This window comes from Lingula anatina, chromosome 5 (assembly GCF_051362555.1).
Source record: "Lingula anatina isolate TDL-2025a chromosome 5, LinAna3.0, whole genome shotgun sequence".
Taxonomy (NCBI): Eukaryota; Metazoa; Brachiopoda; class Lingulata; order Lingulida; family Lingulidae; genus Lingula; species Lingula anatina.
The window spans coordinates 11,936,056-12,057,951 of record NC_141771.1 but is presented as its reverse complement, the minus strand read 5'-3'; the positions used below and the strand labels follow the sequence as shown (position 1 = coordinate 12,057,951).

The 121,896-nt window shown below is 36.2% G+C and overlaps 7 protein-coding genes and 2 long non-coding RNA genes across 21 annotated transcripts; 5 read left to right on the top strand and 4 right to left on the bottom strand.

Moving 5' to 3' along the window:
- Positions 1-1,962: 1,962 nt before the first annotated feature.
- Positions 1,963-16,793, bottom strand: LOC106170310 (ubiquitin carboxyl-terminal hydrolase 40). 2 transcript variants are annotated; one of them, XM_013550145.2, is made up of 32 exons: positions 16,446-16,793; positions 16,108-16,175; positions 15,859-15,972; positions 15,236-15,361; positions 14,821-14,859; positions 14,478-14,624; positions 14,056-14,142; positions 13,740-13,796; positions 13,462-13,511; positions 13,080-13,152; positions 12,619-12,759; positions 12,293-12,361; positions 11,735-11,955; positions 11,260-11,420; positions 10,615-10,696; positions 10,081-10,249; positions 9,792-9,879; positions 9,248-9,321; positions 8,880-9,069; positions 8,398-8,509; positions 8,036-8,108; positions 7,231-7,287; positions 6,955-7,063; positions 6,712-6,800; positions 6,318-6,441; positions 5,713-5,852; positions 5,229-5,316; positions 4,515-4,770; positions 4,250-4,315; positions 3,766-3,985; positions 3,277-3,491; positions 1,963-3,083 (listed from the first exon to the last, which is right to left on the bottom strand). In XM_013550145.2, exons 1-32 carry the CDS (start codon positions 16,636-16,638, stop codon positions 2,987-2,989), a joined length of 3,795 nt encoding a protein of 1,264 aa, XP_013405599.2. In that variant the 5' UTR covers positions 16,639-16,793; the 3' UTR covers positions 1,963-2,986. The 2 variants fall into 2 exon arrangements, with proteins under 2 accessions (XP_013405599.2, XP_013405602.2); XM_013550148.2 differs by having other exon boundaries at positions 8,036-8,105.
- A 156-nt stretch (positions 16,794-16,949) lies between these two features.
- On the top strand, positions 16,950-27,278 carry LOC106159269 (ATP-binding cassette sub-family F member 2). Of its 3 annotated transcripts, none has more exons than XM_013535492.2 (15): positions 16,950-17,077; positions 17,931-18,128; positions 18,443-18,658; positions 19,019-19,207; positions 19,621-19,748; positions 20,015-20,157; positions 20,903-21,005; positions 21,402-21,497; positions 22,007-22,126; positions 22,406-22,495; positions 22,797-22,907; positions 23,530-23,592; positions 23,975-24,103; positions 24,561-24,764; positions 25,050-27,278. In XM_013535492.2, the coding sequence occupies exons 2-15, from the start codon at positions 17,945-17,947 to the stop codon at positions 25,167-25,169; spliced, it is 1,896 nt and encodes a 631-aa protein (XP_013390946.1). In that variant the 5' UTR covers positions 16,950-17,077; positions 17,931-17,944; the 3' UTR covers positions 25,170-27,278. The 3 variants fall into 3 exon arrangements, with proteins under 3 accessions (XP_013390946.1, XP_013390945.1, XP_013390947.1); XM_013535491.2 differs by having other exon boundaries at positions 16,958-17,089; XM_013535493.3 differs by lacking the exon at positions 16,950-17,077 and adding an exon at positions 17,426-17,579.
- A 7,995-nt stretch (positions 27,279-35,273) lies between these two features.
- Positions 35,274-38,272, bottom strand: LOC106159270 (prostaglandin E synthase 3). The gene is made up of 7 exons (XM_013535494.2): positions 38,104-38,272; positions 37,529-37,648; positions 37,201-37,270; positions 36,673-36,771; positions 36,441-36,527; positions 35,759-35,836; positions 35,274-35,455 (listed from the first exon to the last, which is right to left on the bottom strand). The coding sequence occupies exons 1-7, from the start codon at positions 38,121-38,123 to the stop codon at positions 35,411-35,413; spliced, it is 519 nt and encodes a 172-aa protein (XP_013390948.1). The 5' UTR covers positions 38,124-38,272; the 3' UTR covers positions 35,274-35,410.
- A 323-nt stretch (positions 38,273-38,595) lies between these two features.
- Positions 38,596-83,330, top strand: LOC106164098 (nostrin-like). Of its 7 annotated transcripts, none has more exons than XM_087013387.1 (18): positions 38,596-38,771; positions 67,541-67,626; positions 68,004-68,084; positions 71,326-71,388; positions 71,809-71,890; positions 72,044-72,106; positions 72,338-72,448; positions 72,703-72,819; positions 73,060-73,167; positions 73,472-73,591; positions 73,968-74,076; positions 74,341-74,429; positions 74,840-74,968; positions 75,678-75,758; positions 76,514-76,543; positions 78,400-78,538; positions 78,905-79,012; positions 79,566-83,330. In XM_087013387.1, the coding sequence occupies exons 1-18, from the start codon at positions 38,745-38,747 to the stop codon at positions 79,661-79,663; spliced, it is 1,641 nt and encodes a 546-aa protein (XP_086869513.1). In that variant the 5' UTR covers positions 38,596-38,744; the 3' UTR covers positions 79,664-83,330. The 7 variants fall into 7 exon arrangements, with proteins under 7 accessions (XP_086869513.1, XP_086869507.1, XP_086869508.1 ...); XM_087013381.1 differs by lacking the exon at positions 38,596-38,771 and adding an exon at positions 49,218-53,207; XM_087013383.1 differs by lacking the exon at positions 38,596-38,771 and adding an exon at positions 59,211-60,037.
- Positions 39,919-42,809, top strand: LOC147761650 (uncharacterized). Its single transcript, XR_015334538.1, has 3 exons — positions 39,919-40,146; positions 41,567-41,659; positions 42,067-42,809. It is a non-coding gene; the product is annotated as an uncharacterized LOC147761650 (long non-coding RNA).
- A 943-nt stretch (positions 83,331-84,273) lies between the features above and the next one.
- On the top strand, positions 84,274-90,105 carry LOC106159267 (patched domain-containing protein 3-like). The gene is made up of 5 exons (XM_013535487.2): positions 84,274-85,649; positions 86,525-86,666; positions 87,035-87,235; positions 87,509-87,640; positions 88,240-90,105. The coding sequence occupies exons 1-5, from the start codon at positions 84,753-84,755 to the stop codon at positions 89,709-89,711; spliced, it is 2,844 nt and encodes a 947-aa protein (XP_013390941.2). The 5' UTR covers positions 84,274-84,752; the 3' UTR covers positions 89,712-90,105.
- Positions 90,106-90,723: 618 nt separating this feature from the next.
- Positions 90,724-103,694, bottom strand: LOC106180408 (uncharacterized). 4 transcript variants are annotated; one of them, XM_013564389.2, is made up of 3 exons: positions 103,504-103,694; positions 99,244-99,390; positions 90,724-92,063 (listed from the first exon to the last, which is right to left on the bottom strand). In XM_013564389.2, the coding sequence occupies exons 1-3, from the start codon at positions 103,550-103,552 to the stop codon at positions 91,864-91,866; spliced, it is 396 nt and encodes a 131-aa protein (XP_013419843.2). In that variant the 5' UTR covers positions 103,553-103,694; the 3' UTR covers positions 90,724-91,863. The 4 variants fall into 4 exon arrangements, with proteins under 4 accessions (XP_013419843.2, XP_013419844.1, XP_013419842.2 ...); XM_013564390.2 differs by lacking the exon at positions 90,724-92,063 and adding an exon at positions 93,162-93,876; XM_013564388.2 differs by lacking the exon at positions 90,724-92,063 and adding an exon at positions 94,832-95,587.
- A 7,671-nt stretch (positions 103,695-111,365) lies between these two features.
- Positions 111,366-113,466, bottom strand: LOC147761649 (uncharacterized). The gene is made up of 2 exons (XR_015334542.1): positions 113,338-113,466; positions 111,366-111,796 (listed from the first exon to the last, which is right to left on the bottom strand). It is a non-coding gene; the product is annotated as an uncharacterized LOC147761649 (long non-coding RNA).
- A 1,797-nt stretch (positions 113,467-115,263) lies between these two features.
- Positions 115,264-121,514, top strand: LOC106178977 (allatostatin-A receptor-like). The gene is made up of 3 exons (XM_087013388.1): positions 115,264-115,546; positions 118,833-118,936; positions 119,166-121,514. The coding sequence occupies exon 3, from the start codon at positions 119,680-119,682 to the stop codon at positions 120,796-120,798; it is 1,119 nt and encodes a 372-aa protein (XP_086869514.1). The 5' UTR covers positions 115,264-115,546; positions 118,833-118,936; positions 119,166-119,679; the 3' UTR covers positions 120,799-121,514.
- The last annotated feature ends 382 nt before the right edge of the window (positions 121,515-121,896 follow it).

The window sequence follows — 121,896 nt, the reverse complement described above, 5'->3', positions numbered from 1 at the left end:
AGGGATTCTTGATCTTCAACTCGTATTTCCTGCTATTACAATGAGATATGAATAGGTTTATTTGTTAATTGATGATTTTATTTTCCGTGAACGGTGCATGATCGCTCCCTTCCTCCCCTTTCCCCATGGGACCCTCTGATTAGGCTATAGGCCTCGATCTATAAGACCCACAGCACAACTTTTCTCATATTTATTGCACGGGGGTATTTTCTGACATGACAAATTTAAGAAAGCTGTGAAAAACACTTTTAAAGACACAAATGAGGGTTTGCTAATTATGGATAAAAACAGAGGCACAAACAACCGACAGAATAATATAAGGCCTACGGGATGAGAGATGTAGTGTATTTTCTAGCGTTTGTGGTCGAGGAAATGTGGGACAAGAATGAGTTCTTGCTCTAGGCCTTCGTAAACATTATTCACTCAAGAATACTAGCGCTTTTTTTTTGGGGGGGGGGGGGGTTTCTGTTGCGATCCTGTAATCTTATTTTTTCATTTATTTATTTTTATCTTCTTCGGGTTTTTAATGTTACTGTTAGCTATAATCTTACGTGAGCTAAAAGTAACTTAAATACTTGGACAGGCATGGGAGCTCTATATGGTGAGAGATGACGAAAAAAATTCTGTGGCTAACCAAAGTTCCACCTTGTTCATATTAATCAATGGGTGCTCCGAACCGCGTTTCAGATTTAGACTTCAGTTAAAAAATATCAACCACGGCCACAGAATAGGCCTACGCGACACCTGAATATCTCCGCAAACGCTAAACTCTTTTGTTTCTAAATGTGAAAGGCAAAAATGAGAACAAATTGTGGAACTGTAAACGATGTTAGAACCTTGAGTTTCAGATTCAATGGGGAACTCTCCTGCGTTATCATCCCAATTCTAGCGCATCTTGCTGCTGAATCGGTGACGGAAACCACAGGTAGCTAGAGCAGGGAAACCCACTTTCGATTATAATTTTCTGGAACTCGGGATAGGCCTACATTTTAGACGAGAGGCTTGCCAAGTTGGGACAAATTGTTGGATCCTGGGTTTGGTTATGTAGGCCTACTGCTAAGCAATAACCAAAAACTAAAAAAAAAAAAAAAAAAAAGCGTGCGACTCAGCACTTCAAAATTTGATCATTTCAGAAGTTGAGATATGCTCATTTTTCCCGTAAAAATGAAACAAGCTCATTATTGGTGAAAAGGGACCAAGATGAGATTACGCTACCAAAATACATTTCCCTTGACGTTAAACCATAGCCTACTATTTCGGAAATTCTCTTGAATACTTCACCCACAGGCACATCGATATCGCTGCTAATAGTAATATTTACAACTCATCTATTATTTACTTCCTTATTTCTTAGGGATAACTGACGGCTGCTTGGCTGGCAAAAAACGGTGTGCACGGAGTGGCAGCACCATAGGCCTACAGAGTTGCAGGTTGGACCCTTTTCCGTTTTCATAGCCAACATCGGGACCGATTAACAAATGGTACGCAAACGTCAGTGCTATTCTAAAAAGCTCAGATTAATTTGTTTCTACAAAATATCAAAATTATTTCTCAACATGAACCATTTGTTTTAAAAAATTAACGCCGACATATCTAGATGGAGGTTTAGCCATTTTTTTTTAATATGAATATATTAAAATAACCATTGCAATAATTTGTCTCATTTAACGTTCACTTACGGTTCTCAATCTATTCTAGAACATCTCGTGTATTTTTTTTACAGTTCTTATGTTGTTCTGTAATGAATGTAACAGTTCGGAAAGTCCTGGGAAGTCCTTCAGAATGTCCAAGTACAGATTAAGCACATTTCTCATTAAAAGAGAAAAACAGGACAGATTGAGAATCGTAAGTGGGCTTTAAATGAGACAAATTTTCACAGGGGAAATTTATACTTCAGTTTGTCCAAAACCCAGTGATATTGGAATTAAGTTTTATCAAGTTTTTAAAAGAAATATAATGACACACACTGAATACATGTTTATTTACTGAAACAAGATTTCACATAAAATAGTTTTTTATGTAACAAACTTTTCAAGTGAAAATATATTAAGTTTAAAGCAGCTCATACATCAATATGGGCTATTATTTTACCCTATGTGACAAAATAATTTTATATTGCACTCATGAACATTCACATAAGTAATATTTCTCTCCAGTAAAGGACTTAGATAAATGAATTGCATCACGCGTTACACAAGCTTCATGAGACAAAGTTGCTCTGTGTCACTCTCTCTCTCTCTCTCTCCCCCCCCCCCAGCCTCTTGTTAAGAAATTTATCAACAGGAAAGTTGTACACAGAAGCGTGGAATTAAAAAAGTAAATTAAAGAGCATAAAATGTGAAAAGAATTACTTTGAAGAGGAAAGCATGAAGGTTGTTGTTTGGAATTTTAATGAAATAATTGTGGCACCAATCCCATTACTTTCAGACACACCTCGTATAGCTTCCTTTCTTCAGAAACAAAGTCCTCTTAATATGAAAATGAGCCCCTCTTTTATCAAGACAATTCACAGCTACAAATCAGCATGTCCATTTTCAATGCATTCACAAGAAGACAATAATGAATGACTGACAAAAATTCCCCAGAGGAAGGGACAAGTAATTATCTTTACACAGCTCACTTCCTCTGCGACCTTCCTCCTAGGCTAAGGACAAAACTATGACCTTCACCCTCAATTTAAATGTGACCTTTACCTGCAGTATGACGGTCAATCCACATTGACACAATTCAATGGTAAATGTGGTACTTATTTTCTGCTTAAAATCAAAGTCAAGAGGCATCCACCGTGGCCTATTCACCTTTGCCTATGAAGAACAATCTGGCTTTTACCTGAGGATATGTCCAGTATAATCTTGAAATTCTCTTTGAAGGTCAAATTTATAGTAAAAAATAACTTTCTGACATTTGAAGGTCAATCCAGTCTGACCTTCACAATCACATGACCTTTTATTTTTATGTGTAGTACCACATAGTGATAGCTCTAAGATCACCGAAAACTGTCCACTTTTATGGTCAAGCCAACCTCCGGCCTTCTCTGGACAGTGCAGCCATCCGCTGCCCCTGTTACTGCTCTGTTTTTTCTCCTGAAACAGAAAAAAATTTGTCCTAGGTCATACCTTTCCATCCATGTAATTGCCAGGCTATTAAATTCATCAATCTCTCACAGCGTCAGTTTTAACTGAAAAACATACTGTTCATCTTAAAAAGTATACCCTTCCATGGGAAGAGGGCTAAAGAAAGAACAAACATATTAAAAATCGATTTTATATTTCTCACCTCCTTTTCTTTTCCTCTATGGCTTGTCTTAAATTTTCCAGTCCTATGAAATCTTCTTCAGTTTTGAAGTCATCCTGGTCCAATGGGTCCATGGCCAAATCCTTCACTCCAATGACATCGCCATCTTTCAAATGATACGGGGCCTGTCTCAGATTGTCCTTCTTTGGACTGTTACTGCCTCTGCCTTTTTTCCCTCGATGTTTAATGGTCTTGTTCTAAAAAGTTAACAGCAGAACATAAAAAAAAAAAAAAACATCTTGAATTAATTAAAGATTAGTGATTCTAATAATCTTGCTAAACTTTATAAGAACATTACAATGATTATGCTATCTACATGTATTTCAATACATCAACTTTTTTAGGATACTGAAATGCTTAAAGAGTGAACAAGAAAAGTTAACTTAAAGTAAAGTTAATTAATCCCACCCCCTTTTTTTCACAAATGCTGCTGATAACATTGAAAAAAGTAACAAAATTTGGCACCCTTACAGCCTTGTCAGTGTCTTTGAGGACCATCCATTCAAACTTCTCAGGAAAATGCTTAGCTATCACTATCCTCTCCACAGGGACCAGGAATGCATCTGCTATAGTTTGCCTTAACGCATATGGACTTGCATCTCTTGCGGCATCCCAAAGAATTTCTTGGTATGGTGCGTAGGTGAGGGACTCTGGGATACGTTGACACACGTGGAGTAGAATTTGACTGGGACTGGAAAAATAAAGCAGCATATTGAAACTTTAAATCTTCAGGAAAACTTTTCATATACAATTTCAAATGTTTATAACTGTTATAGACTGACTAATCTTTGTAGGAAACCAGCAGCCCTAGTCTATCCCCTACTTTTTGAACTACAGATTCCAATTAAAAAAATTCAGTTAACAAAATTCAAAGGCAAACATGTTCTTGAACATCTTGAATTCTGTTTTAACTTGAAATAGTGTTAATATAATTAGATAGTAAGGGTAAAGTTACCTGAGACTCTCTTCTTCCTGAAGTAATTGCACACACAGCTGACTTGCACTGGTCACCTTCAGACGTCTGAGCAAGAATTGATAGAAATATTAATTGAAAATTCAATCAATATACATAATTTTGCATTAAATTGCACATTTTTTTGCCACAAAATGTTGTATGCTATTTAACTCATTGTACTAAATATTCTTCACTATGTAATGGTGTTATTAAATTACGTCAATTCTTAATGAAATTATCAAAATTATAACCAACTCCCACTTACTGCAATGTCTGTTGATTTCCCCTTAACACAGCAGTCAGCCTATCCTTCACTTTAAGCCGGACACGCATGTAATTCAAAGTAGGCACCACAGCATCATTTAAAGCAGGAAGACTCAATATCTGTAGCTTTAGTTCCTCGAGGGTGTCTTTCTTTCCTATAATCACTTCTCCTATAGATGTGAACTCTGCCTGAGCTGGTGTACTACTACTACTACTACTGAGATCACTGTTATCACCAGAGCCACCACCAAAAAGTCCTTATAAAAGAGAGAAAACAAACAATGGACAATAACCGAAAGTTGATGAAATTTTGTTTAAATCTTCCAATTATAATATCAAAATATTTTGCACTCACTAGAGATGAACTGGTCCTGAAGTTAATTTCACTTTTGGAAATTGAAATATGGTACATTGGATACAAGAGTTGCCTGGGCAGACCAATCTTGTAAATAAATTCTCCATATTGGAAAATGTTCCCCACCATTTCTACTACACTAAGGTCATTCTGTCTATAAAATTTGCCACATGTATTGTGCTGTCATCTTTAAAGTGGCCCAGCAATAACACTTGCAGAGTGGAAACACTGATCTAGCTACAACCATGCTATTAGATTTTCTTTTGAGTCAATAAATAATGGTAAAAATATTTCATGAAAAATCTCACAATTTTGGATATATTCACACCCCAGGAGTGCTTTATTTCAGTTTTGCCTCACCTGATATACCAGTGGCTATCCATGAGAGCATACCCTCATTCCTATCTTTGTTTGTTTTAAGAAAATACACTGGAAGCTGGAGATAACCCTGAAATTAAATATAAAAGTAAGGTTAACATATGTCCATATGATCTATCTAAGAAGTATGGCCCTTGACAAAGTTACCTAAGCTAATAATTTGATTGTCAAAGGGACATCCAGGTTGTCTGTCACAGGTGAATATTTCAATGTAAGGGAATATTATTTGTTGCTTTTTTCAGCAATAAACCAATCATTTTTTCTAACCTAACTCAACCTAATGACAATTAAAGATCTTGTGTACGGCAAACGTACAACATTAACTTTTCGTTACTTTTCTTTTGTAGATTCTGTAATATGAACCCTTAGGTCATTACTCTATTAGTATTACACTTAACTCCATTTGCCTCATCTTATGAACCCAACTTTGACCTCTTCAATAAAATTATAAATATGAATAACTTACTTTTGGAGGCACCCTTCCCTCCTCCAACAAAAGATGGTCGCCATCTTTTATATCGCACTGTTCCAGACTGGATGCCACATCGTCCAGTATCTCCCCGGCCTCCCCGCACCAATTAGTCTTGCGTAAATGCCAATTATCACCTGAAGAGATACACACCTGACTTTGGAAGAACTGATGAATAATCCACTGGGAAAATACATCTAAACAATCATAACAGATCACTTATTAGGTTAAGTAATTTGAAAAACCTGGCAAGCAATGAAATTGATCCTTTAGACTATACAACATCCTTCATTAATGATTGATAAAGTATGCTTAGACGCAGCTCTCTGATTAAAGATACTATTAACTGACACAACAATGATTGAGTTGAATTGGAATTATGATTTTTCCTTGCTTTTATGCATTTTCCAAGCAGGCTTTGTAATAGCCTTTCAACTGCACTAGTGTAATCTGGTTCAATAAAGAGTACTAAAACATTTGCACAGAAAACTCAATGCTTTTAATCTAACTGAAAAAAAAAACCTTTTTGCATCTATCAAGCAATTAATTATTTCAGAATCCACATACTGCAGGTGTTATGTTGCATTGCTACTCCAACCTACCAGAAAACCCTGCTTTTTGTACCATCTCTTCCATGCACTGCTGGACTGTGCAAGATTTTCTCAACATAATTTCCAAGTCTTGAAGGTCATCTGAAGGGCTTCCTGGGGTGAAGGTCAAGGTCATCTGAAGGTCAAACGCACAGTTTTACATGGTTCTTACACTGAAGGAGAATTCTGATTCCTGTCACAGATTATCATGAAACAGCCATATCAAATACAACTATATTAAAAGAATCTCTTATATTATTGAAAACCGTAACCTTAAAAAAAAAAAAAAAAAAAAAAAAAAAAAAAAAAAAAAAAAAAAAAAAAACCACTGTTATATCAATGTAGCTTTCAAACAACACTATATTATCATGTTATCATAAACCATGCCCTGGCTTGTGATAATCACCTGGTCAGTGAGAGGTGGACTGCCTGGCTGTATGACCACAAGTTGACCACTTTTCAACCCAGCTGTGACCACATCCTGTTCTTCATGTACTGAAAGATAACAAACACATACAGTAACTGTTACATGCACAGGATATATATACAACACCCAAATATCCGCCTTCATGTATAGTCCCAGAACACATTCATCTATACTTGGACCAGAAGATCTGGTGTCCTTCAAGGACAATAAAATCAAACTTACAGGGAGGCCTGAGCCCCAAGTTTGAATCCTCCACCCTTAGTCTTCCCCCACCAGGTACAGAGCTGATTGTGAACGCTGACATTATCACTGCCTTCAGATCTGACACTCTCTGAAAATGATGATAAAAGTCTGCTTTCATCTTGATTTATATATACTTACATCTCAACTTACATTATTCTACCATGTAATGTTGGTTAAATTCATTGTAAACAGTTTAATTTGTACCTTTGGTAAAGATATCAAAATCAGTACAAAAAAGGACAGCATAATACTCACCGTTTCTCTGTCTATTTCAACAGTGGTCACAGGGTAAGCATCCATTGCAGAGTGATCCTTTAAGAAAATGAAATATGTGAATTATTTTAAAACTTGTCATTGAGATCATGCTACATTCAAGTTCAATCTAGGTCATTTTAGGAAAACGTTCTCACTATAAGAGAGGTGAAACATTAGGCCCTTTATTTAACTTTGTTAATGTCTCACTTAACAAGAAAAAAATGCTTAATGCTTTGAACTGTGTATTGAATTATGTAGTAAGTGTTTTTGTTCAGGTATTTAAAAGCTCAAAAATCAAGACATTGTATTGCTTCTATTTTTCAACATTTTATCAGATTTAATCAATTTTGATATTCAACAGAATGCATTGTATAAGCATTAATTATAATATATTTATTTATTATTATCATCTAAACAACAATGCCTGTTCTCTGGTCTAATAGCTTAACTTTGAAAAAATATAAATTTTTTATAGGAAAAGCATCGAATAACATTTTCAGATATCAGAGTATGGAGAACTGTCTAGGAGAGTTTGGACCTCCACTAAGACCCCCTAGTGCCTTTTATGTATAAAATAATCATTTTAGTGTTCACTTTAGCAAAGCCTCAAGTATTCTTCTATTTTTTATTCTAATCACTTCAAAGTCCGCACTGAAGTCTCAATCAGGTCTGACCTAGACCTCAGATATAATTGACAGCTTCTTGAGGTAGATATCAGCTGCATGCATAGAGAACTGATAAATATGACAAGTATCTTATTTGCTAAAAGGTCTTAAGTGTTTTTTTTTTTTTTTGACATCAGTACCTGGCATCTGTTCTCTACTTCAAGAATAAGCTTGTTAGACTTCTTCAATAAGGAGTCCTTAGCAACGCTGCTACTGAAACAGAAGTAATTTTCTTTAATGGGCTGAGATTGGAGTATGGAAGGTATTAATTAGTGACGGCTGTACCTTGGGGAACTGCTGCTTATCTACATTTCATATTTTGTTTCTTCTTTTTCCTTTTTCTCCCAAGATTGCATCTGGCAAATCAGGTCTCATTAATTCACTGACTAGAAAAATCTTTTAATTATTCCCATGAAACAAGACTTAGTGCCAAATTAGAAAGAAAGCTTTGAATTGATTTACATTTTATAACAAATAATGACACAGTCTGGCTACAGGTTACCTAGTTTCTTTGGTGTCTTCAGCTATAAGGTTGTCACCGTCCTTAAGTCTCAGCTCTTCCAGTGTCTTTCCTTCATCTATGGGACTAAATGGAACTGCTGATGTGGTATCATCTAGTGAAAAGTAAAAGAATATGGTAATCATTTACAACCCTCATATGACTTTTTTAGGTCAATATTTCATTTTTTGATCAAATTTCCCACTTTTTGTTTTCATAACTTAAGTTGTACCTCTGTTAAAGCTAAACTCTAAAGGGAAACTGAAAACCAGAGGTAACTTCATGTGACACCAAATTCCCTGTCACCAAAGCTGTAAAATAACCTAAGGCTCATGATGACTTTGAAAACAATAATCTTTACAAAAAATGCTTGCAATGATAAACAAAAGAAAATTGTTATCCCTAAAAAACATTAGCTAATTTTTTTTCAGTTACAAGATGTTTGCAAAATTCACAATTTTTTTCATACAATATGGATCACCAACCTTTTGTGACCAGCTGGCAAAGCTTCAGGTTTTCTGGGTCGATGGGGGTGAGTTCACCCAACATCAGCTTTAGTTCACCAAGGGTGCAGTTCTTAGGGAACCCCTGGGACAGCTGGGAAGGGTTGCCATAGGTCACATTGAGGTAGACTGGCTCTGTGGCGACACCTGTAGGGATGGATTCTCCTTGAATCTGAAACAGGAAACCCCAAACATAAGATGACATGTAACAAAAAATCTGTAAGATCCTGACCAAAACATACCAGAGATACAAAATAAAAGAAGCTAACTTGATTATAAAATATCAATAATAAAAGGAATGTGAAGAGGGAAGAGATGATATTTTCAGTCAATTTCTAATTCTGCCATACCTGCACTCCATCCCACAGCATAAAGTATGTACCATCACATATGTAGGCATCTTGACATATCACAGAATCTGCAGCTAAAATCAATATGTTCAATATCACCTGTCACCAGTTCAACTAACCTCATGGAATGTCTTAGGATTATTCTAGCATACAAACGTTTGCCAAATATCACTGAAGAGCTATTCCAAAATATTTATCCATTTTGATTTTTTTTCATGGTTATTTATCTCATCTTTTCATATTCAATAAAAAAAAAAGGAAATGAGCCACTGCATCTTTTTGACTTTAAGTCTTAAACTAAACGTATGAAGCTAAACTAAACCCAAGAAGCTTAAAGGAAGAAAATGTTACTGGGAGTGTGGAAAACTGTGTAATGACTGTAATGACCCCCCCCCCCACACACACACACACACACACACTATTGGAACTATCATGCATGTTACAGAGTGGTGAAAAGTGTGGACTCCCGCCCACCCACATACACACACACACTCTGGGAACTATCAGACACATATCATGACTGATGCACATGCACTCCTATTACCTGTCAACAAGTCATAGACATGCAGTCCAGCAGGTAGCTCCTTGACAAAACTCAGTTCAAACTTGGGAGGCACCAATTCTCCACATTCCTGTGAAAAGTGAAACAATTTTTATAGGTAGCAATTAAAAACAAATGAAGACAAATAATTTTACAACCAAATATTTGTTTTCCATACCTTGAAAAGAATGTATATCATGACAAATGTGAAGACTAATTTTGGTCAATCTGACCAATTTCTTTATCTTCCTGGAATTGTAAGGAACGTGTAAGGCACCTGTTTTAAACTTACCTCTAGTATGAGCATCTTAAGCTCCCCCACTGTTTTCCTTCTGTCCAGTGGGATTTCCATAAAAGAAAGACTATCTGGAATCGCTTGTATGGCACCTGCTATGAACTCATGCTGGTCTCCAAAGAAAATCTTCACTGTTATCTTATTGACTGCAATGTCATATTCTTCTCTGAAATGTATTAAATTTTAATGAGTCAATATTTGAAGTTTTGAACTTTTATATCTAACATAGAGCAAGGTATTTGCCAACAGATATCAAGCTGAAGGTTAGGTATTTTTCTTACAGCTGGCCAATTCCATATATTTAAGTTATTGAACATGCATCATGAATAAAGAGCTTCTTATCATGAAATGAAAATCAAGATCTTCCAATCTAAGTTTTCAGGTATGAGACTGCCACTTAGTGAAAAAGTCTAAAAACATGGCATTGGGTTAAAGGGGCCACCGGCATCGATCTAAAAAAAATGATATTTTTAGCTTCCAAAAAGTCCGAAATACGCCGCTAGTTGAAAGAATCTCATTATTGAGTTTTACCTCTTCCTATCTACTTCCTTATTTTCTCTCATAACTTCCTGGATCAGTGACTCAGGCATGCCATGTGTTGGATCATGCTTGGCTGGAATGAAAAAGTAAATGGTGTTTACTTATTAATCTTTGCAATAGTTTTGCTGGTTGTCAACCTTTCATATTTCAGAAATATGGGTACCAATTGTATGACCTCTGACTTGGCCTTAATCACACTTCTAGCTGTAAACATGGTGAAAATGTACTGGTTGACACCAAACTTAAACACCTAAGACCCCATTCCCAGAGATCAGATCGATCCAACTAGATCAACCTAACTCCCTGGTGGTTCACGCTAAATAGCTGTCAGCCGAGCGGGCACAAAAGTTAATTACCCCCTTACAGCTTGTAGTAGGCGGGACAGACATTTAAGCCGGAATATCTTACAGTAATCTAGTGAGACTCCCCACGGGGATCGATCGATCTAAACTCTATGGGAATGCACCCAAAGATACCACCTTAGCATAAATACATAGGTCTACCAAGTTTCTGAAAATCAGCTGAAACATTTTTTGTTCTGAAATTTTATATCAACCCAGGCAGAAGAAGGAAAAAGAGAATGGAATATCCTGTACAGAGCCTGTTTTAAAACAAGTTTGTATTCACTAAGCTTACCTGCTTCAGACCTGACCATGGACTTTTTTCTGTAGAACAACATGTAAGCACTCTCCCTGCCACTGAACTGCTTCTCTATTTCTCTCTCGTGTATCGACTGCACACGAGAGTCATTGAAGTCAAACCAACAGTGTCCCTCTTCTGATGGAGTTACGCCACAACTATAGGTGAACAATGTATCAAATTAAATACGTCTTTTTCAATCAGCAATTGCTTGTTTTGTGAGATTGAAAATATCTGATCCTTTTTTAAAGCAAGCTGTTCAACTCTTTCAAGTGTAGTGCTGAGGCAGGGGGGAGTTAAAACCAATAAAAGCACACACCAAATCTCTCTTTCTCCTTCTCCTTCTCTCTCTCTCTCTCTCTCTCTCTCACACACACACACACACACACACACACGTGCGCAAGCGACACAAACATACCCACACACCTTATGATAGAATATGTACACAGCAAAAAGAAAAACAAGAACAAACCTAGTCTTCTCTGTCATTTTGTTGCATTTCTGCTGTTGATTTTCATTATGCGCATGTACTGAGACTTTGTTTCCCCCCTCTCTACTTCGTTGGTTATTGACATCATGTGACAATGATTGACCAACTGGATTGCTTCCTTGTAGACATCCTGTATATTCTTGTAAGTACACCCAGTTAACATCAGAATTGAGCACAAATTTGTCATCAAATTTTTTCAAAAACTGGAAGAAGAATATTCAAAAGTAGTGTAATGAAAGATCATGCTTTTTTTTAAGTATTAAATCATATCATTCTCTATTAGAATAAAATGAATTCAGAAGTCAGGCAAGGCTTGGCTAAGCACACAGCTGTTGAACATTATTTAGTTGAAGTAACATCTACTATTTGAAAAGATTTACAAATTAAAAGGAGACAAATGGACATAAATGAGCAACAAGAATTTGTCATGTCAATGCAGCAAAAAAGTTTACTCCTTGAATCAGGTGGCATTCCTACCTCCCTGCTTCATAGCGTTTGTTATCTATCAGATTAATTAAAATAAACAAGGCATAACTGTACCTTGTTAATTGGCCCATAGGTTTTCTTGAACCTTTTGTTCCAAGAAACTCCAGTTTGTTTGACCATTTCCTAAAGAAAAAGTACAAAATCACGTTTAATTCAGCAACAAACTAATCATAAATGGGGAAAAATATTTTCACTGGTGAAAAATTACATCACCATAAAAATTCCAGATCAAAAATGAATTTGAGTCAATCCTCTCTTTGGGCAAATAAAATTCTTGTCTTGGAGGCCAAGTGCTCAAAATTGTTATTGTCAAACACCGACACAGATTAAAAATACTTATCACCCCAACAGGGTGTCTAAAACAATCTTGACAAACTTACAGTGCATAGTTTATCCACTGGCATTCCCTGCCTCCCCTCCCTAGAGAGCAGTGCTTGAACCAGTTCTACTGGTGACTCAAACTCTATATAGTCTACTTTACCAGTGGAGGGGTCTGTAGGAAGACAGATCTCGGCATTTTCCTGAAAAACATAGAACAATCAGTTTCATTTTGTAAATAGTTGCTCTGGGGCTAAGCAGTAAGATATTTCTGTTATCCATCTTTGGTCCAAATAATTTATTCTTTATGCAAAACTTAAGTCTCCAACAACTAATCCCTCCCAAATTTATCAAAAAAAGTCAATAAGTTGACTGATTTTCATTTAACTATGACTGGATAAATCATCTAATATCAGTGAAAAAAAGCAAACTGGAATACCACAGCAATTTTTGGTTTATTATTCTTATACATGTCTGGTCATTCTTTCTTCATAAAATAAATAAACTTAATAAACGGACTTACAGGTGCTGTCCACTTGCCCAGATTGTCCACATCTCTGATATAAGCATGATAATGACCACCAAAGCCACTACCCCTGGAAAACAACGGGAACATTATAAAGGATGAGTTTATTCTTAGGATGCATCAATTATAAGGCTGCATATTAAATCTACAGAAACCTACGGAAACAGAATGCTCTAATTATTCAGTGCTGCTTCTCACAGAAGGAAAAAAACAGACTTAGTGTTAAATTTTTATGCATTTTTTTAGCAATCTTCTATATCTTGCTGACAATTATTCCTTAAACCCAAACAATGCAAGTAAAAATTATGCTTTCCAAATATTGATTAATGAGCTGAATTCTATCAAAAAATGTACACTTCTTCAAAAAATATTGACTTACGTATGAATAACAACTGAGAAGAGTTCATATAATGTGTCTGCATCTTCAGGCTGAAGAACAAACATATAATTGAAAATAATGTCCCTTTGAGAAAAAATAATAAGTGAAGGATCATGAAACAATTACCTTAGATTACTTGGGCAAATGTAATTTGAAGAGTTCTTTACCATTTTAAATAGCCTGTGTCATATGCCATCTATTATGGAACAATTTTCAATTGAACACATTTAAAAACAGTTAAAAGATATTATCACCACCATGCAGACCCAGAAACTTACATCATCACAGAAAAATCCCATGTCTATCTCACGAGGAAAAGTGAACTTTCCTGTCTCCTACAAAAATTCAAGAACATTTAAAGAACATTGCCTCATTTTTTTTTTCAAAATTTCTAAAACAATGAAGGCTTTGTAACACACTAAAACTTATGCAAGTCAAAAAGTATTCAATCTGTAACTTAATTCTAAAGCATTTTTTGTTATCATTCTTTAGGGATTTCTGCATACTAGATAATGCAATGTAGTTTGGCATGAAATGTTATAAATCTGATCAAATTTACTGTTTCAAAATTTCAGTCACTTTTTCAAGATTTACCTTGTATCTTTCCATTTTTACAAAATCAAAACTAAATCTGAGCAAGGAAAATGTCAAAATGGGAGGTAAACTTTTCAATCTTGCGCCCTGAAATTGGAAAATAAGTCAGTGTAGGCATTTCAGAAAAATATCAAAGGTAGCATGTAAACATTTTTTCATCCAGACAAATCTCAATTATTTTGCCATATCAAGCACAAATTGACAAAAAAAAAAAAAAAAAAAAAAAAAAATTGCCAAAAGCCAAAGTAAGTTTTAATTAAAACTTGAAAAAACACATCATGTGTTCAACTGAAAGCGTTCAAACATCTCTTAGATAATATCATTCAATAATTTTTTACTTCTCCTGTTATACCCATATTAAAACCAAAATCACATAATACCAACCCTGTTCTTGCACTCTATCCATTTTCTTTCACTTTTACCTTTCTGGCATTGACCAGTCTGTTGCATCCCTCACATCTGTACTGGTTCTTGCCATCCATGGTCTCCATCTCCACAAAACAGTTACAAAGTCCTTCCTCAAGACTTCCTGTGTCCACCACAGTGACAGGTAGGTCCAGGTAGTCCTCCTGAAAGGTAAAAAAATAAGATCTCTCTCTCTCTCTCTTCAACATACTAAGAAACTTGATATATGAAGGTTTACTTTTCAGATTTAGGAGGTTGACAGTATCATTTGATAGGTGACCAGTCAATAGTATTTCTGAGAGAGAGATACTACTGAGTTACAGCTTTTTAAATTATATCTCATATCAGTGTTGTTTTCACCTGTCTTTCACTGGTTCTTCCACATTCTTGGCAAATAATCTGGAATTGACAATACAAAACACTGACTTTAATATTTGAAAAAAAAAAACACACACACGATAGATATTGATGGTTCAGAATATCTCAAATTTACAATTACAAATACAATGAATTGAGTGTTCTTTCTCAATGTCCACAGGGCCTTTGTTAAAAGGTTCTGATTAGGCACATAAACCATTCACACCCTGTTCAATATGAATCTCTTGTAATTATGTACAGCTAAGGGATGCTGAGGGACATTTTTATAAAACTATCAACCTAACAAAAATAATATCTACGCTCCTGATTACCCTTAAACATTAAATCTGCTGGTGCTAAATGGATCATTTTCTAAATCCATCAGTCCATTTCAACCACTGCACTGACATATACACACCTTATTCACAATGGTCCCATGGTAGAGTTCCTGGATAAGGCTCTGTCTGGCAGTGCCAACCAAAGAATCCTCTATTGCACTGAACAGTATACGGTTCAACTCCTGAACATCATGCTGCTGTAGACTCTGATAATATGAAGTTCATATTGGTTATACAGAGGAAAATGGACAGTGAAAGTTACTAGCCATGTGGATTGCCAAATCATTCTTTATAGCTATTTCTGGAAAAATATTCAATCTAGCCAAATGCCAGAAGTGTTACTGTATATAGTTACTGTATTCTTTTTGTGATTATTATTATTGTTATGGACAGATAGATAAAAGGAGGACATACAGTTAATTAATGAGAGAGCAAAGAAGTGACAGAATGTGCAAATGAGAAAGAAAGAAAGAAAGAAAGAAAGAAAGAAAGAAAGAAAAAAGGTGGCAGAGAACAGTACTTATTGGATCTTTTCAATGGGCAAAAATTATCAAACTTTAGTGGCCTGCTTTTTAATTTTGTCACTTCCACTCAATAGGATCGAATGTCCTAATTTTAAGAAATTATTACTTTAAAAATATAGTATCTGTAAAATACACAATTTTCCCTCGCTTAAAAGATCAAGTAATTATCGTACACAAACCTCATTATTTGTCCAGCCAAAGCTGTCTGTTAGCTCTGTTGTACTGGCAGTTTGCTGATTACAGAGCAGCAACCTGGCAAACAGTCTCTGCAACTGAATTGGAATAACTCGCACCTGGAAATAATCCAAATGTATGTATGATCAATTATATATGTTCAACTGATAAACACTCTAAAAACACTATACTATGATTTGACTAAGTTAAATTTACCGGCAATGGGCCTAGATCTATGTTATCATCTAATTTACCTTTGATCCTGGTTTATCCTTATCCTGTAGGCAACCAAGATCCTTAGGTCCAAGTTGAAATAACGACTCTGAAATACAATAATTTGTTTACATAAATACTGTATCTCAAAATGTTCATTTGCTAATATAAATTTATTTGTGAAAAAAGCCATGCTTCTGATGTGGCTGAATTAAGCCAAAAATGATTTATAAGACCTACATTACATTGCTATACTGTGAGCAATTTTCAAGTTTCAAAATAACTTCGCAAGGCAAGCCCAGACAAGTCAGCAGAGAAGGAAAAAAAGATAACAAATATTTCGCAAAAAAAAAAAAAAAAAAAAAGCACTGAACTGTACCTCTAAACTCTGGTGTATACAACAGAGTCTGTAGCAAGGAATTTAGATAGCAGGTCGCGCCTTGATTTTTTATCCCACACAAGCCGCTTGGGAGCCGCGGCGGCGGAGGGCTCTCCAAGCCGTGGACCCTTCCACTGGCCTGATTTAAGGAAGTTTCTGCGTCCTCTTCGGCCTCGAATAAGTCACCAAACATTTCTCTGGTATAAGACAGACTAGTACCTTAGTGGTTAACTCATCTGCGTGTTATGAATTGTTGATTCAATAGACAATTGCAAGAATTTACACGCACTTGTGAAACTGCTCCATGTTTCACTTTTCACGTTTGTTTTGTAATAGCCTCGCAGAAATTTAAATGGGGGAATTATATTAAAAACGTTTTCTTTCAGCAATAAAATATACCTTTGATGTTTACTAATATGTTATTTAAAGACATTTAGAGTCTTTTTTTTAAAACAAAACGATAAAGAATGACAAGTTGCTGTGCTAGTTTCTACCAATGTACCATTTGTATAAATTTACTGCAGCTAGATGCTAATCGGGTGATTCCGCCCACAACGGAAATTTCCATATGTGGTCATCCAATATTCGCCATAGTCAAAGCACATGTAAAGACATTTGGCGGAATAAGTAAGGTGAGAAGGAAGGTACGTTTTGTTACTCAAAATCATACTGGATGTATAATTTAAGATTTGTTATGAATCCTTTATAATATTTAGAACTTTACTTAGTTTTGTATTTAGTATTTACTGTAATCTAAATGGGTAAATTAGCCTTGACAACTAGGGTCGTTTTCGCCTGTAAAATCACCTCAATGGCTATTCAGAATGACGTATGGAGACGTATTTTATCGGCCGGACACGATTTTTTTTATAACAGAAGAGTTATCAGACTACATCTTGTTGATTGTTGACATTAAACATACAACAATTATATTGAGGTGTGGTATTTGAATGACAGGTAGAATTATAAAAAGTGAAACGCCGGTGCGTTTTTGAGAGTTCATTGTTGGGAGGTTGGCAAATGGCATTGTTGAGCTCTTTCGGTGTGGGTTTTCTTTTTGTATGGTTATCACCGGATGTATAGACGAGGTCTGAGTTACAACATCTTTTCTCGACTTGTTGTTTTTGGTATCAGGTAAAGTAGACGTAGTGACCAGCAGCATTTGGGATTTCACCCAGTTGTCTCTTTTGTATTTCACAGATGATATGGTCTAGTGATTCACTGAAAAGGATAGGCATGATATATTTGCTATATTCTTAAAGAATAGTTAACAGCTGCATGAGATGAACTGAGGCTTATTTATGTGATAGACCAAAAATTATCAGACTGAGCAGTACAATTTAAACATTTCTTTGAATTGTCATATGGTACCTCTGTCAGATTCTATACTATCAATTAAAGAAACTGTTTGACTGTCATACAGGCCAGATATATTTTATTCAAATTATTAATTGTTTTTTGTCTGATTTTCAATTTTTGATTCAGATTAAGAACTAAACATGCCTTCTGATGCCAAAAAGAAGCGTGACGCAAAGAAGAAAGAGGCAGCAAAGCAGAGAGGACAGAAAAAGCCTACAAAGACAGAAAATGGAGTTGCTGAAGAAAATGTTGTTGAGGAAAATGGAATTCCAAAACAGAATGGAGCAGGGGAAGCCAGTGGAGAGGCTAAACAGAATGGAACAGGTGAGATCATCTCAAGTCTCTTGGTTTCAGTCCCTAATCTCTTCTTGTGTTTCATGGTCTGTTCATAGTTGCGTAATATCCTGTTTTTAGATCATATGTACCACTGTTCAGGATTGTTAGAAATTATTTTTTCACCTGTCTAGTCTGACCATACTATATTATAACTTGATAATTATGTTTAAGAATGGCATTTTATCAGAATTATCACCTCTGAGATGCTGTTTTGAAAAATATTTTGTTATTTATTTGAAGGACTTGTATATCTGATGATATACCCTATCGACAAATAAACTCAGTAATTCTCTCCTCAACAGATGTTGTTGATGCCAATCTGGCTGCCGAGTTCGATGGCCTTGACCTTGCTGCCAAATTTCGAGCATGCACGGGTGTGTTAGCGTCACATCCTGACAGCAGGGACATTAAGCTAGATCAGCTGACCATTACATTTCACGGAGCAGAAATACTCACTGATACAAGTGCAGAGTTCAACTGTGGGCGACGGTATGGCCTGATTGGGCTAAATGGGTGTGGTGAGTTCAGTTTGATTTTCGGTTGGAAAATATTTGGATGAGGAAGGATGGCAGACAATAAAGTCTTACTGGTACATAGATAACAGTATAACAATATAGTTTCGAAAGTTGTTCAAACTGTTAGCCATTTTATGGGGTGAATTATTATAAAGTATTATTATAATTTTGGACATTTGATACTGTTTACTTTCAAGCAGTATCTTGAACATGTTTCATACAATTTCTAAAATGGAAGGTTTTGCAAATTTAACTACAGTTTAACTTTTATTCAGAGTCTTTATCTCTCATCTCTCATCAGAAAAGATATTAAGTGCCCGTAAAATGTCATCATTGATGTATATATTTCCCTCATCTTTCCAGGAAAGTCCACATTATTATCAGTCCTGGGCAACAGAGAGGTTCCTATACCAGACCACATAGATATATTTCATTTACGGCGAGAAATGCCACCCAGCGATAAAACTGCCTTGGAGGTAGTCATGGAGGTTGACGAGGAAAGGATACGGCTTGAGAAAGAGGCTGAGGATTTGTCCCATCGAGGGGATGATGGTAATTGTTTTGTTTTTTTTTTTCAAGTGATTCTGGTTTTTACGATTGACTTATTATATTATACACAGCCTGCTGATCTGTTTCATCAAAGATACAAAATTAAAAAAGAAAAAAAACTTTACTTTTTTATTTCAAAATAAGTAGCATACCTTTTTACTTCAAAATAAGTAACAGGAAGAGTGTGTTTTTCTTGCTTCCACTCTGTTAATGCACACTAATTGATCTCCTGCACTTTAACAAACTAGGCTTGAATATTTTACTGAAATAATAATGGTGAAAAATGCCTTTTTGTCGTAAATGTGTGTATTATTATTTTTTTTTTCAAACTTTATAGGCAACAACAGATATTGAACATATGATTTTTTAAAAACTTTTTTCTCTTGACTAAGTTCCTTTTATTGTTTATTTTCCAGACCTCATTCATGAAAGGCTAATGGAGGTTTATGACCGTCTGGATGACTTGGATGCTAACAAGGCTGAGGCAAAAGCGGCAAATATTTTGCGTGGTTTGGGCTTCACACAGGGGATGCAACATACTGCGGTACCTCTTCATTTTTTTTTTTCTAAAATACCTTTAAAGAACATTTTGCTGGTAATATCTGGAAAAGATTACTAAGTTTGAAAAAAGGCAAATGGGGTTTTATGTCAGAAAGAACATTTTTGGGAGTAACTAAAAATGATGCTGTGGAAAAAATGGAATACTGGTGGAGGTAAGATGTTTAAAGTATATAAATGATAATTGTGTTCTGATAATACTCCTAATATCAACATTTATAAACATAAACATATAAACATTCTCTCACTTAGGTGAAGAACTTCTCTGGTGGCTGGAGAATGCGTCTGTCACTGGCGAGGGCTTTGTTCATCAAACCAGCCTTGCTACTTCTTGACGAGCCCACCAACCACTTAGACTTGGACGCTTGCGTGTGGCTGGAATCTGAGCTTAAAAAGTAAGACTTTTTAAAGGGGTTTTCCAGTCCGGGTTAACAATTTCCAGTGGCCTTATAGTAATTAAAATTATCAAAAGTTCTCAGATAGATAATTGATTTGTATCCTGAAAGGTCAAATTTCCAGAATATAAATGCAACTCTACAGAATTTTACCCTTTACGTTAAACATGCACACAAGTGATACACCTTTATGTTTTACTTGTCACTGTTTATTCATCTGATGGTTGATTCTCAGTTATGATACAAAAGTTGTTGATGGCACACTGTATAAAAGGGGATACAATTTGTTTCTCAAATTTGTTTGAACAGAACATGATTGGATAGAAAATGAAAAAAAAGAATTACATTTGAATGGAAAATAGATGAATTTTTTTTTCAATAATTGGTTTGGCTTGATAACTTCATTCAGTTAAAAAGATCATGACTGTGTGTTCAATTTCGATAAAAAAATTAAATGAAGGTCTCCCCAAACTTTTGGGAAATCCTGATGTTTACATGTTGCATATAGGGCTGTTGGCCTTCTGCGCTTGTATTTCTTGATAATTTTTAAAGGTCCACTTTTTTTCTATGCAATGTTGTGTAAAAGAAAATGAATTGTTATTACTTGCTCAGAAATGTGCAAAACCCAAACTGTAAATAGTCTGCCTGACATCACCAGACAAACCAGATCAATGGTAAGCTCCCCCCTCCCTTCCTCTCCCATCCAGGGTACATTAATATAGGATGAAAATAACTTGTCTTTCAGTTATTCTCGGATGCTGGTGATGATCTCACACTCACAAGATTTCCTGAACAATGTGTGCACCAATATCATCCACATGCAGAAGAAGAAGCTAAAATACTACGGAGTAAGTTGTCAAAGAAGGATTTTTACTCTGTATTTTGTTTTTCTTTTATCCACACAGTTTTTGTCTATCCTCAATTTAAGACTTTCATTCTGAAATTAAGAAAAATTGCAAATTATTTGCTACAGGCAGAAACAGTGAAAAAAAAAAAATCAGTATTATAGATAGCCATATAGATGATGGCTATTACCTGTAGCAAATTCATAAGTGCACACATAGATGTATGTTATGTGTACTGTGAAGTGCAGCTCAGCAATAAAACTGCCTATGGAATTAAGTCGAGAGTCTTATGCAATGGAATAAAACCAATTTGCAGAATAAGACTTCAAGTCAGCTCCAGGTGTTGGTATTTCCCAAAAAATCTAGAGTTACTATGTGTTGCTCTTGTTTTGTTTCCAGGGTAACTACGATTCCTTCATGCAGACCAGGTACGAGTTGGAGGAGAACCAGATGAAGCAGTATCGTTGGGAGCAGGATCAGATTGCTCATATGAAGGTAGGGGCAGCTCATTCTTTGCTGCGTGTGTGTGTGTTTGCGTGCGTGCTTGTGAAGAGACTAGATCATGTTCAGATTTGTACACAGTAAACATTGAATGAAAATTTAATGGATAAGACTTGAGCATTATTTTGCTGATTTAAATGTTTCTCAGTTCTGTTTAGACGGCAGGTATAAGTATTTCCATTGGTTCAAGGTTTTAGGATTTTCATTCTTCATTTTGATTGTTTTTTTCATATGGTCTAAATGGGGTTAGAAATTGTAAGATGAGTTTTCAGAATTATCAATTTTTACAACCTACACCCATGTATTTCAGACTAAGTTTTACTAGCCTGTCTTATGAAAAGGTCAAGATTGTCAACACACTTAGAGTAGATTTGTCTGTTTGAATGTTCTAGTATGATAAGAAAGAAACAGTTGCTGTGGGGACTTCCTGTCCTTGATCTACATACAGTATATGTCCTTTGTGCCATTCAATGATATTAACTGAGCTATGATTTACCCCCCAGAACTACATAGCCAGGTTTGGTCACGGCAGTGCCAAGCTGGCCAGGCAAGCTCAGAGCAAGGAGAAAACTCTCAAGAAGATGGTTGATGGTGGCCTGACAGAGAAAGTTACCAGGGACAAGGTAAGGAAATAGTGTAACGTGTGTGTGTGTGTGTTAGTAAATGGTCAACGAAGGTATGAAAACGTGGGTGAACACACACATACACACATGCTTGGCTGATATACATTTCTTAATTGACACATGTACACTCATGTACAGACAGACAGATAGTAAAAACTTGAAAAATATTTTTCCTTGGATCAGTCAAGGAAAAGTAATTTCTTTGGGCAATCTTGAGGTGAAATTTTAATTAAGCCGTTTCCCTTCGTCTTTTGTAATATGAATCACTTTGTTTTCCAGACGCTGAGTTTTTATTTCCCAGAATGTGGTAACATACCTCCTCCTGTGATCATGGTACAACATGTTAACTTTAGATACAAGGATGACAAGGTATTTATACACAACACATCTTTTGTCATTAGCGATGACAATCTACTCATATCTGCAGCGTGTGCATTTTGTGATTTTTTCAAAAGGTCCATTTTCATTGCTGTATTACACAATCTGTACTATGCAATGATGTGTAGAGTGCATGCTGACATTTTTACTATTTTACTAAAGTTCAAAACTGGAATTAATCATTGACCAAGAGTGCAGCCAGTCTTAGAAGTGCCATGATCAAGTGTAATGAATTTATTATCTAAATACATGATGTGCTATATTAATTTATTGATTTATTTCCCTTATTCAGCCTTGGATCTACAAAAACCTAGACTTTGGCGTAGACTTGGACACTAGGCTGGCTCTAGTGGGGCCAAACGGAGCAGGGAAATCCACACTACTCAAGCTTATAGCAGGAGAGGTGAGACTAGTAGATATAGTTTACACAGAAGTTTTTAATTTTTAAATCTCTTCTTAAAATGCAATGCAATGTAAATTATTACTGTCAGTGACTATAGTGACATTGCATACCCATCTTAAATAAAGGCTGGTCACTGTTGATTCTTCTGATGGTTAATTCTCAGTGATGATACAACAGTTGTTGATGGCACATGATTCAATAGAAAATGAAAAAAAAAATGCTTACATTTGAATGGAAAATAGACGAATATTCTCTCTCTCTCTCTCTCTTTTTTTTGTTTTTGTAATAATAAGTTTGGCTTGATAACTTTCTGTCAAAAAGATCATGGCTGTTTGTTTAATTTCATCAAAAAGATAAAATAAGATCTGTGTGGCATAGTCTGAAGAATGATGACAATTTGCGGCCGAGGTCCAGTACTGTGGTCACTCCCTGGTCAGTACGGTCATCCTTTGGCCATACTGGACTGGTTGTAGTGTCAGTACGATGATTATACCTGAAGCGATCTTAACCAAATCTGACTTCAGACCTTGAGATTTAGAGGCATTTTTTTGAAAAAAAAAAAAAAAAGAGCAGTCACTGTGATGATATTATTCTAACTGTTTAAAAATTTCTCTTCTCCTAGCTTTTCCCAACAGATGGTATTATACGAAGGCATTCTCATCTTAAGATAGGAAGATATCACCAGGTAAGTGCATGCAGAATTTACTGGTAGCACATGGGGCATGTAGCATGCTGTATTGTATGTAATGTGGACATGGTGACTGAAGAATGATGACAAAAAAGGCCGAGGTTTAGGGTCATGGTCAGTCCTGGTGGTTATCACCGGTTGATTAACATGACTCCATGATCGAAACTTCGAAGCGATTTTATGTTGCTGACTTCAGGAGTTTACCAGCAAATTTGCTTTATTTGTAACAAACTACATAACAGAACACTTGGTTTAATATGAGATTCTAAAAATTATTGTAGTAACTGTAATAGTTTTATGTTTGAGTTTGTCACTTTTCTCCCTCCCCTTAAAATTGTTTTGTGTATTAGATTAAATCAAAAATGACTTTTTGCTTCAGCATTTACACGAACAACTCGACCTTACCATGTCTGCATTGAAGTGGATGATGAAGTGTTATCCAGATATCAAAGATGTAGAAGAGATGAGGAAGATCATTGGACGATATGGGTTAACTGGACAACAACAGGTTAGTGAGAAAGACATATGGTTCAGCTTTTGGTGATGATTATCTCTTACTCTCTGTCATAGGTTTGCTCATTACCATTTTGCAGTTTCCACTATCAATCTGTTGCAAGTTTACCAATCATTGATGAGACTATTCCAACTGACAGCAGATTTGTGACTTTTTGGAAGCCAAAAATTTCATTTTTGAGATCCATGCAGGGCCCCCCCCCCATGGACCCCACACCATATCTTCAGACTTTCCCACCAAATGGCTGTCTCATCCTTGAGCAATACATAAACAATTGTGTGCTGTCCAAAGTTTGGGTATTTCCAAAATAAAAATAAAAAATAGATAAATGACAGAAGTTTATAATTTTTTTTCCTTACTCGGTACACAACTCTTAAACCCACTAAATCAAATAATATTCCGACTCCTACAATTTCTCTACAGAGACTTATTTCGACCATTTCTCTCACAGGTCTGCCCCATGAGGAACCTCTCAGATGGACAGAAGAGGCGGGTGGTGTTTGCATGGTTGGCATGGCAGGCGCCTCACCTGCTTCTCATGGACGAACCTACCAACCACCTGGATATCGAGACCATTGACGCCCTCGCAGATGCTATTAATGACTTCTCTGGAGGCATGGTGCTAGTCAGCCACGACTTCAGGCTTATTTCTCAGGTATGACCTTTTTAATATCATTTTCACTTCCACTGGTATTCACAATTTCATAAAATGAGTAAAATTTGGAATGAGTATCGAAAAAAAAAAGTAATAGGAGAGCATTTACGAACTCTTTACAGTAGTGTCCATGGGCTTTTGAAAATTAAGTTTTAAAGTAGTGAAGATGTTGAAATTGAAGATAAGGGAAGGCCAAGTAACAGAGGAACAGTTATTTGCTGTGTTGTCTTTATCTCATTCAGTGGGAGTTGAATGTCACACTGATACATGTTGTATGTATTCTAGGTTGCGGAAGAGATTTGGGTTTGTGAAAAAGAGACTGTCACCAAGTGGGAAGGAGATATATTCTCATACAAGGAATATCTAGCGAAAAAAGTTGCAAAAGAAAATGCGAAGAGGACTTGAAGGGATTTATTGCTTAATCTTATGCCTTGGAGGATGAATATTTAACATGCGATGTTTAATTAAAACAATTCTTTACAGCTGGTAATTTTTCTGGTTTTTCCTCTCCTGGGTCACAAATCATAACTAAATCATGTTTGGTATGTGTTGATACACTTTCTGTAATATATTTTACATTTTTTCTAAACGCTGCAGGGATATTTAACTTTATTCACATAATATGGCTGAAAATTAAAGCCTTCTTTGTCATATGGTTTGTTTGTAAAGAGAATTTTTGGGCCCCCAAAAATGTTATCTTACTAACTGACTAAAAATTACGCTAAATTAAGCTAAAACTGCAGACTATATTTTAAGCCCTATTGCTTGTATGTTCTGCTTGATTGTCTATGTTTGAAGACAATTAAAATTATGCATTTAACCCTAGCAAGTGAATTGTTAGTGCTCAGCAGGGATGCTGCTTTCAAAACCAGGAAAATCATCAGCTGTACTGTAATGATGCCAGTATATTTTTAGGGTTCTCGTATGCTCTTTTAAAAAAGAGTAATGATCTCAATAAAAATGCTATGGAATTATGACTTTCATTGGCTCATTATTGATGATGAAACATTTAGGATTTTTTGGGAAAAAAAAAGGTACAGCTTGTTTTTATGATATTTAACTTACAGTTTATTTATAAGTTTATATCGTATTGACCTTGTGCAAGAAGTACATAAGACTGGAGCATTGTAGTGGTTATTTATTTCTAATGTTAATCTCTGATATTCAGAGTTTCCTGATAGCAAAGATGGCTTCTTTTTGACAACTGTGGGAATGGTTTTCAAACACAAATTGAAACTAAGATCTAGTTTGATGATTTTGCCATCTTGAAACCAATGTCACTGTAACACTTAATGTTAGTGTATTATCCAATTATAACTCTAGAAAGCTAACAACAACAAAAAAGAATACATATCTTTCATAAATACTCCTTGGGTTTATTACTCATCAATACTGTATTATTATACTAGCAGACTGCATACAATATTTGATTGCCAATATGTTTCTCAGATTTTGACTGATCAATCATCTCTAAGGGCCCCTTTATACTGGACGGCGTCCTTTCTGCGTCCAGCAGCACGGCCCCATTTGAGAGTTAAAAAATTATAATATTTTACCTGCCGACAACTGGCCGATCATTGAGCGTTCTTCTGATACAAAATCAGTGCTCGTACTTCCTTATTAAGACCACAGCGATGCCAAATTTCATGGTCGCAGAGAGGACGCAGAAAGGACGCCGTCCAGTGTAAAGGGGGTATAACTTATTGCAACCGCATAAAGTTACAGCCATAGAATTCTGGCCATTTTTATGCTTGCAATGTATTACAGCAGTGGGTGTTTTGAGACACTTGGAAGTCAACATGGGAACTTAATTGGTTTATATGGCATGTTGCATATGCCTATGGGGTTTATACTACAACATATATTCAGTCTCGTTTAGTTATCTACAGGAGATTTCTCTACATGAAAAAGTGAACTCTTTCTGGGTTGTAAAGGTGTTTTTCCATCTTTTTGTCATGTTTTCAGTCCACTTTTAGGACTTGGATATATCTATGTCTTCAACTTTTCTCAATATCAACATTCTATGATGACACTTTATTGTGTCAGTGTAAAATTTTTTGAAGCAAATGGCAAGATTTAATTGAATTTAAGTGGTAAAAAGAGAAAAGGGATACTTGAAAATTGCTGAACATTTAAAATAAAAGTTACTGAAAGGGGAGATAATAGATTCTTGAACACTATGGTTCATAAGGAAGAAATGAGGCTATTTGTGGATGACTGGAATCTTATTTATTATAATTGCAGTCCACCTACTAAGTTGAATACTATTTATTATTCAAACAGCAACTCTTTAACGTCACAAAAAAATTTAATCAGTATAGTGTTGCATAACACTACTTAATAGATAACAAAGTGCTGAGCAAGGGCTCGCAGGAGTTGATATATTTAACTTCAGTGAAATAAAATTGCTTAAAAGTAACTTTATTCGTGATAATGTAACTGTGGTCACTGACAGACTTTGTAGTCAAAATATATTTGGTTTCTGTGAAGAAATAAATATTCAGCATATCCAAATTGCTTTTGTAATATTTCCCCCCATTTAACTGGAGTTCAAATATTTGGTGCTTTCTAAGCGCATGTCATTAAGAGCTCTGATACACAATTTCATCACCCCATCCCAAACGGAAGAATCCAATGTGTGAAAAATCATGAAGTTAATACCCTTGCTCAAGTTTCTCGTTGGTGTGCTGATGGAAGAAAAAAGTTTCTAAACCTTGTTTATGTTGCAATTGGGAAGCATTCAGATAGACACATTGTACTAGTTGGGTCGGTCTAACTCTGTGGGGGCTCTTTCTAAGTGCAACTGACTTAACTGAATGACACCACCTCCAGTAGATCAGGGTAATTGCATTTGGGTTATTCACCTTCTAGCTGCTCGAGGAATGTCAGGCAATTAAACTGATTGCAGTTAGCATGAATCCCCCCCCTCCCAGAGTTGGACCAACCCAACTAGTACAATAGGTCTATCTGAATAGGATCTTGGAGCTAAAGACTTGTTGAAACAGGTTGATAATTACCAGAAAGTGCAGGACGATGCCAGGAAAAGGCACCCCCTGGATTCAGAAGGCCTCTGCAACCCCCCCCCCCCCCCCCCCCAATCTACTATCAGCATATCTCTGCCTTCTCACTTCCTATAAACCACAGAAGTATGCTGACATATTAGCCAGTTTCTAGGAAACTGAAATTCAGAGGAGGAGGAGGGCACAAGATTTTGATTGCTCCTTCAAAGCTTAAAAATATAACTAAATCCAAGCATACAAAACAGGAAAGTTTTTTATTATTATCATTTTCATTCAAGAAAGAACTGTATAAATTGATCGAATTCACAATTAGCCATGACAGGTTGACTGTAACTACTTACTAAAAGAACGTATATTACAAGAGCCAAAGTTAACATTACAGAAATACAAGGATATCTTTAGCCCATACATAATGTACAGGTTCTAATTCCTAAATGGAATGGTATTAGAGCGGTATCTATGTAACATTCTCCAAAGACCTGATTGGCAATTACTGTAATTTCTCACCCAATTTGAACAAAATTAATTATTAGTCTTCTCCAGAATATTTTGTTAAATATTACAAAAAAGAAAAAAAATTCCTCAAAGTTCTATAAAGCACGTCCAGTTTTTACCCTAGTGTTTCTGTAGGAGTGACCTCAAATAATGATGTAAAAAAAGGAATAAGGTGTCAGATATTTAACAGTAATGACCATACTTATTTAAGACCCCATTCCCATAGATATTTAGATCGATCTATCCCCCCTGGGGAGTCTCACTAGATTGGTGTCAGCTTAACAGGCTTACACGTCTGTCCCGCCTACTAAAAGCTGTAAGGGGGTAATTAACTATGGTGCGCGCTTGGCTGACAGCAATTTAGCATGAACTCCCAAGGAGTTAGGTCGATCCAGATGGATCGATCTAAGTGTCTGGGAATGCAGTCTAAGAGACCATACCGAGACCCTTTTGTATTATTTTCAGAGTGAACCATCTCCGAGGGGATTCTTCCTTAATTGCAATTAACTTGGGTGACTTAGATGTCTGTCACGCTTGCCGAGGCTGATAAGGGGTAACTTAATTACTATCGTTTAGCAGCTTTAGTGGGCGTTCTAGACATCTAAGCCGCCTGCGCTGAAAGTAATTTAGCGAGGGACCCTGTGGAGAAGGACCGATCCTGTTAGACTGAACTAGGGATGGGAACCCAGTCTAAATGTTGGCATATTCTGTTACATTTGATGTCTTTGGGGCTTATATGATGCTACATTTGTAGAGTCACTTGCTTGACTCACACCAAGTGGCAAGAAAATGATGAATAAACTTCATCCACTTACAGGACTTCAACAATGAAGTTAAGAAAAAGAACTACCTATTGGCTACTTTGTGCTTTGTATGAAACTCAAACATTTAATGCCTTTGTGACATAAAAGGCCTGTTTAACAATAACCAGTTATCTGATTAGCTTACTCAATTGGGAGTAAAAATGAGGAGTCCAAATGCATACATAGAAGAGTGGATGTCACAAGGGAGATGTATGGCTACATACATAACTTGACTTTATACATGGGAGATATTAAAGCTAAAAAATAAAACAGTTCCACTCCTGCCTGGTAGATCCACTTTGCACTGTAATCCAGCCTTCCTGACAACAACTTGACATCTTGGTAATAGAAATCACTGGTTTTGACTTTCTATTCTCTTCCTGATCTGAACATTATGCATACTAATCTTGCAATTTGCTAATATACAATCCATTCAATCCTAAAGCAGTTTGATTTTTCACAAGCAGTGGGAAAAAAGTGTATTTAACAGGTTCTGATTTCAGCTGGCAATCATTTAGTCATTTGGCCAACTAAACATAAACTCCTTGAGAGTGTGCATCTGGGTACTCTATCAGATTTAATTGCATAATGCAATGAAACCTAATCTCCAACTATTTAATTCAGGTTAGTACAGAGATGATTGACACTGACTTCTGCCAAGTTTTCCTCTCAGCTAACTTTATCCATAGATAAAGTTAGCTGAGAGGCCCAAAGCAGGAAACTGTGTCAGAAACTCAAACCAGGTAACTCTATCTACAGATAGAGTTACCTCAGACGCATTTTTAAAGGAATTAAAGCCATTACACTTTGACTATCCATGGGTTGGTTCCAGTGTTCAAACTCAAAAAATAAACATTATCTCTGAAATATCTTGAAGTATCATAGTCTTTATTTTGAAGGGCCCAAAATAAAAATTTAACCTCTGTATAATTATATATGGTACTTGGTATTTTCAACTAATGAATGGCACAGTAATGCCAATTGTAAATGAAATATATTAATTACTTAATTCTTTCAACTTGTAAAAAAATATTAATTATGAAATTTTCATTTAAAAAGATCTTCTACATTTACTGGGGGGGGGGGGGGGCAGCTTTTCAATTACAAGGGTACTACAGTGTACTGTTGTATTTATGCTAGAATTAAAAATCAAGTAACCTAAGTCTTAGGTCAAATATGGCAGAATACACACTTGAGATGAAACTGCTACTCAAGTAAGTGGTTGTTTATTACATAGATAAAATTACTGTAGTGTGATTTCCTTGTGTGTTCTGACATTTCTGACCAGTGACTTAATTAGGTAACTCAACTTGGTTTTGAATCTGGCCCAAATTAAACTGCCTATAAAATTTGCAGCTCAAAATGGCTGATCATGTCTAAAGCCTTACTTTTCCAAAATAAATCGACTCAATGCAACAAGAACATTATACTATTCCTCTTTGCTGAGAGTGTGCTGAAGATCAAGGATTAAAGTATGTAGGTCAGGAATTTGTCCGAGGAATTTCACTGGCATTTGCATTACACAAGATATCAATTACATATGGCTGAGAAAATAACAGACTTGTTGTATGTTAGGTGTTAACACAGCTTTAATAGGACAAGTGATAGTGATTAATTTACATAAACTTTTTATTACTTGTAGCATCTCATTTTCAATTGCCATTCACTCTTATACCATATAATAATTAAAACATGTTTTTTATACTTTTATTAGGTTTGTTTGAGTGTTTTATATAATACTGGGATACAAACATTTTTGTGTATTTCATACTATTTTACTACAGTGTGGTGTGCTTATCAGTAATGGGTTTCAACAATAATGAAACCTGTGATATTATTATTATAAAATATGATTCTTAAAATAGACTAGGCATATCTAAATCTAAATAATTAATATTGTAGGCTAATTTCTTTTAACATAATGAGATACTAATAAGGAGCCTTCAAAAATAACTACAAATAGAATAATAACATGGCAAAAATGGAGATACGAATGAAAGAAAATTGCAGCACAAAAGTAGGTTGTTTATTAAGCAGATTACTGCAGTGTGATTTTCTCAAATATGTACCACCATTTTACAATGATTTAGGGGTTAGGTGGCTTAACCATGGAAATATAACAGGAGGGGTGAAAGCTCTGTCACCCGGGGACCCACTGTGCAACTGACAGCTTTAGAATAACCAGTGTGTCGCTGATGTCACTTGGGAGGGGAACAATAGATTTTTTAATTTTGGGAAAATAAACTTGTGAACAGAACACAAAAACAAGGGAAAAATCAAAGTTCAGATATATCACCTTTAGCAATGGGAATTCCAGTAAGCACATTTAATAAAGTAAAAAAAAACTTCTATAATAAACTGTAAGATAAAGTTGCAGGAGCAGGAATCTTTGTTGCAGTTAGTAATCATATCATAGTTTCTACCTTTACAATCTAGATGATTAAATTTCTTGATAATGTGTGCTACCCATTAATCCAAGACAGTTTACATTATATCTCCTCCTAATTACTGTACCTATATTCCCCACGGCTTGTGTACTGAACAACAGTACTAAAATCTTTATTTGTTACCTTTGCAAGTACTATCAGGTTCTGTTAATTTCCAAATGTACTTTTGTGTTTTATACAGAACATGGTGCAGAATTATCTCTTAATGTCGTTCATTTTGGTAAATATTTTCACCCAAATTATGAATTACCGCTTCTAACGTTTCAGGTATGCTGTCAATCTGTGTGAATGTGATGGATCGAGCTTTTTTGTATTTTTCATATTTTTTATCATATTTTATTATTATTAATTTGTATGAACATTGTATGAGAACAAAATTTGAAGAAAAATCAGTGCAACGTTTGCTTGCTTTCCGTTGTGGAGTCCACCAAAGAATGAACATGTCCATTCCCTCTGTTCCCTAGACACAGGCCACTAGTTCCCTACCCAAGGCCACATACAGTCTATGGGAACAGTGATTCCATTTTATCATTGGTTCATTCCCCTTGTGGCCTGGTACAAGGTCACAAGGGAACAGTCTATGGATACATGATTACATTAGTATGCACTCTTCTTTTGGTAAAGCTCCGAGATTTCTTAAGTGTTTGCTGCCTTTAGCTCTGGTAAGGGGGTTGCATCCTGGAACCTTAATCTTTAGTATACAGTGTATGGGCTGCATATCGTATGTTATCAGAAAATAAATTATGTTCACATTCTTGGGTTATATTTGTACTGGGACACCCTGCATGTACCATAGGTAATTTAAGATGAATCAAGTTTTCCTCAGGAGGAGTAATCAGTGAGCTCAGAGGCCTCTGGCATTGCTGAGGATGCTTATATTAGGATTATATGCTGATTAATTGGTTAAGGTCAACTGACATCAGATGATTCCCCATGGGTTGCTTATTGGAGGCCAGAATACAAAATATTCTTAGCCTGGGTCCTAGCTGGAGGTGCCCAAGACAATTTCAACTGGCATCAAGTCTGAGGCAAAGCTATCACAGCCATCTAGCTAAATTACTGCCACAAAATCAGTTAACTTACAAAAGTGTCTCACATTTTTCTTACCAAGTGATACTAATTTTCCCCTGTGAAAAGATCACAATGAGAGAGAGAGAGAGAGAGAGAGGGATTGCTAGTTCATTTTGCATCATAAATGGTCTAAAATTAATCTCAGTTTGATGCATTGAACAACCAGGCACAGGGCTCTTAATTTTGCGGGTATGCCTTATATTCTATGGGTTTGTTGTTCAGAGGATCCGAAAATATGAAAATTGTAGGAGTCAAGTTAAAAAATCGACTGCTGTTCTGAGGATTCTATATTACAATAGTTAGAGGACCCGGTATTCCTTATGAATTTTAGTCCCAAGTTCCGCTGTTTTGAAAGAAAACATAGCTGCACTTAAACTGTTTTAACTATCTAATTACGCATTTACTGATTATTTGTGTAGGATCTGGTTTTAGGATCTCCCTGTGTTTGGTGTGAGGGGCATTTTAATAGAAGTGTATTTTATTTTCGACTTCAGCTGAGCATATTTTGCAGATACTTTGTTCAGGGGATATTGATTTTAGTTTTCGGTATTTGCCTCTTTGGATTGCTAATTTGTGTGCCCCTGTCCTAAATTTTACCAAATTTTGCATTTCATGTTTTGGTATAGGTGCTAGCTGTTGTGGGGCCGCTGTTGTGTATGCTTTCCTTTCATAATTTGTTTTAAATAATCAATATGTACGTAGTATGCTATATGCTCACTCTGTTTCTTTGAGAAACAAAAAGGTATAGTGACTTTCCAGTGCATGTTTTACTTCTGCTTTCGAGGGAGTATTAGTTGATGTTTTGATTAGATTTTGAGTAATGTATTGAATTTTGCTTGACCAATTTTTTACCTGTGTGTCATGTTTTGTTTCGTATGCATACATTGTTTTTGCCATGCGCTGCTTTGGCATTTCAGAAAATCTTTGCCAATAGGATGTAGCATGACCACTTATGTCATGTGTAATTGGGAATCTGCCTAGTTCTGCTTTAGCTGCTACATTACTGGCATTGCGTCTTATGCTAAAATGTATTTGCAATAGTTATTTCGTACTACTTCGAATGGCAAAATATTCATGTATTTAAGGTTTTTTTGGCTGTTATATTTGATTGATGGTCCCCAGATTTCGCATCTGTACATCAGTATGGGTTTTATAAAAGGGCATCGGAGAGTTTTAAATGTGTCTGGGTCATATTGTTGGTGGTGGACTGTGAAGCCTGCTTGGGCCCGCCTGCTTAACTGCAAAACCGCCTTCATGGCTTTACCTTTCAGATCATCAAGTGCACTTTTGAATGATCAAGTGCACTTTTATTGATGTTTAGCACAATATAATTCTTTAGAATGAAAACATACATAATAAAAGTATGTATAGGAAACATGTCTTAATTATTATAAGGTATTAGAGTGAATGTCATTTGAAAATGAGATGCTATAAATAATAAGAAGCTTATGTAAATTAATCACTATCACTTGTCCTATTAAAGCTGTGTTAAGACCTAACATACAACAAGTCTGTTATCTTCTCAGCCATATGTAATTGATATCTTGCATAATGCAAATCCCAGTGAAATACCTCAGACAAATTCCTGACCTACATACTCACCAGGCACAAATATATGCAATGCTACAATACCCAGTAGTAAGGTGTTAATATATGAGGGAGTGATGCAGTCCCCATCCCCATCCCCAGCCCTCCCCTTCAACCCCCTTGCTTTAGAAAGATTAGATATATTGTTTACTAAGCCTGTTTGAAATAAATCAAACTGAAAGGAAATCACACTACAGTAATTTTATCTATGTAATAAACAACCACTTACTTGAGTAGCAGTTTCATCTCAAGTGTGTATTCTGCCATATTTGACCTAAGACTTAGGTTACTTGATTTTTAATTCTAGCATAAATACAACAGTACACTGTAGTACCCTTGTAATTGAAAAGCTGCCCCCCCCCCCCCCCCCCAGTAAATGTAGAAGATCTTTTTAAATGAAAATTTCATAATTAATATTTTTTACAAGTTGAAAGAATTAAGTAATTAATATTTTTCATTTACAATTGGCATTACTGTGCCATTCATTAGTTGAAAATACCAAGTACCATATATAATTATACAGAGGTTAAATCTTTATTTTGGGCCCTTCAAAATAAAGACTATGATACTTCAAGATATTTCAGAGATAATGTTTATTTTTTGAGTTTGAACACTGGAACCAACCCATGGATAGTCAAAGTGTAATGGCTTTAATTCCTTTAAAAATGCGTCTGAGGTAACTCTATCTGTAGATAGAGTTACCTGGTTTGAGTTTCTGACACAGTTTCCTGCTTTGGGCCTCTCAGCTAACTTTATCTATGGATAAAGTTAGCTGAGAGGAAAACTTGGCAGAAGTCAGTGTCAATCATCTCTGTACTAACCTGAATTAAATGGTTGCAGATTAGGTTTCATTGCATTATGCAATTAAATCTGATAGAGTACCCAGATGCACACTCTCAAGGAGTTTATGTTTAGTTGGCCAAATGACTAAATGATTGCCAGCTGAAATCAGAACCTGTTATTTCTGGCTTGGATATGTCATTCTTGTTATAAAAAACCCTTTCCTAAAATTCAATTGGCCTCTGGTTATTTTATCCAAAAATTTAAAAATATTGACTTCAAAGTATGAAAAAAAAATTGCCCTGATTCCATAATGTCTCATTTATTTCTCTTAAACTTGGATTATTATGTGGCTCTAGATGTTCCAGCCACCAACAATCTTCATGGTTACAGGAAGAGGTCATTATTTTCAAGATGAAAACCTTGATAGCCTATAAAAAAGTCTACTCTAAATCTGGTAACTCTTCATCATCACTATCTTCCTCTTCCTGAAAAAACAAAGAAAAAAGATTTTGGATTTTTTTCTTTTAAATTTCAATATAAAATCACGCAGTTCAAATATGAACAAAGTGACTGACAACAATTTCTGTTAAAAACCTGAGAGCATGTGTAATGAAATTTATACAGATAATACACAATACTCTTATTCTATTTTTTACGTAAAGAGCCAGGCAGAGAAATAATTTTTATGTAAAAGATATAGAAAGCTAAAATTGGAATTTTGGCTAATTCCCCATTTAACAAAAATAAGCAAAAGAAGCTCCAGTTTATAATTTTCATTCAATACTTACATTTTCTGGTGAAGCTTCCATGCCCTCCAAGTCTTGCATTCCTGAACCACCCTTGAAACCACCCATCTGTGACATCATCTGAAGTGAAAACAACATAATATAAATATAAATATCAGCCCTGGTAAAAAACAGAAATCAGTAAAAGATCTTTTAGAGTTGTTTAAAACCAGCATAGAGTTGTTTAAAACTAGACTGACAATGCTGTGATTGTTACCAGGTCTATTAAACAGGTTTTATAAAGCTTCTTTTTTTTCAACCTATGTTTCTATGTTCAAAAAAGAGTGAAACCAACTGTTCAGCAAGGAAACTGAAATGGTATTCAGAAAGGTTTCATTTATGCTAGATCCTGTAAAATGAAACCTTTCTGACTATCAAAACTAAGATCCAATGAAACTATTTTCACATTTGAAATGGTATGCTGAACCTTTTTTTAATGATCTCAAAATTTGTCTGAAGAGGTCTTGCACCTGTAAACATGGATAAATTTTTTTCCCTCTTCAAAATGTTTCTATGACGCAAAAAAAGATGGAATTCTACACTAAAAGGACAACATCTGGTGACTGAACACAACAATAAATCGATTTCTTCCTCTTCAAATTTTATCTATGATGTGAAAAGAAGGAACCTTATACAATAATACATCCTATCCCTGTCCTATCCATAACAATAAATCAGTTTTTACCTCTTCAAAGTTCATATCTTCTTTATCATCTATATCAGAGTCGTCTTCATCTTTCCATTTGGCAAAATCTGTTTTTAACCAGTGTACCTGAAATACAGGGACATACAGACTTGAAAGACAGGATGCAAAATGTAACTTTTCTGTTTTCTTTTAAAATAGCTTATGCTTATGCCAAATACAATAAAAAAAATCACACACAGACATAAATCTGTGAGTGCCTTGTAATATTTACCTTTTGTTTATTTTTAATAAGCCTTGGCCAGTATGGACCAGATTCTTTCTTCTTTATTACCATTGGGATATTTCTAGCTTGAACAGTATATTTTGATTCCTAAAATATTCAGTAGGTATATTTATGCGTATAATAATATGTACGAAAGATGAAATACAAAATCTATATTTTTTAATTCAATTTTTCTGAAACTTTAAGTAATTCATTCATCGGCACAAATTTCTCCTATTTTCTTATCTTTAGCAAAAAATAAATAATAATTCAAATAACAATAATGATGATAATAATAATAATAATAATAATAATAATAATAATGACATGACAACAATGAAGATGGGCTTGTGTTAGCCCGAAAATTACTTTCGAAAATTAAAATCCCTTGTTACTGAAAAAAGAGGGAAAACTGACTACATAGTTTACTTATATGGTGTTTAATACAACTTTATATTACATAAGAAACATTTCTTTCTGTTTACATTGTTTTATTTATTTCTTTATATTTTCAAAGGTGAAATTTATTACACCAACCTCTGGCTTAACAGCTGCATAAAATTCTATCTCTGCTTCATAGTCATGTTTCTCTGGTCCACCATTACCACTTAAATTAAAATTAAAATTTGTATCACATAAACAATCATGATGCCTTGTGAATTTTTTTTTCATCATCAAAAACAAAAAAAAATACATAAATAAAATAAATAAATAAATAAAATTTAATATATATATATATATATATATATATATATATATATATATATATATATATATATATATATATATATATATATATATAATTACACTTTAATATCAAATCTTATTAAATTACAGTATGCTTTCATGGAAAATATATTATTACCTAAAAATTAATTTGTCTTCTTTGAGCTCTATTTTTGCATCTTTTTTCCGTACATCAGCCAGGTTTATTGTTAAAAATAACTTGTCATCTCTCTGTGCCCACATGACCTCTGGGTGAAGTCTGAAACAAAAAACAGTGATATTTTAAATAAATAATTTCGGGTGGGGAGACCCACTGAGGGGGCCACGATGCAAGTAGTTACTGATCCTGATCAATACTTATTTTCTTACTTTGTTTATCACGTTGCAAATTAATCACCTATCTACGCTTGCGCCTTACATAACTTTTGATCTTGAAATACCCCACATGGAAAATCAATTAATATAAATAAAACGACTAATAACGAAACGACGCACAAAGAAATTTCCAGAAGAAAGCGCGTGATGCGTGTAGACAACGTGCATTCGGCTTTATTGACACAACCGCCCTCTCGTTCTAAGTTCTGTAAGAAGCAGTATAGCGTAATACTGACTAACGTCAGAGAAGGCAGCGCTCATGATCTATAGATTAAATATGAGTGGTATATGATTACCATATAATTTTACCGCTTTGTGATAAATATCAGAAACACTCACTTTCCATTTGTGCCCGCCATCTTGAAATAGAATAAATTTACATGTGAGAATCAGGACCGCAGTGGTGAAACTACTGGAAAGTGATTTGCTGATCGCTCATGGCGCCCCACATAAATTTTGCTCAATCATGTTGGCGGCCACAAAGATCGATTTTGTCTTCTTCTTATTTTTCTTTTTAGGGAAATTTTTATATCCCATTCTTAAAACAGTATTCATAAAACTCTTAGCTGGTCCTTTTTGTTTAAAAAGCTTTCCTCTCTGAAAAAACTTCATAGGTTATATTTTTCAAAAATTTCATAAAGTATTCTATTTATTTTTTATTTGTCAGTGTTAAACTGCAATGATGCTCACCTCGTGTAGATGGTCATACCTTATTTTAGCATTATCTTATATAGCGTATCTTATCATTCCCGAGGAAAACAAATGCTAATATTTTTTCTCGCTTTCTACTAACATGACAAGAAGCTTTGAGGGGGCAGTCATGACTTAATTTTGCCCAATGAAGAACGAAAGAATCCACAAGTGCAAAGCAATCGGATGTGGATTAATGTTGCCATTCAAATTCATACATTGTTTGACAAGATGACTTGAAGTAAACATAGAGAAGAATAAACTGAAGTGACAAGTGTACCACAAATACAATGGCGTTATTCAAGGACTCTTTCTGGGTAGGTGTTTGATGTTAATTGTGAATACTATATTTTTTGCTCATTTTTTTTCAGTTTGTACTTTGATGTACTGTACGTACTGTAGACGTAAAACTTTACAAGTCATGATCTTTTTGTCCAAATGAATAAAAGAACGGAATATAACTGTTAAAATGAATCTGTTGCCTGAAAAAGGGAGAGATTGGAGGATGCCAATGGTCATCATTGTTTTGAAAATTATTTATGACTGCACAGCTAGTGTTTTTTTAATAATAATTTTTTAGTCCTCGTCATCCTCCCCTCCCCCCCCCCCCCTCGGCACAGTCTCAGACACAAGCCCAAACACACATTCTACCAAATTTACTTTTCCTTTCTTTAAATTTCATACCAATTTCATACAGCTGTCTATGTTATATAGCAACATGGCAGTTCTGAGATACCATTGTGCAATAAAACCTTACCAAATAGACATTATCCATTATGCATAATACATGTATGCTCTTCAGGTAATACCAAGTTAAGTTTCATGAAGCAGCCTGTGAAAAATTTGTACCCCAAGCCAATTGAAAGTAAAATTGTTACTAGTCCGGTATTGAAATTTATTGGGCACTGTTTCTACTTTGGGCCAGTAGATACACAGAACCCATTGTAGTCCTAATGATCAATAAACCTGATATTTTTGTCACTTGCCTGAAGGGTGTCATGGCTTTTGATATAGGCTTTTGGTGAAGGTGTCTGCATTACAGCACAGCAAGAATGTAGATGATATTGATAATGAATAAAAAAAGGAATATGGTTGAGAAAGAAATGAAAAAATGAAGGATGGATGGATAGATGAATGAAAAAGTTCAGTGGATTTTTTTGCATTTTGTGGAAAATGCGAAAATGAAAAATCTATGACATTTATTTCAGATACAGTTGATTATCATTTTTTTTTTTACTTCAGAGTTTGATACAATAAATCTCTCTATAAGATAAGACTTTGCCTTTCTTTTTTAATATGTTTTCAACATGAATTATTCAGAAGCTGTTGCATTATAGCTAGAATAATTTCAATCATTATTTGCTTGCTTTACAAAAGGATGGACTTAATTACAAACAGGTGATGTCATTATGTAAGTTACAGCAAGGAGTTATAACAGAAGGAGATTACACGCGTGGGGGCGGAGCCCGTATTACGGTCTCTCATTGGTCGGAATGAATAGAACCCAGAGAACAATGGATGCCTATCTCTGTTACGCTTAATTACTCTCGTTTAAATCTCGTTTGTTAGTATCTGTGCCTTCGTCTGTTGATTTTTGAGGACAGAAACAGAAACGGAGTCCCAAGTTTCTAAAAAATGAGAGAAATACAGAATTTATATGATATTACGTTGGACAAGGTTTTCAAAAAACAGGTAAGTGCTTTTAAATGCATAACTACACGAAATATGAAGATAAATTGCAACTTTTATGTCGTAGGGTCTCACTGTGTAAGTGTCCAGCTACACGTTGATCTCGCGAGGTGGTGTGTGGAGAATAAATATTGCACGAAAAATATTTCCCACTCATAACAAGTGCCTTTAAATATAGTATCAGATGAAGAAAGTTTGGTCTTTATACAGTTGCAAATGTTAAGTAATTTGTGGCAGTAGCAAAGAATAAAACTTAGGTGCACTTTCAGTAGCCGAATAACAAGCAGATGCTTAAGCCGCCATCTTGTTAATATTTCGAAAAAAAAATTACTCCAAAAGACATTTTCCTCCTACTTTTTAAAACTTGTGTCACATGACAGTCATAAAATTTAACTAATTGTTATGTGTGCAACACACTTGCTTGAGCAGTATTGTTTTTTTTTTGCGATTTTACATGTGGTCTAGCTTGGATACGACAATTGACAATTTTCATGAGTTCCGATCAAAAAGTGTTACGCTTGTTACGGCCAAAAGCCTTACCGCTTTTTGTACTTTTCAAATGCAAGATTATAAAAAAAATTGATGTGTTTAGATTCTTGAACATCTTGGTCGTGGCGTGGTATATATTGCATGGATACTGCTCCAATATTTCTTGAAAAAAATAACCTGATTTGTTCAGAATACCAATTTTTTACTCTAGTGTTATGGGTAAATGTACCATTTTGGCCTTTACCTTTTTCATGTTTAAATCTAAAAAGACTTATCATGACAGTTGGTCATCATTTTTCTTCTCACCATGGTGGGTGGCTTTGGAGTGGTAACTTTGTTGTTAAAGTAAAGTGCTCAGTTTTTTTGACTGGAAAATTTTGCCTCCACCCAGAATTTTCCATCATGGCGGTCTAACAGGAAGTTTGACTTCACAGTGTCTTTGGTATAGTTATTTTTAACTTATTTAGTCTTCTTTTTACATAATTATATATGTTTTAATTCATATTAAACCTTTGAAAAAAGAACACACATGAATCCTGGTGCTTCTTAATTTAAAGTCTTAAGGTTTTAAGTTCACCTAGGCTCCACCAATTACTTTACCTGTTATCTCACTACACATCTCTCTTTGAGTCAAGGTGTGTAAGACACACCTTATTGTGTAAGACACCTCTATAATTAAGGGGTACTTGCTTCTCTACTTAAATTATACTTCACTACTTTGGCATGTTAGGTGGCAAGCTTGGATGTTTCAGTTCATTTTAAGAAAGAAGCTTTGCCTTGGTGGTTACAAAAGAATATAACTCTATTAAGGTTTATTTATTACTTGAAATTAAATATTTCATCTTGTAGTGTTGAAACAGAAATTCTCTCAAAATTGATAATGAATTTGACATGCATATCTTAACACTACTCAAGTTTTTTTTTTCTATTATAGATATGGGAGAAGGCTGCATTGAATATATGAATTATGGTCAGGCTGGAAAAAATTAAAATATGTCAATGAAAAAAGGAGGTCAGTGTGTCTGGGGTAAGTTACTTTTGTCATAATGCCTAAGATGCATTAAACATTCACTAACAACAGTACCCTTTTTAATTTTTTTTTCAAAATACAACAACCTTGGACATTTTCCTTTTAGCAACCAGCCTCTCTGAAATCCCCTTTTTGTCCTGTCAGAAGAGTAGGAACCAGGGCGGATTTAAATAATTTCTTGTAATAAGTACAATTTCTTTCAATTTCTTGGGGTTATTAGCTTGTGATCATGAATCTTGATGTTCTATATAAATTTAGTTGTAAATTGTTCATTTATGTGGTGAACATTATTTCAGTCAAGTCATAACAAGACACATTAAACTTCACTGCGTAATTCCATAATGTCTACATGGATACTAGTAGTTCATAATGCTATTATTATGTTTTTTTTTTCTAACCTACAGGTTTCTCTCTTTTCTGAGTGGCATGGCATTAGCAAGGCAGAAGAAAAGGCCCTGAAGAAATTCTCACTTGAGTTGTCCTTTTTGGAGAAGAAACTGGATAAGACTGGCCAACAGAGATTGCATTAAATTAATAGTGCTCCTTTATGACATTTTAAAATATTTTCAGTCACCTAACTGACTCTATACATTGCAAAAGTGGACATAAATTTTATGTTACTGTTACGTGGAAAAAAATTCAAAACCTATATATAAATTGTTGAGTGCCATGGTATAACAGTCTACCTGATTGCCAGTGAAATTTCTGTTTCAGTGAAATTTCTTTAAAGCAGTCACTTACTGCTTATTTACCAGTTAATTTTTTCAGCTGTTACATTTTATAAATGTTCTTACTAAGTGTTGTCTTGATCTATAATAACCTTTTGAAAATCCCATGTTTTTTATCCTATTTGTAAGAATTAACCACTTTATCTTCTAGGATTTTTTTTTTCATTTGGCCCATTAGATTCTCAGACCTTGCTGGCCTGTAAGTGGAATAGTATCTAGCACAGACTGGTATCAGCAAGTCAGATAAAAAAGAATATAATTATTTCTATTTGCACGGTTGAAAAAAATGCCATCATAGACTGCATAAAACTGGAAAACTGTAGCAACTTAATCATTCTTATGACTTCATTTATTACTGCTTATGTGTAAAAATTTTGTTTTTGTTCTTCTATTGATATAATAAAATAGTTTTACTCACAGATGCTACTTTCATGAGTATAGAGTGCTTGAGTATAGAGTTGACTTAAAAGATATTTTAAGTTAATATAGTAAATAATAGTTTGAAATTCAATATTCTCATCTTTATTTGTTTCACTTTAAAGAGGTCAGTGAATACTAAAATTTCTGATATATTTTGTACATAAATATATTTATGAATGAATAAAAATTATTCTTAATGTATAGCACTGTGCACTTGTTTACCGACAAATATGAACAGTGTTAGTACGTGTCAAATAATCCTGAAAAAAAGGGAAATTTCCAAGATAAAGAAATTTATAATGAGTATTCAGTAAACTGACGTGTCGTGGCATTGCCTCAACCTTGGATTAAAATTTTAATTAAATGCATTATAATATTAAAATTATACCGAGTGAGAGAAAAAATACTTTAAGAAATTTAAAACCAGACACAAAGCGTAGGCACTGTCACAATGTATATGTTTATGGGACCCAAGGGCAGGAGGTTCCAAACGTTAATGTATTAATATTATGTCCTTTGGCAGTGAGGACAGACGTTCACTTGAATGTCATTTTCACAAACCACAGTTGGGACGTTTTCTTTTGACTTCTCCTTGGTGATTTTTCACCGGGTTGTGCCATAAAAAAGCCATCTATCACCGACTAAAAAAAGCTCATGGCGACCATCCTCAGTCACCACCTTATAATCGCTTTCTATGATATCGTTCCCTTCCAGCACATCGTCCAAATAATTACCTGTGAAAAAAATCGTCAGCATACAGCGGCGCTTTGACATTACTGATCTCGAATTCTAACGCGAAATAACGCATATGAAATTTATCTCCAAGCTGAGGAGAGCGACGCAGACGAAACCTTGAGACCGGAGGCCCCCCGTAGCTAGCTCCGCCCACCGTAACAGACATCGGACAATAGAAAGGCTTGCGTGTAATCTCCTTCTGTTATAACTCCTTGGTTACAGTAAGTACATTCCGGCTGGAGCTCTTATTATGTACATGTCTGGTGTGCAGAATGGGATATAATGGTTGTTTTTGTTCAGGTTGAGTGCATTTGTCTCAACCAAGTTGTGATTGTGGTGTGTCACCTCTAACACAATGGTAATGGCAAGGTCTACTATTTTGTTAGGATCAAAAGTTGGGCTATGTGAGATACGGTTACTTATTGCAGGGTGTTATGGTTCCAGTGAAAGGATCAGGGGCATTGCTTAAGATACAAATATACTAGTATGAGTTGTATAACCAAACACAAATAAACATATTTATTCATGAATATACTACAGTGCATGCTCACGCACACACACACACGCACGCATGCACACACACACACACACATGACACTGGATACTTTCTCCATAGATTCTCTATTGATTTTGATTTATGTGTGGGAAGTTCACATGTCCTGTATTTATATCCACATGCTTAATATCATATTCATAGACTAAACCTACCTCATTGATTATGTACTCTTAACTGGACTCGGTGGAGAATACCTCAGTCTGGGCTGATTTTATTCTATCAGCCACACATAAATTAGTGCCATCACACTATGGATTTATTTATTTATTTTTGACAATGTGACTGCTAAAATACTTTATAATTTTCTTATAATCCATAATTATCATTACTAGTACTTTAAGTTTATTCATGAAACAAATTCACACTGGAACTGGTTAAAGTAATACTGCATGTATAGTTTCTTCAGCATACAATGTGATTTTGATTTTAAACAAATAAAGGAATCCAGTGTAATAGAACATAATACCTTGATAACATTGGACAACAGATTCTTTCACGTTCATTTGAAAAGGATACATTTAATATAGTGTACTAACAATAGATAAGATCCATTCAACTTTTTTTTTCCTCCTTTATTAATGGATTTCGTGATGTTTGAAGTAAGAGGAGGTCGAAATTAAACCTGTTTTGATGGAGTTTTGCATAATAGTCAATTGTGTGCATTTTTATTTTCTACCTGTTAAAGGGTTGGTGTTTATAATAGGAAAACATCTATTGATTACAGTTTGCACGGATATCGTTATGGATTTTCATTGGTGCATTCATTTCCTTTGAATATTTCTTTAAAGTCATTAAAAAAGGGGAGTGTCCGAGTAATCTACAATTACTTGATTTTGAAATCTGAATCCATCCACACAAGGTCAGTCAGGTGCAGAAGTCGCATGGCCTCCCTGTTTTCTCTCTGCCTGTGTCTATTGTGAAAGATGGTCAATAAATTCTGAATGTTATTGTACTAAGTCCATTGAACCATTATGTGACCAATATCACCTGTGCTGATGCACAATGAGGAGCCTTATAGAGCATAGGTATGCAAGTTTTAGTGGAAGAGTACTGTAACTTCAGTTGTCCACATCGCCTATAAGAATTGTTATAGAGCACTGGAATACAAACTTCACCTCTTTGTGGGAGATCATTAACATGGAGCATGGCTGCATGTGTCTACACCGCTGAAAAGGAATAATTATATGTCTTCTACTGGATTATCAACTTCATTGGAAAGTTACTGCTATCTAAAATGTAGGCCAGTCATTTCATGGTGTCTTGTGATCTCCGTGTCTGGTGGGGTTAATACTAAAACTTTATTCTGTAGAATTATTTAAATTTTTTTCAATAATTTTTTAACAATGTGACTTCATATGCCTGTAATAACTTTACCTTCAGATTACATGACATGGTGGCATTGTTATGGAAACTTGTTTATGTAGACTTCCAATTTTTTTCAGTAAAGTAGGGCAGGTGTAATAATATCCCCATTACATTGCATGACATGATGATATTATTATGAAAACTGATTCTGTAGGCTTGCAATTTTTTTATAGGGTAGATGAAAGAAATAGTCTTTGTCAGGTAATAATTGGAATTAAATAAAAAGACAGAAAATATATGTAAGTAACAGGTTACCCTTTTTTCTATTTGAGAAAAGACAATGTTGCTGTTTTTAGTGTGAGGGTGTATGATACATATATAAGGCCACACTTTTTTATTTTTATGGATGACATCCTCTGGGGACCCCAACATCGGTGCGTGCGGGCGAAAAAAAAAAAAAAAAACAGTCCCCCCCAAAAAAAATGCTTAAGAAACACTAATTTTTACCACAGAAACACGTATCAAACTAACAACATGTCTTTATCCATGCTCTCAAAATATTAAAGCATTGTGAATAGGGCCTATTTCGTAGAAAGGTAAAAAAGTCATGAATATATATGCTGCATATTACCAAATCTATTTAAGGTTATTTCATGCATTCTGTTGGTATAGCAATCAATAAAACAAATATCAAATAAACAGCGTGTCTTTATTTGTACTCTCAGAAAATTAAAGCATTGTAAACACTTCACAGAATTGTTAAAAAATGAAGCAAAGATAGGCCTATGCTTCCTACTACCAAATCTAAAAAAGGTAATTTCGGTCGATGCCATTTTGTCTACTTTGACTCACACGTATAATTGTAAAAGGTTGATATCTCCATGTCCAATATCAATGGAAAACCAATCCAAAACGACGACCCCCGTTCTCTTTATGACTTTTATTGTCGTGTATTTTGAAATTAATGCTAGAGATGAATTTGACGGCAAAGCGGCCATCTTTCCACATGGTGATAATACGCATGCGCAGAAAGCTCATTTTCCGCACTCTTTTTTTTTTTTTTTTTTGGAGAACAGACGAAAATCGGTGCGCGCGCAGGATGTCATCCATAAAAATAAAAAAGTGTGGCCTAACATATATGACAGACCATGCATGCTGTTTACCCTTAACATTCAGACATAGGGTGATTCAGTTCTCAAGGGCAAACCTGGGTTTGAGATAGAAGGCTCCTAGTTTCTGATAGCAGTTTATCTTGGCATCTCGTCTGGGCCTGAAGGTTATGAAAGTTTTTGTTCAAGGTGCCTTATCATTAGAGAGATTTTGACTGATAGGGAGGATAGTGAGGGCGTATTCCCATAGACACCATCGATCTAAGTAGATCGATCCAACTCTGCAGAGACTCTCACTGAGTGCAATCAGCTTAACTAAATGACACGTCTCCTCTGATTCAACATACTTGTATAATCACCAGCTTTTCTGTATTATACCCAACGCCAGGAGGTATGTTAATATGTAAAACTGATTGCATTCAGCAAGAGTCCCCATGGAATTGGATTGATCAACCTATGTTGTCTATGGGAAAGAGCCCGAATTCAACATCTGGTTGCAGTGTTTGCCTCTTAGGAAAATTAGTTGCTGGACAGAAAGTCCAGCCATCTTGAAAAGTAGCTGGACTGAATGTCTGCCAGGTGGGAAAACTTATCAGCCCGTTCTGAAAGTTGTCAGCCCCGGGCAGACGGTCCAGCCTTAATTTCTAACACTGTCTGGTTGCTTTAGCTCAGCTCCTCCATACTTTTTTTGTCCAGTCATCTTGTTGTTCTGTTCCCCATATTATAAGCACGTTTGTTGACTGAAATTTATAGCATTAAGTTGGTCTTTTTTTGTAACAGTATTCCTAGTTTTTTTCCAGTCTTTTATTATCATGTTTGATGGGCATGATTTTCTCATGCAGATTAAATCATTTACTGTGACAGTTAATTGCTTTTGTCTTTGCTGATGTCGTTTTAAGAATTGTTTACAATACTAGTAGTTGCATTGTGTTCACAACAGGTTATTCAGTTTCTACAGTATTGCAGTCTTGGTTCTGTAATCAAGTTAAAAAAAAAACAGCACTGAAAAAATGTTTATTTTTTCTGACTGAAACTGTTTCAGGGTTTCAAACATAAAAAGGTTTTTGTGACCAAAATATTTTGCATTGGGTTTCCATGTATGAGGCAAAGTGGGGACTTGTGCAGAGGGCCACATTGCAAAGAAGCTTGTTGTGCTGTAGACATTCATATTCATGTTGATAGTGAGTGGTTTTGGTTTAAGTTGGTGTGAAATCTGCTTCATAGAAGAAAGCAGAGCACCTTTCCCATTTGAAATGTATTAATACTCAAAATAAATTTTAAAAAGTGAAAAAAGTTAATTTAATTACTTTATTTATAAACCACAAAAGAAGAAGAAAAAATTTATAAAGTAAAATGATAATATTTTTATGAAGTGATTCTGCCATCTTTTAACTGACTTACTGATCACTGTTATGTAGGAATTTATTTTGTTTACAAAAATGTATGTTTCTCCATCAAAGTGCAGTCTTAATGTGACATACAGCAGCGTGTCACATGCAGTTAGGCAGAATTCAAAGAAGCCGTTTCCAGTTTATATAACCTAAGGGGGGGAAAATGACAGGCATACGCAGCATAAAAAGTAACGGTTTAATCAATTTAATGGAAATACTGAAAGGGAATGGGAAATACCACAGTAATCATATAGGATATATGCCCGTTTAAGATTCAAATGACTTTTTCTTGATGAACCTCGGCTTTAATAGTTTATTTAATCTGCTTCAGAAGGTGTAAGAATGTAGGAATGAAATCGCAGGCACTAATTTGACAGATTTTCTTCTTGGTCCAGACAAAAGTTTATTAGTAACTTGAGTAACTTTGAGGTGAACAGAGTATAAGAAAAGGCAAGAACAGGCCTGTTTTTAAATTTATTATTAGGATTCTGAAACAATTGAAGGGCAAGGATTACAAAACATGCACATTGTAATTAAATCACTCCATGGAAACAGTAGAATTTTTTTCTCAAATTTACCTTTTCTCAAGTCATATTTATGTTGAATCTATGTTTTTTTTAATATACATAAAAAACTGACTTAAACATGAAAGCAGTGAAAAATTCAAGGAGTGCAGTAGATATTGACACTTTTTACTTGGTCTTTTTTCTGCACTTGGCAAACATTTTATTTGCCAGCATGAGCTTATTAATCGATTTTTACTGCCAAGGACAAGTAGCAGCAGTTTTTGTTTGGTGACATATTTTAGGGTCTCTCTGTTGGTTTTGAAGGTAATCTTTGGAACTGAAAATTTTTAATGCTGAGAAGTTTCACAGTTGGTTAGTTTGTGACATCACTTGAAGTCGTCATGGCTTTTTTTTTTATGCCATGGATGGATTAAACTGCCAAAGAGAGAGAGAGCATTAGTAATTGCGTGTTTTACTGGGATAGCTAAAGGGAAAATTGAAGAATAATCAAGTCAACCGATGTAAAATCTGGAAACAGAAAAGAATGATTTAAAAGAGAAAAAAAGAACAATGCTGTTGTCTAGCAGCTAAACCTCTGCAATAACAAGAAGAACACCTGTTACAGCTGGCGCTCCAGTTCTGCATTCTGGACGTGGTCACACAGGAACACCAGTGCCGTAGATCGGTTCAGTCTGAAATATGTATTTTCTATTATTAGTAACCAGGCCGTTCTAAGTAAATCTGATGTACTTGAGTTGAAACTCAACCTGCATCAGGCGACCTCTTTGCAGTAGGCTATTTACTGTAAATGATGTTGTTTAGTTCATTCAAGTGTAAGTTGTGCTTGTGCAGTGTGAACACAGGCTTATTGTACAATGTGCAAGTAATGTGGGTCTAGAGTTCATACTGGCACACATATATATATTAGGAGCAATACCATTCAGAACCAGTTCAGTTGGTTTGACTGGAATTTTACTGTGACATACATTTATTCAGGACACCAAGTCTAAGACCACGCAGGCAGTCTGAGAGATGGAAAATGGCTACGAGCAGAGGAGGTCCTAAAATTTTAGGGAAACGTATTTGAAGGAGACTTGGTTTCATGTGGAAAGATTATGAAGGGAGATTGATTAGCGATAACATGGAGACAACATCAGTGTTACTGTTTGGTACCAAACATTTCAAAGGACATTAAACAAAATTTTTTTTAATCTTAAGGATGGTATGATAATTTTCATTGTGAATGCAAAACAATTGTTTTCTCAGGGAGTTTTCTCCAGTAAGACTGCAGTTTTCTTGAGTTGTTAAAGGTTAAGTGATTCTGAAATCAAGGTATGTTTTTGTGAAAACGGACAAAAGATTCCTGAAGAATAGAGCCTGCTGTATGTTAATAGGAAGAATGACAGGGCATGACTCGCAAGTGCAGTGACAGATATTTCTGATTAAGAAATAAAGGTTGCATTACAAGACATCATGGATTTTTGAAAAAGGGATGATACTTGGTGGCCACAAGTACCAGGAGGTACAATGTGTACAACAATTTGATATGTAGAATTAAGGAAAATCTTAAAGGTAAAAGACCAAGACACAGAAAAAAATACATGATGATCACATGGAGATCTCATGGAGAAAATAAGTCTGTTTTCAAGAGGACAAGGATAAATTGGAAGTTCATGTAGGTATAATTTACGACAATGCATGTCAGTTTTAGTGTCTGAGGGGCAGTGGTGCCTATTTGAAATCCATTCTTCTGCACAAGGAAAGTCACAGTGCTTCATAAGTCTTGGAGCCTATATAATAGGTGCCTGCTTTGTATGGTGACACGAGTGGACCAAATCGACAGTCTTAAGTTGCCCTTGTCTAAACAATGCTAGTTGCATGCCATACTCCCAGTGAGTCTAGTGCTAGGTTATATCATAAGACAGGCTCATTTTTAAATTGGTGAAAAAAAAACAACAAAAGTCTGTTTGTTTTTTTCCCAAGGTCATAATGTAAAAGTTGTTGATATGCATACTAGTACTAGTTTATCATGAAATCAGAGGAGATACAGGGTTCTGATACAGGAAAAGAGTAAATCATCCAAAGTTGCCAATTTCGTTAAAAGTTGGTGTCACAGCAGAATATTTCTATTTTTTAGCTGCGAGTGGCAGAAGATGTAATACCCGAATGTAAGTGGCAAACTAATCAGAGTTTTGTTGGGGTGTAGCTTGGGTGAATATCTTACCTGACCCTGCTTATCTCAGAATCTCAGATTTGGAGCTAAGATACCAGAAGTCCCCTCTTTCACACCATTACTTTTTACACCTGCAGTTTTGTGTCAGAAGGCAGGGTTACCTTTCGTTTCACTAAATTACCATGCAGCGCTGCAGTGACACTTGTAAAGGGAAGATGTCACTTAACAAGACGTCTATTGATTCACTTGCATGCTGGTATTGTTGGGGGTTGAGGCACAATGCGTGATTAGATGACATTAGTTTTGATATAAGTAGAACAATTCATTAATGCAGGCACAATAGTTGAATTGTTGTTGCCTGAGATATGGGGTCCTCTGCATGTGTCTTTGTCATTCTGTCAGTTTTTTTAAAAATATCTGGAGAAATAGAGTTACGAGGAAGAATTAGGTTTGTGTGAAATCTTGGGGAATTTTGTCCAAGTGTGGAGTCCCTTTGTTAAATTGTGACAACAAGTATTTTCTTTGTAGGAAGGAGACATATTAACTGGAGTTTCGGTCTTTTTTCTGGGTGTGTGTTAGAACTCTGGAGTAAGCAGAGGAGAGTGTTACTAGCATACCACCAGGAGCTTCATTCATTGATGAGATGCCAATTTTGCATGTTCTTTATTTGAGCCTGTAATGAACTGGCACTTAATCTAATGGAAATTCAATACTGTTACACTGAAAAAATGTCTGGAATTCGGAAAATATGAATTTCAAATTGGGACAATTGTAGACAGTGAAATCAATCTTCCTCTTTGTCACTTTCTGTGTCAAAGACCGATGCAAGGAAGAAGTCAATACAGTAGAATACAACACCGAGAAATACAGTATGTGAAGAATTATTAGTAGTCTGGTTACCAAGGATACTTATACCTATTTGCTTTGGCAGTGGAAATTTTGTGCAGGCCACGAGCACATCTCTACCTGCTGCTCATAGAAATTACTGAAAATACAGTTAAAAACTTTTAAGGCAACTTTTTTACTCGAGGTCGTAGAATTGTGGGCAGTTTCATTACCATTGTATAAATTTGCTTTATCAGCGTGTCAAGCCTGCTTCGTGTGATTCATAGTCTTAAATCTTTAAACTGCCAGCATCAGGAGACCTTTCTTCCATTTGGAACTGCATAAGATGAACTAAAGGCCACTTGCCTACATGTAGGTGCTGTACAATGACAATCTATATACTGTTTCTCATTGGTCAGCATTAAAAGGGTGTCCATTACCTTAGCGTCACACCTGTGGGGTGCTAATAGACTTATTAAGGCGCTGGGAGACTGAATTAAGTGACACTCAAAGTTGCAATCATTTCTATAAGGGATGAATTAACAATTGTAAGCAGGCAGGCCAGAACTCAAGGAGCCATTGTTAATGTAAACAGTACCACTGATGTGTGCATGATATCTCATGTGGCATAAGTGACCTAAACATTGGATTTTATATGCTCAGATGGAGCTTGCTGATCCAAATATCGTCAGCAGTTACTGTTTTGTTTGTGTTTTTTCATAGCGAAAAGAGTGCCGGGAACAAATCATAGGTGAGAAAAATAAGAACTTTTTGGCAATATTGGACAAACAGTGACATTATAGAACAGCTCCATCATAATTGGAATGCTATGCACACTGAAAACAGTGACAGTATTAGAAAGTTACTATTGCAGCAGCAGCAGTGTTCTTAGGTTGACAACAACAGAAACAGTACAAAGTAGAGGAAGCAAGATTACTGAATGCAGTACTATTGTTTAATTGTGTGCATTAACAGTATCACAACAGTGCATCAATAACAACATTGCTCATGAACGTCACTGAACTTTTCCAGAGGAAAGGAATATATCACACTTCACAATAGCAGTTTGATAAAAAGACAATTTTATGGTTCAGCGTGACTGCTTTCTGTACTAAGCGCCAATTATTACACGCAGAGAGAGATGAAAGCATTTATTCTAAGCATATAAAGATGAAGAGGAATCTTTACAAATTCTGTATATTCATGTAGTGGAATTTTTCATTCATTCTGTGGAAGGATGTCAAGGCTCTAGGGAGGACTACATAAAGGGCATAGTGGATTGCACTCGACAGCGAAGGTTGCTATATAGCAGACTCTTTTAAAAAGGAGACGTACTACCTTGTTTTATTTTCAGTGAAGGACTTTGAAAAATGGTGCCATTTTGATGTCTGAAAGTAAAATACTAGTATTCCTCATAGGATAATTATTTGTAACTTCTGTCCACACTCCAAAGGATACTATTTAGTCGAGGATTCTTTTTATCGGTGTTTTTATGATATGATTTTAAGATAGAGAAAGTGACACAAAGCAGTATTGGCATTATTGGGCAGGTACTTTTAGAAATCTAAAGCTTCAGATACTTGTTGGTATGATTACTGCTGATACAACAGTGATTTGACATAAAAAAAACACTACATCAACATGACTATGAGATTAAAGAACAAATTGACCTTACGGCGGTCATCTTCCAAGAGTTTGGCCAGCATCCACAAGGCTCTGGCCAGTTCCCAGTCCAGTCTTGACAACAACCTGTCCACTTCACCTGGAGCCAACAGTAGTGTGTTCACATATGTACAGGTGAGCATCCCCATAGTGTGTGTGTGTGTGTGTGTGTGTGTGTGTGTGTGTGTGTGTGTGTGTGTGTGTGTGTGTGTGTGTGTGTGTGTGTGAGAGAGAGAGAGAGAGATGAATTTGGGTCTAGTATAGTATGGGCAAGAGAGAGAGAGAGAGGTAGAGAAAGAGGTTATGGCCTACTTGTAGGAACTGTGCTAACAAAAAATATCATGCTACGTTTATCTTAGAATCATCTTATGGGACAGGTTAAATGGAATTTTGTATCAATGTAAGTACCTTAATTACTATTATTACAATACAATGGGGTAAGTTGGGGCTAGGAAACCTAAGACTGGGCGATTGCATCAAAGATCGGATTCTTTATGAACTTCAAAGTCTTTGTATGCATGCCTACACATAGTTTTAGCAGAGTGGGTGGTGTAGTATTATTTTACAGTTCAGAACCAAAGCACTCCTTGCTAAATGGAGACTGAGGCTCTGTTCTCACAACTTTTAGATCGATCTATCACCGCGGGGAGTCTCACTAGATTACTGTCAGATAATCCCCCTTAAGTGTCCGTCCCCGCCTACTACAAGCTTTAAGGGGTAATTAACTTTCGTGTCCGCCCTACTACAAGCTTTAAGGGGTAATTAACTTTCGTGTCCGCCCGGCTGACAGCTATTTAGCGTGAACCCCCAGGGAGTTAGGTCGATCCAATGTAGGTCAATCTAATCTATGAGAATGGGGTGTGAGATGGATGTCTTGTTGAGTAGCATATAAAGATTCCATTCCCATAGACACCATTTGTCTATATAGAACGATCCAACTCTTTGGGGACTCTTGCTGAGTGTAATCAGTTTTACTGAATGACACACTTCCTCTTGTTTCCAACATACTCGTATAATCACCAGCTTTCCTGTATTCTACTTGTAAGTAAAAAAAATGCCAAGAGACGGTGTGTTAGGCTTCGTTCACATGCAATGTCTATTTTCTAAATTCTATTTTCTATTCGCGGTATGTCTTATGATCACGCTCTGTGCCCTTAATGTCCCGTGGCGTAATTACTGGCAGCGCGAGCCAGTTACTATAAGTTACTATAAGTAACTGGCTCGCGTTGCCAGTAATTACGCAGCGGGATATTCAGTGCACAGACCGTGATCATAAGATAGCGCGAATAGAAAATAGAATTTAGAAAATAGACATTGCATGTGAACGAAGCCTTAATCTGTTAATCTGATTGCATTCAGCGAGAATCCCCACAGAGTTGGATTGATCTATGTAGAACTGTAACTGCATTGGGAAGTGAGCCAATATAGACACCCTGAACTTAAGGGATTACTGATTTATGTTATCATGATTTAATCCATTTCACGGCATGTGCAGAGGCGTAGAGATCAGCAGCGGATTAGTAGGCTCTGCTTTTATGTGGCTCGGCCATATTTGATCCAGGAACTGTTAGTCCACAGATCAACTTGTTCCGAATTCCCTCTTAATTTGACTTAGATGAGGTTGAAATGAATTCCCTCTTAATTTGACTTAGATGAGGTTGAAATGAGTATGTCTTCCTCTTTCACAACACTTAACCTGCATTTGGATTAACTTATCCACATTTGCAAGTAAAAGAAAACAATAAAGGGGACATTATGGTTTGTTAAAAGGTGGTTTACCTTAAAGTCATGTAATAAGGGTATCAGTTTCTGAATAAAGGCAATTGTACAAAATCTTAATATAATTCATGATAAATTATTGCTTTTGTTTATGAATGAAGTTTGAAATTCAAATCTCTGCCCCTTTTTTTCTGTCTGTTTATAACTGCTTGTAACTGCTTTGGTTATATACCACACGAGCAAAGGTAAAAATCTGGTCAGCTTTTATGAATGGTTTTATTGCAAAAAAATTGTAGTTTTGTCGACTGAAAATATATTGGGAAATTAAATGAATCTTTGGTTTCATTTGATAATTAAAAAAGAAAGAACTTGATGTCAATCCTTAGCAACTTCTGAAAGCATTTATGTATGCATACATTCAAGTAACTATGTTGGGTTGAAAATATTTATATGCATATGTAATGAAGTACAAATATAATGAAAAATGTTTATATAATTATCAAAGTTGAGAAAAGGAGATTATATAGTTGACAGCAAATGTTTCGCTTGAGCTGGCCCACGAGCATTTGTCCAGAATTATAAAGCAGTGTCCAAAATGAAGTTAAACAATTTGCATAGTTTCAAGCAAATAGCTTAAGCTGCCCAGGGACTTACAAGACTGACAGAACTATAAATACCTATTCATTAATAAGTTACCGATATTTCATCAGGCCTTGAATAGGAACCTTTAATTTGTTGTCTTGGAAAATGCTTAAGTCTACCTCAAATTCTACATGATTTATGAATTAATTATCATTTTGGCTCAGAAGTATGTTGGAGTGAACGTCTTTGACATTCCATCTATCATTCATACAATAATGCAGTAAGGAGAGGAAAGATAACCTTGCCACCACTTTTTCTTTTTATTAAGGAAAAAACTGCGCCTTGTTTTTTTTTTTCCTTTCATCTTTAAAAAAATAATAATCTTCCAAGGTAAAAATGAACTTTTATGTGCAATAAAGTGTATGAGCCCTATCACTTTTCTTTCCACCACTTTATCTTTTTATTGAGGAAAAAGCTGACTCTTTTTTTTTTTTTTCAAAAAAAAAAAAAAAAAAAAAATTAACAGAATATTTTGGTGCAAAAGCCCAAACATTAATTATATATTCATCCAAGGCATAAAGGAGTTATGCATGCATTAATGCATTTCCGCTCCACAATTCTTGACTGACATGTTTTCATTTTGAAAGGAAAATAAAGTGTCTGAGTCCATGTTTGTGGAATATTTCTCAATTTTCATCGAGTTTAGTACATTAATCACAGAAACATATCTTGATATAGTTTATTTAATTATATTATATATTCTTATTACAATCTTCTTTGTAATCCGACTTCTTTTTATTACCAGCACTGGTGTTTGCACGTACTCTGACATGTGCTATTTCTCTGAGAATTCCAACTTCTTTTCAATATCAACTTAACTAGGAAAACGGGTGTTTGAGGTGAGAAAGAATTACCTGTTTGGAGACAATTATTGACATAATTATTTTCCAATTCGATGGTTGCTGAAGTGATCACACACACCATCTCAAATATCTGGGGATTTGAGATTTGATTAATGAAAAGGTTTTTGGTGTGTTTATTAGCTAGGATTAATACTGGCAGTGACATGCCCTTTGATTAAATATCTAGATCAGTTCCTTCAGATTTTTGAAAATTGGTTTTATATGGCACTGTTCTTGATGTGTAATTTTGGACATAAGATTTTTTTGCTTTCTATGCTGTTTTTTCCCCTGTCGTTAAATCTTTCTATTTCATTTTTTTTTTATAAAAAAAGGATAAAAGCATTAAACTTGCATAATAATAATTTAAATAAGTAAATACTTCTAATTTTAGTAAGGAACACTACCACTATCTATCAATTGAAAGATTACTAGTAATCAACATTTTCTTTATTGCATAAAAACATCACCCAGAATATGATATGAAAATCATACTGCAAAGTTACAGAATTAAACAGTTAAAGTTTATGGTGAGATAAAGAGAGACCATTTTAAAAAGTGTATGTGATGTCTATTTTGGTACTCTTTAAATGAGTTTGAACTCGATAACTAGGGTGTGTACTATTCCATTGAAGATGAACAGCAGAGATGGTTGTGAAAGTTTTGGCAGTCTACCTGATTTAATGGACAAGATGTCATTGACACTGGTAGCACTTCCACTTGCAAAAAAGGTTTTCATCTGTATCTGCTTATGTATTAATTATCTGTTTTACATGTACTAGAATATCTTAAATTTACTTAATAAGATGATTTTCTGTTTTATTAAGGACAATTTGTCTTTTAGTCAGTAGTTGCTTATAGTTAGAATTTGTAAGTAGGCAAGATTATATGATATCCATTCATTTCTTAACTTCATTAACTTTTTAAATGACCAGTGCCCAACAGACTGCCATATACTTGATGAAACAGGTCCCCAAATCTGTATACAAGGTTTTGGGTTGGATTGTCTTGATGAAGCAGATCTGTCACTAGAGGGCGTTAGTTACAAGCTGTCTGCAGATGAACTAATACTAATGCACCATGAATATAGAGTGGACAGATTGCAGCAGGTACATAGATAGGGGACAGATAGTGAAAGGACAGGTGTTGTGACCAGTGGTCAAATACAGTAGATTTGTGGACATGTACTGACCATTAACTGGTCTGAAGTTGGTCGCAGAGCATGGATTTTAATGGTTTGCTGATTAAGTTTTATTTTTTGACTGTTAATTGTTGGCTGGGACATTTTTTTTTTTTTTTGAAAGACTTAATCTTCTGTGGGATATTTTGCTTGTAACGGAAATGAAAGTGTAACAAGGATCTACATAATTGTGGCTTTATATGATTTCTTATTCAAGCATTAATCATTGCATCTAGAAGAAAGTCAAGGATCAGATTGAACATATTTTATCATACAAGAAGATAGCTAATACAGGTGGATATTTTTTTTTTTCGTCACAAAAGTGAATGAAAAAAAATTCTTTTAGACAATGTGCTTTTGACTTAATAACTTAATTGCAAACTTATTGGAAAAAACCTTCAAGAAAAGAGTGTGAACATTTCCTCTTAAGAAACAAACACCAAAAACCATTTCCGACACTGGAGTTTTTCCAGGCTTTTAGGTTGCGCAATTACCTCTCATAGGACTGTTGAGAAGTACTTCAAAACGATACAAATATTATTCCATCAGTGTTAACAGATTTAACAGACTTTCAATGACACATATTTCTGAAATCTCCAGAACATCTGGCAGTGGACTTACATGTAGGATCACAAACGTTGACCACAGGAACTAGCAGGGAGATGATAACATCTTTGTTTTTTCTACAGAGCTTATATTAATGATAATACCTCGTGTGTTATGATTGAGCGTCAGCCAGGTGTTCACATAGCACCAGGGTACTAGAGTGAGGTCTTGCCAAATAGTTCACCTTCCAAATAATGTGGAGGCAGCTAATATAATAATATTACATGTAGAGAGAAAGGGAGAGAGAGACAGAATATTTGGAGGGTGTATGAAAATGCAAATTGTTTCCAAATGAAGAAAAGGAAATGAAGAGCTACTGGATGCTTGGTAGTTTTTGATATGGATTTGTAGATTTTTCTTAACACAGAAGACTGAGAAGACGTAAATTTTAGAGGCAAACATTTGCCATCCCTGTGGAGTCGCTCAGGATCAGTGAATAGTGAATAAATAGCAAAGCAGAGTACTTGGAGCCTAAGGTTATTTGGATTCTGCGTCATCTCTTGGGAAATTCTTGGAAATTATATCAGTTTTCATTGTTTGCAGCATGAATTGATGAAGTGAAGATAAGAAAAAATTGACAGGATTAAGAAAATTTCACTTTGCACAAGCTGGGGGTGAATGTCTGATGTGGCAAAATGTTGTAGTGTAGTTTTCATCGAGGAACAGAGCAGAAATTTCAATCTTCTTACTTCACTGTTTTATGATGGCAAGGGCTCTCAGAAATAGCCAATAATAAAGGACTGGAGTTGAATATTTCATGTCTTCAGAAAGATACTTGGAAAACTGCATCTCTATGAACAAGGAACAATTTCCCACTGTCTAGTATATATTAGTATATGTCTCAGATGATCGTTTTTTTTTATTAGAAAGGAAATCAATCTGCCAGAGGAATATATACCACTCCCGGAGGACATCAGGACTAGTACATCCTTATGAACTTCTGGTTCATATCAAAGATAACTATGATATACAGGGGCGGATCCAGAGATATTTTTTGACAGTCTTCCAAATTTTCTTTGTTGATCCATCTTCCATTTTTGACCGTCTTCCGACAGAAAACATTAGATGGCTGACAATGTAAATTTGAAAATCTGACCGTCTTCCAGGAGACCCAGAAGACGGCCTAAATCCGCCCCTGATATATGGGTCTCCAGATGCCTGCCATGCAGTATAGATGAACTAGGTTTGCCTGAGTGAGGATTTATATCATTAAAGACTCATTTTAGTGAATGAAAACTAGCCCTTCTCTTCTTACATCACCACCCTTGCTATTTGAATGTAAGAGAGGTATAGTGCTTTATGAAGCAAAGTGGAATAAGGGTTTTTATGATGTTGTACAGTGTAGTATGTTTCACCTCATTCAGGATGACTTCCAACTGAGATAACTTAGCAGCTTCTTAGAGCTTTCTTTTCACATGCTGAGGGATTTTTTACTTTCTGATTTGTGCATAATTGGGCGTAATTCTGAATCCTATTCGCTTCTTTCAAGAAGAAAATTGAAACAGCTAGAGAATTTTATCTCTTTGTCAAAAGCAAAAACAATACAAAGACCTGCATTATTATTATTATTTATTTGTCTGGTATTGTAAGAGCTATTAAAAACCCATTTCAAGTGGATCAAGTTGAAGAGAAAACAGATTACGTTTGGAGTAACAAATGGTACTCAGTCATGAACATTTGACACACTGTGTACTAGAAGGAAGGAAGAACAGATTAAGCTCCTCCTCTGCATTTGTCTCTCAGGGTTAATAGGAAAACACAAACAACATCTTAGCTGCTTACTCACACAAGATACATATCTGTAAGGAAAAAAAAAAGAAAAGGAAAATAACCTTCATTATAAACATACCTTAGCACTTAGGATCTCCCTGTCTGGTATATAGATATATGTATCTACAATCATGACTTCGACTATGAAAAGGAGGGAGTCTTTTTTCCAAAGATTTAACAGTGTGGAGCTTCCCACGGATGCACTACAGGTAAGGGTTTGGTCAAGTGTGTGGACAGTTAAACAGCCATAGGTAGAACTCTGAATCAGTTTAATATGAGGACATTTTCTTAGGCCACTAACTGGTATATATCGGTTCCAGCATGCAAAGACGTACTGTACAGACAAAGGCATGGAGATGCAATCTCCCAGATGTCTGATGTGTGTCTGTACAAACGGATCCTTGAGCATATAGATGAAGACACATTCAAACATATGTTCATGCATACATGTGCATGCACACACGTGCGCGCGCACACACACACACACACACACACTACCGACGTATTTGTACAACTTAAATAATTATTTTATTCAAATGTATCATCTGTGATGAGTCTTAATTCAGTTGACCGTTTAGAAGGTTCCTATCACCTAGTGATGTTCCACTGTTTCTTATGTACTCGGATATGATGTGGGCTGTTCAATGTTGTTTTAGCATCAGTGGTAATGAGTTAACACACAGCACACACACACCTGCATGCTCTGCCAGCTGCCTGTCTATCATAAAATATATCTAATGGTACATAGCAGTTGCATAGGTTTGCTTGTGTGAGTGTGTGTGTTTCAAGAGTGTTCACATGCATATAAAACATTGTTTTGTAACAGTAAATATGTTTGTTAGTTGTGTGGTGTTACTAGTGTGTGTGTTATTGTTCGTGTCTGTGTGCATTGTGTTTGCACACCTGCATGTGTGCGTATGTTCCTGGCAAGAAGAAGGAAGATAAAAACGGATGGGTGCATAGGATTCTCTAAACATAATTTTGCTTTTTTTTGGAGGGTGAACAAAAATTAGCCACAAATAATAGAGTGATTTAGTATCAAAAACAGATAAATAGCATGGTTGTCTAATATAATCGATATAAAATATAAGGATAGATTTTGAAGCACTGTTCCCACAGTGTAATACACCCTGATGGTCTATTTGTGGTTGATGTAGACCAACACTGCGCATCTCTGGTTGAGTTGTATTATGTATAATGGTGGACTGAGTCACACAGAACAGGGCAGGATAGACCACTGGTGACAGTCACAATATATCATAATGGGTGTCTGGGTTACTTCATAGGGCAACACATAGACCAGTAGACAGGAATGATAGAACTTTGGGACTTCAGAGAATTTAAACAGTCACTTCAGTATGTTTTGGTATATGTGCATGTGTGTGTGTGTGTGTGTACATGCACGACCGTGTGTGTGTGAGTGTTTGTGTGTGTTTAAGAGAGAGAGAGAGAGATTATCTCATCTTGCTCATTAAGGGTGTAATGTCCCCTTAATTGCACTTGTCAAGCAGGTAATCAGTAACCAAATAATGTCCTTTTGCCAAGGTACTAGTATATTAATAGAAGCATGGGGTAAGGCACTCCAAGACAGGTGACAATATGCAATCATCTTCTGGTGTAGAAGTACTTGTGAAGCACTGTGAGTCAGTTGTTACATCTAATACATCTAATATATCTGGAGGTGAACTGTGGGTGGACAATCTTGATACCAGACTACCGGTGTAGTGTTTCAAATATTGCTGATCTTTTATTCATTCAGTTATTTAGCATTAATAATAATAATAATAATTACCTGATCCCTACTGGTTAATCAAATTTTAGAGAAAATTGTATATCTAACTAAAAAATTCTGAGTTGATTTCAGAGCCATGTCCAGCATTAAATTTGCTAATGAAATTTTCAAGAATTCAAATCAAAGTTGTCTTTGTAGAGATTTGTTTATTCAAACATTCAGAAATTGGCACAAGAAATGACCATATTTACTGGTGCCCCAATATATACATTACCTCAGTCAGACAATTTGCTGCAGCAAGATGGTATCTTCAGTAATTATAGGGTGCAGTCTTGTACACAACTGGTCCAGATTGCAGATAGGTGGCTGGGCGTTTTCAGGGTGGGATCTCTCTCTCTCTCTCTCTCTGCAGTAATTTTCTTTTATTTGTTAGTATTTCCTGGGTAAGCTATGTGTTTTAGTGTCAGTGGGTAAGTGGTGTCTTTTTAAAACTTCAAAATTTTAAAGGTTCTGAATTGGAAAAAAGTTCTTTCGGCAAACCTTTGGCAAAGTTTTCTTAGAAATGTAAAAAGTTAACAGAAGTCAAAATTGTTATGCAAGTTTGCACAAGATGCCTTATGTCATTAAAATGGGGAATTTTATATTTGCGTATATTTGAACCAAAATTTTGAAAAATAAGAACATGAAGTGATTAACTTTTTAATGATATTAGGACCAAATGTTTTATAGAACAAACTGTATATTAGAGCAGCAAGTTATGAAATACTTTTAAAAAAGAAAGAGTTCTATGTGCAGCTGTGTTTTCAGTTTTCAGTTGTAATGGTCAGTGTCCATAAATAACATATATGATGGTCATCTGGTCTGAGACGGACAGGTCGAGTAATTATGGATCCTGAAAAGGAAGAAAATAAAGTGCATAGAATGTATACATTTGTTATAGACTTTTCCTGAAGATAATGTACATAATGATATGTATTTATTTTTACCAGACTGGAAAGTGGCTGTTTGTATTAATTACAGTACTTATTATTCAAAAGCAACACACAAAAACAAGAAGTTTTTTTACCCTTTTTTTTTTTCAAGAATGGTGCATGACATTTGTACATTGTTGGAGAGACTGGGCGTGGTACTAGTATGTGATAAATAATAAACCACTGGGTATAGTGGCCGGCATGAAACTGACCATTGTGTATTCTTTTTTAACAGTCCACATTGCATGCATTGTCTAATTGGTGTTGAAAAAAATAGGTTGAAGTTTTAAAGTGTTGGCAAACCCAGGGAAATAGAGCACCTGACTGTAGTGATGGGAAAGGCGAAAAAGAAAAAAAAAATGACACAGATACATTTTCGTGATGAACCGTTTGTGTATAATGATGCTATTGTTCTAGTCGGCCTGACTTCCACTGGCACAGAGCAGCTTGATCACATGAATGCACATGTATACCAAAGACATATATGTGTCACATAGAAATTAGTTGAAAATGGGTCTTGTCTCACCAGATTTAGATGCAGGACTAAGATACGCATTTTAAATTTGAGAGAATCTAAACGTGTAAGGTTTAGGGAAGGATAATATACTAGCCCCCCCGCCCCCCGGAAAAATAATTAAATAAAAATATGATAAAAATTAAGGTTAAGAAAAAATGTCTCCTCTTTTCCAAATTTTGTCTTAAAAATTGTAAATGGCAAATGTCTATAATAATAATAATAATAATAATAATAATAATAATGGCTTTTTTGTATGTGGCAGAATGATAAATATTTCAAGTTTTAAGGCTGTCTGCTTCTGACATGTGAAAGTGCACAAAATATGTTGTTGAAGCCCATAAGATTGCAATTTAACTTCTTTGTCATTGAAAAGGTGACTCTGGGTAAATAGTTTAAATGAATTAATTACTTCCTCTTGTAAAGGCCATTAATAGTCCACTTTTCTTGGAAGGCCAAAATCCCTAGTAAACAATTTTGAGTTCTAATCTTTGTATTTTTTAATTGGGTCAGATATGCCCTTTAAATGTATGTACATATATCACACTTGTTAAATCATAGTCACAGACTCACTATAGAATATACCAGTAGTACATGAGTCACCAAAATAAATTCATTTAAATAAAAGTGTTTTTCAAAACTGATTGTAGCAATTCCATTGCTTTACCGTGTACAAATAACATTTTAGGAAGTAGCCTTTTGTGTACAGCCATACATGATTGAAGTTAGTCATAGATAGGATTGGGCCCTGCACATGTATAAGTGATAGGTTAGAATGGTGTTAATGGTTACACCATAGACCAAGTAGGAAGTGACATTGTAGGGGTTTTGGCAAGATAACTCATTGGACAGACAGTAATGTACTTCACATACAGTGTGATCAGCAGGGCTGAATGAACCAGACAGATTTTGAGAGGATTGTTAGTAACTTAAAATTTTTTATTTGAGTTTGAATGGGATTATCATCAAGTCAGGCATTCTATGTGATACTGTGACTGTTTGGGATAATGTCCTCCACATTACTGATGTAATGACACTATACTAAGCACTGGAATGGGAATATATCTGGATTGGAAAGTCTCTTACTAGTAACTGATATTGAGACACAAGTGTACATTGGTATATATACAGATATAAGCAGCAGTAATCAGCCAAGGAGTGGATATATGTATCTGGATTAGAAAGTTTATCAATGGAGACACAAGAGTTCATTGTAGTACAGATTTATATGTAAACTGAGAGCTGGTACTTCACCGAGTTATTGCGGATTTCAAAAAAAGAGAAGGCTGTTCATGTACCTAACATACCCTCGGTATCACCTATATGTATGTGTTTATATATAGTACATGATCTATACAGTTGTCATTATTGGAGTACTGGTTGAGGACACGACTGTATTTTATCAACTGTTTGATTGTTTTAGTCTGAATAATGATGGGTATACCAGGACATCAGCAGTTACAGGTTAGTACTATATATATATATATATATATATATATATATATATATATATATATATATATATATATTGTGTTATTATCTGTGAATACACATAGCATATAGCAGGGTTGGAAACTCCTCCTAAAATTCAACCAGACAGCAGGACAGGTTACTCTTGAAAGTTACCCGTCCTACCATAAACCAGCCAGTCCATATAAAATTGACAGAACTATGATAAAACAGTGCATGTATAACTAAATTTAATAATTCAAGACATTTGTGAATGTTGTGTTCTTTCAAACTTCATAAATAAAAGTCATAATACCAGTGCTGTCTTGATATCAAGGAATCAAATTTATTTTTATATTTAGTTATGGTCTGTCCCCCACCCATACATCATGGATTGCAAAAAAAAATAAAAATAAAAATAAAATAAATAAATAAAAAGATAAATAAATTAAATTAAATTAAAAATGATAATAATAAATATATATATGCATCTTACCAAATATCTATTAAAACAAAATTATAGCAAAACCATTTGACAGAAACAAAATGCACAATAGTCAATACAGTCAGCACTGAAGAACAAGTATTTTAATTTAACTGAAGGATCTACATCACTACAAATTTTCATGAAAGGAGCATTAAAATAAATTCAAAACTGAACTATCAAATCATTGGCATGGTAAGCAGTAGCAGCTTGCAAGTAAAACAGCATCGTTTGGTGAATAAAATTGGTGAATGTCAACTGCAAGTCACAACTAATGTAGCGTACATTTAAACTTCTACGTAAAAAACCTACCATTACGAAAAAGAAGCCATGCCATTGGACAATGCGACCTCTGCGGTTACGTCATTTCCTGAATTGGATTGTTGCGTGGACCTAGCCAACGACACCCCGAGAATTTGTTTTTTACTGTTTGATTGTGCGTATGCCATGCACGGAATTTACAAACGAGCGACGGGATGATGTAGCCTGCAGTATTAGCGGTAAGCGTGCCAAGTTTTAGGCCGCTCCGATGCCCGGCAGTATTTTATTTCGATTATTCTGTTGGAACTGGATCAGGTTTGTTTCAGAAGCTCATTCTATTTTATTGTCTCTATGGAGGTATATGGGGACTTTACGACATTCGGTTTGAAGGCTTTAACCACTTGTTATAGTTTATGTTTGCATTGTATTGGATTAATGTGGCAGTCCAAGGTTGTTGTAGGTGGTTTTCAAGTTTATGCACCCGGTTTTAATATCATTTAGCGATTTTACGACAATCGTTTACTATCCAATCAAGGTGACAGCCGAGCGTGGTCATATGTACTTCTGTGCATTGTGTGACTGTCTGAAAATAATCACGATCTGTTTAGAATGGGAGCAATTTAAGGTCAGTTTCTAGTGAAGATGGGACGGCCTATTTTATAGATCTATACATTTGGTAAGGCTCATCTCAGTTGACTATCAGATTTGATGCTTTCAGCAGAACTTCAGAGTTCATAGTCTTGTGAAAATATTTATTTAAAGTGATAATAACTCTTCGTTTCGGCCAAAAAATGAATTTTCCTGGAGTAAACAACAATTTTCCCATACTAACCAATGGTTAATGAATCCATTTTTACATTCAAAGTTAGTCCCTGGCTTTTTTCTAAAAAGTTTGGTTTTTTGTTAAAATCTCTTAAGAGATTTTAGCAGAGTATAGCCATCAATGGAGGTCACATGGTCTAAAGACAAGCTCAGATATCAGAATAATAGCTATAACTGCCGTTTTTGTGGTAAAACAGAATATATTATATTTCTATGAGTTATTCACAATGTTTTTTATTGTGAAATATAGATCTCATACGAAGAGTTATTATCCCTTTAATTATTTAGAACAGATGCAGTACCTTTAAATCAGAGGACAGTGTTTTGGCGCATGTTTACCAGGAAGTTTGTGACTGAGGTGATATCATGGCGTGTGTTATCTTATGTCTACACAGAGAAAGATTTCGGCTCTATTGTAACACTGTGTACAGAGAGATTGATAGTTTATTGGTTTTATGATATCAGAGCGGACTTTTGATACGGGATAAGTTTCATTGTGTGTCTGTTGTTCATGTGTGTGCGTATGTATAAGTATTTACATGCATGCGTTTATATTTATGGGAATCCCCAGAGTGTGCGTGCATGCACATTAAAAGAGCGTGTGTATGTATGTGTGTGTGTGCATGCACCTTCACAGGTTAAGAATGTGTGTATGCACATTTAAGGGTTAATAGAATATGAGTTTAGTTGGAATGTTTATACTATAGATATAGGCAATTTACAGACATGTTATAATCCAGACTTCGACTATCAGTCAGTTATACATAAGATTCCATTTATAGGCCTGGCTGAGTGAATTATTGACTTAAATTGCTAAAGATTATTGTACTATGTTCATAGGCATGGGAAGTCCGGGCCTCTTCCCTTTCTTTAAATTTGTATTCATGAGTGTTTGTATGAACATATAAAAAGGTTAAAATGCAAAATTCTTTTTCATCTCACATTATGCCAAAATTAGGTTTACAAATAAGTGCCAGTAGGCATAATCTGCATGGGGTCATTGGAGTAGAAATCACATTGAGAACAGGATGTGGGGGAAAAATATAAGCACTGGCTCCTTTCTATGCCTGATTTACACATAGAAGTGTCAGAATTAAGTCCTAAAGGGTATTTCCTGAGGTCATTTGTGGTTATTTATGATAGTCCAAGTGCTCTTGCTTGGCACCTGTATTTATATGGGGAGGTTGCATTAATCGTTGATTAAAATATGACTTTTATGATGTCTGGAACATTTTTTTTTTTTTTTTTTTGGTAATGGAAAATCAGAAATGATAATATAAAATTTCAGTAACTTCTATGATAAGGAAAATGGTTTTAAAATATTTTTTTGAATGATTGAACTTAAACAGAATTTGAATTATTTATAGTTTATTTTGATAGTACTAGTACAGTAAAATATGTATTGGGGATCATTTGGCTTTTTGTCACAATAGAAAAAAGAGAATTTTCTAACAAAGCTATTTTGATTTATCATTTTAGGGTCTGAATGGCTTTGAAGAACTTAGGAAACACATCAAACAAGGCAATGAGTTTAGTCGAGAGGTGGCAGCCATTGTACAGGAGAGGTAAGACATCTTGGAATGAAGTCCCATGAGAGAGAGGGAGAGATGAGAAATTGACTGACTGACAGACAGACTAACAGAAGGCAAATTGTAACAGACAGATAGATTGTTAATGTCCAGCAGTTATAAGCAAAAGCATACTTGCATAGATATGATTGCAGGCTTTTAAGATCATGGATGCACAAGCATGTGCTCATTCACACACACACACACACACACACACACACACACAGAGAGAGAGAGAGAGAGAGAGAGAGAGAGAGAGAGAGAGAGAGAGAGAAATACTTGAGCACACAATTACATGCAGGAACACATCTTTTACCATGATCAAGAATTCATGACCAATCTAAAGTGTTTTATAAATCTTTTCTCTCTTTCAGAGCTGAGCTAGAGAGTAGCTATGCCAAGTCTCTTAGCAAACTGAGTAACAAACTTACCAAGGCATGTGCCTGTTGTATAGGGTAAGTGTCTGCCAGACAGGTCACTTGTCATCTGTCACCTGTCATCTGTCACCTACATTTCCAAAGCTATTACCAGCAAACTTTCTAAGACATTTCTAATGTAAAGACCCATCTTATGCCCCCTAAATAATTAAAATCTAAAGCAAAGTGAAAGAATAAATTGATAACAGTTCATTGTTTTTCACAAAGTGACTTTGACTTATTTGTTAAAGCAGTGTTTACCTAAGCAGAAAATCTAATGAGATATTGAAAAACTCTCATTTACTGGAGTCCCTGTCTCTTAAATTAATGGATAACCACAGTAGGCTATATAGCCATACTAGTGATGTACCAGACTCAACTGTTAATTAAGCTGTACACAAGTATCACTGTCACCCCTCTATAGTAAATCAAGTGTTAATAAATCCTATGCAAGGACTCTAGTGAGTGCTGTTAACTGCTGCATAAGCCCTTGTTTGAAATAATTGAGGATGTTGGTGGAGGTGGAATGGTACACCTATGCCTGTGCATAAATATAGCATACCTTGATACAGGAATCCATGACATGCCTGTCTGATTGAGAGAGAGAGAGAGAGAGAGAGAGAGAACTGGGGTAGGCAAGGTAGGACAAGAAAATGGGAGAGAGCAAGAGAGACAGGGCTAGAGAGGGCCCATATTATTTTGCCATATAAATTGGTACTACATTTATCTCTTATACCAGCCTAATAATGGCATGATTTATTCATAGATCATAATATTGATCTGCATATAAATTAAATGCTGAAGGTCGACAGCCTCATTGATCTTAACATCTTGGAGGTCAGATGCAATTTATTTGAAATAAGCATATCCATCCTATTCAATGGCAAAATTAGTGTTGTTAGAATAATTAATAGTTGTAGTGCCTAAGTTAGGATGACCCAGAATAGTATAGCATATATGCGTAAATGAAAATTCGACTAGATATTTTTACTGATGTTCTGGCCACAGAAGTTGTAAGCTATGTCCATCATTTAAAGACATTTCTCTTTTCCCTCACTATTAAGTTTTTCAGAAGGGGGGGGGGGGGGGTTATCCCAAGTTCAGTCAACTAAGGGGATAAAAAGGTCCACTTATTCAGAAAAAGACCCCTCCCCTCTCATCTTTGTAATTGCTGGTTCAGTGCCTAATTCTCCTTGTTAAAAATTAGTCAAATTCTTGGTTTAGCATGTGTCACGATACAGGTGTCATATTGCCATGACGTCATTATTCATACTGTGAGTAGTACTTAACAGTTACCAAAGGGACTCACTTTATCAGAATAAATTTTTGCCAGATGATGAATAATTTAATATAATACAAACTAAACTAATACAAACTGATTTATCAGAAGAAAATATAAAATGTTATGCAATTTTTAGCTAAGCTTTTTCATTGATAGAGTTTAAAATTTTTAATGAGGCTAAAATACCCAGTTATTGACCTAACAGATATGTTATCACTTGGTGAGTTAAGGAATCGGCTACTATTTTTGATGATGAGGAGGACAAAAAGCCAGGGTGAAACAGACCCATTGTCACTTGATGACTCCACATTTTGATGACCTCAGTCAGGTCTTCCAACACCATTGTCCTCTAAGTAGGACAGATTATTTGCTTATTTTTAAACCACCTGCTGTTGTTTGTAGGTCTAGTATTTAGTTAACTGTCATGTTTGTGTAAGCGTTGAGTGGTGTTTAGTTTCCTTTTTCACAATGAGGGTTTGTATAAAAATGACACACCAGGAAATAATTTTGTACTTTCACATTTGCTACCAGTGTTTCATGAATACATGCTTTTGTATTACATCAGGTACATCAGCAGAATAATGGTTTTTAAAGGGATAATAACTCTTCGTATGAGATCTATATTTCACAATAAAAACATTGTGAATAACTCATAGAAATATAATATATTCTGTTTTACCACAAAAAAGGCAGTTATAGCTATTTTTTCTGATATCTGAGCTTGTCTTTAGACCACGTGACCTCCATTGATGGCTATACTCTGTTAAAATCTCTTAAGAGATTTTAACAAAAAACCAAACTTTTTAGAAAAAAAACAGGGACTAACTTTGAATGTAAAAATGGATTCATTAACCATTGGTAAGTATGGGAAAATTGTTGTTTACTCCAGGAAAATTCATTTTTTGGCCGAAACGAAGAGTTATTATCCCTTTAATTATTTATTGAGTAATGTGCCAAAAATAGAACAAAGTATAGAAATAGACAATTTATCGACCCATTGTGTTATCAGACCACTTGTATTTGTGTTTCTTTTCAGTGCTGTTGGCAATTTTCAAATTAAAAAAAATTCATGGCTGACAGGCAGAGATATAAGATCTGATTACAGTAGAGTAAAAGGTTTTCACACTATTTTTGGTTTTCAAGAGTTTCTTAAGCCACAAATAAGAAAAGTAAAAGTAAAACTGTAATGATCATAAGCAAAGAATGTGGTTTCTCTCTCTTCAAATTTTATTCAACTGAAGTTTTCTACATATTAAAAAAGTAATAATCACAAGAAAAGAATGTACTCTCTCTCTCTCTCTCTCTCTCTCTCTCTCTCTCTCTCTCTCTCTCTTCTTCTTCTTCTCTCTCTCTCTTTCTCTACCATCTTTTTGACTGAATTTTTGAACTCCATGACCTAAACAAAAATTTTTATGCAAAACTTAGCCCAAAATTGTTGGGTTTGTTAAATAACAGTGAGGGGTAGGGTGTGTACTTTACTGGCCACAACTTGACAAGATAAGAAATGGGCTGACCATATGTACCCAGATATTAGCCCCTTGTAATTTGTATGGACTAAATGACCTCTGTAGACACTCCTCATAAGGAATATGTGGGGGGTCACTTCAGCTTCTTTTTCTTCTTTATTTGAATTTGTTAAAGACAATCTATGATAATCTATGAAAATAGAGGTTACCCAATTAATTGCTGTCACTTTTTTGAAGTAAGACATTATGTCTATGAAGATTGAATGCCTTCAAAGTGTTAAGTCTTTTTTGGAAGGTAGGGGGTGGATATCTTGAATAACTGTTACAGCAATGACAAGTGATGGAAGAAAACAGAAAAGGCAAAAACATTAGTTTCTTTAAAGATCAGTGAACTTAATGACAATATTGGCATGAGCCTCCAGATACCTACTTAAATTTTTACCAGTCACAGTTATTTTCATGTATTAGTAGTTACTAGAAATTGATATCTGTATCTTGATCCTCTCTTTATATTCGATATAATTATTTCCAGCACTATGGTCTCAGCCTGGGGAACAGCAGCCTCCGAGATGGAGAGCGAGGCGGAGTTACACAGGTAGGTTGTCTCTGTCTCCAATGTGTGCTAGTTACAGCATTTTTTTTTTCAAATTTCCCAAATACAGTAGATTAGAAACTAATGTATCCCATGCAACCAATAAATTTGTATTTTATAATAATGCTCATGTATTTTACAAAAGAATAAATCGCTAGTTTTGATGATCATGTGATTTAGTGTGGCATAAATGGGAGACTCCCTATGCTAGCTTTTAGTTTTGATAAAAAGCTAAAAAAAATCATTAAATGGAGCTAACTTGCATCAGATCTGAAGCTCAGGGGAATCTAAAAACATTTTGGATTTTGATAGCAGAGAATATTAAGCCAGGATATGAGGGATTTTGATCTTGTTTTTAAAATGTAGTGTTATGATGGGCAAAAACTAAATGATTTTCAGAAATATATTTATCCATTTTTGTAGGGGTTTAGCCACATCTTTTCAAGAAGATATCTACAAACCTTTGAAAGTTCTGTCAGAAACACAGTATAAGATAAGAAAACCTGTAAGTATGGGGTAGCTTGACATCTCTCTCTCTTTCTCTCTCTCTCTCTCTCACACACACACACACACACACACACACACACACACACACACTTTTACATATATATATATATATTATGCAAAGTGGATAAATCCATACTTTTCTCAATTGCAGATTGAAAACATGGTAGATAAGGCAGCTAAAGGACTGCTGAACAGGAGAGAAGAGGAGCAAAAGGTAGAAGTAGATCCATTATCATCATTGTTGTGTGTATTATATATGCTGTATCAGTAGTGATAATAGCGATAATATAGCCATCAATAGATATAACTTGCTATAATGCAAGTTTGATATTTTACATTTGTTAACAACCATTTATTTTCAACAATAAATTCTGCAACATTTTTATATGTACACTCCTTTTTCAGATATGTAAACATTTTGATTTTATTGTATATGTATTCCTAGATGCGAAAGCATGCCTTCTCCTGCTGTAAAGAGACAGAAAAACTCAGTGAACAGTTACAGGACGCCAAGGCTGGGAAAAGCAAGCAAATGTCAGACAAAGATATAACAAAGGTCAGTATTACATACAGGACTACAGTTGAGTAATAGTTAGATTTACAGCACAGATCCTGCTTCTTTGTCAAAAACTTTGTCTTCTTTCAGAATTTGTATATATGTATATGCACGCATATATATGTATGATACTTCTTTACTTTTTTTGACCATGTTAATCATTTTGACCAAACACAATTTTTCATATTGTTTCAACTTTCGAACTAATCAGCAAACTCAAACCTTCAACTCCCTGCTGTTTCTCGCTGTTTTAGCTGGAGAAGAAATGTAGGAGTGCCTCCACATCACTAGCTAAGGCAGACACTGAGTACCACGAGTCTTTCCAGAAAGCAGAGGTGGCGAGACAAGAGTGGGAGGCAGAGGTTTATAATGTAAGTTCTATATACCAGCATGTTAATTTGTACACATGGGATTGCTTTCCATGAGATGAATATGGACTGTTACCCATGAAAAAATTATGAATCTGTTGATGACTATGACCCTTTTCACTTAGTGCAGCACACCATTCTGTGTTGCTAATACAGTATCTTTCCATATGGCAACTGTAACTACTGATCTGAAAAAAAAAATATGTTCTATTAATTTTGAATATTTTAATTTACATTCTACAGGGCAGTTCGCAGATGCAGAAATTAGAAGAGGAAAGGATATCACAAATGTTAGAATATTTACAAAAATATCAGAATAGCTTAGCTGAAATAGGGCCCAAATTAATACAAGTAAGTAGTGTACCAGTTGTTCATACATTGTGCTAAACATTGAGTACTTAACTATTAGTGGAAAACAGCAACAGATACCGATACAGCTACAGATGTATCTTGAAATTAATTGTTCTGCTTATTATGAACTAAACTTGTTTTGACATTAAAAGCCAATCGGAGTAATTGCTTGTGGGTCTCTGAGCTGTTAGATTTCTTTCATTATTATTTTTATTAGCTTCATTTATTTGATTAATTTATGTTATTAAATTTATTTATTTATTTGTCACTCATTGCCCCACATATGTCTCCTTTATTTTTCCAGATTTGTGATCGTCTCCGTGAAGCTGTGTTGGTGGTGGATGTCCAGAGAGACCTTGCCACAGTGGTTGACCAGAAGGGGACAGGACCACACCAGCCTGAACAGCTGTTATTTGAAAGCTATGTGAGTACACAGAGAGAGAGAGAGAGAGAGAGAGAGAGAGAGGGAGAGAGAGAGAGAGAGGGAGGGAGGGAGGGAGACAGAGGGGAAGGAGAGAAGAGAGGAGGGGAGAGAGGTGGGGGTGAGAGAGGGGGAGGAGAAGGGGAAAAAGAGAGAGAGAGAGAGAGAGAGAGAGAGAGAGAGAGAGAGAGAGAGGAAGAATAGGGGGAGAGAGATAAGTAGGCAGAGAAGGGAGGTACAAGAAAAGGGAGAGAGAAAGAGAAGGGCAAAAGAGCATGTAAGTAGAATGTAGTGACTGAGGAAGAAAGATGCCGATACATTTGTTGTTGGTCACCACCTGCTTTTAATTTGTAATTTTGTTTCATTTGCCCATGAACAGGCAGAAGATTTTAACAATACTATGAACCCAGAGAGAAGACGGAAGGCTTTAACCAACTACTTATTATATTTACAACAAGATGTAGAACGAGAGAAAAAAGGAAGAGAAGGTAAATTTTGAATAGATGTTGATGCTTTATAAGGTTAAAAGCTTTTCACATTTGCAAAATTATATAGTGACATCTTGCTCAAAGACGACTTTATAGTATTTTTACAATATTCATACATTTTGATTGATTATAACAGATGAATTATAATGTTATACCAATATTTGATGATTTTTATTTGAACTTAACTGTTAATATTATTTATATATTGTTTCATATATAGTGATGTTCCTAAAATTGATATGGCATGTAATTCACATATTTCAGGGGTAGAGAAGTTATTAGATGTGTACAAAAATACGCCCAACTTTGCCGATCAGGGAGCACTTGATGATGCTAAAAGAAAATTAAAGAACGTAAGAATGGCCAGGAACTGATTGTACTTATATAAACAAAGAGTGTTTCAGATGACACATTGTGGAATGTAGAATGTTTTAACAAATTTCATGATAAATGTTAATTACAATAAGAAGTCTTTTTAATTGAATTTCACCATTTAATAAATTAAATTCCAAAATTACACTTAAACACTATATATGCTGTACAATCTTAGGTCAGCCCATTTTAACTGGAAACACGCCTTCGGTCAGACTCACAGTTTAAATTTATAATATTTTTTATTTCTTTTTTTTTATCTTTTAAACAAATTGTAATTGGATGCATAATGAATTTTAATCGAATTATAGTATATCCTGCAGAGAATAACAGGAATGAGTTAAACACTTCTGTAACTTTGATAAGTACATGGAACTTGGTCGATTTCCAGGTGAGTGCTACCCTGAACTTCCTGGAAGCCAGTTATTACAAGGTGTCCTGTGCCTTAGCACAGCTCAATGGGAAACCAAAGCCTGATCACAGGTTTGCTCCATACATTGAACAAGTCAAAGACAAACAGGTAAGGACACTTACAAGTAGATATTTAATATGTATAGTTATGCCCAACAGATTGTCTTTATCCTGCTAAGTTGAAAACCTTAGCCAGATCATACTTTTAATTAGTATATTGAACCAGCAAAAACAAAGGAAAAATGTAGGATTATGCCTTAAAGAATCTTGAAATAAATCTACCAAAGAGGTAGACAATTAGTTTTAAAAAAATTAGAAAGGGACACAGGTTTGGTCTACACTGGTAACAGATAAGTGAGTATTTTGATATAACCAATCCTTAAATTATGCTGATTAGTGTTTCGCACCTGAGCTTGACTGAGATGTTATCTGTTTGTTCAAACAAGTTAAGAAAAAATTTGGTTCTAAATTAGAGACACATGTTTTTAATCACCTGTCACCAACTAGCCAAATTGATCTCAAAATACACAAAACTACATGGAGATCTCTGAATCCTCAAACAGACAGCTATGCTTTGAATTTAAGTTCTGACATCTATTCTCATGTTTAGTGGTGACATCTGCTGACATTTTTTGAACTAAACTGTTTTAAGCAAAGAACTCACAAGTGCAAACATTACGTCTCAGTACATGATATTATATGATATTACTTGCACCTAGTTGTGTGAAAGTAACCAGAACTTTTGGCTTATATCCTGTGCCAGTATATCTTGTCTCTTCCTCAAGAATTGATGACCATTTTCTATTGTCACGTCTTAGTCTCTGCAGGAGGTGCAGATGGCGCCACATGGCCGTCACATGTTTCCTCATTTTCTCCGCAAACTTCTCTCGGACACCCTGGTAGGAGCACTTAGAGTTGTTAGCATGGGCCGTAACTGGCATGATGTCACATGTAGACCTCCTTTTTTCTTCCAACTTCTCTGTTTTGGCTATAGATGCCTTATTTGTTAAGACATGGGAGATTTTTCTTGTGGACCCTGTGATCCCTGGTCTCTTTAGCTCATACATATCCGTACAAAGACATATATGCATTGCCAGCCTCCAGACTTGCTGCATGAATCTTGCATTTATGAATAGTTTAACAGTTGTGTGCAATATTATATACTAAAAGTTTGTCATGTGACATCACATGGTCACATGACTTTTTGCAGGAGCCGTGTGGTTTGTTGCATATCAAGTATGTGCTTTATGGCACGCGCCTCATGGCATGTGTTGACTTTTATTTTTAATATGACTTTTGGTATTAAAATGCCTGCATGAGATTGGCATACAAACCCTTGGTTTTATGGGTCACTAGAAACTCCTCTGTCTTATCAGCATGTCCCTATTGTTCTCGGTTACATCTGATGCTGGGAGGGGGGGGGGGGGGGGGGGGGGGGGGGGATACCACATACAAAATATGTGTCACAATCTTTTGGACCTGGCATGAATCTGGGTCCAGGTAGGGCTAAGTTGCCTTTCTGATAATGGGCTCATAATAAGACCCCAAATATTTAAAAAAGATTTGGTTATATCTTTTAAGAAGTGTTAAAATACTGAATGCAGGTTGCACTTGTCATATGTTCTGTCTATGATTTAAATCCTGTTTCTTTCAGAATGGCCATGGCCATGGTCACAAATTACATGTATGTGAGTCTATGGTTTATGTTGGTGATTTTGGTGTTAGTTATATATATTATGTATTTATAACCTGGTCAGGATGTTTATGCTGCTTGTTGCTGCTTGTGTATTGGGCTAGACTTGTACAATGTACGTATATACATAGCAACCATTTTATCAAATTATAGTTTTTGGAATGAAAGCTGTCAGTAATGTAAAGAAGTTTGCTAATTGTCATTTTGAGCATTGAAAAATTCATAACAAAAATAAAAGTGATGTAGAGAATGTGTTGCATATTGGCAGGCTTCTTTTAACATGAGCATTTTTTATTATTTTTTTTTCACAAAGCTAAATTACTTGTTACAACTAAATGGAGACCAACCACATACATTATGCTTATCATTGCTAACAAGTTATTTATTTTATTTGTCTTAATATAAGCAAATGACAGGTGTTTTATTTTTACCCATTTGAAATACTTAACTAGATTTTTTCTCACTATTAATTAAATGTTTGTCATGGTTTCATTTTCCTGAAGTCAAAAAAGCTTACCTTGCGAAAAAGACCACTTGTAAGTGTTAACAAAGGCCGTGAGAGCATTGTATTTTTCATTGATTTCTAAAAATTATTTCTTACATTTTTTTTTCTTTATTTAAGTCAGTGGTAGGTTGCAGTGAATATTACGTATTACCTTGGTTTTTAGTAGTATGCTCCCACCAAAGCTTTTCTTTCCCCCCTCACACTAGTGTGTTATATTTTTTAAATTATTTCCTTGGAATGCCTAAGTAAAAAATATAACCTTCCTTCCACCACCCCCTAGTGACCCCCCCCCCCCCTCCTCCAAAAAAAAAAAAAAAAAAAAAAAAAATTAATAAGAATAAATAAATAAGAAGGAGAATATGAAGAAGAACAAAAGAAAGTAACTGATTAATATTATATCAGCTTTCATGTTCATTTGGTCTTTACTATCATGAATATACTTGTACATGTATATATATGTGATGTATTTCAAGGGAACATTGTTAACTCATGCTTTTACCCAGTGGATGGCTCATACTACTAAATTAATGGCGAGTAAAATAACCTCTGCAAATTATATTAACTTTTATGTTGTCACATTTCTCAGGTTTATTCAAGTGAAACTGTGATTTCAACTTGAGTGTTATAATGTTATTGAAATAATTATTGTTGTTCTGTTGAGAGCATCTTTCACAGACCTGCTTAAAATGTAAAAAAAATAAAATAAAATAAAAATAAGAGAGAGAGAGACACATGGTAGAATATCTGTAGATGGCAATATTTTGTGAAATATGCTTTCTGTTTTCACTGAATTTCTTTTATAGTGTGTATGATTTTTTTTCTTTTTTTACGTTAAGATAGTGATGTCACGTATATCTTGAGTTCTTGTGAATTTTCTTTGCCGGCATTTGCATAAAACAAATATGTTGTTTTCACTTTTGTAAAATTCAAAAATGCAAACCCAAGTTGAGTATTTTATCCCAGAATGTTTAAGAGCATGTATATGCATGAGTATATTGGCATAGATAATTGTGGGAAAAGAAACATTCGAGAAGTCAGAACTGAGCTTTTTTCTCGCATCATTTGTTCTAATTTGCATATATATGTTAAAACTGAGCACAAAGAAAAGATGGAACTAACGCACACACACACACACCAATTTCTGGATTCACAAAGCCTGTTTTAGCTAGTCAGATATATCTGATTACTTGGACTGGTCAGTAATTCAATTTTTAAGGTTGTAACTTACTAGAGAACAACATTGCAGTGACAACTGTTATCTTACAGTGGCTCTATGAAACCAGCTACCGTACAGATGAATCCACCTGATTCTTTGTAAATTTGTACATTTGTTAATCTCTAGGGTCAGAACTGCAGTGTGTTGCGGCTGCCAGCCTCGATAGCAATGGAGGGAGCACCTGACCTTGACCTCTCCTTACAGGGTCACGGCAGGGGGTCTGCAGACGGGGGCCATGATGACAGACATTCCTATGGAGACTTTGGTGAGTTTAACATGTTGTTTTTGATAGCTGTTCGTGAATAATGTGACTTTGGGGATTTATTCCTAGATGGAGCCACAAAGCAAGACAGTATGGATTTGCCTTATGCTCTTGCAGATATGCTCAAAACAAGAAACACCATATCATTATTCAGGTATCATGTTTCCAAACAGGTTGACATGTTTTTGAATATCTTTACTTTGTACATGTCAAATATTTGATATTTATTCTGGCTACAATATTAGTTAATTTCTTTGCTGTTCATGCACTGGAGATGATAGTGAAAAATTAATTTTTGTATTTGCTATTTTTGTTGATATTTCATTTTTGCCAATGACAGTTGTTTGTAACAGAATATTTTTGTTGTAGATGATGATGAATTTGATGATTACAATACCAATGCCACAGTGTTATGCACGTGTCAGGCTATCTATGAATACCAAGCCAACATGAGTGATGAGCTTACCATTAGACCAGGTAGTGTGTTAATTATTATAATTATTATTTAAATTAGTTCAGCTATTTATTTATAACAGAAAATCTCATTAACATAATAGAATCTCATGCATTTACAGTACATATTTACAGTAGTGACACAAAATATGCCTCAAACAAGATGCTGAACTAAAGCAAGAGGAATATTTACTTCAACTTCATTAATGTTAACTTTGTATTTTGCCCATTGACAAAGTGTCATGAAATTGTGTTTTGAAAATGTCTTAAAACACTGGTATTCACAATACTCATATGAACACATTCTCATTTAACTGTTACAACTGGCATTTTTATCTCATATATTTTCCCTCTGGTAAATGATTGGCTATTGGCATTTTAATGGTACATTTAATGGTTCTGTGTCTGGACATTTAACCATTACTGTTCTTGTAATCAAATTAATCTTGGAGAAGTTCTCAATAAACTTCTCATAACTGATATCTTTTTTTCTTAAATATTTTCATTCATATTAATTTTTTTAATCATTGTAGTATTTTAAAATCTTTATATATGCTGTTTTATTTCTATTTTCAAGGTGACACAATTAATGTGTACCACAAACAAGATGATGGATGGTGGCAGGGTGAACTCAATGGACAAGTGGGCATTTTTCCAGCCACATATGTACAATAACGCCACTGGTTCTGTGCTCCACATAATGCAAAGCACAGTGGGAAGTAATTATGTCATAAAAAGGTGGCGCTGTTGGCAAGAAGAGCTTATTGGACACTAGAACTATTACCAGCTCTGCACAGTGATAACTCCCTGGCAATGAAATTCCTGGGTGTGACAGTATCACGTGGTCCAGAAACAAGAAGTTTTTGGAAGAGATGTTTCAGCATCTTTTCAACAATGAAATGTTTAAAAGTTGGTAACACTGGCTGCATGTGTACCATGGAACTAAATGTGCCACCTTTGCCCCCAAAAGACTAGTCTAAGGTGGAACATATGACCAAAAGAACTCATGGGTATGTGAATGGGCATAATCACAATGTGGGATCCTCAAGCAAGATGATAGACTCTAGCAATAACATATTGGATTGGATGCTTGTAACATATGCCTTATTATAAGGGGCTGGAGACTACCTCTGGCAGCAGTGACTACCTAGCTGATAACTTTTTTGTGGGACCACATACTTTATGTTTTCAGTCCCTTTATAATTGGAAAAAATAATTGCTGGCACAACTGCAATTGTGTCGTATGCTAAACTTTGAAAATCAGTGAGCCTTTGGACAGGCAGTTGGTAAAGGACAAAACCGTTCTGGAAAACCCTCAGAAACTTTAAAAGGTTTTGTCATATATTATAAAATTAACGGTGTGTTTTCTGTATTGATTGAGGAAGACTCGGCCTATGGAAGGACTGTTTTATATATATATATATATATATAATTATGACGTGGATGATTTACTTCTGTAGAATGGATTGAAGACTATCAGCACAGAAGGCTGATGGTACCTGTTGGCAGCTGCATTTATACATATATCTACATGTAACTATTGCCATTCCTGTATAAACTTGCCTTGGTTCAGTGAATTATTCTTTTTTTTTTTTTCTAATTTCTTTGAATATCCTGATAGAGTTCCTATTGATCATTTCAACTGGTGTCTTTTGAAAAGGGTCACTTACAACTTTGATAAATTTACATAATTTTTATTAAGATCTCTTTGAAACTTGACAAATTGAAGTCTTTCACTTATAAGCTGGTGGCTTTTCTTAATATTTTGTGTATTTAATGTGACTTTTCTAACTAAAGTCTTTCATAGATTATTTGATGATTTTTGGCTTTGATGGAGAAACTGAATATTTGAGGAAAGATCCTCAAGAGCTTCATGTATGATAAATTGTGTTTGAAACTTTTGCAACTGCTGACTTCTTTGATAACTGCTTGGGTGCTTTTGTCAAATGAAAACCAGATCTTGAAATTTTGTTGTAGAGTTTGTTTACATTGTTTATAAAAACATCTTTCATTATGAACAAAGTTTAAACAAACTTGGTTTAGACCAGGATATAGTCTAAGACCCCATTCCCAGAGATTAGATCGATCCAAACTAGATCGACCTAACTCCCTGGGGGTTCATGCTAAATAGCTGTCAGCCGAGCGGGCACGAAAGTTAATTACATCCTTACAGCTTGTAGTAGGGGGGACGGACATTTAAGCCAGATTATCTGACAGTAATCTAGTGAGACTCCCCACGGGGATAGATCGATCTAAATGTCTGGGAATACGCCCTAAGAGTTTATGGTTAGGTTTTCGAACTGCCAACACTTGCACATTTTTCACTAGACATTTATTTGGGCTCTAAATGTCTGGATAATTGTATTTTTAATTAGTTTTAACGCTCAAGTCCATTATATGCAGATATTTCCTTCTTCTGTACTATTAATTTCAAATTGACAGGAGAATGAAAAAAGTTAGTCAAAAGTTAGTCAATTTTGTGTTTCATATACATTATGGAAACAAATATTTGTGAATGTCTTACTAAATATTTTGATTAAAAATCATTGTATTTCATTCAATTTATCATATTATAGTGGTTGTTATTTTCCATTATATTATCTTTTTGGTTATTTTGATATTGCTCAAAAGCTGCATAGCCTATAATTAAGTGACTTTGCAGATTTACTACTAGATGGAGCCACAAAGCAAGATAAAAGTGATTTGACATTTTATGCTTTTCAGTAATGTAGAGAAATGTTGGTATTGATAAGAATATAAAAAGTATAGTTTTCTGTTGGCATTATATTCATATTTTTGGTCAACAATGAGATCTTGGCTGTCCTTTGAAAAACCTCTTGTTCTCACTCTGAGAGTATTCAGCTTTTTACATCTACTGTCTTGGGGACAAAATGTGCACTGAAACCAAAAATCCACTAATAAGACGCTTGGTAAAATATATTCTATAGCTGATGGTAGTGAGGTACTGCTGTTGTAATAACTAGATAACTGCTACAGATACAGAGCTCATCATAGGGCTTAATTGGAAGCAATATATTTACTCTGGGATTGTGTTATTTCATATCATGTGTGAATAAGTTGTTGAATTTCACAACGTAAAGAATATCGGCAATGTTTTGCTAAGGGCAGTGCAGATTCATCATTGTGTTCTGGTATTAATATTACATGTAGTCTGATATTATACCTGATAGTGATTGATAAGTAAGTCTCCACATTAAATGGTCATCAATCTTAGCAATAACACACCAGTCTTGGAATAAGCAGATAGCAGTTAAGAATTTAGGGTTTGGTATTCATCATTGATATCAAGGAAATGTCTCTGTGAGTAAAAGAGATGCCATAGGTACCATTAATGTAAGTTGGCTGCTCCATTTAGTTGTGGACACTGTGTTAAACAGATTTTTATGAGTGATGAATTTTACTTAAAATTTTTTAGCATTTTGTAAGTACACTAGCATATGTCAATTGTAACTATTGGAAATATATTCAGTTAGAGTTCAGATGATGTTCAAAAATATATTGTGATAAATATGTCACATAATCACCTATTAACTTTCTGAACAGAAGTTTTATATTATTCATTTCCTTGATATATTTGATGAGTTAATATAAATTTGTTTTGAATTAAAACAGCTTTTAAGTTTCTCCTAAGTTTACACATTTCGGGATTGTAGTGCTGTCTCAATGCAAGGCCATGGATGAGGGTAGAAGTCATAAATTCAACGTTATAACCTCAACATATGCAGTGCAAATACTCAAGTAATTTAAATCAATCCAGATGTCACTCTAGTCATGATTTAAGGACCAAGGTCTAGCCAGTTTTGTTGAAACTTGAGTCGGAATGGGATTTCTTAGCTTGCCAGAACCTCCTCAATGATAAACTGTAGCATTTGAGATGAGTTTCTTAAAAAAAAAAACTCTGAAACTCCTAGTGATTCCAGGTGGATGTTAGATGAAAGTAGATTAAAATGTGTCGAGATTTTTTAATCGTCATAAATGGATTTTTTTTTTTTTTTTTTTTTTTTTTTTTTTTTTTTTTGTATATTCGGATGTGCAATGACATAAAATTGTTCATAAATAAAATTGAATAAGTAACACCTTACATGATACTAAGTGATAACTGTTTGTTGTAGGAGTGACAAACAAGGTGATTCCATGCAAGGTAGAATAAAATTAACTATGGCAAAAAGTGTATATATCGTACTCGATCCCACAAATATTTCGGTTTGTAGATATTTATTCGAGAAGATTTGTTAATGTTTTGTTGTAAATCTGCAAACACATGTATATGACAGTCTGGAAGACTGTGCTTAGAAAAATTAATAAAAACATTTGAAATGTTGTTTTAGTCTTTTTTCTGAAGTCTTTTTAAAAAAAACTTTCCTTTTATAAAAAATGGCTGTTTTATTGTGCCTTAAAAGTGGAGAAAAATTGAGACATTTTCAAAAAGTCCTCGTACACTTTCAGACGTCATGACAAAAAGGTAAATTAACAATTGTGTTAGATAATTCGTGATTTGGGACACTGGTAAAACCGATAATATTATCAGATCCTCAATTGTGTATAGTGACGAGCACAATCAAACGGAGAAAACGACAACTGGAAAACTTTTCAGTCGATCATTCGCCGGTAACGTGCGCTGGGACCTCGTCACATGCTGAATGATATTTACTCACGCTGGCTGCATATCCAATATTTGATGGAGATTGAGCTCAAGAAAATTGGTCCATATTCACCACCACCCCCACCCCCATCTCCCCAAAAACAAACAAAAAAAAATACTTTGATGCATAAAAAAATGGTTTCATAGACCTCTGCATGAGTTGTAAATTATCTTTTCGAATGTTCGGGTCCCGGGGGGGAAGGGGGGGAGGGATGGAAAGACTTTTTGAAACGGGGGGAGACCCCACCCCCTGAATCTGTCCATGATCGCATATGACAGCATAATGATCAAAGCATTATACTCCGTGAAAGATAATGACGAATGTGAAAAATATCATAATAAAAATGACTTTATTGAAACAAATTGCACGTACTGAGTCATTTCACCAATATGTTACAATATTTATGTTTTTAGTTTGACGTGGATGATGTTACTGCGTTTATGATCAGTAAACATGATAATCACAATAGAAAAATAAATCCCACCCATGATTCGCTCGAAAAACATGGTTGCCAAATGAATACAAGGACCTCAGCTGGCCATAGATTTTCCCCTTAGTTGAGTATGACCGGTGTCGTACACTAGAGGGTGCCAAAGGGGAGGGAAGGGAAGGAGAAATGGACCAATGCATTAATGACATCATGGCTATAAAAGGTTTTTGCAACTTTTGTGATGTTTTAAATCGATTTATAATTCATAATACCATATCTTATGAATATTTTAATATTTAAAATGTAAAAAGTTTTTGTTCGGCTAGGATTTTTAACTTGGTTTTGATTAGTCTGTCCATGAAACATATATTCTTTTAAAATAAAAAAGGGGTTAATTAAGAGATCAGTATAAGATCAGTTCGCAGAATTCTATACGTGTACGTAATGCTATCCTCCCTGCCTCCGTCGATCCTTCTGGCACCTTCTCAAAAGCCCCATTTGCCGTATCATTGATTCACCGTTACCAGCCCTTGCATTATGAGGCTCATCATCCACTCTGCGGTTCATGACGTTTCAGTAGTTCAGTCGTCCAAGAGGAACCGTTCCTGAACATCACTGAACCCCATCGCCAGGCGGAAAGGGCAGGGCGAACCACCGGGAGAAGGCGAACATGCGCTGCGAATGGACCTGCATCGACAAACCGTTGAGCATCTTGTTTGCGCGACTGGGTCGTTTTGTGGCACGGCACCCCCTGCTCCTGTTCTTTGGCCCCCTTCTGGTGACTGGGATTCTTGGGACGGGTTTTTATAGATTCCAGCAAATTTTGGACGTGGAATATTTGTTTACGCCGGAACACGGTAGGGCAAAGGCGGAGCGAGACACGGCGCGGAGACTGTTTCCCAGAACGGAAGATTTCGACCCAGTCAGAAACACCGAAGCCGGCCTCTATGTGAGGTTTATTATAACACCCAAAGGTAAAACGAACATACTAGATCGAGGCATTTTGGAGGAGATATTGGAGGTTCACAACCAAGTTTTCAATTTCACTGTGTATGGGAATGACGAACAGAAATACAAATTTCAAGACCTATGTGCCAAATGGAAAGGCAAGTGCGTAGAAACGAACCCACTTCTTTACGCTATTGGGTACAATTCATCCAACATCGATCGAACAAGACTCTCCTATCCGTTTCACCAAATCACGGCAACGCACCATGTGACACTGCCGAACGGTTCTACAATATACCACACCGAAAGGCGGCCGCTATTCTTAGGCAACTCATTAGGAGGGATTAGGCTGGATGCCGGCGGCTCCATAATATCGAGCGCTGCAGCTCAGTTAGTGTACTACCTCAATGAAGACCTGAACCCGAAGCTGGGGAAAACGTGGGAGAAGCAGCTGACGCTCGGCATTAGCTGGTGGAATCTGTCCAGAATCGATATAACTTATTTTACGTCACATACCCTGGAGACGGAGCTGGAGCACAATAGAGAGCAGATACTGCCGCTGTTCCGCATCACCATTGTACTGTTGATTGCGTTCTCTATGCTCTCCAGCATGACGCAGGTATTTTCATTGGCGAATTTGTATCAATTGGTAAAAAAGCAGCACTGGCGGATTCAAGATGTATCAAAAAAGAAAAAAGAGAAAACTCTTATTTTTCCTGCGTACGATGGGCACTTGGCTTTTAGTGCAAAAATTATCCGGGGATTACTAGTTCATCGCCTTGGAAGTCGGTCCACCATTATCACTTTTAACAGCGCTAAGCATGAGTAGACGCATCGTTGTTTATTTAAGACTTTCGAAACAATCAATAATCGTTGTTTTTTGCATCCTAATGTTAATAATATAATCAATATATCTATACAGTGCTCTGTGATGTGGATAGCTCTTTTAAAATTGGTATTAGACGCACATTGGCTAATCCACAAAATGAAATGGGGGACTGGAGAGTGACCCTACCCCCGATCGGCTACGCATACATTCCATCTAAAAAATGAGATTTTCAACCCAAATTATATTTCGTTTTCTTCTTTTCTTTTCATTTTCTCTTAATTAAATTAGTCAATTAGTTTTTCTTGCATTTACGCTCCGCACTGAAATTAATCAGCCATTAGTTACACCGCGCTATTTGTCATTGCCCATTCCCAGCGCTGTGGAACCCCCTCCAAATTTCTATAACAGCACGTCCTACAGCGTGGTCGATTTATCATCAGGTATTACCCCAATGACGTCAGTTACCGTCAGGTGTTACCCATATGACGTCAATTACCGTCAGGTGTTACCCATATGACGTCAAATGTCGCGTGCAATTCGATAAGTGATCCAGAATAGCGCTGTATGCGCGAAAAGCAAGATTTACTTAGCCTAATTCACACCAACGAAATAACATTGTTCCATGGTTCCTACATTTAGATACATTTGTCGTCTGCTTCTTTCAGGACTGGGTTCGTAGCAAACCATGGCTGGGGCTGCTGGGTGTGATGTGTGCGGGTCTGGCAGTACTGTCCACCTTTGGCCTGTTCATGTATATCGGCGTGCCTTTCAACGATATTGTGGCCTCCATGCCCTTTCTCGTGCTGGGTAAGTTAATAAAAAACACGATGCGTATCTTTAGACGCAAGTCTCTCTCTGCCCCTCCCTCCTCCTCCAAATGACGACGCTCTTCCTTAATTTTAAATTGCTTGCGCAATGCATTGCAATTCTTCTGTTTTATTACACTTCTACATAAGTTGTTTGTTAGATGTAATAGTATAAAGTCCTTATGACATGATTTACAGAAAATTCAAAAACCTATGTTTCGTTCGACTTTTAACTGAATAAATTTCTTCTAGATCTAGGTCTTTAAAAAAAGTCCAGAATGCAATAAATGTCATAGAGTATCTTAAATAAGTGGCGTTAACACCTACTAGGTTGAGGTCCTTCTCAAAGAATCACATTGTTTCACGTAGGGACTGGAGTGGACAATATGTATATCATGATAGCCACCTGGCGGCAGACGGACCCAAGGGAATCCGTGGAGGAGCGTCTTGGACTGACGTACGCAGATGCCGCCATTTCCATCACCATAACAACCGTAACTGACGTTATTTCTTTTGCCATTGGCGCTTCGACCGATTTTCCTTCGGTGAAAGTTTTCTGTTTGTACTCGGGTAAATGACATTGGCATGTCGTTAGCTTTATATTTACCGTAATGATTGCGTTGCATTGCAAATAAAAGTGAAACCAAGGACAAAGAGTTTATGGTTCATTTTAGCAAAGTCACATTCAATTTTAAAGTCCGCCAATTTTTATCATTAAGAAATATTTACGTTAACTTCAATTAACGACAGTGCCTATAGGCTATACCCTTGATGTATGTTTTCTTAGATTAAAAAAAAAACCTACAAGAACCTGAAGAGACTCAGATTATCTTTTTTTATCAGGAGTCGCAGTTCTTTTCACATACCTCTACCAACTGACCTTCTTTGGCGCGTGCATGGTCATCACTGGGCATCGTGAGAATGCCAGCAGACACTGCCTGACTTTTAACAAAGTAAAGCCAAGAGGAACGACAGGTAAGGAATTTGTGTTTGTTCCATAAACAAATAAAGTTTCATTTGTAAATAGCTATAGAAAAAGTAACTGTCACGGAAATGAGGGCTGTGATAGGTATTGCCACCTATAGGTATTATAGTTATGAAGTAGAAGTTTTCCTGTTGGGAGACGAAATATTTGCTTGTAAATCTCAGTTAAATTTTCTTTAGTTATTGACAAATTGAAACTTAATTTGCTTATTAAAAAACACGTAACTAATGAAACTGCTCAACGTGTGTTTGTTTGATATATGAAAATATATGTATGACAGATGTTATTGTGTCAAATCGCGCATACAGCCGTAGCTTTCGTGCTCTTGATAATGCCCCAACCAGAGCAAACTGTGGCAACTATTCTTGTGATCAAGGCTAGAAATAATTTTAATAAAAAAGTTTTCCTGGAATATTATGTTAAATTATATTGGGAAAAGTAGAAAAAGTTTGCATATATTTTGGGGGAATGCTTAGTTTAACTATGTTTACCGTAGCTGATTACATGTAAATTAGACCTCTTGATTCCAACAATGAAATTGAAAAGTTTTCAGCACCCAGTTTAAATTTCCTGTGTTTCTCCATTCCAGGAAAGCAAAATAAAGCTTACTGGTTCTTCTGCGCAAGCGGAACACCAAAGGTAGTTCGTGAAAGAGACGACCTCAATCCACATTTCCTCATGATGTTCTTCCGTGACTATTACGCTAAACTGATATCTTTCACTCCTACGAAAATCATAGTTTTACTGTGCTATGGCGCATATTTGACTGGAGCAATATGGGGATGTACCAAAGTAAAGGAAGGAATAGAGTTCAAAACATTCGCGGCAGACGATTCTCAAACGGTTGTGTTCTACGAGTCCGAAGAAGAATTCTTCAGTCATTTTGGGCCAAAGATACAAATCATCATTGAGGAGAAAATGAACTACTGGGAACCGGCCATTCAAAGAGATTATCGTAGCCTGTTTGATGACTTTCTGAGCCATTCTGACTTTTTTGATGAGAAAAATTCTGAATGTTGGCTGTGGGGATTTTTAAAATTGGCTCCAAATTTTACCAAAAACACTAGCAGCGGTGCCTTCACAAATTTGTTGAAAAATAGGTATTTTTCCATGGAAGAACGTTACAAACAAGATGTAGTATTCGATGCCAAAAAAGGTACGGACATCATCGCCACACGTTTCTTCATACAGGCCATAAATATCAACTCTTCCATCAGAGAAAGGAGGATGATGGAACTTGCCAGGAATATAGCCGAAAAAAGCAACTTGTCTGTCACCGTTTATCATCCAGCTTTCATTTACTACGACCAGTATCTCTCCGTCATTCCAAACACGCTCATGAATCTGGGAATCGCGTGGGGAGCGATGTTATTGGTCTCCTTATTATTTATCCCTAATCCAATCAGCTCCTTCTGGGTTGCACTGTCCGTGGCTTCCATCGAGGTGGGCGTCATTGGTTACGTAACTCTATGGGACGTTCGTTTGGATTACACAACAATGATAAATTTGATCATATGCATCGGTTTCTCTATAGATTTTTCGGCACATATGGCATATGTTTTTGTCAGTGCGGAGGGAAGTAGGAAATTAAAAACAAGGAAAGCCATGTATTTTCTTGGCCTTCCAATTACCCAAGGTGCAATATCGACGATTCTTGCAGTGATTGTTTTGAGCGCATCCAACGCTTATCTAATGCGCACCTTCTTTAAAATGATTTTATTGGTTGTCGTCCTGGGGGCGGGGCATGGTTTAATTGTGCTTCCGGTAGTTCTCTCTATCGTTATGAGGAATCCAAAAGAACAAGAGATTCCTGAAATTATTAATAACGCTCGGGTACATAAATCGTCTGCTCCTGACTTGGTACCCTCTTCAGGTGTCGATGCTACCAGTGACGAGATGACACCAAAGAAATCAAATGGACACGTGGAAAATGATCAAAAACCTCCTGATTACGGTTCAACTGTCGAAAACGAACGAAAAGTGCCGTCATGCTCTGGGAAATGTTTTGAAGCCGAAGAGGTTCCAGAGAAACGAAATCAACTTTGGGTGACATGGGTTTAGGACAAACGAAGGTCAAGGTCTTATGAAGGCGGCAGTCCCTTGCCAGTCTCAACCAAAAGTCTGCGAAATGGATCATGTTGTTCAAAAGGCGTTTCTCTATACAGCTTAAACCGCACTACGCATTGCTTGGTCAACTAACGTAAGCCTGATTCAATGGAGGCGTCAGTGTAGACCCGAAAAACTAATATAAAAGGCGTCAGAAGGGATAAAATGAGCTCATTAAATTGCACCGGTACTTTTTACCACTTACTCAGGGTAATTTTTATTTTAACTTAACGTTAATTTTTTGTTTAAATGGTTTTTGTTACACATTCCAATATGTGATGTAAAAGGAAAAATAGTGAGATTTATCTAGTTGCTATGCTATGGTGATCAAACACCAGAATGAAAACGATCTGCAAGATCCAGATAGCATATAGTGCTTTGTTTTTGTTTTTTTTTCTTTTTTCTTTTTTTTTTTTTTGTCAAACAAATGAGGAACGGCGAAATTTCACAATTAACAATAATGTCCGTGCTTCCTTTGTGTGATTAAGTTTGTTGAAGGGCTTACTGGTAGAGCCTTAAAAGATTTTTTGGTTGTTCCAATAAATAAAGCGTAGTCATCAAAATAAACGTTAAATGTTATGGTTTACCGCACTCGCTTACAGTTATGACAATTTGATCAAACTCATTATTTTTTATTTATTTATAATTTATTTATTTATTTTGCTGTGAAGCAAGGCACGGTCTTCCTTACTATTAATTACAATAAAACAATACCGAAACTCTATCTCTTTTGAACATTATTTACAATTGAAACCCAACGACCAACGTCTCTGGCATGGAGTAGGATTCAGTCACGAGACTGAATCCTACTCCATCTTTTTTTTGTGTGTGTGTGTGTGTGGGGGGGGGGGGGGGGGGAGCCCGCACTCAATTGTTTATGTTGGATACAGGCCTGACATTGTGAGAAACCAATTGAAATAAGGAATTCCGTTGATATCCATTTTAAGTGACAACACTAAATCTTGAATATTGAAATATAATTCATTAGCATTGAATGTTTATTCAAATCTATGTACAACAACTGGAAGACAAAGATTGTTGCGATTTTCGTTAAAATATTTCCCTAAATATGCGTCTCTAAAACTGTCACTTGAATAAAACACTAAACACCTTTCTCCTGCCGCTACACTACCGTGTATACAATTGAACATTATTTCGTGCAAAAACTATTACGTTGTATGTGTATATCTTAAAACTTAAAAATAGGTATAAAATCCTATCCTTCAAACCTTGCATAGATTAGTGATCATTAGGGCGCACAAAAGAAAACAAGAACAGCTGATTTGATAGTGTCTCTATACCTATCTGAAATGTTGAAATGGGTTGACGATAAACAGATTACAATCCTTGCTTATTCACGAATGGAAGACATGGGTTTTGTGAAGCCCCTCTAAGCATATATCAATAAAATACATCAGGTGCAAATCATTAAGGTTAAGTTATAAAGTTGTCGTAGGCTTAACTAGCTACCTGGAGTAAATATGTATCTATTCATCAATATATCATTTGATGTAAGTAAAAATTAACTTCTAGTTATTCCCATATGTTTACGCACAAAAAGCTATACAAACACCACTGTGCTTTTAAATGTTTGTTGTCAATATAACATAATCCCCTTGGGCGGATATTTGCATTTATAAATGATAACGGAAATATCAGAGAGGGATGATACATTCTTCATTCTGAAATAAGCCGCCATCCTTAAAAGGTTCACATTAATTATTGCGCAAATGTCTAAAAATATGTGTCAATATAAACGATATACTTGCCGTTGCATAGTTGATCCCATAAAATCATTAAAATGTTGAAATAACTCTATTAATCCTTCGAGCATTGAGCAAGATTTGGATGACAGGTCGTAGCCTATCAGAGGAAAAATAACAAATGTAAGCCATAACTGACTAGCTTATTAAAACTTGTAACATCACACCATTTTATGTAGTGAAATACTTTTGTCAAAATCGAGGAGTATCATATCCAAATAGTGGCAATAGTTACCTCCACTCAACTTTGTGCAGTTGCCAAAGTTAATGTTGTGTGTTTCAAAAAGGACATGAAAATAAAAAACAAATTTCTGTTTCAAACTAAAAATGAAATTAAAACCGCATTAAAACAATCGCAGCAATATAGTAATCCCGCACATGATGGTCATCAGGACGACGCTAGTTGTCATGTGACTTCCAGAATTACATAGGTCCCCCTTACAGTAACACTGGTAACCCTTCAGATTTCCTTGTTGGTAGACGTTACATTTCTCATTTTGCATTGTGGTGGTGTACAAGCATTTCCTCTGTACGATCGTGTGACCTAAAAATTGGTAGTCAATAGTTAAAACGTGTCCGACAGCTACATTATTTTTGTTAAATTAATGTTAGGTCTACGCTACGGGAAGGCTACGGGAATCTGCACTTTCGAACGAGGAAAGAAAGGATAAGCCCCCCTATTTGCTCGCCGTCATTCGCCAGATGGGGTGATTCTACTGAAGTTATGTTGCGTTGAGACGTCGGGTTCTGCTCTGCATGAGACTTTCAAATATGATTACGGGGTGGTGATCAACGCCGGGCATACTAGCCTACTAACAGACGCACGGTGAGGAGTATGTAAGCCTATCGACCCGTTTAAATTACCCAAATATAATAATAACATCAGTTCGTAACTATCTAAGCTCAGTTCCAATAAACTCAGCAATAGCTGTTTCCACTTAGCAAATCTAGTTAGACGGCCGATCAAAGGTAAAATCAAACCAGTTATTCTATGTTAGGAGCGTAGTAGCGTTAGAACAGGCCTTCCTAAAAGAAGAAGATACCTTAGAAAAAAAGATGGACACATAGTTTCTGCACTACATTGTGGAGAAGGAATAACACCACTGACCGTCTTCCTGTTGGTGAAAAGGCCAATGGGTCAAAAGGAATAAAACATATTGATGGTTTAGGGTGGGAGGGATTATATTGTAGGGTGTATAAAACTTCCAGCGTGGAAAGAGGGGCGGGGTGTCTTGCACGTTTGCAAATATTCCATAAAATTACAATTAAAAAAAAAACGACAAACGCATCGCTTCTTATTGATGAGAAACGTCCACATACAAAAATTCCGTAGCACATTTCATCGCCTTGTAGCTAAATCCACTAACAGTGTTTTGAGATTTTATTATTTGATCAGTTCACCAGGAGACTGCTTCAGTTGAGAGATATCGGCTTTCCAGATGTTTTATGATTGCTTTTGTGGAGGCCATTATAATGGCCCACCTGGCAAATTCTTGTTGTGTTTGGTTACTAAGTTGTTAGATATATTCCTATAAACACAGCGGCGAGATCTACTATCAAAGTAAAAAGTTGCATTTTTTGTGAGAAATGTTTATTTGGGCGTCTAAATGTCAATTATAAAACTCATTTATCTGATCAGATGTGTGCTGAGCATAATAAAAAGCATTTTTATTGGTTTATCAACGAAAAAACGAGTTTTTTTATCCTCAAGCGTTTATGCTCATAATTTAGAGGCAGTGCTTCAAATTTGTAATACAGTAAAAACTAACTACATAAAAAAGAATTTCAAAATACAAGTATATGTATCTAGATACAAACAAAATCGTGCGAAAAAAACACCCACACAATCTACTTTCGTACTTCATCTGTAGTCTAGCCATACAGGCAATTTCTATCAGTTTAAAACAACAGAGAGACGTTCCGTTTCCAATCACTGTGGTCGCACATGTCCGAAAATAAGACAATTAAATTGTTAATACAGGACACCAGCCTCGTTACAGACTCCTCCTCTAACAGGGTAAAATCTGCATCTAGTGTTCACATCCACTTTTAGCTTTAAAGGTTTTCACTGCATAGCAGCGTCTGTCAGTAAATGTTCTTTTTCTCACTGCTGCAGAATGTCATTGTACAAGACTAATAATCTTTTAACGCCATCATTATTTAGAGGAGCCATCTCGAAAAGAACACTAGTGCCATAGTGATGAAGAAGTTGAAGGACATGCCACTTCCGGCGTTACATAGGTCCTTGTCCTTGCAGTAACAATGTTGACCCTTCAGTTGGTTCTGTTGATAAACAGCGCACTTCTCGTTTTGTTCAGTCGTAGTATAGAGGCACTTTCTGATAATCATACGGTGTCCTATGAAAATAAAGTTTCAACTACAGACAGAGCATTAAATGCCTTTTATTACAGGAATATGCGTCTTAAAGTAAAGTTTTTACCAGTTTTTTTTAAATTTTAATAGAAGTAAAGCCTGAACCAAAAACCAGCTTGCGTCAAAAAAGCCTATTTTGATGGAAAAGGCCAATGTTTGCGCCGACTACGAATACTTCGTTAAGCTTTAAAGCCACAGAAACCTCTAGAAGGCTAAAGCAGAAAGACGTATTTAAGTTGTATAACTGTGGTTACTGTTATGGTATTATCCTTCCCTCTGCCACTGTTGAACTATTGCAGAACATTCTGAAGGTTTCTCGACGGCGTCTCACACCTTCAACAGTCGTCTGTTTACCGTCCCTTCGTGCCATTCCTATTAGTTTATCCACAACCACATTAAGTTCACATATACACACGAGTAGATTATGTTCTACGAGTAAAAGGTTTTCCTTTTTATTTCAAAATACACGAGAACACATGCATAATTACCGTAGATCCCGAGGCTGCAATGTCGTGATGGTATTATCTTTCCCGACACTTCTACCGTCTTTTATCCTCGCCAGAGTGCCAGAGTGCGCATTGTTCCACTGAGGACGATATGGTATCTCTGGGCATTAAATTTTAGTTTGGCCTAACGTGATATCAGATAGAGCGAGAACCTTCTTGATTTCGTTATTGAATAATCGGCTCACATCACAGTCTAGAGTGAAATATGGCAAGAGTTTCAAAGAGTTTGCCTCAATTTTTAAATTTTTAGATTCTTATTTTGGAAGGGAGGTAACAACAATTTACCAGAATGCCCCCTGACAATAATAGACCCTTCTTGTCAATAAAATATTTTTCCAGCTCCTAATTTGTCCTTCATCTTGAAGAAACAATACGTTTGTTTCTTAAATAAAACAATCATAACACATTATTCTAGAAAAGCAGAAAATCAATGTGTATTTCTGTTCTAAATTAAGCGTTGGTATATGTTTATTTTATTTGAAATGCCTATGTTTGTTTTCCACAAGTAGTGTTATCGATGTAAATTCTGCATGCGCTTTCTGATTGTTAAAATATGTGTAATGGTAATTATAAATATTGTCAACTATTAATAACTTTAAAAAACTCCACATGGTCATAAATTGGCCGCGCTTAATACAATTTGAATGTTTCACATTTGAATTTAAAGTCATAAATACTACACAACACATTGTGACCAAAAATGGCCTGATCGTGGTCTTTGACCATACATTAGATAGATAAAGTTAATACTGAAAACGAGAAAAACTCTCTGAGAATTTTTCACTAAATATTCCTTGATCGAAACAATACGTCAATGAATCCAGTTATCGCACATAGTGTGATTGCACTGTCTTTTAAAATATAATACTTCATTATTTCAATTTTCCTTTTTTTCTATTTCACAACTGTTCTTAGAAGCTACACGTTTCTTTTCGTACAGCGTCCAAATAGTGACATTATAAAGTAAGAATCCATCGTGAAGTCTACAAAACCCTTTTCAAAATCATTCCTGCCACCGCAGCCGCCATAAGGAGGAGAGTGTTGAGGGCCACGTGACTTCCGGTGTTGCATAAATCGCCGCTTTTACAATAGCACTGGGATCCTTTGAGGTCGCCTTGCTGGTAGTTGTCGCATTTCTCGTTCTGTGCGGTCGTGGTATAGAAACATTTTCTCTGAATAACACGTTTGCCTACAGGATAAATGTACACGTGCTGAGAATGAATTGCATTTTTTTTTTCAATATACATTTTTGGACTTATATTGACTTCAACATTCACTTGTTCGTGAATGCTGTTTGCATGCAATCCGATGGCATGTCTTCATCTCAAGATAGTGATAAATGCTCGTGAAAGCCTAAAATCTCATGTAAATGTATGGTGAATATAATTATGAATGTACTTCATAAAATACAGTAGCTCTCCAAAACTATTAAGTTTGGACCGGGGCTTTAAAAGGAGCGAGAACCCAATTTTGGGAACTTCCCCATCCCCTGGCCCACTCTCCTCCCCTGCATCTGCCAATGCTTTTTGTCATGCATGCAAATCCGTGTCCCCCTCCCACTTCAGCCCTAGGGTAAGGTTGTTACAATACAAAGGACAGTAAGGCACAGAAGTTCAGAAAATAAGATTGACTTTGGTACAGGATATCGCCTTATAATGGTGTCGATATGCTAATAAGCTTTGTCGTAAATAAGTAGCAGAGTATTATAATATAACAAAGCACTGTCATGAATGATATCTATGGCAAAGAATTTTTTTCTTGTTGGGATTATTCGGACCATTTTTGTGTTTGGGTGTACAGTTGTATGTGTAAGCGGAGGGGTTGGGAATAAGGCCTTCAAATCAAATGCGAATGCGATCACGCCGGGATTATTCGGTCTAAAGTCATGCCCATCATGCAAATACAATGCGTCATTGGTTTCATTTTTAACATCATTCAGAATTCCAGAATTTACGCCGGGGAATAAAATCATGCCCATGCCGAACGTGCAAACAAACCCTGCAGTGCATGCTCTTATTACATTTAAAACACCACGTGTCGTCCAACACCACAACGCGCATGTCATATTGCACATAAACGATACCGCTGTAAAATTAGGCAGTGGTAAAACTTATCCTCCACACCCCGACCTTTCCATTCAAGATTAAATTTGAAGGAACAAAGATAAAACAACCAAATAATTTATTTTAGTACTTGGTGTATAAAAGTGGGGTCCATCACAAAAATGTGAAAATATACGCCAACAACAACATGTGTTCTGACAGGTTGTAAAAAAAACAAAAAAACGAGCTACCACGCTGTGACTCAATTATTGTTAAAAGTCCACCATACGGATTTTTTTTGCGCCAAACCTAATTTTTAACGAGAAAAAAGGCAATCTTCTCCTAGTCAGAAATAATTGCTCGACCTTTTCCTGCATGGCTGGAAGTCTTAATTTAAAAACTAATGTTCTAAACAAATCATTAAGACCATCATGTCTTTCTGATATAACTTCGGTTTTATCTTTTTAACGCTCTGAATTTAAGATGTAATAACTGGCTTTACAAAGTATTTTGACAAATACATAAGAATTTGGGACATTGTACACGCGTATAGTATACCATAAACCTTGTCATTAATTAGCTCACAAATCCACAGCTCAGCACCAGACAGAAGTGACGCCAACGTTGGGTAGGCCTAGTTCTTTTTCAAGGTAGTTACCAGCCTCTGACTGGGTTACCATACATAGATCGATCCATCTGGATCGATCTAACTCCCTGGGGAGTCTCACTAAATTGTTATGAACTAACCGGCTTAATATCTGCCACACCTATCAAATCAGCTAAGGGGTAAAGATAATTATCCCTTAACAGTTTTTCTAGGCGTGACAGACATTTCAGCCGTGAAAAAAGATGACAGCAATTTAGTGAGACCCCCAGGGAGATAGATCGATCCAAATATCTGTGGGAATGGTCCCTCAGTTTCGCATTTATACAGAAGATATCGTGGATGTTGAATGTGTCATGTATATGATACATATTCTTTAAGACTCATTGTGCCAATGATATACTGCGGTGCTTACAACTCCCATCAAAACTATGTGTAGGAGCATAGAGATAAAATTGTGACATCTATTCAATGCTGTATTTTTTTCAATCTGTGTTTGATGAACAATTCCTGTGAAGGAAAAAACATAACAATATCGCCCTCTTAAAACCAGTTGGCCGAAATACAGTGACAAAAGTCAGATAAGACGACTAAAAATAGCAGCAACTAAAACTGAGAAAGCCAGCACTACGAGGTTTGTGTTGACGCCACTTCCGGAGTTGCAGAGGGCTCCGGTACACATGCAGTGGATTCCCCGTAGATTTCCCTGAGTGTAGACCTTGCAAGTGTCCGTCTGCGGAGTGACTGTGTAAAAGCACTTCCGGATGACCACCCTCTTGGCATCTTGGGTCTTCTTATCTAACAACGACACGGTCACGTGAGTTCTACTACTTCCGGTACACGCCTCACTATACGCAACAACAAAAACCAACCGTTTTTTAATTTGCTTGACTCAGAATATCTTGATTCTCATTTAATTCGTTTCTGGTTTGTACTAAATGACCCAGATATCCTCAGTTCGAAAGATTTATATTTGTGATGATTTCCTTTAATCCACATTTTCCGAAGAAGAATTGTACAAGTAGCTAAACAGAATAACGGTTTGTTTTCATTTGCTATCATAATACGCAAACACATTTGCTTTTAATTTATGTTGCTATTAAGCTCACTGCAAATACGAACAGCACTTCAAACAAGAAGACAGATTCAAAATCTACGTAAATGTCAAACGCAAAGAGTAAGCTGGTTTGTTTTCTTTTTAATGCAAGTTAATATGATATTCAATTTATTATTATTTTTAAACAATTCATGTTATTTTTAGCTTTTGTTCTAAGGAGTGTTTGACAAAAAGGTACCTTAATAGATCAAAACCGCATTTGACGGCATTTCCGTTAGGTGGCAGCACCAGCATTTTTAAGACACGAATGTGAGCACACAGTGAAAACACGCAAGTTCACGTAGTCAAACAGCAAACGATAAACAGCACACGTGTGAAAACCTCTCGGGTTAAAACTTACTTCCAACTTGAAGACTTCGAGCTCTCAATGGGGTTAAGGGCTGCGTGAAAGTCAATCACAGGTCAAGGTCAAACTACACTAATAACGTTTTTCAAACTAGAAAAGACTGCAGGAAGACTCTAGGAAAGTGACAAAAAGAGGCGATGGCGTTTAGAACCGAGTACATGGTGTTTATCTCCAAGGTTACAGCAGGGCAGTGAAAAAGGTGAGAATATTCACTGAGGAGTCTTTAGGCAAAGAGCAGCATTTTGCGGAGTAATATCATGCTAAATGTAGCCAATGGGAAGCAGGCACTACGCTAAAGAGTACGTACATAAACATAGTTATTAGCATCGTGGTTAGGGCATGAAGTGTAGGTTAGTATGTTAGTTAGCAAAGCATGAAGCAAAACTTAATTATATAAAGTTAGAATAAAACTTATGAGAAAAAAAATCTATCTAAACATACAATGTCAAAGTAAATGTCATTTTAACAAATAAATGTCATTTAACAAATAAACAATTAAAGAAAAATATCTGAAATTATGACCGTCAGATAAACACCGTACAAAATTAACCAAAACCCATTTAAGCATCCAAATTGTGAATATCATTTCTATTGTATCTATTTTACTGGCAAAGTCTATAAAATTATCACATTTTAAAACATCTGCAAAGCGTAATATTTAATGTTAACCACAACCAATGCCAAACAGGCCCCCAACAAGTAAGTTATAGCACCGGTTCAAATAGTCAGCACGTACCAGTTCCAATGTGGGTGGCGTCGATCTTCATGCAGCCGTTGGTGTTGGGGCAGTCTTGGACGTAAGCAGGGTCGTCTGCTGTAGCCGCCAATGTCTCACCGCAGTTAGGGTCGCCGTTGTTGCAGACGTAGCATTTGATGGCGGTCCCTGTATTGCAAAGATATTGATATCATTATGTATTTCACAGGTGAGATATAGTATATATATAGGGGTATTTTTTGTCTTTATGTATTCTAGTATTTACTGGCATACCATAGCACTAGGGTACACCTCAGTTTTCCCATTCTAATAGAAATGCGACGTTTGTCGCAACTATCGCATTGTGAACACGCAGAGGTAATCATTTTCGCAGTTCGTTTTTAAGGATCTGTTTCCTAGCATAAAGAAGTATCGTTTGTGACACGGATTATACGCACAATCCTGAGCGTTTGAAATATCCTTGTTTCCAGCTAATTAAAATGAAGATATAAGCAGCGTAGGCAATTACTTTTGAACATACTCAAAACATTGTATCTCTATCCGGGTACTCCAATGTTTGACTGTGTCCTCGAGATGAATACGACGTAAGTCCAACAAACCCCTGCCTTTGTCTGCGTATAGGCAATTTTCCTAGAACTAGTACGTTGAATCTTGATGCTATACGCGTGTTGTGTCAGTACCTTCATCTCTTTCTTTAGCACATCCGTTTGTCCCCAAATTTATGCTAAATAATCAGGACCTTTACATTTTTGTTTCTCGACAGGGAAGGGCAAAGGACTGAAGATAGAATAGTAAGACGAGACTGTGGAATTTCTTAAACCGCGTAACCTTGTAGGAGTGCTAGTTGTAGTATTTATCAATTAAACCCTTTCCGCGTTTAAATATTGACGACATAAAAATCTTGTTAATAATCGTTTAAATAAATACATAAAAGACAAAAACATGACGACGAAAAAGAGGGAACCCGCGTTGATGTATTCATGGTGTTTATCACGAGTGAGAGCGATTGCTTCATTTGCTGAAACCAACATTTATACTACATGTAGTATGTAAACAATATTTCACAGACGTTTTGTATCCAACCGAAGCCCCAGCTTATATAAACAAAATCACACTTGAATCTCAAGGCAAAAGAAATAGAAAACATGAATGTGCCTCTCGTCAATGTCACTTACTTATGATGACAAAAGGACGGGGGACTAAAAAGACCCAGTTGCGAAAATTATTTCAATATTGATATCTGTTCAATATCCCTTAACCTGTTTTTTTTTTTAACTCAAAATATTTTTCTTAGATCAGAAGGAAATTCAGACAAATAAAACATCGATATTTAAAGTGCATCTTATTCTATGACCCATACCCGTTTTGTATTGGGTTAAAATAGCCCCCACAATGAACGCTAAATGTTCTAATTTCCTCGTCCTACATGGCCATTTACATATGTTAACAGGACAGATAATATTTAGCTCAGTACACATGGTATAGTATCGGGTACCTGCCATGTTGTTGACACAGAAGATAATAAATACTGCGACTATCGCGTGTTTCCTTGCCTCCGGCTCTCTGCTATCTGTGGTGACATATATCAGTGCGTGGCCAGGAGAAATGTGTGGGAATGGGTTCAAAAATTAAATAAGAAAGCACGCTCTGTAGAAATTGTCTAAAGTGATGGGACCCCCCACCCCCCTTTCTCTCTCCCTCTCCCCCCCTCTCTCTCTCTCTCTCTCAAACAGTGCTTTCGAAAAAAGTCAAATAATACACAAAGGTAAATAAATGATATAAGAGAGGTTTCTGCACAGCATAAATGATAAACTGCATAAAGTATTCCAGACACTGGCGTGACAGACCACATGAACACCGTGCGCATCTCTTCATAAATCATTCGGTAAAATGACTTGAAAATAGTGCGATATATTTCTGCGTTCAAATGTCAGAAGTGTTCATCGTGTCTAGAAAACGTGTCTCTTCCAAATTTTCCAAACATTACATTGCGTCTTAAACGAGTCGAATTAAATTTCACCTTCAGCTTTCTGTATCAAGCTGTCAAGACTATTTACATTAAACAACGCCTTTAATAGGTTCTTTCTTTTGCGGTCTTTAAGCAAACATTTTTACACACCTGTTACAAAGAACAGGTAATAAACTTTCACGTCACCAGTACCCCGCCTGGAATAACATTATACAGCGCAGGTAGGTAGACATGGTGAACAATTGAACTTAATTACATACAATTAACTTCACACTCTAAACCCCAGCGGTCATTTCTCACTTGAAAATATAGGGCTAGACTTTGTGATGTAACATTCTGGTCAGTTTATATTGTTTGGGGAGACCCCAAGCGTTACGTGTCAACACGCATACTGCTGCTTCTGTATAAAAAGTGCACTCCAGTTGGAGAACTATTGCCATTACAATCAGTCAGAATTTTTAACCGCTTGAGCGGGCCCAGACTGTCACAGACAATGGGAATAGTCTCATGTTTGTCTCCCAACAGCACGTTCAAATGGACAAGCAAAATGGGAAAGGGTTTCGTTTATCGGTTGTTCAATATGAGTAGCGTCGCCAAGCCAAAAGTTGAGAGTCGCTCCACTTTGATAAGGATACGAATAGTTAAGATACTTGCAAACACAACATGGAGTTAAGTTGAATTTGGTTTAACTCTCACGGACAGTTTTTTGGTCCAGTGTTTTTGTCGTATTCCGGTTAAAATAAAAATACTGAGCCATTTCATTAGAAGTTATACAGGCGAAAAAGAAATTTATGGGCTGCAATAAACCAAAATCAAGTGGACAATGATAACGCAAGTTTGATAAATAAACAGGGTTAGTTATGAATAGAGTTGGTTTGTAGTCATAGGCCTCAGTGATAACTGAATGCTGTTTAATGGGGGTGTGCAGACATCAATGTTGTCTTTACTAACTTTCACTGTATCCACGAATTGTGAATGGACTGCGTTTTTAATATCCACAAACGGGAGTTGCAAATAAGACTTCTCAGTCAGTGGTCATTTAGATATATATATCTCATATATTAAGCAAGGCTGCAATGGTAGTCTATTTAAATATATTGCTACATCGGTTTATAATATATTTTCAGCATTACAATGGCATATGCAGCATAACTTCGGTCTAAATAAATATAAATTTTTACACAAAAAAATTAAAGTTTTCTTTGATCCAAGCTCAAGCAGTGGTAGTCCAGGGGTGTGACTGAAATGCGCAATACACTGCAACCGCCATGTTGGCGAGTAGCTCTTCTTGGCCAGTAATATATCCAAGAAGAGCCACTCACCAACTTGGCTGCCAACTGGGCAATATTAAAGTCTTGCTGATTTGTTAAGTTATATCAACAATATTACTTACCCAGTAATATAGGTTGTTTTTATATCACCCTACTTTGCTGGGAATGGTCATTTCTTTTGTGTAATTGCAACTGGATTTGATTTTTGAAGTGTATTGCACTGTGTTGCGCTGTATTGCGCATTTCAGTCACACCGGTAGTCCAGTTAAAATAGTGTGCTTGTTTTATAACAAGAAAGCCGTTAATATTTCTGGCCTATGGTTACATCACATAAGACAACTAAGGCTTTGTTATGAAGTGAAGTAGACTTAATTTTGTCTTAGATATTAGATCAATTTTCGAGCTGAGATTTCTCTTGTGAAACAAGACCTTGAACTCTCTTTAGCATGCTACGTGGACTGTTAACCAACGTGTACCATACAACGAGAGGCCCGACTAGTTTATTAAAAACAAACACAAGGGTCTCAGCACTTACAATAGAAACTTTACTAGGTTCATTCTCTGTCGTGGTTACTAAAATGCAAGCTGAATACTTAAACGATGTCTCGAGCACTTCTTCCTGTGATTTAAATCCATGATATTTTGACGGTGAAATACACAAAAACTTACTACATCAGTCATCTTTTCCTTTCGAGGTCCATCATCAGAAATAAAGCCACATTATCACGAGGACTTACTCGCTATCGTAACAGACTAGAACTAGTTTATATTGGTTGTGACTATATTAAATCTAGAATATAAAACTCATGTGTTGTGAAAGTTACGACGCCCAGGTGGCACATTGAACTTATCTAACCCCATACTCTTTCAAACCAACCTGTTGATTTCATTACACAGGCACATGGGATGGAAATGAGGTCACGAAAATTACGTACATTTTGCTTGTAGATTTCAACGTTCAAGTGGACCTATCTCAGTCCTTCTTCGCTACAGAGCGTCCTTAGCTGCGTCTAAAAAATACCCAGAGATCAGTCAACTTACCCACAGACAGGAAGCCGAGGAATGAGAGGGCAAATACGAGAGATTTCATGATGATTATCAAGGTGATTCTGGCAGTCGCAGTCGCAGCACTAGCGTCTCTCTCCAGTCAGTTGTTCTTGTTTAGAGTCGCAGTGGGTCAACTTGCAAATTTGAATGACGTCATCCAGGGGTCAATGCTGCACCCGTCCCGGTTCCGCTAAGAAGCGCCGCGTCACCGGTGGATGTGACACTTATCCCGTGCAAGTTATATGAGAGAATTTCAGTTTGTAGAAATGTTGTCGGGTTGTGTTGGGATGTGGCTAGTGTTGGATCTTTCCAGCATGAAGTATTTTGTCTAACATGGGAGAATTTGCGGTTTACGATACAGTGCTTCCATTAACAGTTTGAAAGCCACATAATGATGAGTGTTACACCTTTAAAGATTTCAATATTCCTGGATATTTGTCCTTTTTCTCCGTATACCAAATCCAAAACCGTTATCAGTATTACTATCCATAAAGAAGTTTCTGAGTTTCTAATTTTTGAGGCACTATCATAATAGAGATAGCCACTGAATTTCTCTGGTGACGTTGGAAATGAGAAAATTTCGAGTCAAAAACAAGGGTTGGATGGAAAAACCTTGGTACTGAAATTTCTAGAAATTCCATAATTTTTTCGCAATGTTAACGGCCAACGCGCATTGTAGGCCTATGCCATTTGATATCAGGAAACCATGGCTTCAAACCCAATCTTTACATTTACTTTGACAAGAAACGACCGAAAAAATGAAAACATGGTTTGACTGATCAACCCCCAGAGACTATTTATAATTTTCAACTTCTATAGCAATGTGGTTTTTATAAATTAACTTTTCATCGAATTATAGTTCTGTAGGCTAAATTTAGGTGCTGTGGTTATTAAACCTTTATACATATACACCATGTATCAGGGCCCTCCATTGATATAGAGCTAAGATCTAATAAACGGATATATTAGATCTTAGTATAGAGTATATACACGAGAAGCGAGGAAGATGATACTGAGTTTTAAAGGAATAAAAAAAGAAATTGTTAAATAGATAAACGAAATGAAATGAATTGATTAAAGAATACAAACGCTAATTTTTTTTAAATGTCATATCCGATAGACAACTTTTTGTCAAGTGAAAGCTCCACTTCCGGTGATGTGATGCTTGGTTTCTTCAATTCATTGTGTTAGTTGTGCCTAAAATTTGGAATGTGTTCTCCTCCATCGTTGACGTCGGAATGAAGGTCCGCGCTTCATTTCGTCAAGGGGTTATAACTCCTTGATTTCGTTCAAAGAATGTCATTTTTTCTTCAGTCAGCAGCTAATATTGAGATGTTGACTGAAGAAAAAATACATCATTCTTATAACATAACACAGCTAATGAAATTCTTCTCTGACTTCATTTTGTTCACTGTGAATCAATATTTCTATTCTTTCGTGAGAACTTTTCTGTTAATTGACTTAGACAGATGTCGGAAAAGGCGGATATGAGACACACGGAAGCGTGTACCTCATACTTCAAAATACCACATTCTGTAAAAAAAAAAAAAAAAAAAAAAAAAAAAAAAAAAAAAATCTGCTGATTTTTTCTTACTTTGTCATTTTTGTTGACTAGGAAATTACACTGGCTGCGTTCTGGTTGCATGGATAAGGCGTCGTAGGGCTACTTCAAGGACGAAGTAGAGAATCTGGAAATTCATTAACTTATTATGGTGAGTGTGTGTGTGTGTGTGTGAAGTAGGCGGGGGACGGGGGGCGCAATGTAGCATAGCTCAGCCATCACACTTGCTTACATCAGTCACATCATTGAGAATTCACCAAAAATGGCTGAGGCTAGGAAAAATTGAAATAACGCGCTTATAGTTTCACGGTAGCTTCAATTACATTGGATTGAATCATAGTATAGCATGATATGCACTGTGTGCCGATAATAGTTTTCACGCCGTTTCACGATAGCTTCCATTACATTGTATTGGATCATAGTATAGCATGATATGCACTGTCTGCCGATCTTCATATAAAGCAAGCTAGTTTTTCGTACATATATTTATGCACACTTTTTAAAGTTAAAATGAAATAGACCGAGTATGGTCAATGCAAGGTGGGCCTGGTTTTGAGTAATTTGAACAGTTGAGCTCCGTCCTACATTTTGACCCACTTACATCTAGCTACCCTAACCTGTATGAACGTAAAGGAGGGGAGAGTCTCGGCTATGCGGATCCCCTGGTTCCCCAAGCCGGTGTGACAGGAATGGAAGTCTGGAGTCCCATATGATTAGCACAGGTTATGGTTAGTTGGGGTGTTGGGTTTAGTACATGTATACGGGACGAATGTCACCTACAGGTATAAGAAGTAATGGAAAACGGATTCCTAGCGGACTTCTATTCCTGTCACACCAGCATTTCCTGTATGGTAAAGCATCAATTTAATCAAAAGTTAATCAAAACCTTGCAATTGATTCTATATCCACACGTCAGTGTTTGGAGTATTGTTCTCTGACACCGACTTGATTACAATTAGAATTCCTGTCGTCACCCACGCCGCCTCTGGTTCGTTTTAGCTGAAAGCAGTGTGAGACCTACTACTCTGTGATAAATAACAGGAAGAGAGTGAGACGAGAACATTTTTGCCTTTTCTTTTTTAACTGTCTTTCATTTTTGTGTATAATATCTCTTATATTTCATTGAATTTCATTTTAACTAATATTATTTCATTTCATTTTATCACATTTTATTTTATCTCATATCATTTGTTGCTCAGGGATATTGATAATAGCGAGTTGTTAATAATAAATCAATATCGGAGACGAAAATTTAAAAAGTCTTGGAGACGAGATAAAAAAAACTGATAAGTAACTCAGCCTTTCCAGGTTGCGACTCGAAAGCTTAAAAAAAAACTCCAGGCACCATCATAGCAGTTTGGTTGCAAATGATTATTTTCCATTTTTGTGTCCCTGGATAAAGCGCCGAGCACAATGAGCTTTGAGATCGAGGGACAACATGACCAACGACAAGCAAAATCAATTTTTGTTTTCCGGAGTTTTTACCATTTGCGGATACAGGCCTTAAAAAAACGCTTCCCTTTATTTAAAAGAAATGCTTCTTTTGGGAAATTCTGACGTAATTCTATAAACATAATGCAGATTTTCTTCCCTTTGAGAAACAAGGGACCCGAATCCCCGCTTTAGTTTATGAAAAGAGGACAGGCTGTGGCTCGTCTGCCAAAAGAACAAGCAAATAATTTACACGAGGAAAAGCGGGATCAATCCAAGTATTATATCTGTATACTCCCCCCCCCCCAAATTTCCGTTATTATTGCTGCTCTCTAGGTTGGACTTCTGCCTCAGGCTTTAATCATTTACAGCGGTGTTCAATTTTCAAGATTTTCAAAATATGATAAATAATTGATAGAATTTGCACATTTTATACAAATGTTTAGTCCCGAATTTTAATTTAATTAAGTTGTCAACTTCCATCGTGAAAGAAAAAAGATGAATACAGAAATGTATATTCTTCAGCAGTCACGGCAATTGCAGAGTTACCTACACATGCACACCTAAAACGACCTTCAACTGACCTTCAAATCAACTGTTCAATCAGGTAGGCCTACTAGTAATGTGTCAGGGACGCAAAGCCTGGTTCAAAATAAGACGTGGCAGTGACGGAAACTTCAAAAAGGATTAATTTATTTTGTGTTGTCTTTCACCATATAAATCACGTTATCTAACAACAGGATATTGAAATTTCCCAAATCTTAAGTATCATTCCTCGCAGGAGCCCAATACCTACTCTGTCACAAACCTGATGAGTAATTACATGAATGTTATGCAACTTTACTTGCAGCATAGTGAATCCTTATTTCACATACAAAAAATATTTAAATGTCAGATGACGTCAATTGCGCCATTTACGATAGTACAGTTGTTTTAAGACACGAGTTTATCTTATGCATAACGTTACTTGGAAAGATACATAGGCTCTATTCCCATAGATTTTAGATCGATCTATCCCCGCGGGGAGTCTCACTAGATTACTTTCAGATAATCCGACTTAAATGTCCGTCCCGCCTACTACAAGCTGTAAGAGGGTAATTAACTTTCGTGTCCGCCCGGCTGACAGCTATTTAGCGTGAACCCCCAGGGAGTTAGGTCGATCTAAAGTAGGTCGATCTAATCTATGGAAATGGGGTGCTAGTCTCTGAAAAAAAAATGCATTAAAGAAAGAAAGCTCCACCCACGTTTGATTTCTAGTTCTTAATAACAGTTGCTTCTATAAGCAATGTTCAGGCCTACCCAACTACCAGACTCGGCAGCGAACGATCCTGAATTCACCAGTAGATCGGACCATACTACTAGTTTTCAAGGTGTGCGTCAGTACGCTCTTGGAAGTATTACACCCCATTTCCATAGATTTTTAGATCGATCTATCCCTGTGGGGAGTCTCACTAGATTACTGTCAGCTTGGCCAGCTTAGGCGTTTGTCCCGCCTACTAAAAGCTGTCAGGGGATAATTAACTATGGTGCCCGCTCGGCTGACTGCAATTTAGCGTGAACCCCCAGGGAGTTAGGTCGATCTAAAACTTAATCTTTAGATCGATCTAAATCTCTGGGAAAGCACCCTTAGACGCGACACCGCTCTTGCCTAGTACGCGATGTGATAGCGACTATTCTGAGCGGGGTTGGAAAGTAGTGCATATCATCTCAAAATTTACTCCGAGGTATGATACTGTGAAATACGTACTGACACACACCTTGAAAACGGGTAGTGTGGTCCGATCTACCGGTAAATTCGGGATCATTCGGTGTCGAGTATGGTGGTAGGGTAGGCCTACATGTAGTTACCGAAATGCTAAGAGACAGAGCTGCGTTTTCAGTCGTCTATCTCACACTCGCGTCTCAGTAGGTGTACTTCATCCAGGGAAGAGGTGGGGAATACCCTCTTGGTTTACCAATCGCCAATATTAAAACAACTCAATCAGCAAGAATTGAAAGCAATTAGTCCTTGACCAAAATTACTATAACTCGAATGCTATAGTCCCAAGAATCACTCAGATTTGGGAGGGTAAATCACACATCACGCTTTAAAAATTCACACCAATCACGTGGATCAGTGAAATCCCATAATCACGTTGTACTCCAGTATTTGGTTTCTAAAAACGTATCACACTTTTACATGTAAAAAGTAAGACAAATCAAGCGGAACGCAGAAGGTCGAATACAGAGGCAGATTCCTATATTTTACTAGTGATGAAAATCACTCCACACTTGTGTTGATATATATTTACTGTATTGGGGTCTATACACGTAGGTGTGTGTGTGTGTGTGTGTGTGTGTGTGTGTGTGTATTAAAATATCACTTGTGCCAACTCTTTGTGTGTGTGTGTGGGGGGGGGGGGGGGAGGGTCTGTAAACGTTAACTTTCACAAATATACAACAAATACAAAAAATGTAGAAAACGTTGTTATGACATCCAACATTTGGAAATGAAATTTTGAAATTTAATAGAACTGAGCTGGCTAGTAGCCCTGATGGGGATGGGGCTTCGGGTTCATATGGACTGACTAAAAAGGTGTCTTTAGGCTACGTCGACGTCCAATTTAAGATTTATATCTGGTCCTTAATTCTTATTGAAAAATGAAAAAAATATTTATATCCTTAAATCTTTATTGCAAGTTCTCCAAGTCCTCACCAGATTATATAAAATCATAATAATCTGTGATTTTATCAGTTTTGAACAGCAAACCAAGTCATTAACGTAATACTCACTTGATAATTGAAGAGAAAAATAATAGCTGTCTTAATATTGTCAACCTTGAAGAAGATCAAAGATATTATTATTCGTTCATTCATTCTCTCAGGCCATTCTCCAATTACGATCTGTCAACGTGGAAAAAATAGCGTACGGTGATTACTCACCAAATTCAAACACTTCACTCATTCCAGTGTTTCTGTATCTTATGGTTTATAATTTTATCTAAATATATTTTAATCTATATATTTATATATTCATTTTCGTTACTCACAAAAACTGAAATAGTCCGCGCTTTTGGAAACCTTGAAATCATCGCTCAAATGCACTGCTTAGTAACTAGAAAAATGTTAAGGGAGAAATGTTTGCTCCGATTGGAGCAAGCATTTACCGTAGTAAGGAGCAGCAACAGGAGACTACACCGCTATGACAACAATCAGAGTTTTCATTAGTCTCCTTTTTGTGTCTTTATTGCAAGGAGACTGAGCACAACGCTTCACCATTAAGCCCATTAGCCGTGGGTTTCAGACGATGTGTGTCATTTGGTCCCAGCGTACCTGCAAAGAGCGACTGTCATTTCTATCGCAGATTGATCGATCACGGGGAAACGCCACATATCCAGGGCCATCTGCACAGCAAAAGAACACAATGGCTGCCGCTTCCATGATCATAGCCTGTGTCAGCCGTGATCAAGTGTCGGTCTTGGGTTCTTTATACTTTGTCTTGCACTACAGACACTATAGATCATACAGTATACATTGTATCAACGGAGTTTTTATATTGCGGTTGATTTTGACTACTGACATGTTGAGAGTGTTAAGAACAAGTCTAATTTCTGCATTCTAAAGTGACTTTATTTTGTTAACATTGTTCCAAACTCCTAAAGGATTCCTCTGTGAATCTGCCTGGAAGTGCCATTTACGTCAGTGAATAAGTGAGTGACCCTAAAGAGCGGACAGTCCCTTTTTATACCTTTTTGACCACCACACCAAAACGATAGACAAACTCCAACCCCTACGTCACAAATTTTACGTTTATTCCACCCCTCAAGTTCCTTTAAAGGTGATGAACGACATAAATCCAATCAGCTTATTTTATTTAACTCCGGGAATCGCTTCTTGCTTACTTATTATTTTTATTGTATAACTTTTTCATCCATCCTTTTCACGAAAGGCCGGACGCTAATGATAACCGCTACCCAAAAATCTTCCAACAATTCTGGTAGTGCACCTGAGAAAGCTCTGAATTTAGGTTTAACACTTAACATCAATATTCGTATATGCAGCAATACATTTCGTATTGAAAAATCTAAGTTAAAACAATATTCTATGCTGTTCTTTATGAAATTGACACGTGTAAATAAAATCCGTATACCCTGTAATAGATAGGAAAGATAGATATATAAATTGGAAACACCCGAAGGTTTAACAGTGTTTTTGGACAGCAGTATTCATGTGTGTTTCTTTCTTTTTACTTACTTGAAGAAAACAGGTTAAGTTGTAGTGTTAGCAAGAAAAAACAAACAACCTCATTTCTTGGAAATTTTCTTATTCACACTTTGTTATTGCCACGCTGATTCCCAGCTACAGGAAATTTAACGGACTTGTGGTTAGATGAATAGATAAAAATACATCTTTTCTTCCAAATACTCTTTCTGCTTATCTGAATCTGTCATATTTCTGATGAGATTTTCAAAACCACCGTCATAACGATTGTATTTTCAGCAGGGAACGTAAGTAAGGGAAAGCAAGTAAACGCGTGATCTGCAAAACGTTGCAATGTTTGTTGAGTGACAGGTACTCTCCAACCAGAGTGCACCCCCCCTTCACTCAGGAAAAAAAGACTTTCGGCTGCAAAGTCGGTTATAACTGGTAAAAATGTAAAATACAGAAAAGGTCCATTGAAAACATTTTGTTTAGCCGCCAATTACCCGATATAATGTTTTTAAACTTACCGTCTTGATTTTGACAGTTAGTTCTGAAATATTGATAACGAGGCTATGTAATTTTATAAATGAGAATATGAAACGCGTAGAATAAAAAAATTGGCGCAGACATATCATAATTTCGATTTGTTTTAAGAATCTTTGATAATAACAAACATTGAATATAGCGTGAAGAAAAACGCTTTCTTTGGCCTATTTATTACCTTAAGATAATATGATAATATTTTATAGAAATTAGTAGTCCCCAATAAAATTCAACCGTAGGCCTTCGTGTATACTGCAACAGCCGTCTGCGTGACCTCTCACAACAGTTTTCCTACTGCGTTTGCACGTTTTTTTTTCATAATCTGTTACAACAAGCTTTCGTTGCACAATTCATGCCGATAATCAAATCAAATAACCACTATTTTCCGTAGTCTTTGACTTCATTATAATTGACGTCTTCTTTTGTTCCTGTATCGGATAACATCTCATGTCAATCGTTGTCGACAGGATATTGTACGGTATATTTCTCCCTGCCATTTCTTTACTGTGGACGTGTCCTGCTTTCTTAAAGTGCAAGTTGAATATAATGTTATATGTCTTCTTCGGGCACCTACAACAAAAAATAAATAAAAAGAAATATAAAAAGAAAGAAAGAAAGAAAGAAAAGAAAGAAAGAAAGAAAGAAAAATTACAATAACAACAATAGTTAAACTATTAAAAAAAGAATAAAAAACTAAAAACACATCTAATCCGTGATTTTACTTTTTACTTTTTCCATATCAGAACATGGCGAACCCTATAGGCAGATGCTCATTTCTAAGGCCTTTTCCCTTTGGAGGAGTGTAATATTAAAGTTTTTTCCAGCCTTCATCCTTATTACCAATCTCCAAGATGCATTTTCTGTCAAAGATAAGTTGGAAGAACAAAAATAATAGCGCATGACGGACAAAAAAAATCGGTCCAATATTCATCCTCAGTTGATAAGTTAATTTTTCGTACTGTTAATTTTTCGTACTAAAAAGTCAATTGCTATCAGTAACGTTCATGTTTCTGTTTTTTTCTCATTCTGTTATATAGTTCAGCACTTGTATAATTCAATTTAGTATTTATTAATCTGTATCTTTAAAAATTGCCTATGCTTAACAGGGGCGGATCCAGAGATAATTTCTGTCAGGCTTCCGAATTATCTTTATTGATCCATCCTCCATTTTTGACCGTCTTCCGACAGAAAAAAATTAGATACTGAGTACTTGTCAATGTAAACTTGAAAATCCGACCGTCTTCCGGAAGACCTAGAAGGCGGCCTAAATCCGCCCCTGACTTAATTGCCTTCTTGTACTTTAACAGCCTGTTTCGGCGAAATAACATGATTTAATGTCAAGCTTGGCATATTGCATTGATCGCTGTTACATTGTATCAGCAAAACAGCAGATTTAGGGCTCATTCCCAATGAGACGAGCGTAGAGCGAACCAACTCACCGGGGACTCTCGCTGAATGCAATCAGTTTAATAGATTAGCACGCCTCCTCTACTTTCCAACGTGCTCTTCTGTTCACGAGCTTTTCTGTTTTCTACTCACCGCCAGGAGGAGGCGAATTAATCTGTTGATCTGATTGTATTCAACGGGAGTCCCCGCGGATTGGAACGATCTACATAGAACGATAGTTTCATTGGGAAAGAGCTCTTATTTTCCCTTCTCACACTCGATAGTCTAATTCGATGGATTGTCTGATTTACTACACAGATAGCAGTATCCAATGTTGATAAAACACTCCAGTCTTTTCATTTCTTGTCGAGTAAAGCATAACATTTTTTTGCCACTGGATAGTGATATTTAGCGTTAAGGAAATGTGCTATCAATTAATATTCGCTCAATTGAGTCAAATGATATCTTTAAGTATGAGTTATAATCATGTCTTTTCAAGAAATTGTATTATTGATTATCTTACTTGTACTTGTACTTGGTTTTATGCGAGGACGAGGCTGTTTTTATCTTGAATCTCAATATGTTTACAATAATTTTTTAGTTTTATATATCTTGATAATTGTGTTCTTAAATATTTGTTTTATGTAAAGTCTACTGAACATTATAATTGAATTTCAGATTGAAAGTAAATATATTTTTATCGTTATAGATTATTGCATCGTCACCAGATTCCATTTCGCTTGCATTGGGAGCCTGTTCCACTAGTCAGTTATTTCTCGCAGGAACTGCCTGAGATTATGCACTGGAGGTTGTCTCTCTGCCACTGTTCTACGAATAAAACCCCATTGAGATCTGTCGCAAAGAAAAAAAATCAAAGTCATTTTCTGACTGTCTTTTTCAAAGCAACGGTCTGTACTCTAAACGGCAAGAAAGCACTAAAGTGCATTTCAGTGACTGTGTATCATATTATCGAAAACAAGTCGAACTATGCTATTTTTCAAAGTTTCAGACAGACAGGTAAAGATCGAGGGTTTCAATATCGTATCATCAGTGGTTTGTGACAAATAGCTGGTCGTTTATCTGTCTGCTTAATCAACAATAACCTTGACCCTAAGACCCCATTCTCAGAGATTAGATCGATCCAACTAGATCGACCTAACTCCCTGGGGGTTCATGCTAAGTAGCTGTCAGCCGAGCGGGCACGAAAGTTAATTACCCCCTTACAGCTTGTAGTAGGCGGGACGGACATTTAAGCCGGATTATCTGACAGTAATCTAGTGAGACTCCCCACGGGGGTAGATCGATCTAAAACCTATGGGAATGCGCCCTAACATTCAGACGAACATACCAAGTGATATGTCATTAAGGGGAAGTTTGCATTCAAGTTTTTTTCTGGCTTGACTTATTGCGTAATTTGTGGTTACGTTCTCAAATTAAAAGAATCCGCCGGGTAATCAGATTAATTTATGTCTTGAGCTGACAGGGCTATAGAGTGTGTACTACAGGCCCGCTGGCGTGGCAGAGAAACATTTCACAGCCAATGAGAGGTGACCCTATCTTGCATAGGGAATTATTTTAGCAAATTAAATGTATAAAATGTTAGCTACAGTAATTTTACCAGTTTAATAAGTCAATTTACTGTGTGAAGCAGCATTTGTGGATCTCGAATGGCGTGAACGGTTGAAAAACCCGATGTGAAAGGAATGGTAGTCCTAGGAATGGAGTCCAGGACCCCATATGATAAGTACAGGTTAGGGTTAGTTGGAGTATTGGGGTTAGTATATGGCGCGAATGCCACCTGTACAAAGTAATGGGAGACGGACTACGGTTCCCAGCGGACTACCATACCTTCCACACAGGCTTGATTATCGTTCAAACCTTTACTATCGTGTATGATCACAGTTTATATTATATGCTTCAATAATTAAATAACCTCGATGTTTCTATTTTTAAGCAGTGCCACAGAAAAAAAAACACTGAATGAATGCAATACAACATGTGTACACTTGGCATTTGAGCTAATTATAAACGTCTGTATTTAACGAGGAGGAAAATCCTGAATACAAAATTCTTCAACTCCTTTTCATTTCATGTTCTAAACTTAGAATTCCTGTCCTCCTCCTTCTCAATAAAATTTCTAGATATAAAATGCTGATTACATATACCAGACATAAAGTTCTCCACGCCTTCTTCATTATATACACATGAATTAGACAAAATTATTCTCCATTCACAGGGAGCCTGTAGGTTTTTAATTAAAATCACCCGATATACCAGTAGTCTTAAACGATGTAGGCAGCGGCGCATGACCTCGCTCGAAACTAAAAAAAAAAAAAAAAACCCTGCAAGATTCCGCCAGAGGTCGGGTTAATTTTTTCTGGCGATAATTGTGCAACTGTATATGCGCCGCGAGTATCTTCGTAGAATTTAAAAAAATCTTTGTAGAAAAAGAAGCAAAGGAACAAGCAGCACATGTTAGATTTACACTATCGGTATAGTGCAAAAGACTGTCATTCGTTAGAACATGATTACCCCCCCCCCCAAAAAAAAAAAAAAAAAAAAAATTAAAATAAATAATAATAATAACAAAAAAACCTAGATAAATTCTGATAGCTTATATTTGTTGCCTCGCCGTAGTAGATCTAGCTGTTGTTTCTGACCACATTCTCTTCCAAATCTCGCAAAATCTCACTTGCTTTTGCTTTAAAACGCGAGACCTTGGGTCGCCTCGGATGATTCCATTTATCTCTGTTATGGATAGTTACTGTGAATCTTGCGAATATTGCACATCGATTTTACAGTGGTCTGCGGTGATGCTACATTACATAAAAGATTCGTAAGCAGACTTTTCTGACATTAACTGACATTTTCTTTGCTAGGAGACGCAACTCTTACCTCATGCGGCGCCAGCTTGTTTTGTGCCCTTGCTAGAAGGTAAGTTTGCATGTCGTCTGTTTATTGTTAATTAAATGAAACGTTGATTTTGTTCGAGCTTTCAGTGATTCGATTGGTTTTGTAATTTCAGTTCGATCATTATTTGTGTCAATCACCATGACTTGTACACAATTTTGGATATCTTGATATTGTCTTTTTTGATGCCACTAAAAGGCAGGAATAGTGATTTTTTTCTTGTTACTTAATTTGCATCTCTTGATTTGAATATTGTCACAGTGTGTTCTTGGATTTATGATGAAACACAAATAGATAAATAACATAAGTTAATCGAAGTCATTCATGTGAAGAACACGATTTCGAAGACATCGATTTTAGTTCTTGCGGTGTAGAATTGAATCAGTTAAAAAACGCATTTGGCCATGCATCAGAAAACACCATATTGTACTATGTACTAGGGTTATCTGCACTTAAAAATCATACTTTTTAATCGTGAATTTTTTTATGAAACCCTACAATGAGTTGAATTTCATTAAGAGAGTGTGCTATGAATATCTTGAATTTTGATTTAGTGTCACGTGGTTATTATAGAAGATATTTTATCAAACCTGTTTTTTACGACAAAGATAAGTCCGAGAAGTAGTGGAAAGTACTATAGATGATACTATTGTTGTAACACCTATGTGTTTTTTGTACTCGCCTCTCTGTATATACTGTAAATGCATGACATCCATTAATATCTCCCATCTTGATTCCTTCGACACGTTCGTTAAAATATACATGTAATGGTCGTAACTTGATGTAAACTGATACTTTTGAAAGGTAAAAAAAATCCGTTGAAATCGTATAAAAAGTAAAACACCGTTGTTAGTTTGAATACTCTTTGATTTACTTAAGCATAGTTTAGAAAAATCAGTTTTTAAAGATATTGGGCTTGAAACAGCAGCAACGGACATAGTGTCTTTAAAACTTTATACATTTTTTCATTGGTTTTCAAATAATGTCAGAAGAGAACACAAACTCCCATTATACCAGCTGTGTACATTAGCTTTAGCAATAAAGAAGTAGCAATATATAAGGACCTAGTATCAACAAACGAGGGCAAAAAAGCAACAATTCAGAGATTGTTACAGTCTTTTTTTCTGACTTGACTGACCTCACATTGCATTGTCGAAGGTTTACTATTACAATGAAATATTCATATTTGCTGTTATATCAGGCCTACCAACTACCAGACGCGGTACGGGAAGATCCAGATTTCACCGTAGATCGGATCACGCTACCGGTTTTCAAGGTGTGTTTCAGTACGCACTTCGAAGTATCAGACGCGGCACGCGTGCCAGGCAAGAGGGTGCCACATCTGATACTTCAAAGTGTGTACTGATACACGCCACGTTTGGAGGCGCCGAAGCTTTGTACTGAAACCTTAAATGTAGGTTCATGGTAGAATTCCTTTGAACGACAGGGAAATGTTTGAACTCTAGATTTTCTATAACATTTACAGAGAGCAAAGCATAAAAAAAGAAACGAATAGAGAGCTTAGAGAGCTCTTTGAGAATGTCAGCTTACTTTTTACGGATTCTAGTTCATCACTTCATGCCTAAGTTTAGTAAGTGAATTTAACTTTATCCTCGGGAGCGGACTTAGTTTTTTTTCCTGTATAGGAAGCATTAGAATGAAAAGCCTTTATTTCCACAAAGGAAAGCGTCAAATAGAATATGTGTCAGTAAGTACAGATCTCTGCACGACTGAAAAATAATGTTGTTGATGTTTCTTCTGTATTCAAAATTTACGCAGAGATTTCGAATAAGGGAGTTTAATTCATTTAAAATGCACATAGGAATATGAACATTCTAATTGACTCGTATCCATAGCCAAGAGTTTTCTTGTTAATATTTATGCATGTTCTTTTGCGGGCAATCAAGTTTCAAAATATTTTTCACTATACAAACTGTCTTCTTGCCATTGACTTGTCTTTCTTCATGGTATTTCTTTTCTTTTATGAAATCACAGCATTAAAGAATCATCACACCATGACGAGTGTCCCCTTGGTAGTCAGATCATGAATAAGACATAAGATATATGGCAGGCATGATTCAGCTGTACAATAAGCCAACGACTGTGGGAACCGATTTAACCACAGCCGCATAGCTTTCATTCATTGCGTGTTGAGATAGATATTGAGATAGATATTACACTTGCGTCTCTTGTCTTTGATATTCGCTGCCCTCATGCGTTTTGTGTTATATTTACCTCCCTTTTTTTAACCCACTCGAGGAAATGCATGTATAAAACATGAATTAAAGATACATTTTAATTCAGAGTGGTACTCTTCCGGCCGAAAGAGTGGTGCTTTCGACCCCCTCCAACCCCCCCCCACCCCAAAACCGCCCTCTTTCGCTTCGTATTATATTGACTTCTTTTTTAACACAACTAGAGGAATCACATGTATAAAACATGGATTACAGATGCAATTTGATTCAGAGTGCTACTCTTCCAACCGAAAGAGCGTTTGTTTCGACCTACCCGCACCCACCCCCACCCCCTTCTACTGGCATATGTCCTGAGGTCCAGTGTTCCGGCATGTGGCTGCTCTCTGCCCCTGTGATTTTAAGGCAACACAGGTGAAGGTCACTGATTCCACTCAAGTTCCTTCTACACTTGGACATAATAACGAATATGTCCAAGTTCTACACCGGGGCTTGCGGCTCCTTGGAGAACGCATAGTTACCCAAATCTCCCTTCAGAGTTGAAACTTTGACAATTATCTTATCTTTGGCCACATATTTGTGAGAATGGACTAAAATTCGTTCCGTAAGCGGTCGCAAGCCCGGTGTAACAGGGGAGAAACCCTTTCATGTAAGAACTAGTATAAAATCAATGCATGTAAAAGTATGAATCAGGTCACGGATATACTGGTACAGTGTATCTACGTAAATGAAATAAAGTTTCGACTAACCTTCATCTTAAAATTACAGTGCCAGCTAGGTAACGACACATAGAATGGGTTGAGAAGCTGCATTTGCAAAAATTACCTCGTGTTTTTCAGTTAGCTAATTTGCGGTAGAACAGTGGAATGTAATTGCGATCTAATAAAAGCAGAAGTCAACTTTCCATCAGACTTAATAATGGTTGGCTGACAGAGCTCGAGGAAATTATCTGGAGAGAGAGAGAGAGAGAGAAGGGTGTAAAGAGAAAGTATAAAACTGTAGCAAGATCAATTGAATCAATAAAACAATCGATTGAACATGACACTACTGCAAATGTGTGTGGGAAACGTATCATCTAAAACATTGCAATTCATTAACTCTTCATTTTTTTTTCACAGGTTCACAAGGATGTTCCCACGTTGCCCGAAGCCAGCGCCATCTATATAAATGATGTAGCTTATTGGACGTTAGTAATAAGGGTGGAATTGCATCGCAGAGAAAAGTAAGCACTTAGAATCTTCCATTGCCATTAATGAAGAAATGTGGAAAACTGAAGAGTATTTAAACATAAGATGTTACAATAATTGGTTTTCCTTACTGATTACTCATATAACAGAGAAAGCGACATACTCGTACGTTTTTTTCTGGCGGTGCCCGCATGCGAGAATACCAATCAATGCTCAAACAGTAGAGTGGCGCAGTACCACATTTTCCTTTTTTTCAATTTCTAGGTCGTTTGATTCATTTCATAGACGGGTAAACACAGAGGCGTACGTTATAGAGATATATATCGTTGAGTGGTGGAATTTTTGCCATTAAGACTGCTTGGACGTCTTCTACCTAAAGCGTGAACTGTCAGAGAATCAATCGGCACAAAAAGAAAAAGATCAATTTTAGTTTTTGATTCAGCTTTCGAAAAGGTAGCAAATAGTCGATCAAAGAAGATGAGGCCTGATGCTGCAGCAATGATTCCAGTCTGGGGCTTCGAAATGACATTCGAAACATAAAAATCGGATATCGGTTTACGTCTGCTTGGATTAGGTGATCAGACGACTTTCACACACGTGAACTATTCCACCATATTCAATAGCAGGGATACTTCGCTTTTTAAACTGGTTGCAAGTGATATGCTTAATCAAACTGATCATCCGCCTTTGACGATCAAAGTCCATGTTATTCCATTGAAACAAAAAACATAATTACAAGTGACACACCTTAACTGGCTATTGACCCGAGACAGGCATCATGGATGACGATGGAAACAGCACTTCAGACGAAACGACCGCGCTGAACAGAACCGCCCCCGCGTTTTTTCTCGTTCTGGCTGAGACGAATTCCATCTTAATTCCAGTTTTATATGCCTTCGTTTTGCTCATAGGTGTCGCTGGAAACGCCATGGTGATCTATGTTATTTTGGCCAACAAGTACATGCGAACATGCGCAAATATGTTGTTTTTGAACTTAGCCGTGTCGGACCTTTTGTTCCTTGTGTTTTGCATCCCGCTCGAAGCGGCTTACGTCATTACGAAGTACGAGTTGGAACTTGGTAACCTTGCTTGCAAAATGCTGAAATACACCACGTTCGTGTGCACGACTGTTGGTGCATACTCGCTGGCGGCAATATGCGTTTTCCGTTGCCGTGCTGTTGTGTCACCGATTCGGGCGTCTCAGTTCCTTACCACGCGCCATTCTTTGTCAACCACCGTGGTGATTTGGGTAACCATACTGGCCGTCAACTCCCCGGTTGCCGTGTATTACAATGAACGCATCGGCTGCAGCATCGAGGTTGCCACTGAATTGGAATTCGTGCTTCTGTTAAGTTTGATGGTTGGAGTCGACTTTCTACTTCCGGTGGCAATTGTTGTCATAGCGACAGTCGTAATCGTAATAGAAGTCAAGAAGTGTAAGTTTTCGACGGAGGAACAACTTTTGCTGGTTCATGGATATAGTCGCAAGGTGACAGCACTTGCTATTGCAGTGGCGGGAGTTTTTGTCGTCTGTTGGGGGCCTTTCAATTTCCTGTTCGTCTATATATCATGCGGCGGTGGCGGGGACCAAAAGGTCATGGGCATTCTTAATATAAGTGCTTTATTTCTAGCGTACTCGAACTCGTGTCTAAATCCCATCATTTACAACTTCGCCTCAAAAGAGTTTCGAAAATCGTTTCGTTTGACTATTTCTAACACGTGCAAGACTAGGAAAAACAGACGACGATCGAGGAAGATGTCCAGCACCAAGACTAAAGTAAGCATTGACAGTGCTATAAATTTGCAAGAGTGCATGGGTTTTATAGCGTCTAAAGAACAGACGGAAAGAATTCCCGTAAGAAGTGGATGTGGCGAGAGTGCCCGGTCTCTGTGTTAAGTCACTGGACAATAGAATTCGGTAGTGAAGACTGTTATCTGCATGATCGTTCATTCTACAACTTTTGAAATTGAGTATTTAACCGTTTGCACATATAGGAAGAAACGCCTACGAGTGGGCATTTAAGGTAGTTTTGAAAGAGGAAAGAAACAACAGAAAAGAGCACAGTATACTTTGAAATGCTAAATAAAAACACGCTTGAATGAGCTTAAGTAATCTACCTACCTAAGAGCAAGACATTTCTTCGAAAGCTTTAGAACCGATTCAAACCTCGGTCGATAAAAATCTGAAGACTGCAAAATAATAGAAAGCTGATTGGCCTCAGACAAAGCCAACATTTTTATAGAAATAAAAAGAGCTGTAAGACGATAGACAGTTTGATACAGATAGATAGATATTTCGCACACACAATGATGCAAAATGCGGGCGAAGCAAACATGTCAATTGTACAACCAAAGCCTTAGCAAAGAGGAAACGCACGGATATACTGTAATGCAGCCAGCCTGCCATGAGGTAGTGGATATTCGGCTATGTCCTCTCTCCATATGTTGTACTTATATACTATCTTTGTATATAAACTTCGGCTTATTTTACATCAGTTGATGAGCTAAGTTTTATTTCATTTTAAACAAGTTTATTTATTTTGTTTCGACAATCCCGTACAATTAAGATAGCGGAATGAGCCAGTGTCTTTGGGAGCATTCACATTGAGAAGAGCCGAGGTCTAGTAAGGCCGCGACCTAAATATGGCGGACCTACATGAAAGGAAGACCGTTAATCTTTAATGGTCTCTCCGCCTCTAACACGCCCCCCTCCCCAACCCCCCACGCGTTGTCCCTTGACCGGTTGAATTGAGCTGAGATTTAATTACTGTGCTCCTGCAGGGACGACGCGTGGTGAGGATTAACAGGATTAGCGGTCTTCCTTTCATGTAGGTCCGCCATATTTAGGTGGCGGCCTTACTAGACCTCGGCTCTTCTCGATGTGAATGCTCCCTTTGTCCAAGGAGATGGATCCAGACTGCACGATACCGCCACGATACCATGGAATTTTTTCAAGACATTGAAGTATACATTTTGCTCATTCTTTGACGTGTGG

Coding starts and splice junctions, on each gene's coding strand:
- LOC106170310 (XM_013550145.2), bottom strand. CDS start 16,638: ATGTTTGGTGACTTATTCGAGGCCGAAGAGGACGCAGAAACTTCCTTA. Junction 13,512..13,739: donor TGGGATTTTTCTGTGATGAT/GTAAGTTTCTGG, acceptor TTTGTTCTTCAG/CCTGAAGATGCAGACACATT. Junction 5,853..6,317: donor ACAAAAAGCAGGGTTTTCTG/GTAGGTTGGAGT, acceptor GTATCTCTTCAG/GTGATAATTGGCATTTACGC.
- LOC106159269 (XM_013535492.2), top strand. CDS start 17,945: ATGCCTTCTGATGCCAAAAAGAAGCGTGACGCAAAGAAGAAAGAGGCA. Junction 21,498..22,006: donor ATCAGATTGCTCATATGAAG/GTAGGGGCAGCT, acceptor TTTACCCCCCAG/AACTACATAGCCAGGTTTGG. Junction 22,127..22,405: donor AGAAAGTTACCAGGGACAAG/GTAAGGAAATAG, acceptor TTTGTTTTCCAG/ACGCTGAGTTTTTATTTCCC.
- LOC106159270 (XM_013535494.2), bottom strand. CDS start 38,123: ATGGCGGGCACAAATGGAAA. Junction 37,649..38,103: donor ATGGCGGGCACAAATGGAAA/GTGAGTGTTTCT, acceptor TTTTTGTTTCAG/ACTTCACCCAGAGGTCATGT. Junction 35,456..35,758: donor TGGAAGCTTCACCAGAAAAT/GTAAGTATTGAA, acceptor TTGTTTTTTCAG/GAAGAGGAAGATAGTGATGA.
- LOC106164098 (XM_087013381.1), top strand. CDS start 53,052: ATGACTATGAGATTAAAGAACAAATTGACCTTACGGCGGTCATCTTCC. Junction 71,891..72,043: donor AGTATAAGATAAGAAAACCT/GTAAGTATGGGG, acceptor TCTCAATTGCAG/ATTGAAAACATGGTAGATAA. Junction 72,449..72,702: donor CAGACAAAGATATAACAAAG/GTCAGTATTACA, acceptor TCGCTGTTTTAG/CTGGAGAAGAAATGTAGGAG.
- LOC106159267 (XM_013535487.2), top strand. CDS start 84,753: ATGCGCTGCGAATGGACCTGCATCGACAAACCGTTGAGCATCTTGTTT. Junction 85,650..86,524: donor TGCTCTCCAGCATGACGCAG/GTATTTTCATTG, acceptor TGCTTCTTTCAG/GACTGGGTTCGTAGCAAACC. Junction 86,667..87,034: donor CATGCCCTTTCTCGTGCTGG/GTAAGTTAATAA, acceptor TGTTTCACGTAG/GGACTGGAGTGGACAATATG.
- LOC106180408 (XM_013564387.2), bottom strand. CDS start 103,552: ATGAAATCTCTCGTATTTGCCCTCTCATTCCTCGGCTTCCTGTCTGTG. Junction 99,391..103,503: donor CCTCGGCTTCCTGTCTGTGG/GTAAGTTGACTG, acceptor TTTGCAATACAG/GGACCGCCATCAAATGCTAC. Junction 97,843..99,243: donor CGCCACCCACATTGGAACTG/GTACGTGCTGAC, acceptor TGTCGTTGTTAG/ATAAGAAGACCCAAGATGCC.
- LOC106178977 (XM_087013388.1), top strand. CDS start 119,680: ATGGATGACGATGGAAACAGCACTTCAGACGAAACGACCGCGCTGAAC.